The sequence below is a fragment of the Cyclopterus lumpus genome, chromosome 6 (genome assembly GCF_009769545.1).
Source record: "Cyclopterus lumpus isolate fCycLum1 chromosome 6, fCycLum1.pri, whole genome shotgun sequence".
Lineage (NCBI taxonomy): Eukaryota > Metazoa > Chordata > Actinopteri > Perciformes > Cyclopteridae > Cyclopterus > Cyclopterus lumpus.
Genome location: NC_046971.1, coordinates 10,947,390 through 11,066,927, shown reverse-complemented (window position 1 = coordinate 11,066,927; position 119,538 = coordinate 10,947,390). Strand labels below are relative to the sequence as shown.

General features: G+C 39.7%; 11 protein-coding genes across 16 annotated transcripts in view; 4 read left to right on the top strand and 7 right to left on the bottom strand.

The window, feature by feature from the left end:
• The first annotated feature begins 22,457 nt into the window (after positions 1-22,457).
• On the top strand, positions 22,458-43,156 carry ccdc33 (coiled-coil domain containing 33). Its single transcript, XM_034534597.1, has 11 exons — positions 22,458-22,517; positions 25,141-25,296; positions 37,702-37,886; positions 38,031-38,094; positions 40,989-41,184; positions 41,888-41,976; positions 42,102-42,201; positions 42,332-42,442; positions 42,542-42,642; positions 42,821-42,910; positions 43,015-43,156. Exons 1-11 carry the CDS (start codon positions 22,458-22,460, stop codon positions 43,138-43,140), a joined length of 1,278 nt encoding a protein of 425 aa, XP_034390488.1. The 3' UTR covers positions 43,141-43,156.
• A 258-nt stretch (positions 43,157-43,414) lies between these two features.
• On the bottom strand, positions 43,415-46,511 carry LOC117732577 (cholesterol side-chain cleavage enzyme, mitochondrial). The gene is made up of 9 exons (XM_034535598.1): positions 46,034-46,511; positions 45,642-45,797; positions 45,299-45,498; positions 45,024-45,227; positions 44,761-44,921; positions 44,512-44,678; positions 44,261-44,339; positions 43,945-44,136; positions 43,415-43,861 (listed from the first exon to the last, which is right to left on the bottom strand). The coding sequence occupies exons 1-9, from the start codon at positions 46,300-46,302 to the stop codon at positions 43,739-43,741; spliced, it is 1,551 nt and encodes a 516-aa protein (XP_034391489.1). The 5' UTR covers positions 46,303-46,511; the 3' UTR covers positions 43,415-43,738.
• A 117-nt stretch (positions 46,512-46,628) lies between these two features.
• Positions 46,629-49,989, bottom strand: stoml1 (stomatin (EPB72)-like 1). Its single transcript, XM_034535599.1, has 7 exons — positions 49,650-49,989; positions 49,086-49,192; positions 48,847-48,996; positions 48,063-48,266; positions 47,773-47,983; positions 47,483-47,683; positions 46,629-47,295 (listed from the first exon to the last, which is right to left on the bottom strand). Exons 1-7 carry the CDS (start codon positions 49,804-49,806, stop codon positions 47,102-47,104), a joined length of 1,224 nt encoding a protein of 407 aa, XP_034391490.1. The 5' UTR covers positions 49,807-49,989; the 3' UTR covers positions 46,629-47,101.
• A 1,124-nt stretch (positions 49,990-51,113) lies between these two features.
• On the bottom strand, positions 51,114-53,634 carry nr2e3 (nuclear receptor subfamily 2, group E, member 3). Its single transcript, XM_034535590.1, has 8 exons — positions 53,476-53,634; positions 53,060-53,210; positions 52,819-52,922; positions 52,437-52,688; positions 51,916-52,103; positions 51,575-51,815; positions 51,390-51,495; positions 51,114-51,259 (listed from the first exon to the last, which is right to left on the bottom strand). The coding sequence occupies exons 1-8, from the start codon at positions 53,549-53,551 to the stop codon at positions 51,127-51,129; spliced, it is 1,251 nt and encodes a 416-aa protein (XP_034391481.1). The 5' UTR covers positions 53,552-53,634; the 3' UTR covers positions 51,114-51,126.
• A 6,285-nt stretch (positions 53,635-59,919) lies between these two features.
• Positions 59,920-67,035, bottom strand: hexa (hexosaminidase A (alpha polypeptide)). Its single transcript, XM_034535233.1, has 14 exons — positions 66,679-67,035; positions 65,801-65,905; positions 65,627-65,692; positions 65,325-65,371; positions 65,058-65,168; positions 64,878-64,979; positions 64,547-64,679; positions 64,093-64,273; positions 63,771-63,857; positions 63,597-63,669; positions 61,323-61,503; positions 61,012-61,102; positions 60,794-60,901; positions 59,920-60,666 (listed from the first exon to the last, which is right to left on the bottom strand). Exons 1-14 carry the CDS (start codon positions 66,944-66,946, stop codon positions 60,603-60,605), a joined length of 1,617 nt encoding a protein of 538 aa, XP_034391124.1. The 5' UTR covers positions 66,947-67,035; the 3' UTR covers positions 59,920-60,602.
• A 496-nt stretch (positions 67,036-67,531) lies between these two features.
• Positions 67,532-83,151, top strand: arih1 (ariadne ubiquitin-conjugating enzyme E2 binding protein homolog 1 (Drosophila)). 3 transcript variants are annotated; one of them, XM_034535236.1, is made up of 14 exons: positions 67,532-68,005; positions 72,595-72,662; positions 72,794-72,941; positions 75,619-75,711; positions 75,815-75,870; positions 77,421-77,487; positions 77,661-77,767; positions 77,899-77,941; positions 78,077-78,148; positions 78,584-78,714; positions 79,026-79,083; positions 79,708-79,968; positions 80,470-80,582; positions 80,668-83,151. In XM_034535236.1, the coding sequence occupies exons 1-14, from the start codon at positions 67,718-67,720 to the stop codon at positions 80,750-80,752; spliced, it is 1,590 nt and encodes a 529-aa protein (XP_034391127.1). In that variant the 5' UTR covers positions 67,532-67,717; the 3' UTR covers positions 80,753-83,151. The 3 variants fall into 3 exon arrangements, with proteins under 3 accessions (XP_034391127.1, XP_034391125.1, XP_034391126.1); XM_034535234.1 differs by having other exon boundaries at positions 67,541-68,005; positions 79,687-79,968; XM_034535235.1 differs by having other exon boundaries at positions 67,541-68,005; positions 79,026-79,086.
• A 638-nt stretch (positions 83,152-83,789) lies between these two features.
• Positions 83,790-94,020, bottom strand: c6h15orf39 (chromosome 6 C15orf39 homolog). Its single transcript, XM_034535232.1, has 3 exons — positions 93,718-94,020; positions 87,937-91,191; positions 83,790-85,655 (listed from the first exon to the last, which is right to left on the bottom strand). The coding sequence occupies exons 2-3, from the start codon at positions 91,148-91,150 to the stop codon at positions 84,571-84,573; spliced, it is 4,299 nt and encodes a 1,432-aa protein (XP_034391123.1). The 5' UTR covers positions 91,151-91,191; positions 93,718-94,020; the 3' UTR covers positions 83,790-84,570.
• A 6,056-nt stretch (positions 94,021-100,076) lies between these two features.
• Positions 100,077-103,507, bottom strand: ppcdc (phosphopantothenoylcysteine decarboxylase). The gene is made up of 5 exons (XM_034535224.1): positions 103,296-103,507; positions 101,852-101,947; positions 101,494-101,622; positions 101,211-101,379; positions 100,077-100,225 (listed from the first exon to the last, which is right to left on the bottom strand). The coding sequence occupies exons 1-5, from the start codon at positions 103,437-103,439 to the stop codon at positions 100,131-100,133; spliced, it is 633 nt and encodes a 210-aa protein (XP_034391115.1). The 5' UTR covers positions 103,440-103,507; the 3' UTR covers positions 100,077-100,130.
• Positions 103,508-103,599: 92 nt separating this feature from the next.
• hacd3 (3-hydroxyacyl-CoA dehydratase 3) lies at positions 103,600-107,737 on the top strand. The gene is made up of 11 exons (XM_034535388.1): positions 103,600-103,802; positions 104,323-104,365; positions 104,452-104,525; positions 104,620-104,784; positions 104,947-104,992; positions 105,439-105,549; positions 105,667-105,794; positions 105,905-106,017; positions 106,643-106,749; positions 106,826-106,957; positions 107,054-107,737. Exons 1-11 carry the CDS (start codon positions 103,725-103,727, stop codon positions 107,128-107,130), a joined length of 1,074 nt encoding a protein of 357 aa, XP_034391279.1. The 5' UTR covers positions 103,600-103,724; the 3' UTR covers positions 107,131-107,737.
• ints14 (integrator complex subunit 14) lies at positions 107,610-113,275 on the bottom strand. 4 transcript variants are annotated; one of them, XM_034535383.1, is made up of 12 exons: positions 113,190-113,275; positions 112,568-112,854; positions 112,311-112,418; positions 111,999-112,154; positions 111,321-111,439; positions 111,075-111,217; positions 110,890-110,982; positions 110,197-110,341; positions 109,928-110,061; positions 109,508-109,626; positions 108,286-108,351; positions 107,610-108,204 (listed from the first exon to the last, which is right to left on the bottom strand). In XM_034535383.1, exons 2-12 carry the CDS (start codon positions 112,787-112,789, stop codon positions 107,971-107,973), a joined length of 1,539 nt encoding a protein of 512 aa, XP_034391274.1. In that variant the 5' UTR covers positions 112,790-112,854; positions 113,190-113,275; the 3' UTR covers positions 107,610-107,970. The 4 variants fall into 4 exon arrangements, with proteins under 4 accessions (XP_034391274.1, XP_034391273.1, XP_034391278.1 ...); XM_034535382.1 differs by having other exon boundaries at positions 112,929-113,261; XM_034535387.1 differs by having other exon boundaries at positions 112,568-112,805; positions 112,929-113,261.
• A 1,331-nt stretch (positions 113,276-114,606) lies between these two features.
• The window catches only part of slc24a1 (solute carrier family 24 member 1), a 6,108-nt gene continuing 1,176 nt past the window's right edge, over positions 114,607-119,538 (top strand). Inside the window, exons 1-6 of the mRNA XM_034535381.1 lie at positions 114,607-115,798; positions 116,451-116,510; positions 116,758-116,866; positions 118,779-118,861; positions 119,041-119,304; positions 119,391-119,480. Coding sequence (XP_034391272.1) covers positions 114,737-115,798; positions 116,451-116,510; positions 116,758-116,866; positions 118,779-118,861; positions 119,041-119,304; positions 119,391-119,480 — 1,668 coding nt within the window. The 5' untranslated portion in view covers positions 114,607-114,736. The remainder of the gene's footprint in view (positions 115,799-116,450; positions 116,511-116,757; positions 116,867-118,778; positions 118,862-119,040; positions 119,305-119,390; positions 119,481-119,538) is intronic.

The following is a 119,538-nucleotide window of genomic DNA, read 5'->3' as shown; positions in this document are numbered from 1 at the left end:
ATGATACGTGACTAAAATGGATTTAACAATAGGTACAGTCACACTGCCCCAAGGAAAGGAATTTCATGGGAGCTTTTGTGTCATACCAATGGTGTCTTTTGTCAGCTCATAAAGCACAAATGATGTCCAACAATAAACATGGACAACTCTCCATTGTATGGACTTACAAAGGAGGGGAGACTTCAGAATATCAGCCTTAGAGAACAAATTCTACTTACCAATGAACATTTTTTTAAATAATCACATAAGCCTAAAAAAGCACCAGAGCTAAATCTATTGCATTGTTGATAGTTACATACCACTTGTGATTCTCCTACTTTCCTGTTACCAAACATTAGTGCCAAAAAGGTTAGGTTGAGGCCGAGAAATTGCAAAGGACATCTTTACTATTCTCTGCCACTTGATTGACCAACTGATTGATGAATAAAAACAAAAGAATTACAGATCGATAATTAATATCAATGATGTTTTATTAGAACTGAATAACATTTGATGTGTTTGTCTAAGACAGTGTTACCTGGCTCATCTCTTACCACCAGCCTCAGTGGCTGAGTCATCACAAATCTCTGTTACATATTAAATCCTATCAGACTCAAGCAGCACTGGTGGAACATAAACAAAATACTTTCTTCCTTACTATATTTTCACTACATCACAGTTTTTTTTTGTATGCCGTCTCTCCCGTTCTTTTGAAAATAGAACATCTCAAAACAGGAATAAGACCTTTTTCTCATATGGCAGAAAAGACAATTTGGAATTCAAAAGAATGAATAACATCGGCGACAGTATAAACAAAGACAAATGGATCGCAAAGAGCCTCCAACGTCAGTAAAGCACAAGCATGTGAGTGCTATGCCGAGGTCAACGGTCATGACAACACACCGGCTCAAATGATTTTCTTTCTGCAACAAGTTGCACGAACTCAGTCACATTTCTGGAGTTTGTTACATGCACAACAGGTTGAATATCTATTTTGCAATATGTCTGCAGAGATCATCCCTGCATTCAGCTGCAGCCGGCTGAGACTAAGTCAGTTTTGCAACGCTGCCTCCATGTCAGCATACACTCATTACGCCGGGATTACCCTCACACAACTTAAAAAAGCAACAAAACGTTCCTCCTAACACTCCTGAGAAAACGCGGTTTCTCAAGCATAGTAAACCACTAAATCAAATGTGCTCCCGAAGAATAAGCAGGCCAGCAAATAAAGGGGTCACTGAACAAAAAATGCTTTGAACAGTTATAATTACATCACAGAGAGGCACAGTTTTATTGAGCAGGACAGTTCACTTGTATCAGGTTTAGGGAAGTCGGCTAGAGAGCCCTTTGGGTGGAAATATATTAGACATGAGCCTTGAAAAAACAATCATAATTTCATCACTGATTTACTCATCTATTTATAACAATCAAGACAGCAAAGTCAGGCATCCACAAACTAAATACACGTGATAGACTCAGTTAACAAATACTTAAGAGTGCTTAAAACAGATGCTGATACAAAAAAAAAGAAGAAGAAAAACATGAATATAGAAAATGTTGACGGTACCTTTAAAAGTTCTTTGCCACCCCTCCATGACCATTCCTGCTGCTAAAGCCCTGTCCGTTTAGTAAAGATGCTCCTCATAACTTTTCATGCTGACTTTTATATCCATATTTTTGTTGAACTCGGGAAGCATTTATCCGCATTTAATGAAATTGCTCTTTATTTTATTTCGCTAAACAACATTAAAGCAATGAAGCAGATATACTTGTCATATTCCCAGCGCGGAGCATGCGTGCCCCCGTTTTCTGTGAAAGGCAGCTGCAGTCGGGTCCTCTGGATTTTGTTTCACACAGACATCGTGGACAAATGTCATGCCTTTGAAGTGGAGCCCGACCCTCCGACAACAAAGAGACGTTCATTTCGAGAGCCACGACAGGTAACTTAATCACCTGTGCCTCCGTTTCACGTGCACTGAACTAACTTATCTGCGACTTTCATTGTTAAATGTTTTTATTTATTTTTTATGCATAGGCCTATATGACTTAACCTGCGTCAAATTAATTCTCTGTTCAATTGTAAGTGCTTTTCATGAGCTAACAATGCGAATCACTTGGACGCACTCCGAGATGCTAGGCTAACGGTACTTACTTACCGGCCGCCTGCAGGTGTGCTGCCGCACCAGGTGGGCGTGGACGGCGGATTAATGTCAAAGCGGGACTGCTGGCACCGACAGGTAATTTTATCAAGGAAGTATACTTTTTTTTAAAAATGTTTTAAAGAAGGCTGCGTTCAGTGCATAACCTGACCATACATGTCCACACTGCGGCCCATTGCCAACTAAATGCTCCACAGTTTGAAATCAGGATCTTACCTCGTGTCAAACTTGTGCTCCCTTGGCTTGGAAGGCTTTTCACTTACTTTTTGGTTTTCATCACTTTGCACCATACACCCACCTCGGAGAAGCTAAATAATTACATAAACAAAACGACAAGCTAGACAGCAGCGTGTCTTCACTCCGGACACCTCGCGTGCGGTGAGGACTTTGATCGGTCTCTCTATCTTGTTGTGGCGAGAACATCATAAAAGAGCTGCTGCATGCAAAGCTTGAGGAAACGATGTTGTGAAACATATAGAGGTGACTTATAAGGTCAAGTTCATGATAAGAATAAGAATAAGAATGCAGACATCATGCAATATATGTATTGCACAATGCTAAAGCCTTTGTCATTTTGGGTTTGCCTTTTTTTTAAAGGATGAAAATCTTTTTATCTTTTTCAGCCTTTTATAAACCAAAGTATGAGTTTACATTTGTGTTTCAGCCTTGTCTTCATGGTATGTGTCCTCGTTGACCTTTGTGGACGGCCTGCTGGGTTTTTTATGCTCTATTGACAAGGAGATTGGTCCAGCCAACAACATGTTACTTTATATTCTGATACATATTTCAGATTTTACAGAAGTTTTGGAGGTGGTGACTGAAGTTTAACCAAGGCATTCATTTCTGCTACACGCGGACAACCTGGTGCTGAAGACTTCCTTCACACCAATTATTGCACTGAATACCAAAAATGAGATTTGTCTTTACCTTTGTCACCATTTGTTATTTCAAGATTAATTTAATCAGAAACATGCATTCACCTGAACGCAGAGGCTCCACTTGTGAGAGGCTTAGATCAACAGGTTTATGTCAAAGTAAGAGATTCAGTCACATTGTGGCCTCGATGGGACTTTCTGTTGATGCACTGAGAGCAGTTGTTGTTCACTGTGTTCCTTCATGAAGTCAGACCCTTTGTCAATAACATCCCTAGACAATTTTTGGGCTCAGTAACTCTAAAGGGAGATGGGTTAGGCTCTATCCAGGATACTAAAGCAGTTTTGGGGTTACAGCAACACCATTACTCCACCCAAATCCAGCCCCACTGGAGCTGTTACATTTAAAAATGTCACTACTAAGCTTCTTGTGGTTTTGGCATCATTATTTTTCCCCAAAGATGCCCTTTACAAATGCTCAACTCTCTTTTCACTGCCTCATTAATGACAACAGTGCAGGGAAAGCTATTATCTTTATTGACCTCAGAAACAATATTCTATTAATGTTTATATGAACAACATACTTTGTATTTTAGGATTTAACCTTCAGGCCTCACACAACTGGTAAATGTGTGTCCATTAGTTTGAATTAAAGAACTGTTTGTTATTCTTCTCTTGAATAGCTTCCTGCCTCCGACACTGAAGTGGAAATCTCAAGTGAAAGCTTTTTATGCATCCAAAGAGTCCTGACTTGTTCCCCCACACACCAGCAAAGGATGACCTTCCTTTGCCCTTCACTTGAAAGCAAGTGAGTACATCCTCCCCTTACTGTTGCTTCCAAGTAATTCGGTCGACAGACTCAAAATAACTCCTGAAGAAGCAAAGTAATTATACCACGAGGAAAAGCACAGCACCATAATTATTAACTAGCTGACTCGGCAACTGAATTAGCAATCTGCCATCGCAGCTGTCCTAATAAAGAGAATGAATTAGATTCTGTGATAGACATTATTTGAAATGTACTATTAGTCTAGTTTTGATTTAAGATGCCTCAGATGAATAAAACAAATCCAATTGTATCTGCCTTGAAATTCCAGCATTTCATTGTTGGCCAAGTCGATTTTAAATTGAGTGATATTGAGAAATATTGCCTCAATATTAAATCATGTCTCCTGAAGGCCTCCTGGGTGCCAGGGGCTAATTACCAGGGATATTTTTCTGCAGCTCAGTCGGCTGCACTGCCTCTGTCATAATCAATGAGCCTTGTAACACTCAATTAGAACATAATTGGATTTGTGTGTGTTTGAGGCTGAAAAACATGTACGTTTGAGTGAACATGAAAGAACTGCTTATCTCTGTTGACAGCTGTAATAAAGTTGAATTGGGTCGGCCAGTGGTACATTTCCTAAACATTCAGTCACCCCCATTCTACGACCAGATGTCTCCAATTTGGCTAAGTTAAAAACAGCTTGGATTTCCATTATAATGTTGATTAATAATTTACACCTGGGCCCATGGCCAAAATACAATGAGTCCATTTGTACCAACCACACTGTTGTATAAACAGTGTGGTTGAGGTGGAAGAGTATGAAATTTATAGTTGATGGTAAATCTACAAAAGAAATCACAACCGTGCTGTTGTTTTAAAGGTAAACGAAAATTAAAATTCTTCTCAATTTTTGTGTGAGGAACTACATCGATGCTGCATCTATTGTACTTACTTCAAACGAGGATAAAAATGTTTTTGGACATATTTATGTTAACGGTGTCTATGTTCAAGCCTTTTGGTGGGCGTTTCCATAACAGCAGTTGACTGACATCGGAGGGCTCGTGCTACTAGGAGACACGCTGTCATAGCACGTCATAAAATCTCCCATAGCGTTAGTTATGTGCTGTTAGAGAATTAAAACTTCTAATCCTTTACAACGATCAACATTTGGGAACTCTCTGTGTGCCCTGAAGTTTTCAGTTCAGCTCAGAAAGTTGGAAGCCAGCAAGCTCGTCTCACTGGTGGCCACTGGGATATTACAGCGCTTGCCTAGATGGTGAACACATTATCAATACTGACATTGGCAATTGGAGACCAACAATTCAGACCCTCTGGAGAAAGTTATTGTGGCAGAAATATATAAATATGATTTAAATTCTTATTCTTATTCTTTTTGGTAATTACAATTTTGGCAAAATGAGTGCACAACAAGTCAAAATAAACACAAAGGATATACAGTATATACTGATGATATTTTAGCGTAAAAACTATTTTCATTTCAGTTTGACAAAAGCAATCACTGTGATTATATCTGGAACACTTATCCGGAGCATTTTCTGGCCCTATAATGGTAACAATCTGTAGTAGATGAGCTTTCGTATTGCATTTTGACATGTACGGTTGATTGAACCTTAACGGCAACTAGAGAAAAAAAATCAATTTCAGTCTTACAGGTCGTTTCTGTTTTGATATATTGCTGTTATTGTGGCAGGACAAGGAGCCTGTGACAAGTACAAATCTTCCTGATAGTTATTAAAGTGATCATGATCATTTTGCCGCAGACCCGCCGGTGTGCAGCGCTCAGTCTGTCACGTTCCTGCTGCGACTGCCTGACAAGTGGCTTGAATTTATAGCAAGGAGGCAGGTCCTGTCTGAGTTGCTGTGTAATAATCTTCTTTATATAACCGTTTGGAAAACACTGTGGCAAGCACGCCGCACACACTCAAGAATTAGATTAGATTTGTATGATCTATTTATGTTAAATCGCAGTTAATATTCAATGTTTTTACATGACTAAATACTTCATAGACATCCTAGTTGTGTTTATTTATGCTGATCTGCCAGTTTATTGCGTACAACTATAAGGTTTCAATACTTTCCTAACACGGTGTGGCCAAACCTGTGAGATGAAGAAGATGAAACAGAGTTTGTAAATTAGAGAGGATATTATTGATATCAAGTATTTATCGCTCTATTAGACGGTATACGTGTGTGTGATGTCTGTATTAGTCGGGGTGTTGTGTTTGTCAGCGTGATAGACAATGTCCTTGCCATGGCCTCTCGTGTGTGTGTGTGTGTGTGTGTGTGTGTGTGTGTGTGTGTGTGAGAGAGAGAGAGAGAGAGAACATTTAAAGGCTTTGGCCATGTGTGCAGTGGATTTTGGTTTGCTTTTGAATTTCTGATGTTTATCTTATCACCTATAAATGAGAATGTAGAACGTTCAATCACATTGATATGTTTTCATGACCTTCATTTTATTTTAATTTATTTCTTGAAATCAGCAGCACAATTTGCTTTGTTTATTTATTTTGTACTTTGCTCTTTAAGAGTGGTATTTCATTATTTAGATGTTCGGGTGTTTTAAATCAGAAACACAACAAATGTCTAATATATATATATATATATATATATATATATATATATATATATATATATATATATATATATATATATATATATGTAGATAACATATCCTTAAAATGTGTTATATATATATATATATATATATATATATATATATATATATATAACACATTTTAAGGATATGTTATACAATGAAATACAGTTTCAGCCCATTTGCTACACAAGACAAACATGACAAAACAAAACAGCTGTGCTTTGCAAAAGTCCAGTTAATTATTTAAATTTGCATCAGGAAGAATGTAAATATATCCCAGAAAACATGCTATGAATATGGATTTCCACGTCAAAGCAACATGTCCTTTTGTTTGTCTGATGGGGATTTGCATTTCTCACAACTGTCAGTTTTTAATTATTAAATTAAATTTCAGCCCAGAATGCCCAACGCAATTGCTTTAAAAAGTGTGTCAAATTGTCCTAAAAGAGCTAATTGAGGGCAGAGAATTACTGATGAGTGTTTTACGTTTGAATCTCTTTTACCTGAGTGCACACAGACCCATGGGGATTTGTGTCACCGTGGGGACCAAAAATGAGATCCCCACTGGCAGACATGAAATGCATTTTCAAGACAAAAATCTGTGACTATGTATGAATGCGCTCCTAGAGGTTACACTGAGTACTGCAGTCCTCATGAGGCCAGTTGTTCTGGAAGTGTGCATCGCTGTTTGTTCGCTCTCTTACTTCTACTCGTCAAAAGTAGTATTACAGTTTGGGAATGGATTTTAAACTTTATCTTTGTCCAAAGATTCTTTTGAAAAATGCTTTTATTTTTATTTATTTTTAAAGCGCTTGCTGTTTTTCTTTACATATGTATGTTTTTATAAAATTCTTTATTCTGTTGTATAAATTTGAAACCATCTTAACCTTATTTCAGTATCCTGGTTACTATGATCCTCACTGTATTAAATAGAAGAAACATTGGATAAAATAAAGTATTGAACTTGTTGTGTATTTTCCATAGCTAGAATCAAGAATCATCCTTAAGAAACTCCTTCATGGGGTTCGTAGATCCAATGTCTGGCAGAGCATCTTTTGTGCCAAAGGGCCTGAATTTGACCCCCCCCCCCCCCTCCAAGTCTGCGAGAGTTAGATCTTTCTGATGAATAATGTATTCATAGTCTGAAGCTGCAGACGAGTCTCACTGTGTGTTCAGACGCTTGACTTTCACACGTCTCTGCTGGAATGAGGCTGAATCGAGAGCTTGTCTCGGATATGACCAGCTGTGGGGAATATCCTGCTATGTACAAAAGACAGAGAAGGAAAATGTATGTGATGTTAGGATATTTCTAGGGCTACACCAGGAGGCTTTATAATGGCGACTGTAACACCCACTTATCGGCAACACAGGTGGAACTGTGGCTAATAGCTGGATTTACATATTTATGTGTGTCCAATCTGAAATTATATATTTTTTAATTGTATTGGATTGCAGGGGATTGACAATATTATTAAACCCATAATATAAAGCAATACAAACACCAGTAACTGTCAGCGAAATGTTGAAATAACTATAGCAATTTGTATGCTATATTTTGTGTTGAGATGTATATACTATATGTATCTGCTCGTCATGACAGAGTCTTATACCTGCAACAGAAATTATTATGGAGTCTGAGACTTCTGGTTTATGGCTGAATTTGATCAATATTAAGGATCACATTGTTTCCATTGGGCACAAAATAAATGTGATTTTGTTTTCCTTTCATAAGATAAGTGCTTGTAAGCATAAGAATGATGGTTTCGTAACGGCGAAGATATTGGTTTCTACTTGGTCTCCTGTCAGCGGAGGGATTTTGACTTGTTACACTGTTTATTACAGTTTCACAGCAGATACTATATGCAGTATGTTTATAGCCTCCGCACATGAGAAATGAGTAGCTATATTATTATATCATATTATATTAAAATGTATTTGTTGAGTGAAGAGTTTAAAAAAAAAAAACGTTTGGAAACTAATTCCATCACTCCCGTCACTGGTAATAGATTGCAGTGCTTTCTTTGAAGACGGGGAAGTGGTCAGTGTGATGATTTATAAAAGTCAGTTCAGCACAAATGGCCTGACGACCGGGAATCTGGGTGTTCTCTGAAGCCGACGGTAAATCCCATAGAGACCGTCGTGCTGTCACACCGCATATGTCTCCTGCAAAGATCACTCACGGCAGACTCCATTAGCAAAAGGCTCCCCTCCACATGTTACCACTTGAACAAAGACACACGTATTCATTCAACATTAAAGGAGGAATGCTTGTAGCCATAAATTAGGTTTTGGTAAACACGGTCTGACACAAAAGAAACTGGTGTAATTTACAAAATACAATGTTGTAAAATGCTTAAACTGGTGTATTTTCTGTCGGGCTTAATTTAAGTGTTTGACTTAAATCAGATCTGTAATTAAATGACTTTCAGATAATCTCAACTGATGTGTTTCAGAGTCAGGATCAGTTGATAAAAGAGTGCTTGATTCTTAAAGACAGGATTTGATTATTAAAGCAGCATTTGTGTCACCTCCTGCTACTGTGTTTGTTTCTTAAAACTGTAATTTGTCGTGTGGACAATATGTGATGTTATATGTGACATTATTTCTACAGCTCAGCTTAGGGTGCACTGTTGAATTATCCACATGGAAGAAATAATAATTACAAACATTTAGCGGTCCTGTTTTTATGCACTTTTGCAAAATTGTGCATAGTATTGTGTTACTGCATTTGCGTTCATGGTTTCCCTGATGTATTGGCTTTGATATCCACCTGCTGTCACAGTGACATCATGGTATTGATTCCCCGGATGACTGCCGTGGATAAATGAGTCATGTTTCCCGGAGAGGTTTGCTGATAAGCCAGTAAAGAAACCCCGTGTGGGCATGCTGTGGGCAAGGCAGAATACATCATGTCACCTCTTCTCCTTTTTTACAATTTCTTTTATTGCAGGGCTCTTAAATTCAGCTTCAAAAATTATTCATGACAAACTTTTCATAACATCACAGTCCTTACTTCTTCAATATCACAGTGTGATTGGGTCATAAAACGCCTCTTTGAGCTCAAGGAGTCACACCGCTCTCTTTCACGTGACCTAGACCTTAATTAGTATGGCAACAGATTGTCATTTGCATGTTTGTGCCGCATTTAGTAGATGGGAGGTGGCTTGCATATGAGGAAAGGATGGCGGCACTTCAGGGCCAGTTTGCTTAACGGAACCCAAAGGTGCAGTTAATTCAGCAGTGTTGTTATCGTAGCTAATTATAATAGTGGATACATTTATTTCATCTTGAACAATTTTGTGTGTTGTACATGTGCAGCGAAAGCATAATTTGTGTGGAATTAGCCCCAAAACTATTTTGTCAGATTGTCTTTTCACATTATTCAAAGTGACTATTTTCCTAATTGCTTTGTGTATTTTCACTATTTTAGAGACAGCGAAATAGGGTTTGAATTCGACACCATCACCAACTCCATAATACCATTGATGTGCACAACAGTTAAGAAAACTCTACAGAGCGTCATTATTTTTCAAAGTGTACCCTGATCCTGACAAAAGATCTGCCTTTTACCTGCTGGGGATTTCTGCCTCAGGAGAACAGGAGCTATGCAGCACAGTAAGACTCCTCCTTTTATTGAGAAGGCAGCGACATTTAGACGTTGCATGCCTTCGGCTGTTTGCTTTAAAGTAAAAAAGCCTTTGTTCTAGCATTGATCTAACATCTATTATGTGGTATCTGGCTGTGTCATGAAATACTTGTACCATGTTTTTGTTTCCACTAAAAGCTGGAGCCATGGTACCCCATTGGTTAGGTTACCTGTAAGCTTTTAATTAAAACAGGAAACAACAACAGGAGAGTGATTTGTTGACCAGGTGTTTTTCCACCCGACCTGTGTTTAAATAAATGTTCCTGTAATAATTAGAAGAACACAAATGTTTTACCTACATATATTTTCTCTTTAAAAAGAACTAGGGTTGTACAATATTTCAGATACCTGAAGTTTTTGCCTTTTCATGAGGCAAATCATCTGTTCTTACCCTGTGTTGAATTACTTTTTGTAGATTAATATCTCTATCATTTGTCATGCTGGTTGTCAGTTGTACACACATGCTGCTGGCCAGTTTAATATCTGACATCATCACTCATACTGCTATCAAGCTGCTAACTACGACTCATGCAAATATCCTCGGCAGGATATTTGTGCTGCAGACACTGACCAATTGTCTATTATCCCTGTATGTGTAGCACACTGATTCCTACACATATTATCTCATATCACATGCATTTCTCTGATAAAACAAAAGCCAGAGAAAATGGAAGTAAAATGTTTATTTTCCAGTACTCCATTTTGACCGTTCCCTTATACCGAGTATCTTGTTGATTGACAGCTTGGACCCTGAAATCCTCTGGTCACAAGTTATTGCTCTGGGTCAGAAGCAGGCAAACAGGAGTCAGCCGTAATTCTCTCCTATATCTACTCTTTGCTCTTTTCTTTTTTTTTTTTTTTACTGTCCAATATCTTTCTGCTTCCTTAGAAAATGTCTCGCCCTGCTCTGAAATATTGACTAGTCTGGAGTCCCGTGAGACGGAGCTTGTGGTGTGTTGTTGTCCATCAGCAGCAGCACAGAGTTGTTTGTTTTTTGAATCCCAAAACCAAAATGATCTTTTTCTTAGCAAGAAATAGCTTTTTTAAGATTGTCAGTCAGGATAAAATACTGACACAAATAGTCACACACTCTGCCTACTTTTATTGAATTTGTTAACAATAAGAACACTTTGTAAAATCAACAAGCTTATCTTTTAATTCTACATGTCATGACTAGTCCATGTTGGTAATTAATGTACATGTATAGAACAATTATGATAACATTGTCTCTCCAGACTTGTCAAGGATTCATTTTTGAACAATCTTCATACACTTCGATATTATCAGTCTTGCTGCATCATTCAAACTTGAACACAAGGTTTTCCCTCAATATTTTTAACAACTCTAAACGTTATTGAGGATCTTCTTGCAAGCCACCTTGTGATGGGTCAGTTTTCATCATAACTGGTTAAACCCGGCAACCTGCGCCTGGAAACCGCAGGTTGTGCAGGGGAATGTTGCTTCATGTGGCGCTGGAGGAGACCTTGCTGCTGAAGATAAATGCTGCTTCATTGTCCTCAACTAATTATTCCAGTGACGAGTGTGACATCCCCCCCTCCAGCTTTGAACAGAGGTCTATGAACAGTATTGAGTGGCTCAAGGTTGCCATCAGATGTGACTTTAAATTGGCTAGAAACCCTGCTATGAAAAGCTGCTCCTGCACGTACAGCAGCAGGTGTTGTGAAATTACCTGTTGCTTAGGAACCAGTGTGACTTGCTGCATGAGAGCAGGCTTTACCAAGGCCTTCGAGCAGAGGCATTTCTCAACAAGTGTTAGTCAAATCTACATGTTTTATATTTTCCATGGACTGTAGACTGTATGTGGCTCAAGTGTGAAAGCAGTCTAGCGCTTTTATTTTCTACTCATTGAACTGAAGAGCTCTTTATTTTATAATATTTGGAAAAGATTTAGTATATTTTTAAATGTCTCATTGTGCTAATGTGTGAATGATAATAAGCATATTGCGTTACTCCTTTATTACTTAGCATAATGTTTTATTGCTTCCTCTATTTGCACATTTCACAACCACCTAAAGGATGCGTGAAAACATCTTTTTAAGGTTACATTTAATGATGTGGTTCACAGCTATTTGAAATAGTGTATGTGTTCTATCTCAAGCGTTACACAATTCACACATTTGAAGATTACACAATCCCATTTTTGAACAACATTGGACTCTTGCAGTAAACACGAGTACACCTTTTGCTTCTCACCAGTTTGCAAAACTGCAGCTAAAGTATCTAAACTTTTGATTATTCATTATTAATGGGTCTTGCAATGTTTAGTTTAATCACCTTTTTTTACTTGTTGTTATAACATTTCTTTGAGTGTTCTAAAATGCCACTTTTTTGGAAAAACAAGGTATATGTTAATTTCAAAATGACCCTTGTGCAATGATTGACCTTGTGTAAGACTTAAACATAACACTGGGGCACGAGTTAGGGCCCGATTGTCACCGGGTATTTTGCACACTGCTTTTTAATGTCGTAAAGCTGTAATAACGGGGCATCCAGCAAGGGATCCTTTACAATTTAAGGGTACCCGGTGCAATAGACGGGTAATACTAGAGGTAAAAAAAGAAGCCGAGTATTTTCTTTCTTGTATGATATCATCTAGAGATCTGACAAACGCCTACAAAACACATTGCTGCACTGTGAGACAACTGTGGGGTCGAGTTTATAGTTGGTGGCTTTTTAAAAGCAGCTAATCAATGTCTTATTGTTGCACACAGGCAAAAAGAATCTGGCTTTTTGATTAGTGAATACCACTGAAGGAGTGTAGAGCCTTGGACGCTGTCCCACCCTCTCTCCCTGATTAGTACTCCCACTGTGAGGGAAAGTGCAGGTCGAATGAAGGCGGCAGACGCAGTCGCCATCAGTGGGGGAAGCATCAGAGGAACAGCAGCACTTCAAATGAAGGTTTTCAAGGCATACAGTCATACATTTTTCATCTGCAACCCGCTTTGAGGCAAAGGGTTGGGGGGGGGGGGCAGGCTCCAATTGAAGGCTTCTAACAACAAACCAGGGCTTTCAGAGACAAAAGGTAGATGGGGGGGGGGGGCACTTGAAATGAGAAACATCAAAAATCCTTTGTTTACAATAGATGAACAAAGAGCTGTAAACAAAGTCAATGTTTAGCTGCCGAAACCAGTGTGTGTCAAATATCACACCAGCAATCAATTGATAATGGCAGAGCTACAATTGTGAATTCGGTATGTCTTAAATAATGGCTGCCACAACAACAAACTTGAATAGATTCATAACTGGCAACACTCATCTTTTTTTATTGTGCAAACACCAAACTGCTTTTTCTATGATGTTGTACATTGCACATTATTTTGTGAGCAAATATTATAAATGTTTTCAAACTCTTAAACTCTTAGTTCCCTGGCCACTTTTCTAGGTACACGTGTACAATCTCTTTCTAGTCAACATAACAGCAATGCCAAAAATTCTACCTTTTTTGTTGTTTATTATCGAGGTTAAAGGTACTGGACTACATCATATATTGAGAAGTGTTGCACTTCATTCTTCCCTATTAACATACACAAGGGGGGCCGAATATTAGAAACGCCTCAAATACAAAAATTATACAAATGGTATGATGCTGAAGTGATCAAGTACAGCACCATATCATTTTATTAACACCTCTATGACAGTGTACAAACTATGAACATTGTAGGCATCAGGGAAATAGGCGTGATATTTAGTGAATAACTTTATTGCGCCACGCCTTTTAGTTTGAAAAGCACATTTTCCTACAAGTAAACAGTTGTTAAAGACTACAGTATAATAATGTGAACACCTCGTATTCTAAGCATGAAGTACAGGCAAATGTCTATTTTTAGCACGGTCTTATTAGTATTCTGTAAATATTGAATGGGCACTTGCAAGACCCTGCTGTTCAAAAGCGGCACACTATCTCTTTAGAAATTCTGTCATAGAAATATATTACCCATCTTTGAACTTCCCCAAAACCATCCTGGGTCTTTGTGTCATATTACAGGTGACTCTTTATCTGTGAGGGAATCAGAAATATGAACCTGTGGTAAATGCATCCTGGCCATAAAGTGCTGTCCCTCATCCCATAAGCAGACGGTGGAGCTCTGCAGAGCGCCTGCAAATTTAATGACTGATTTTCCCGGCACTGCGGAATCCTCTGGGTGCAGAGTCTGCCTGGATGCTAATGCAGCCTGACATCTCCAGCCTTGTTTAAAACAACCCCTGAATGGGATGCAACAGCAAGTTAAAGGCAACTTTGATACAGAGATCCATCTGAACTCTGCTTTTCCAGTGCACTCAGATCCCATCCTGGTCTGATTTGATCCTGAACATATTGTTTAGGTCGTTTGTGGAAGACGACAGCATTGTGCTCTTTTCAACACAAAATACAAGATTTAACTCATTCACTTTGTAAACGGAATATGTAGTGAATGTAAATGTGGCTTAACAGAGGCCCCTTGATTACTGCAGGTGTCATGTGTGGTTGCCAGTTTGTGAATCTAGAACAGATGCTGCGTTTGGATAAAGCTTCATCCTCACTGTCGGTCCATCGTCGGTCTCTCCACATCACTATTGCATGGTTCAGAAAGTATAGCTTCCCTACTACTGACAAGTGACTCAAGGCAGTTTGGCTTCATCCAATATATTTTATGTGATTAAAGGAGTTCACATGTTTTAAAGTGTGTCCTAAAACAATACCAAACATGACCATATATACATAAAAACAGTTGATTCCATTGTTCCCCATACAGACAATGTTACATGAGCTGTGGTAGACGGATAGATGGCAACGAGTGAATTCTGTTGTAACAAGACAGTCAATTTGGAGGACATTGACTTCATCACTTATATTGAAGCAAATTCAGAAGAGACCTCATAATTGCCAGTATGAACATGAGGAATGATTACAGCATGCAAAAACAGTTTCAATGTAAGTATGCGCACCTGAAAGATTGTGAATCTATTTATTAGCAGAATTGATTGTCTCATATGATTTCCCGATAAATGTTACTTCCTCTCACAGACTTTGTCCATAAATGAGAAAAACGCTAATGCGTTCATTAAAATTTCTAATAGATATTCTGGGTCAAAGTCTATTAATCCCGGCCTGGAAGCCAGTTCAAAGGAGTTTTGCGAGTGATGGTTGAAATATGTGTGTATGCTGAGGTGCGTCCAGATCAAGCAGCGGCATCGGGATGAAGCTATGCATTTGTTCAAGAGATTAAGGGCAGCGTGGTGTCACAAGGGCAGTCAGGCCTCGAGCTGTATGACTGGAAGCAGGTGGCACGTTTCTTACCTCCTCGCTAAGAGGGATTAGACCTCTGGAGGGAGAGGGAGCATATTTGATTAGCCCGTTCAAAGGTTTGGGAGGATGGTGGGCTGTTCTTGTGATTAGCCAGGCATTTTGAGCTGGACTGATTTATGTGGAAGTGTGTTTTATAACATCTTGCGAAAGACTACACTGTTATTTCAGTGGAAATGACCTCTTACCTCTCTGCCTCCTCTGGAATTTGAAAAAAAGCTCAGATTGGATCGGCTCAAGTCAGACTCTGCTCACATGAAAATAATGAATTCCTACTATTCTGCTGAGAAGATGTTTGATATCTAGATATATAATATCTGTTTGTTTTGTATACTTCAATGGAATCCATTTTTATAGTGATTTAGGTCTTTGTTCGGAAGTGCAACATGTTTTTTTGTTGCTGGTATCAACCTGTGTATCGTACAGTTAAGGAAAAGAAGAGGCTGACTAGCTTCACTTGAAAAAAGAAAATCCTCTGAGTGTTATCTCCTCAGAACATTGCATATGTTTGCATCTCTACATTCACAGGCAGAGTGGAGTGGATGAGTTCTGTGGAGGTGACCCGTTGCACCCACCTAGCCCACACACAGCCCCTCCAGGAGCTGCAGCCTACAGGGAGGGTGAGCAGCCAAAGAGTACAACACCTCCAAACAGGAGTTATCGGTTCATGTTGCGTGGGCTCTGCTTCAGATTGAACATTACAGCACAACGAGCTCAGAACATGTAACCTGATCTGTCTGGGTCAAGGTTAACCAACTTGCTGTGGATTTTTTTTTTATTGGGATGATTGTTGGCAAATCCCTTCTGATTTTGAATTATATATGACATGCTAAAAGGCCTGAATGGTTTCAAGCAATCCTACTCAATCTGTTGCTCAGATATGATTTTATATTTAATCCTGCAATTGAACGTGTTAAAGTAGAGGGTAGGAGTGGGTTTACAGTATTTATGTTCAAACATGCATGAAACTGTTCTGCAGTGTAGCATTGATGACATCCCTGCATGGAGATAATGCTTTACTCAGAACAGAGTTACCAACATTCAAGAGATTAGCTACATATACAAGTATGTACAGTGACATCTTGTTTTGGTCAAGCATATAATAAATAGCTACATAAACAAAGCACCAGTTAAAAATACATGTGAGTAGACATAGTTAAAAGTGAGATGAACAGTGCAGGTAAAGTGGTAGTATATAAATGGCAGTATTGCTGGTATGCATATACACGAGATATGTCAAAATAGAGACGGACTATATAACTGATATGTGATATCACAGTTGATTGAGATCATAGCTGGTGTGCAGGCATCAAATTGTAAAATGATGAAGCTGTTTGTAGAGTATTGGCCATCTAATGTAAAACATGCTGGCTCATGTTTTAATTTTCAGCCACACTAACTGACTCAAAGTGAAAAGCAGAGCTTTGTTAAGGTTCAATGATGTATCTGTGTTTAGAAATTGTGGGTGGCTTCTTAACATCCTACCAGTTAACCAGTGCAGATAACCTTTCAAGTACTGACTGAACACCCAACATCAAGAGAAGAAAAATGTATTGACGCTTGTGTCTCTGAAGTCTCTGGAGGTGAAGAAATTCGGCTTATGCTTCATAGAAACAGTTGCACTCGACGAGCCTCTTTCTGAATGCTAAAGCAACATATTTCCCTCTATGGTTTGTAGGCAATATTGGCAGCAAATTTTAAAGATCCCTTTAAAAACTGCTGAACCTTGATGTGCTCACCGGCCCAGGAAAAGACTTCAGTGCTGATGATAATTGTCGAGCACGAGTCTGCTCATTCACGGAGCGTGGTGCCTGCCTGTTAAGTGACAGAATAATTATTCACAAAGCTAAATAGGGCTCTCAATGAGTGTGGGGAGTGATGGCAGTGGATGTGGAGGGAATACTGATGGTCCAACAGTGTTTCTGAAGCCTCCTCCCTTTGTTTGATTCCCTGCTTTATTTGCCCACGGCTGCCTCCTCCCCTTTGCGGCGAAGCAAGCTCATTGGAGGACAAGTCGCGGGTTGGCGTTCAGGTCCGCAGAGTAAAGGATTCTTACTGTTGCTAAGGTATTTTAAATGGTTAGTTGACCATTAGAGGACCTAATTTGCAGTCCAGCTTCACCTGCTGAATGCTAGGAGATTGCATGGAATGTGCTAAGTGTGACATTTCAGGATTACCTAACCCTCATCAGCAGGCCAGACAGTCTGCACTATCACTTGCTGTCTGGGGTGTTGATGGCTCCAGGCAATATTTGTCATTGAGATTTGACCCGTATCGTGTTGTATTTCTTTATATTGAACGTCTTTATATCCTCTGCCAAGAGAAATTTGGCAACGACTCCTGCTGTCTACAGATATGTCTCTTTTAGATAGAAGTACACAAAGGAGCTCAGGTTCACCCTCAGTTCAGAGCTCATGTAGAGGGAAAGCTATTTCAGCACTGCAGACTGCACCCATCATTGAAGGCAGGAGTCAGAGGAGCTTCCTTTCAACCCAGTTATCTCTGTTTCTATTCACTTATGTTTCATTATGTAGTTTTAATCTATTGAGTTTCTGTCTTAATGGGAATTAATGCCATTATTTATGGCAATTAAACTAAAGGAATGATGCCTAATGTGATTGCGGTTCCAGTGCAGATTAATTTGTGTTGTAGCCATAATATCTATCCCTTTTTTTTTTTTTTCAACTTTATTTAATAATAATACAATATTTTATTTATATAATGCTTTTCAAAATTCTCAGACACTTTACAAACATTAAAATCATGATAAAAGAGCTATACACAAACAACACAGAACACAAATTAGTCACATATGAAAGGGTAGGTTTTGATTTGGAGATTTGAATATCAAAAGGTCAGTGCAGTCTTGGATGTGTTTGGGGAGAGAGTTCCGGGGGGGGCAGCTATGGCTATTTACAAGTCTCATTTCATGACATATATGTCCTGCCAATATAGACATGCAGTTGAGTGTTACAGACAGACAGCATGAGACGGGTAACACAAAATATGCCACAACTCAGAATAACCCATCCATATTTGATTCTATCCGTCTTTCTATCTGCAGTGATGGTACTGCTGGCTGACAGTCGGGAGCATCTCCTCCTTCTTGCGTTTACACCCCTGCAGCCTTTCCACAGCTACCATTTGGCGCCAGGTGAGCTCCCCCATCCACCCAAAGACATGCATTTCAAAGTCTCTTTCTGCATCACAAACTGGTGCCCAGAAATATGTTCAGTATATGTTCCTGCACTACACTGAAGGTGACAGTGTTTCTGCGGAACTTCCACCGCCTCCTTGCACCCCCACCTGTCATTTGATTGGTGTGACAGGCCCTTATGCCTAATTTGTGTTACTTCCTCTCCAGTTAAACTAAAATAAGCTCAGTCAAACGCTGTCAGCACTTTTCACACCTCTTCACTCTACTACCCTCTTCCTGATACTCTAGTTTAAATTTAGGTTCACCTCAGACCACACACCATTGTTACGTCTGTGTATAGAGAAGGGAGATGAGAGCCGCTGGCCCTGTCTGTGATTCTGGGGGAGCTCATCATCACGGCTGCACGGAGCAGCATGAGGCTTGGGCTGCCTGGGTCTGTTGGTATTGAGCAGGGAGGAGCGCCCTGAGCACAATCCATCAAGAAGGAGCCGTTTTGCACTCTGGGAATAGACATGAATAATCCATGCTTTCTTTACCCTTTCCTGTGTAACTATGCGTATCCCATTACATTCTCGGTTGCTTTTCCTTCAAATATCCAACCGCTGTGTTTGTATAAAACAATTAATGTTGCTCAGTAATGATTTTATAATGTCTATATATAATTGTCTGATATGTTAGTAATCCTTAATTTAGACTAACTGTGATCAAGATCTCAGTGAGATTACCTTAAAATGGCTTTTGAGATAAATATTTATTTTAATGTAAATGATGCATCAACAAATCTGACTAATTATGAGATTTCTCTTGCCACATGTATATTTACATCAGTCAAGTTTTTTTTCTTGACTCCAAATATAGTTCATTAGGATGTTAAATGAAATAAGTGTTATTCTTACTGTGGTGCTATTAAAAGGAACGTAAATCCAGGTTAACAATCACCCTGGGTGAAGTTCCTTAATTATGTATGATCTTTACGTTTCACTACTATATTGTATTCATATAATACTGTTTGAATTGATCAAACTGTCCATATATGGTATTTAGTACCACAGAACATCACATTTGTTTATAGGTATGTCCTACGAATTTGCTTAATACTTCACAGAGCTTTGGCCTACTATTTTACTTCAAACAGTTGTAATGAATATCGTTGTGATGCTGATTATGTCCAATATTACCGAAACAAGATCAGTATAACTGTGGGCAATAGTTGTTGGGACTAAACTGCAGGGTCAGAGGGAGTGCCAGTGGACATGTTTCAGGTTAAATCAGCTTGGATCTGGTTGAATGTGGTGTGTAAGGAAAAGATTTTATGGATGATTCGGGCTTTGGGGGCTTTCTAGTTTGCAGTTTTTTTATGATGGTCATAAACATTGATTTGTGCAGTGTTTTTAATGGAGGACCCTCTTGAGAGCTCTGAGCCGTAATCACTGTTTGCGAAGTCCTGTGGTTCTAGGTTTTTATTTAAATCCCCCAACTACAGATGCTAACTTTGCTAACCATCAGAACTATTACTTGTACTTGTATTATGCAGTGAATGCTGCTGCTGAGGAGATTTCATAGCTTAATGGACTACTGCCCCACTGTGGCAGTAACAATGCTGTGACCAAGTGCCACGTCTGTTTCTTTCCTTTACTACTCACATTTACAACCGTCACTGGGTTTGAGGTGAGCTCACTTTAACCCCATCCAACTCAAGCTAGTTTATATATTTATTATCATCCCTTAATTTCCTTCTATTTGCCTGATAAATGGATAAAATCCTCTGGCAGTGACGAATATCCAGTGAGACTTGAGGAGGGGTTTACGTGCTCTGGATTTGAGCAATTATAATGTGGCCAAATCATTTTGCTTTAATTAGATCTTGGAATATCTGATAAGACATCCAATCTCAATATTTATTTCGCAGCTCTGTGCCAGCGGGATGAAGAAGATGCTAACTTAATCAAAGTAAAGTGAGAATTTGATATTAACTGAATCTTCCCATTGATCTTCTGCCCCCCAGGTGGTATTGAATAGCATAGGGCCAAATGCCTGGATGTGATGCTGCATAACTTAAACTGACCAGTAGAGATGTGCCATGTTTTCAGATTGGACAGTGTGAGGGATTTGTGGTTTACATCTCTTTCCTCTCCTGCTCAATAAATCTGTCTTGATTTAGGCGCTCCTGCAGGCTACGGAAAAGCCCAATGAAGAACGCTCTACGGTAGGTCTACTCCTCACTGTGGCCCATATTGTCCCTCACTATCACGCAAACAGGTCAGCTAGAAAAATATCCCCCCAGCTTTTATTCTGCCTCCATGAGCAGTATAATCAATATGCTGTGGCTGTATTGTGCAGCTGGTGGGCGAGTCCGGGAGCTTCTTACAGAGAGGGTGAATGCACACCAGCATGCTGACATCAATTAAGAGGGACAATGGACAACTGTCCTGTGCGTTGTAGGCTAAAAAGCTTGAATGTGTGAAGGAGATGTAGACGTTGTGAAAAGAACCGCCATTACCGACTAGACCTCCATCATTTTGTCACCGAGGTCCCCCTTTAGTTCTGGGTAATTATCTTTTTAAAGGAATAGTTTGACATTTTGGAAACATCAATATTTGCAGTTGGATGAAAGGATTGATAGGCTTATGTTTGGATGCCAAATATACAGTCAGCAACTGTTTAGCTCAGCTTAGCATAAAGACAGGAAACGTTTAGTGTTTATGCTAAGTTGACCGCACAATGACAACCAGACTCTAGGAAGTCACTGCTCCCGGCCCAGAAATATTCTGGCACATAACACTGCGTGGAAACCTCAACTTAATTTTTATGGAGTCAATTTTCATGGAGTAAACAAGGGCGTTATAGCGTATTGATTAGCAAGCTTCAAGCGGCTGGCAGTTGTATTTTGTTACATTTGTACAGAGCCAGGCTCATGGTTTCCGGTCCTTACTGCTAAAATAAACTAACCGGTGACGAGTTGCAGCTTCATGATGTATAGAGGTATGACATTAGAGTAACTTCCTGTCTAACTTTACCAAGAAAACAAATAAGCATTTCCTTAAATGTCTAACTATTTCTGTATGGGTCATATACAAAAGGAAAAGAAGATTAATTTCAATTGATTTCCTTAACAATATGCTGTACTAGGTTTTAATTATTATTTCACATTAATGAATCTCTTTTATCTCACTCTGATAATAATAGTGAATGATATGAGTTTGGTGTGGAGCCTTTAGCGTCACAATATCATTTTCAGACTGGGTTAATGCGTGTGCGTCTCGCCTGTCTGGACACAGTTGGAGCTGTTCTGTCTCTCCTGCACCTACCGGTCTTCTAATAATAGTAAAGCTGTTGCCAAGGTGCAAATGGTGAAACTCAATGTGTTATTTATTTTGTTCGCTCAAATTGATTTCCTAGCTGTGTGTCAGAACCTCAATCTGCAGCAGGGCCGACGCCCACATCATGTTTTCATTTATGCCTTTTTGTGAGTGGGGGTAGCCATTACAATTTTGTATCATTCTGGAAATCGGATAGCAATTTTCTATTTCCACTGAAGCCATGTTTCCATCATTCATTTTAATGTAGATGGCACATGTGTTTTATACATATACTAAGAGCTAAATGCATTTTTGTAATTTGTTGAATAAAAAATATTTCTTGATCAGTAGAATTCTAAATAATATAATAATGTAATTTGTCATTTGGGATTTAAAGGATGTCATGAAGCTTTCACCTCACAAATGGTGGGATTGTCTTTGACAACAAAATATGTTCCACCCTCCTGCTTCCACCTTCTACAACTCACTGCACGGGGATGTCTGCAGGTGTGCTTGTCGTGCTTTTTTTGGCCCATTTAAATTGGGTTTCCCTTCTGAAGTGTTTCCAGAAAGACGACAGGAATATGTATCAAAAAAGGCTCCAGATCAATTCAAAAGCTCTGTGTTTCTCTTGACGGCTGTTACTGAGCGAGCATGGGCAGGGCATGGCTGCCATCCCAGAGTCATGGTGGGGAGCTGGAGTCTGGAGAACCAGTATGTCTTCCTCTCCTCTCTCAGAGAGCTCTGTTTGTCACTTGCTATCACCGTCTGTCACGCCACAGAGGGCCGTGGCCACACACTCTTCTCACATGCATCTTTCCATCCTGACCGCGATGGTATAGCGTTCCCTAACATACTCAGCACCTTAAAAGGGAAACATGTCATCCTTCTCTTCTCACACGGTGCTAAAAAGGCCCCACTCCCCTCGCGGGAGCTCTACTCATCCTACCGGTCGAAATCTGAACCGTCGCCTTCATTCATCTGCCTATCTATCCGTCTTCCTGTCTTTACGCCTTGGCATTTCTCTCCTATCTTGGTCACTGAGGATCTCTCAATAGCTTTTGTTAGAAATCAATATGTTGTGTCCCTCTCTGTTAAGAATATAAATAATGAATATTTGTGGTTTTAATATGGAATGGTCTAAAATGCAGGACATCGTGCACTCGGTATGCACTCATTAATGCAGTGAGTGGGATCCCTCCCACTAATGCAAATATGTTTGTAATGTATGCAGCCTGTTTGGATTTTGCTTTCCCGAGCAGTTCTCTTCCAAATGTTCCTTAGATTGCTTTTTTCCCTCCGCATTCAACCCCCACGCGAGGAGTATTGATCGTGCCAGTGCACTAATTATCCTGTTTGGCCTTGGATGTTTCTGTGAACCGCAGTCAGTCTTTGATCGACATGTCTGGATGTCTTGCATTCCCGTTAAAAGAAAGAAAGAAGCTCTTTTGATTACAGACTGAAAAGTATGTTGGGTTTCTGACTCCTGCACTTTGTAAAACACGTGTGACACCTTCTTAAATGACCAATATGTCTATCTGCAGTCACTTCCTGTGCCATACAATGAGCTCTTAACTTGGCTGATCAGCACCTAATGTGTGGGTGTGTATGTATGAGGGCAGTATTAATATTCACATATGCATGGATGCATATGTGAATATTCTGTATGTATGTATGTATGTATGTGTGTGTGTGTGTGTGTGTGTGTGTGTGTGTGTGCACGCGCCTGTGGGCAAAAGTACAGGTCGGTACATCCTGCTCTGCCACCATCTGTGCTCAGGCAGGCAACAGGCCACCTAATACACACTCATCCTCTCCCTACAGCCGCATAGCTCTGTTTTTGTTTATTCTTTGTTCCTTTATAATATGAAGATGTCTTCAATTCTAAATAACAAATATGTGCCACTCGCATGCCAACATGACGTTAATGACATTGTGTTTAACTGTACAGTTTACTACTATTGATGAGAGCTACTATGTGTCCAACCTTTTTTCATCAGGCAGGTGACAATTCATAGAAAAATAAATAAAACGATAACAAAAATGTTGTTGACTTGGAGAATACCTAAGGTCGACAATATAGGATAAAAAAAACTACTACACAATGTAATCTTCACTTACATTCAGAGACCCTTATCAGGTTAATTGTATCTGATCGCTAAATATTTTTTAGTGCAAGTGAAGAAAACAGCATGTGGGAGTTGTGTTATTCTATTTATACAGAAACAGCATCACAACGATTTAACTTCAATAGCTCATTCCCATTTTCTGAGGGGATATTTGGACATCAATATTTTTTCTCATTCAATATATGTCCTGAATTGACAGTAAACGTTTAATATTAAAAGTATAATTATCATGAAATCAGTGGAAATATGTCCACCAGCACACAGGGGAATCCATGACCTTAACTTGAATTATACATGTTGCACTACATTATGATTCCAGATACATCCTCACACTGAATGCATTTCCATGATTTAGAATTTCAGTTCCTTCTATAATTGTCAGGAATAATGGTGCTAGATTGGGAATCAATAAGGAGCCCGAGATACTGACCTTTTGTGCGCTCAAAGGAGCCCCAGCCAATGACATTTTCAGCTCAAAGGTCCCCATGGGTAAGCACTCATCAGGCGGTGTGTAAATGACACTCTTGGCGATCCCTGTGTTTCTAAACGGTGCTCAGCCTGGCAGAACATATAGATGCATCGGAGGAGTTTGCCTTGACTGTACATAGAAGTATGTAGCCAGATATTAATCCAAACAGGTTGGAGACAGGTTACGGAAAGATGCAGACATAAATAATTTAGTTTTTTCGGTAAATTATGCAGATCTGCTTTATATGCCCTAATGAGCAGACACATCTGTCTGCCTGGGGCATTTTGTGACCCTTGTAGCCTCTCTCCAACCAAGTCCATTGGAGTCCTCGGTTTCGCACCGCTTCCTGTCCTCACCTGCAGGCGCCCTCCTTCTCTCCCAGGGAGTACGACTAAGTCATGCTCAGAATAAGAGGATGCACACCCCACAGTGTCAATACCATCTGCCAGCTCCCCTTGGGGCACCAGCCAGGTGCTGGGCACGCTTTCGCTAGCGATGCCACAACAGCACTGCCTGCTGCGATCAGCCTCGCTGAGCCAACTGTTGATCACCCTGTCCTTTCATTCCCGCCCAGAGACTCATTATAACCCAATGACACGCTGTGCTTAATATAGATTCACAGTAATCTAAAGATGAATTCAAAGTATGTTCACATTTTTGATGAATGTGGATAATTTCATGAAGCCAAATTGAGCTTTTGTCTCTTGTTGCTTAGCTCCTCCCCCTGTGTTTGCTTCAGGGCTCCCGGGTTGTTTCCCTCGAGATGCAGCTTGTGTTGAACCACAGCTTTCCCGTTCTGGAACTATGCAGTGCGACCATGTTTACTGGAGCTGCTGCTCTGATGTCGGAGTACGACTCCAGAACCGCTGGTAACATGGAGATTAAAGTCAAACCTGTACAGGGATAACATTTAGAAAATAAACTGTTGATAAACAGGAATGTTTCCACAGTTTTGAATGTGAAGTCTTGTAATCCTTCCAGCAGTGTCAAGTGTTTCTGTATGTTTGACAATACAATGTATCAATACTTTTGATAAATTGAAGTTTACCACATACTTCTTACTCCTACGATAAATATGGATATCATCTTAAAAAGACGAGTTACTGAGCCACAGCGGCTTTAAGCACTGCTATTCTTCTGTATTGATACTTTTGACGCTCAATTTATCCCAATTTTCAGTTGATGCTTTTTTGTTAGAAACCCAATCTATCTTTGTGCAACAATTCAAATGATTTCTTCTGAAAGGTTATTCCTCATTGTTCACCATGAACACATGACAGCTCATTACATGCGTCTTTTAAATGGCAACCTTACTATCACCTAAAAGAAACAGCTCATATTCAAGTCTACTTTGTCTAAAATCTGTTTCAAATGGAAAAGATTCCAGTTAGCCGTGGGGCCACAGGTCTCAATTCTCAGCTCAGTTACTAAAACAAATGTGCGCCACTTGCCTGAAGAGGGTACTAAACATACTTTATTGCTCTTTAATAATTGCTTTTCAACATTTTTATCTTAATGCCACCCCTTTAATGGGATCTGAGAAAATACCATTTACTAGCTCTAAGGATCAGAGTGAAGATCTCCAACGAGATGTGTTTTGCCACCTACGTGTCCCGGTCTGTCTCTCCCCTGCTGTTTGGCTCCTTTATGAGGTCTGATTCATGGGCGGGCTGGAGCCATATGATATTAATAGATCTCTCTTCAGCGGGATAGCACTCTTGTACGTTATGCTCGTAGGTATTATGCTCTCGGACAATGATTCTCATAAAAGGCCTTCCCCCAGACTCTCACTTCAATTCTATCGTGCAACTGACTACAGATCTTTGCTTTCAGGCTGAGTTCCTTTATACTCTGCTCGAAAATCAAGAGTTGCCACCTAAACTTGCCGTTGTGTTCAAGGTCACAATGTAAAGATGCATAGAGGGGAATTTAATGCATAATGTATGCAATATAACATTCATTACTAATTAGCACTAACAGGAAAGGATGCCCCCAGATTTCCCCTGATTTGAGTCTCATTTGCATAAATATAATGGGGCACAAGAGAGTGTAAAGCCCAACGTCTGTCCTCCCCTACGGGAGGAGGAGAGGTGTTACTAGGATATGGGTGCACAAGTGATAATTGTTAGAGATCTGTTATTCTGACGCCCAGACCATAAACTAGACGATGTGCAGTGAACAAAGAGACGAGGCGAGCAAACACATTCAGAATGAATAGCATGAACCCGAAAGTGACGCAATGAAAAAAGGTGATTCTTTTACTCAGTTTGATTTTGAAAACTGTGGAGATAATTAGTTTGTGTCCAGGGCACCAGTACAATTAGCTCCTCCTTTTAGTTTGACAGATGGATATTTTCCAGTACATTTAATGGGGAGACCTTAAATAAATGCTTGTTTTAGACAAATGCAATAATTATTCAAGATTGTTGGCAATTCAGATGAGAGCAGATTGAGATCAAACACCAGCGATTCTTTCTGAATAAATGTAAAAGGCTTTGATGGAAGACTCCTTTTAACGTTTGTTATCTATAACTGTGAATCATAAAAAGAGGGTTGAATAATAGGGATGATTTGGGGGTGGGGGTTGCAGTTTGAGGGAAGAGTGATGCATTATTCACAGAGGTGGGGGCCTTAAGTGCCAAATTAATTTGTTTTTTCTTTCCAGTTGGATGGCAGAATAAATGGGCGCTGTCAGTCGTGCAGTAAAGTGCCATGCTTTCATTTAGACAAGTGTTATTGCTGCACTGGAGCAATACGGTTTTAGCGAAGCAGGCCAGCCTGGTGGGTGGAAGCTGTGTAATTATCTCTCGTTCCTATGATGGCAATGATTGCTAAAACAGCCGAGTGGTCCCAGAGCACAGCAGGTGTGACTGTCAGGCTGCAGGTTGGTGGGCCTGTTGACGGACGTGAGAGCACATGAGCAGTTGGGTTGATTGTGACTGAACATATCAGTGCCAAGATTAGTTTGTGGTACATCTGTAATGACAATAGCACAACGAGCACACTGGTGGTTACTTGTACAAATACAGTAGCTTTAGTTTGAATCATTGGATCGTCATTGAACATCTTCAAGGGGATCAAACACTATCGGAACCCTTTCAGCCTGAGGCCGTGCCTGTGTTACCTTCTCTTTTGCCATCAAGGAAAGCATTAACGGTGTTTCTTTCAGCTCTGGATAATGATGTTGAAAATAGATTGCTGTTGACAGATATGGTGTGGCACTGATTAAAGCAGACAAAGCAGATGTTTTTTTTTTTCTCTTTTTCCATAATTTCTTCTAAGCAACTCTGACAACGTGCAAATGCAGAAACACAGACATCTGCTGCGTTTCAAAGAACCAGCAGAACGGAAAATGAATACTAATGTCGCTGGACCATATTTATCAGTCTGACATTCAAAAGAGCTAAAAGCTCTGCTTTGAAACATGCAGGACTTTCAGTGGTGTGAGTCAGATAGTGGCTGTGACAGATGTTTGCCAAGAGATATGATTTCTATTGATGCTCACACGCTTGGACTGAAACATTTCCTTTGCTGGTTTAACTTTTCATTTTGAATGCCTGTGTCAATTTCTGCAGTGGCTCAGCTACTATGAACAGACGGAAGCAAATAACAACTAGAAATGTAATCATAACTAGCAGGCATAACATTTACTGCATACAGTAAACAAATACACAACAAATGTACTGTACAATACACACACCATGCACAAAATACAGGACCTGTTCAGTTAATAAGTCTCTGCAGTGAAAATACTCACCAAGGCAATAAAAAAACAATGTTTTTCTGACATCAGCCTGACAGAGAGTTGGGGGAAGATCTGTTCCTGCTCATCCAGTTGTGTGGTGAAGACACTTTTTGAGATGATCAACACTTACTCGGCTGACTAATGAGGTGGATTCAGAAGGGGCAGAGGGGTGGGTTGAACGTCTTTGTTAGACAGGCCTGCAGCCTCTTTTTTTGCAGCCTTGCTCCCAGGGGAGGCCTCACAGACTGCCTAATTGAATCAAGTACACATAGTGCCTCCCCCTTCGTAGCTCAGCCCCTCCCCGTATGAGGGGAGCGAGGAGGAGAACTCTGGCTTTGATGCTTTTGTTCTCCTCCACCTCATGGACAGCGCCAGGGGGCTTCGCTGCTACGAGTTGCCCGCTGCTAGATGGAGAGGCTCATCATCACTGCTGCACTGTTGACAGTTGCTATCTCTGCAGATGTTGTCACTACACTCCTCTGCTGAGGCAGATGATTGGTCTGTTAGACTCTGCAACACCATAAATTACTTGAATAGAGGGAGCTAGCCCAACCAGAAAGATCGAAAGGTGCAATGGTCCATTTAATCTGTATTTGCTAGAACACAGAGTAACACCCCCACAAAATAATTCATGTCTCAGTGGGCCGGTGGCCGAGACGAGCAGAACAAACAAATGTGAAGAAGACGAGGACTGTCTGTCTACGCATAGCTTAGTGCCTCGTATTTCCTCAGTGGCCGTCTCTCTTCTTCCCCAAACACGCCCTGACGCAAACTAAATGTCCTTGGTGCTCATCGCAGCTCAGCACCATCATTTCAGAGGAGCAGATTGGAGTTGTGCTTGGAGGAAAAGTCTGCTTATTAGATGGCCTCCAGATGCGAGGTTAATGAAGGATCTGTTTGTGAGCCAACATTCAAATTAGGAGATGCAGAGCAGCGAGTCCGGCTGGAGTCTGTCTCTGAGACGTATGCAGCCTCATCCTGATGGCCGAGCTCATTTCTATAAATGTCATTTTGTATTTCTTTTTTTTTTCTTACAGAAATGTTCTCTTGTGATCTAGTTTGCAAACCTTGATCTGGCTTCCTTTAAATGGTTTCTAATACAGTGCATGATAATTGGATGTTCTATGTTGTTTGAATGTTTGTGTCGTACTGAGGCCAATCTAGGTAGAAGTGTTGTACCAGCTAAACACAATTCCCTTTGTATTGTTCCTCTAAATTTGGACCATCCTTCAAAACTAAGGTATTTCTTCAATCAAAATAAGCCAATTTGTAAAACTGAATTGGCTATGAGTAAGGTTCCTAAGTATTTTTTACAAGACTCCTCTCCCGCCAGTAACTCGATCATAAAGTCGTTCCCGGAAAGCAGTATTGCAGTGAACTTGGGTCGGATATGTCTAAGAGGCTAAAATGTGATTGTGGGGAACAGCTGGATTAGTCCAGCCAGTATGTATCTGCTCTTAATGATATTAGATGGGAGTCTGGAGAATACCTTCCAGCACACAGCTCTCATTTTGATGAACCACAGGAACGAGTTTCAGTCACATATGATACAGGCTCTGTCATTTTAAGTGTATCAAGGTTGCATAAACACTGCAACTCATATTGTTATTTCTTAATCACACTTTAATTTCATTAATGTCAGCATTAATGTCTCTGACCCCAGGGGTAGTAGTGCATTGCGTATGTGGTGGTATTAAACATCCAGAATCTCTATTGCTCCATGCAACGGAGTCATTCCTCCTGCTTGATGCACATCAAGAGGAGGAGTCCTTCTCTCATATTGTCCCTCCCAGGCAAGAGTGCCACGCCCAGTCCAGCTCCCTGTAAATCCTGCTGCTAGAGTATCAATGCTATATGTTGACTATAAAGTTACAGCACCTCTGCTTATTGCATGCAACATAACACTATGATCAGGTTAAGTTATATTAAAACAGGTAGATGAATGGTATTGATGATTTCACTCGCATGCATTATCTGTACTCGTGTTGGCTTCATAATTTTAAAGTTATGTATTTTGAACTACACATTGATTGTAAATCTACATGGGCTTTCAAAGGTCTTCTGACGGAGACTGATCAATATCCACTCTGAGTACACATTTCAGATTCATCAGGCCTCCTTATATGCTATTGATTTTGTGCAACTGCTGCCCTGAAAAGAATCTGATTACTTGTTCTCCCATCAGTCAGAACAAACAGAAGCTCGGTAGCAGCAGTCAGGTAGATCTGCTGTGCATTTATACTTCCACTTTGTCTTTTTGTGTCGTGTGACTGAAAGGTGCAGATGTGAATATAAAGAAAGGGAGGAACATGACGAAGAGCATTTTTATACATATTTCCCTTTTTGTATGTGCTTTTCGTCCATTTTGGGGTTTCTCTGCTTTAATCATCTCTCGCTCCATCTACTGCTGGCTAAAATAAAATAAACCCTGCCCATGATATCATTCAGAATTGCCATGCATTTGTTTGTCAAACTGGTTTTGAAACATTATCACCACTTTACATTATTTCAATAATAAAACTACGCATGTGTGAAATCCTTTTATGTATTTTTTTTATTGGCAGGGCTGTGGTACTCCCTACAGGCAGGACCCCCGGTTCAGCTGCAGCATTATGTATGCAGGCCTACTCCAGCAGAGCTGCAGTGTACAGTAATTTCCGAGCCTCCTGCCGCCGGCCACTGTTGAGGTTTGAGAGTATTGCAGACAGAGGAATGGGAACTGTGGAACTGTGCCCTGAATAGTAATAGCTTTACAGACGCCTTCCACACAAGGAGGCTTTGCAGTTCAGACACAGCAGACTGAGCGGAGTCTCTCAGCACTTATCACTCACAGAGGTTAGTGTCGGTCCATCAGCTGATGAGAGATGAAATGGGGCCACAGTGACATCTGGTGGCTGTGTTTGGTCACTGTGCGATGTGTTGTGGATTGTGCTCATCTGGTTTTGTCTTGACTACTTTGGCCATTACAAACACATTGTCCAGTGAGAATCTACCTACGTTCTTGAAAACAGTCAGAACAGACATTAAGTAATTTAATTTGGGTTGACGCTGGCTATTTTAGCTGCTTCAGCTGAACTCCTAAAAGCTTTAGAATATATATTCTTCTAAATTATGACTTCAACCACAACTACATGGCTTCTCTTTTCTTCATAAATGCCTTTCTTCCATGTTGTTGTGATTTCCCGTCTTTCTGTGTTGTGCCAGAAGTTGAAGACTTTCTCTAGATAATGTATAATCAACAAGGCTAAAGGGCATTTAGCAATATCTAGTATGTGCAAGTCTTGGATTGAAATGGAGGCAAAACCGAAGTGATACAAGGTGGCCTTGAAAAGACAAAAGCAGGAGGAAAAGCTATAGAGCAAACCAGGCATGTGTGGGAGGGGGGGCGGTGTGCATTAACGTGGGCGGTTCAGTCTGAGTCTAAATACAAGAGCTGAGAGTTTTAGAGACCTTGAACATTTAGGGTCATCAAAAGCCAAGGTTCTGGTGGCTGTTATTTGGAAGAGACCCAAGCACGTGTTTATTATTACCGACATTTGAATCGGTGTGTGTGTGTTATGTATATTGTGACATCAAAATACCAAAAAGAGACATTTATGTGAATTTCCACTTTGACTACCTCGCAGTTATTTACTGGGAACCATCTCTGTATATAAAGCACTCCATGATTCTACATTAAGCAGACAGGAGAGTCATTAAAACGTCTCTAACAACGCTTATTTACTGCTAATTCCTCAGTTGTTTACCTTCTTCTCCTGCTGTTCTCTGATAAGGGCTGAGTGGGGGTGCATAGAGCTCCTTGGCTCCGGTCTAGTCTGCAGGTTGGGCTGGCTCCTCTGTTTGAAGTCCCATGCAGGGACCTGTATCTGTACCCGGCAGCTGGAGCAGACCGTAAAAAATTTAAAGCTATTCTGCTATTCCCACCTCAGCCAAAATGTGGAAAACTCGCAATCGCCTCAGATCTGAACACAGAAGTGCTGCTGCGGTTGCTTCACAATGAAGCTGTTCCAGCAATGTCAGCTATTGTCTGCCTTATTATCAGCTCAGCTCCAGCTAATGGCCTATCATCTGTCCATCTAAACAGGGCTGGCCATTATGAAACCCTGGTCATTAAAGATCAGAGCATTGTCCTGCACAAAAAAAGAGGTTGAGGGTTAACTTCTCTATTGCGCGTTCTTATCTGATTTTAGAAATGTAAATGAATGCTCAGTGTCCCGTCAGCCCCAAGTGCCTTCATGCTTGTCTCGGTCGATGTGAAGCTAGTGTAAGTCTTTAACCCTCTGATGGACCCCTGGCTAAGGCCATTAGTTCCTTTCTGCACATGACAAATGGTATTTTCCAAGGTTGCATAAAAGGTATGACTGATGAATGCATACCAACCAGCACTCTAAATAGACATCTTCTCCACAGTAATGTACACACTGGAATGGGAGAAATTGGTGTGGTCATCATTTGGGTCCATTGAACCTTTTTTATGGCAATTGCTCTCCTGACCTGTTCTCCCATACCGGTATAATCTAGATGCAGGCCATTTGCTTTCTCTAAACTTCATAATCACATCAGTCTGACCTTAGACCTGGGTTTTCGGGAAGGGGTGTGTGGCTGGGTGTTGACACCATTACATCTCATGTGAATTCTATCCAACTGACAGTCCTGACAAAATAGGAAGGATGTATTACACAACAGGCGCTGTCTCATCAATCTTCATGCCCTTTTCACAGCCTCAGACACGATGTTGCATGCATTTAATTTAAAGCTAAGATATTGAATTGATTTGGAGTTGTTTGTGTTTACCGGACAATCGTTGTTATAGCTACAGCAAGACTTTCAACTAGAAGCCCCACTTTACCGTTGAATATTTTGTACAAAACCTACTGAAATGTGTGTATAGTTTGTGTTTACTACTTCTATGCTAAGTTTCATGAATATCTCTGCATCTTTCCCTCTTTGGGTCCCTTTTGGGTACAAGCAACATTAGCATTTTGATGTTTCTCTGAACTACTCAACAGCAAGCTGGCTTCGGTAAATGTCAACTGGTGTGTTAGTCATGTGTTAGGCTTTTTGGAAAGGTCATGTTGAGCCGGCGGGGAAAAGCAGTCACTGATACTAGCTGTGCTGTGGCTGACTGTGCCATGGACGCCGCCCTGCTGTTGGCAAGGCGTTGGGGGCGGTTGAGATTGCTTCATTGTCCCCAGAGGCTCAGTCATCCTGCTTATACATGTTTGATTAGGATCAGGGAATTTACAGGAAACACACATAATGTACACTACAGTACACATTAGAAATGCAATGGCCTCTATAAATTATAGACTTTTAGTTTAGTTTTAGGGAATGTGACTAATTTACTGTAGTATTTCCATTTTACACACATGGTAAAATAATTACAAAGTTGTTCCCAAACGTTTGGATTTGTGACTGTGTATGTCCCTTGTTGAGTTTCAGATGTCTATTGTAAGCCATTTTTAGCAGAGATTTCCCCTCAAAACTTCCCAAAAAAGGTAAAATTATCCCATATTTCACAAAAAGCAAAGATAGAAAAAGTCTTCAAATTGTATCCACATTTTTGCAGCTTCTTCCCACTCTGGTTAATCATCTCACCACCCATCAGATTTTGTTTTGTTATTTTGGGAAGTACAAGACTAAACCACCTAACCGTATATAAATATTTAAATGTCACTTACACATTTGATACATATTACCAATTAGTGTGATCTAGTAAAGAAGTTTAAACAATTTAGCAATGCTTGATACTGTCAACAATTTGAGGTATAAACATGTGGTGATATTGTATCTTTATTTTCACCACCTCACTGTTATTACTGAGCTGTTTGCATTCACCCATACTGTATTAAGCTCAGGGCTCAGCCCGCTTGTTTATGGAGCTCTGTGGTTTCGTGACCATAACCGTAATTGACGGATGTTGATTTACTGATAATCCTTGGCTTTGGTCTCACTGTGGACCCCATAAGGAGAGGCCTTGGCTGCCAGCCTCACACGTCCTTGAGTCAGAGCAGCATGTTGCCCTTGACATACACCCCTCTCTCCATCCTGCCGCTCACTCTGGCGCTATCTCTCTCGAGTGCAATATTTTAAAAACCTTTCTACCGACATAAAGTCTGACGGCAGATGTGATTTTATTTTGCTGACAGGGCAATGATATGATTACATGCGGAGCAAAATGTAATTTTCTCAGGGGAGCCCAGTAATATAATTCGGGTGATACATTTTGTCACCATTGGTTGAAATTAATTACATTTATACAGTTACAATTAATTACATTATTGCATGCAGAGCATAAATGCTGGTAAATTATGATCAATTTGACAGAATTTGAATGGGAATTTTCTCAGATATAATTTAGTGCTAAAATGAATGAGGACCTTTTATTGTTTGGTGTGTAAATTGTATTACAGAATTATGCAATAATGTTATATGGCCAAAGTCTCTACTGGATATCAATATTAATGAGGCTTTTAGACATTTTCCCAGCACATCCTGTGTTCATTTATAATCACATCTCCATCTCCAACCACACACAGAATGTAGCAATATGAATAATCTAGAATACCTGTGAGCGGTGAGAAATGACTTTACTAGGCAACTTTTGCTTCTCTCTTTTTAATCCCATGATTTCTTGATGACGGTCTCCACTGTTGCAGCACACACTTAAAAGAGGAACCACCTCAGTGCTGTGTAAACCACTACAGCCTCATTTCCGTTTTTTTGTTGTTCTCCTTTCTGCTTCAGTTCTCCAACACCTCCTAACCTCAGTGTCTTTTAGCACTCTACATGTATTTCCACTTTGGCTTGTCATGTGTGGATGGCATCATGGGACGGTTGAGGAGGGGATGGTGCTTTTTATAGGACGGCAGGACGGGGAGGATGCTGAGGTCAAATGCTAGAAACGAGTGAAGTTTGGGTCCGATGAAGTATTGAAAGGAAAAAAATAAAAGGTGGTGGACAGGAAAGGTGGAATATGTGGAGGTATAGAAAGCTCCTGGGAGCCGCCTTGCTCTGGCAGGCTAATTGAAGCTCTGTGTGGCAGCCGGCTCTGAGCTGTCACTCCAATGAAGAGCCCATTTGCTGCATTTTTCAGGCTGTGTGCTGAATTCTGATGATGTTACCAAAGACCCAGACCACCGACTGACACTGTCTCACTGAGACCCCCACCGCCCCACCCCGCATATCCTGCATGGGGACCCCACCCCCACACCCCCACAGATGATGCGTGACAAGGTCGCAGGCATTCTGAACACGAGCAGCGGCTGCAGAACACAACATGTGGATGTGAATTATTTTGTAAATTTGTCAGGCAATCTCATCCATGTTAATGTGATATTAGACTCTGCGGGAAGTGTTTTCACTTGTACAGTCCAGGTTTTCCCATGTTGGATTAGAAGAGATTATGTCTTCTAGCACAGCACATAGCTGCAAGCATCCAGTGAATTATTTATCGTGAATTAAAGCATTCAGTTGTGAAAATATTTATCTAAAAACTGAACATAGTGAGCTATTTATATGCAAAGCTGTAACTGAGATATTTATGCGCATGGTTCTCAGTATTTAATTAAACTGAATTGAATTACCTGCTAATTTTGGGTTTAGCTACGACACAATTGGTAGTCCTTGTTTGTTTAATGTGTTGGTAGGATGAGGCTTAAGTTCACTGTATTCAGCAGAATATTTTTTGCATGGTTTCCAGGTGATGCTGATCAAGTATATACGGAGATTGTAACGTGAGTGCCGGCACAGTATTTTATATAATTGATGAACTTCCCTTCCTCCCCCCTCTTTTATCATTTAGTCTCAATCGGATTTGGTGCCATCATTGAATGACGATCTCAGCCAAGTGAGCTCCCGAGCAAGAGTGTTATTGATCCATGTTATTGAAGGTTCTACATTTGCATGTAAGCATGTTTACATAAACACTTATTCCACTTTCTCTGGAAAGTTTTTGGAGGATTTGGAGATCCATTTTTTTTCTTTACACATTTTGTTAATTTACATTGTTTGTTTTTCTTTCCACCCTAATTTCATTGCATTTTGTATTTTTAATCATTTTTACAAGTTTTATTATCAGACTCTGCCTGTGCTTCACAGCAAGTCACTCAGAAATCAATATTCAGTCCTCATCAATCTGCATATCCAGACTAAGACATAATTCATGGTATTTACTGAGCAGAAACCCCCCTTTGATTGCATTGATTGTTACACACATGCCTACAGGTATAAAGATATGGTTTGGTTGAAAGTAACAATACGATAGTGCAGAAATGCTCCGTTACAAGTAAAAGTCCTTCATTCAGAATTTGATTTTAGTCAAAGGTTTTAGCATCAAAATATACTGGGAATATAAAGTAATTAATTGTGCAGATTGTATATTAGTGCAGTAATTGTGTAAATGTACAGTAGTGAGTTACTGTCCACGACTGCAAAAGAAGAAATGCTAAATGTAAACAGATTGCTTTCCATTGTTTTGCTTTGAGCTCTGTTGAATATGAAACATGGCACGAGAGCATGGAGCAGCAATCCCTCTTGTCGGCTTGAGATTTGCTAAGGCTTGTGTTGTGGTTACAGGTTCATTGTTCTGACTTGATGACAGAGCTTCAACTTTTACACCCACCATCAGGTGCTCGTTCGCTCTTCTGATAAGAACGCTGTTGGATTTCTGTTGGATGAAGGCCTCGAAAAAGACAATATCCGCTGGCAACCGTGCGGCTATAAAGGTAGTCTCTGATAGTGCGGAGGTATTTGTGTTGGAGGGAGAGCCTGGAGGAAAATAATAGATAATGACTCTATCTCAATTCTTTCAATGGGTGCTACCTAGCAACCATGATCATTACGTGTACATTGTATATGCAAGCCTCATACTTGAAGGTCTTTAGGGCTACTGACTGAGAGCTCTTTTGTAATAGAGTGGGTACTGTATGCATAGTGATGTAACAGCCTTTATATTCAAGAGATGAAGAGGTAGAACAGGTCACACAAAAAGCACGGTGAGTGTTGAGAGGTCCGCCAGTAGCCCCAATGTTTTTGGGATAAAAGCTTTTCTGTAAAAACACAACTTGTAGATTTAATGTTGCCGATGCACGTTAGTCCTCCCAAATTGTTATGGAAGACTATTCAGCATTATGCTTAGACAACTAACAGCCAACATTGGATTGCGGTTTCTGTTGTGCATTTGATCCTTGCATGCTCCAGATCAATCAAGTTAAAACTCAATATATAGGAAAATGTAATGCTTAGAATGTTGATAACCCCACCCCGTTCCTTGGCTACAAACAGATTTGAAAAAGTTGGTGTTAATTGTACTTATGCTTGGGTTCAATTAGACCCCACAAGGTCGCACCCCCTATTAGAGCCCTTAACAAACTGTTACAAAACATAAATAACATAAGTCCTGACTAATTTTAAAGGGATATCACTGTGTAAAGTATACTGTCAACGCCGATCACAGATATAGAGCATATGGTAATTTTTTAACAGCTGGGGTCTCCGGGAGCAGAACAAAATCAATGCTATAATTTTCTGAAGCACACTTCTCATCTTCTGAAGGTTGGATACGACCTCCCATCCCATGATGCCCTGGCAAAGATCCTACCAAATGGCCGCTATCTTTGCAAGGGAGCGAAGACGGAGCTGCACGGAGACCAGGAGAATCCAGCTGAGAGGCCCGAGGCGACACAGGCCAATAAACCTGACATAAACCACACTTATCAAGTACATCAGTCACATAAACGGTAAGAACGACAACTACATGCAAGAAGCAGGGATTTATCGTTATGATCATGGTATGAATAATATTTTCTGTAAGGTGAAAACAAAGAATTTCCTGCATTAATTTCACTAATGACTTGCTTGTAATACATGTGTTCATGCTTTAGACCCCCTCTTCATGACTTTGAGGATGATCCCAACATGGCAGAGATCACAGACCTCCAAACTAAGGTGATTGGACATGATCAATACTTAAACTCTTGAATCAATGACTGAAGCAACCCCCATTGTCACGTTTAGTTAGTGAACAGTGACATGGAAAGCAGACACGCACATTGGGAGTTAAAATGGCAGATGGTCAAATAGATTGTGTGAGCTTTGTGGCTGTAAGTTTTTCTTTATAATGTAATTTAATTCATTTACATTAGCTGCTTAGATTTGTGGATTGGCTGAACTTTTGCATGTTCGTCCATGTAGATTTTATGTAGATTTTGATTTTATTATTGAAAGCAGAGATCTGGGTATTAATTTAAGTTTCATAGTTTCAGTGCATATACATTTATTGTGTATTACTACTAAAAATGTAGATATATAATGATAATGATCCTGGAATGGAAAAACCTAATTACATATCACATCACAATTAATTCCAGCTGCCTTCGGTCTGTGACGGGTTGTATGACAGCAAGGCCAGTTTAATTTCTTTAAATCCTACAGCGAGGGGAGGAAACATCCAGTATTCACAGGCAGAGACTCTGCTTTTATTTTTGACACATGATGGGACTTTCCAGACTCATCACAGGGAGCCGTCCGTCCCATCAGGCCTGTGGGCCCCCCAGCAGAGACACCATCTCATCTACAGTCATGATTGTCACCTCGCCCCTGCCCTTTCAATTAGATGCTCAATTTCACCCTTGCGTCCCACGGGAGTCACAACCACACCATCCGAGATTGGAATCCCCTAATCGTCGCCCCCTCCTCATACATGCAGCAGGACCCTGCTCTCAGTCTCAGTCTATTCAATGTGGTCGAGGAGTGTGTGACAGGCAGAGAACAATGAACAAGTGGAAGCTGCTACAACGCGCACATGCCTTTCACACGAGCATGCCCTGGTAACAGAGCTCTGCAGGAATATAATTCTGAAGTGGAAGTTGTTGGAGAAAATCATATATATTAGCATATATTTCTTCCATCAGAACTATCCCCCAATCAAATCAGTCGTTTCGGGGTGTCCCTCAAGACCAAGCTTACCGAAAGAACCTGGCACACGATTTACTCCGGTTGGGTCAGGATGATCTTTTCAGAACCCGCTAGTCATTTATGGGAAGTTTATGACGCAGTCATTCTTTGTTCTGTTATTGCCCAAGTCCCAATTCCTAGGAAACATCTGTTACACAACCATATGTTTCTGCTGGATAACTGTAAGGAGTTCAAACTAAGTTATATGATTTTCCTCCAACATAGTCAGTGAGATAGTGTACAAGAAATATATATTTGTTTCATTCAATGTCTGTCTTAGTTTTGCCTTTTACATTTCAGTAAATGGGCTTTGATAGAAGGACAGCCCGTCAATACACAAGTAGGATTCATCCATTCAACCTGCTTAGAGCTCCCATGACAAAGAGTCTTCACAGGATCGGGTGTTATGGTCCCTTTGGACTTGAGGAGCCGGAAACAGGAATTAATTGTAACCAAACCTTAGAGAATCGGTTACAAGAACACCACACGTTATGGCATAATGTTGTCTTTTGGCATCCAGTTGTCCCATTTCTCATGTAATTTGCTTATCCGAACCGAAGAGAAATCAATTATTCATTGAGACGCTGAGACTTTGTGATAAACTGCTCATGCAAAATGTTTTTGGCACGCAGATGTTTTTAAATGATCTTAGTGTACAAAAATGTGTTATTGACTACATCCTGGAGCATTATTTACAAAGATGGGACTGAAGAGACATCTAGTGGTGGTGATCACATAGAACTACTCGCCATAAAATTGGTCCCATCAGATATAATATAAGATACTAAGACAGTGGTGCAGAGTGCAAATATGCACTTGAATAAAGTTTGAATTGCTAATGTAACAGTTGCTTGTATACATGATGTTGGATATGTACATTATATACATGTCCGTTTATAGTATATTCAGTAAATACAGCAGCTTAGATTTATATTTGGTAGTGATATGTACATGTTACAAAAAACAGTATATATTTAAACAATAAAATGTTAGATACAGATTAATTGAATCAGAGTGAGGGTCTGCGGGAAGAAACTGTTCTTGTGTCTGGTTGTTGTCGGGTGCCCTCTAGCGCCTACCAGAGGGGAGAAGTGTTAACAGGTTACCTGCCTGTTTCCTGAATCTGGAGGTGTGCAAGTGCTGAATGGAGGGCATGCTGCTGATGGCCCTTTGTTTGTCCGTTTGATGGCTAATCCGAACCACAGAGTGATGCAACAGATTGGATAACTGCAGTGTAGAAATTGATCAACAGCTACTGTGGCGGGTTGAACTTCCAGAGCTGGCGCAGGAAGTTCATCCTTAGGTGTTTCTGGCTATTTGATTACAAACAACCTTGAGGTATTCAATTGAGTGGGTATTTTTTTGTTGTGGGCTGCACGGTGGTGTAGTGGCTAGCACTGTCGCCTCACAGCAAGAGGGCCGCGGGTTCAATTCCCGGTCGGAGCGGTCCTTCTGTGTGGAGTTTGCATGTTCTCCCCGTGGCAGTGTGGGTTCTCTCCGGGCTCTCCGGCTTCCTCCCACAGTCCAAAGACATGCTGCAGGTTAATTGATCTCTAAATTGCCCATAGGTGTGAATGTGAGAGTGAATGGTTGTATGTCCCTACATGTGCCCTCGATGGACTGGCGGCCTGTCCAGGGTGTCCCCTGCCTTCGCCCTATGTCAGCTGGGATAGGCTTCATGAGGATAAGCGGTATTGAAAATGGATGGATGGAAGGGTATTTTTTTGTCATCTTCTCCCTTCACAGCACACATGAAACTCAAACTGGTACAGTTTAACTATGAGACCTACAGAGGATTCACTTTAAGGAGATTAAGTTAGTCTTTTATTATTATGAATTGCAATACCAAATATCCCACTTGAAGGAACTGGCGTTCTCCCCATTAGGAGATGGAAAACTATCGTTCAGCCATGAGTAAAATGGCTGAAGACATCATCGCACTGAGGACCCGGGTGGTGACGTTGGAGGCAGAGAACAGTCGGCTCCACACTGATCTGTCTCTGCAGCAGGACCACGGCCGAGATCTGCTGGATGACACAGACATCGACGTCATGACCAAGGCTGAGATTGCTGACTTTTTTGGTAAGCTACAGAAGAGCACTATGGTTTAACTACTCAACCACATAGTATCCATTCATCTGCATCCAAAATGTGCCTGAGCCAAAACCACGCAAAAGTAAATGACTTGCATTCTTTTACCAAAAGTTCTGCAGACTCATTAATGTCAGAAATGTTACAGTCCAGCCAGCAGTCCATGTTGTTATGGCTTTAGTGGCATTTCATTGGCAGATGAAGTCGTGATGGGGAAAGGTGGTTCACTGTGTGTTTGCTAATCCTTGCGAGTGTCTATTCCCCAGCAGACTGTGCCGTTTTGTGATAAGACGGCTCATTTAGGCCACGGACCCTGATAAGCTCTGTGGGTAGTACATCCCTTATCTCCTGAAGGACAGTTTGTGACCCTCAGTGAAAGGATGTTCCTGAAGGTCCCGCTGCTGGCATCAAAGCAAAGGGACCAGATTGACTCCCATCCAACAGACACTTTATTACATTTCAAAAGCTTTAATGATGGCTGTTTTGATCATTATTGTTCAAATGTCTAAGCCCAACAACAGTCATAATAAGTCATGGAAACTTTATTTTCATTCTTTACAGATTAAATTCTCAGCTTTGATCAATTTAAATTCCCCTTTCTGATTTCAACAGATGGATGTTGCCAGAAAAACAGCACATTCCTACACTGATTTATGTTCCTGTGTACGATTTTGTATTCCTGTTTTATTTTAAGCCTCTCTGAAATGCAAGCTAGCCAGTGAGACCAGTAAGGCTGCCTCTCAAAGGGACAGGATCCAGCAGCTGCAGAATGACTTGATCAAGGTTAAAAGATAAACACACACACACACACACACGTTACACAAATACAACTTAATGAATTCACGTCAATGTGTACTGAGTGGTTATATAGTGTTCTACTCTATTAACATGTGTTGTGTATTGTGCAGAAGAATGACAGTGAGAAGGAGCTAATGCAACTGCAGAGAGTTCACCAGAGTCACTTGGCAGAGATGGCAACTTTGGTTACAGTAAAACAGCAGGAAAAGGTGAACTACAATGTCCGCTCTGCACTGACTCGTACACCCATCTCGATCACAAACGGGGAATACTTTATCTTTGAAATAGCAGCTTGAAATGTATGTTTGGATTACCTCCTGTGTACTTGCATCCCCTTTGTTCATTGAGAAGATGGAGAAAGCATTAGATGGCAAACTCGGAGAGAATAATAAACAGCGTGTCGTTAAAACGCTGATGGGGAAAAAGCAAAGAGGTAGGTGGATTCAGTGTGGTAAAGGAACAATATGTTTTAAAAAAAACAAAAAAAACATTTGCAGAAGCCAGAACATCTCTTCCGACTGTGTAGGGGAGACTGGCCCCCGAAAGGAAGAGAGAGAGTTGGCCCCGGCAGCAGAAAACAGTCGTCTCAGAGGAGAGCTGGACAGGATCCGGCAGGAGGCTGCTCCACTCGTTATACAGCAGATACCACAGGTACTGCTGCAGTCAAGCCAGTACTCGCAGTGTGATGTACAAATAGTTCTCATTAGATTAAAGAGGATTAACTAGTTCAGCTATGGTTTAGGGAATATATTTGTAAATGTTATTGTACCACCCAAATACAGTCTTGCATTTACTGACATCTCAAATTGTCTTGTTGTGTTCCCCTCAGACAAAAGAATCCCTGCCAGTCGAGGAGAAGCTGAGTTTACTAAATAAACTGGAGATGGCCGAGGCAAGAGTCCGAACGCTGGAGGCTCAGGTGAAAATATAGATAATCTATTTGCTTCATTAACTTAGGAATCACTGATCAGTTTCTCATTTGTGGCAAAGTGAAAGTTAAGTGGGGCTTTTCATTTATTACAGCTGGAGGAGAACTGTAAACTATGGGGCAGACAGAAACAGGAAATGATGACAGAACTGAGTGAGCACAGGCACGGCTTTGTCCGGACATCCACCACAATCCTACATCATGTTCCTTCAGTCAGTTGAGTGCAGTTAGCCTTCTTTTTACATAACACATACTGTGCATAAATATTTATATTTGATCTGCTTCTTACAGAGGTCTGTATCATAATCATTGTATCGGCACAGCAGAAGGAAGCAGCAGAAGTCTGTAAAATGATCTATAAATTATTTAAACTTAATTTTCTTTCAATTAATGTTCCAAAAAAAAAGACATTTTCTAGTTAATATATGTTGATATTAAAATACGTAATAAAATGATATATTACAAGACATATTTTAAATCGGTTGTATTGTTTTATTCATCACTGTTTATATAGTTTATATTTTGCCATTACACACTTGGAAAAAAAGCACAGTTTTTTTTTATTATATTGAACACACACACTGAACATGTTCATTATTGTTCAAATGAATCTCCAAATAAGAAACAGTATATATAATTACTATTCACTGGTTATTGATTTACTGAGGTAACGTTTTGGGCTTTTTCTTTCCTAATGTTTTCAACATCTAAGATTGGAAAATTGTATTTAGTGTTTATATATGGTGGTGCTTTGTGAAGCCCTTCCTAGAAATGAGCCTGGCTTATGCACCACCACAGACTGTCTCTGCAAACTTGTTGTTACCGACTAGTATGAAGAGGCTTCAAAGTCAATATTATAGGTTTCTCTGGTAGAAGAATGAGCTCAAAGGTACTCTGCACTTCCACATGGCGCTGTTTCTCCACTTGGAAGTTCTCAAGCATCTGCAAACACAGAAGATAATGCACACAGTTAATATGCAGCGTAAATGAGCTGCAGAATACTCTCTAATCTCTAAATATCTCACATGGATAAGGAAGAGTTGCATCTCCGCCTCAGCTATTCTGCGTCCTAAACACTGACGGGGGCCGAAGCCGAAGCCCAGGCTCCTGAAGTAGTGCGTCTCTGTCCTCAGCCAGCGGGAGGGCTGATACTGCTCCGGACGAACAAACACTTTGGGGTCTCGGCCCATGGCATACAGTCCTAACTGAACCAGAGTCTAAACACAAACACATAGAAACAAAAAGAGCTGAACAGGGCTCCGACACTATGCTTAACACTGGCTTAGTTTGCACAACAGTGCTTCAATACGAAAACATTTAATATTTTTAAGAGCCTCTCACCCCAGCTGGGATGTGGTAGTTTTGAATAATGATATCTTGTGTTATGTATCTTTGCAAGCTCACTGCAACTGGGTGTAACCTGAGGAATCGGAGGGGAACATCTATATTAAAGGACACTTGCAAGAAGATGGCAGAACGTGGTAAACTACAAAAGGTCATGTTCTATGAATTAGTGGAAACTATTTCCCAAACAACTGGCATCTAACATCTCTACAGTCTCATTACATATCTGACACTGCCATGTTTTACACCTCAGTGTTTCCTTCAGAGCTCCTTTGACCAATGGAATCCGTTTCAGCATATCCAGCATGTCTCCCTGGCTTTCAGCCCGGGCTGCAGTCACCTCTGCTCTCAGCTCCTCCTGGAGGCTGGGGTGCCGAGCAAGTTCATACAATGTCCACAGCAGCGTTATAGAAGTCTGAAACGCACACAAAGAATTATGCAGAAAGCCAAAAAGAAGTCGCATTCTTGAAAATAAATAATTATATTTTTGTTCATACAGTATCCACTCCTCCAGCCATTAGCTCAGTGATACTGGCCTTGATGTCTTCAATGGACAGCTTGTCCAGCATGAGCAGGCTAGCCAAGACTCCTGGGTATTTCTTTGAAGTGCCATCTTCCTGACGTAACTGCCTGTAGATGTTGTGAATGCAGCGGTCCGCTGATGCACCAAAACAATATCAACGTAGTGAGAAACAGAAGTGGGAACCTCCTGGTGCCAGTGAAAGCAATAGTTAAAAGGTTCATCCTGTTTGTTTCCTACCTTGGTTGAAGATCCCATCCCAAGCCTGCACATGGTCCCGCCACACCTTCGCTCCAATCCGCCTCAACAGAGCAGGAGGGATGTACAGCATGGGGGAGGTAGTCTTGAACATCAGGGTGATGCAGTCAATGAAATGTTGAGCTTCAGGATCGATGTAGTCCAGCATCAAACCGAGACGCTCCCCATACAGAACTGAGCTCACCGCTGTGAAGAACAGACCAAACATGAGACAAAATACATTCTTCATGGAGATAAAAGAGGTTAGTCATACTTACACTCCAGTGCATATTTAAAAAGCTCTTGAGAAAGGTCGGTGGTCCATTTGTTCTGGCCATTTCGCTTTATCTTTTTGTGAACTCTGGCCACAAAATCCTGCCCAACTTCGTCCAGCAAAGGCACAAAGTTTTCCAGCATCTTTGGGGAAATCACCTCCTTGTTGAGAATCACACGGTTTAATCTCCAGTCTTCTCCATTCCTTTGAGAAGACAACGTTAACTTCAACTCACAAGGAAACTAATTGGCACAGTAACATTTAGTAAACCCTTGATTCCACAAAACAGTCAAAATATTGGTAAAACAGAGTTTATACATGTAGAAGGGGATAATTAGAGCACATACTTTAACAGAACTCCATATTTGAGATTCCTGAAGTCTCTGTATGACGTCCAGGCTTCAACTTTCAGCCTTTTAGGATGATGGCCCTCTGCTTTGAACAGGATAGCAGCATCTTCAGGGTTGATGATATTCACACTTTCATAGTAACCTACTTTTTCTCTGATAGAGAAAAGGGTTAAAAATGCCATATCAGATGTTTTGTTTTCAGAAAACATGACATTGTGGATATTCTGTCACAAATACTTAGATGCAAAAAATATTTACATTTGGACCAGAACGTTCATTTCAAACGCAAGTCATTTGTTTTGTCTACTTATGTTACTGTTTACTTAAGATAGACCTTGACGATGAGTGTCATGTATAAGTATTTTATTTAAGAATGATGCCTTCCATACCTGTAAATGGGTCCAAAAGTGTTGAAGTTCTGTAACATGATGCGATGAAGGTTTTTGAAGCCATCCAGTTTCCAGAAATTATACAAGTTGGCCACCCCATTTTTCCACAGTCCAGGAATCTCATTAAAAGGCCTGACAATGCTGCTGCTGTCTGAGTCCACCTGTCTGACCACCGGCATACTGCTGCCGCAGCGCACACCTGTTGTCAGCTCTCTTATCCAGGACAGGGACACCGTCACGGGGCTGCGCCACACACTCCACCTGGCCATCCCGACAACACAAATTCTCACTCTGCTCTACCTTCAACAGCTTCGCTGGCTTTCCCAGGGACATCTGTTGCAAAACAAGTAGGCTGGTCTAAATAGTCTGCCCCCCTTTGCTGATCAAGGCTCTCCAGTTGAACAACACAGCCTATTAGTATTTACCAGTGTATGCAGCATTACTTACTGAATATGTAATCTTGTATAGCACCCTACAATCATCTGTATGTAAAAAGTGAGACTATGACGACTGACATTAGGCCTAAAGACCTTCAGAAGGTTTGTGGTCTTTGTAAACAAGCATTTGCTTTCATTTGTGAAGAAAGACAAGGCCATAAGAGAAACTCTGTTTATAACAAATGTAATTAACATATACAGTACTGTACCTCTAAAAAATAAGATTTAATAAATACACATGGAGATGCTATGAACCTCATTTCTTAAAGCTAGGGTTGGGAATGTAAGGGAAATTCCTCTGATTATTCACAATGCAACCATGTTAAATTTCCTTTTGTTTGATTATGCACAAAAACATTTATTGTATTTGTTGAAATTCTCTTCCCAATCCACCGGCACTGTAATAAGACCATCCAATAATTTTATTTGGGCCAAATTAACTACTAATATGTTCAATATGATAATTTTGATGGAGATGCTATGGAGGGAGGGTTTAAGGGACAGGCTTCCAGTCTTGCCTTCTGCAGCTTGTGCTGCAAGCTGCCTTCATTGTAAAACAGTTGACTTGGTTTTATGCTGGATGCTTTTTAAAATCTAATGTACTGTTTCTAATTTCTCAAGATTTCCAACCCTATTTAAGTAGCTTTATGAGTTCTTCCAGCTTCATGGCAGTCTTAATGTCTCCCTGGATTTTGAGTCTGCCACTGGTGTAGGCAGCAAATGGTTGGAGCCCGCCCTGGAACATGGCCAGAAGGTCGCTGCCACTTAAACTCAGTGTCACATCTGGCTCTCTGCACAAGGACCCTGTTCCAGCTGCACCGCTTCCTAAAGAACACACACAGAGCGATGGAGATACTTGATTTAGGTCACTGTACTTTTGTTTTTTATTTCACTTAAACAGTTGAGCTTTATTAGACAGATTGAGCACAACTTGCATGCAGCTGCTTGCTGTATCTCAATGGACAATGCTCTTATAATTGTGGCATATTTACAGTATTAAATTAACCATCACCTTGGCTCAGATCCACATAGTAACTGTGATGCTGTCCATCTTCCAAGCTTATGTTTAATTGAAAGCAGGCCCCAACCTGGCTGACCAAAGTTTCTGAGAGCACAAGCTTGACCCGGCCAAGCAGCTCTTCAACAGAACCGGATGTGGCTACAACTTCCTGAGGGCCACTGCTGAGCTCATCTGTAAAAGTGATGCTGTCGTCTGAAGAGAAAAGACAGAGGTGTATTATACAACATTATCAGAGTGGGTACATGTTGTACAAAAAAAGTTATGTTTGAGTGAGGCCATACCTTTTTGAGTCTGTGAAATGCCACTGTTGCCCAGAAATTGCATGGCTAACTGCTGAATGGAGCCAGTGAGGCCTTCAAGTCCAGGCACAGAAGGTGGCATGATGAGGGGTCCGGAGGGGCCTCCCTCAGGTGCTTTTAGTAGAGAGCCCAGGGTAAGCTCTACCCTGTTCACCTCCAGCCCCCAGGGTTGAGTCATCTCATTTATGTCCATCTGTACAGAGCAATAAAGAATGTAAGTTTGATGAGAAACAGTGAAAAGCCAGCAGAGAAAAGATCCAGTGTTGTCTCACCCCAAGATATTCTCCAAGTTTAACTCTCTCAGTCTGGATCTCCCTGACAGTCTTCTTAGACAGGCTGTAGGTCAAAGCCTTCTGTGCAGTCATCCTGGTTGAGGTATTCAGGTCCTGGACTGATAGTACTGACATGACGGGGCTCCAGATCCTGAACTGGATGTCTGCTCCCACTGACAGTATACCACCATCTAGAGTGATCACCTACAGTAGCAGAAGTACATGTTATATGGGCTGGACACCATTAAGACACAAGTGACATCAGTGTGACACATTAACTGTATTGAAATGCAGTTATGAATTACAGCGATGGTTCTGTGGTTACTTTCCCAAAAATGGAAAGGATACATTTTCTTAAACAGCTCATGACTGTGTGATAAATGCTTAAGCATAAAAAACAAAAAATTGCCATCTTCATTAAGTTTATGGGGGCAGATATGAGACTAAAAACAAAACATTCAGCACACTAACAGTGCACCAAGACTGCCACCTGTTGGACAAAATAAATCAAAACATATTTAGCTTGCTGTAATAATTCCACCTGTTCATACAGGTTATTAAGATTGACATGTAATGCACTTTCAATGACTTAATGGGGAACAAACTCCACAGTCGTCCTCCTGTGCAAAAATGTATTTAGAAGTGTATCTGAATTTATTTAATTAGTAAGACTTAATGTAAAAAAAAAAAAAAACTGTAGGAGGTGTCAATGAGTAAGAACTTGAACAAGTTGTCCATCACAACTGCTTCAGTAACTAGTGATGATCTCAGTGTAGTGGTTTACCTGGCAGGGAGGGATGTTGAAAGCACGGGTGCGCAGGTCTACTCTTTGCCACTGGTCAATGAGGGGCAGCACAAGGACAATACCAGGGCCCTTGGGAGGACCAACTCGACCCAGACGAAACACTACTATCCTCTGGTAGTTAGGCACAGTCTATGAACAAGGAGTCAGAGTTGTTTGTTTGTATTATCTTCAGTTAGTAGACATGCTGTAGGATTAACTGATGAGAAATGTCACCTTACTTTCAGTACAAACCATCCTGTTATAGGAAATGTTATGAATGTGAAGATGTAGACAAGGAAGATGACAATCAGGTTGCAGATCCAGGACAGCCATCCTTGGGAGGCATCTTAAAGAAAAGAAACAGAAAAATCAATCAGCATGGAATACAGTTTATGTCATCTCATCTGTGGCTTTAAGGTGAGCTTTCAACTTTGGATTGGAGACAATTCGAAAGCCTGCATGACAAACTGTGTGTGTGTTGTTTGAACTATGGAATTTTACCAGGCAGGAAGGGCATTAGGAAACAAGATGTTGCGTTATTGGAAGTTTGGGATCTAGTGTTTTAGAGGTTCACTCATCCTAGGAACTTAATTACAGGATATGTCATATGTTTTTTTTCCATTTGTCTCAGACAACTCCACCAACCTGTATACGTTCATTTGCAATGCTATGTAGTGTGATGGTCTTAGGCATATTTTGTACATACATTCATTATATATGTTATATACTTTATTTCATAGAACTCTTAACCCTACACTCACCACGTACAAAACAAGCTACTATATTTGATGTTAACTGCCTACCGGTGAAGTCGTTTTCAGAAACATTGGGGATGTTGTCAAAAGAAAACCCTTGGTAGTGGCCGCGCTGTGTGAAGCTGTTAGTGTCCACAAACAAGCCAGGAGTCCTCGGAAAGGTGGTGTCCTTCTGAGGGAGCTGCTGATACGACTTGCTAAACATTGTTAGGTAAAAAAATAATATATTTACTATTTCAGTACATGCTGCAGCTATCAGCCCCAACCTACCCTGTAAAAGTAAACAGAGTAGGTACTTTTACTAAAACGCAGGACGCTTTCGCTCACTGTGCTAGCTAGCGTGAAGTTCTTCCGTGTTTTGCTCCGGCTCTTCTTCTCTGTGTTTACTGACGGTTTGTAGGCTATTCAGCAGTAAATATGCTCACTACCGCCACCTAGCGTTCCTGCAGCCCAACTGTAGTTTACATTCCGGGACACACCATAGCCCCACAACCTTTTTCTTTCATGGTCTCCCGTTTTATATATATATACATACATAAAATGGGAGACCATACTGAGGTAAAAAAACTCAGTATCCTATACATACGCAATAATGCATGTCTAATTTTTCGGTCAAATAATCACATAATAATCACAGACCAACACTTGTAGCCTATGCTTATTTAAAGTTACTGTGATTGACTTTTGCCTGGTTATGAAACAGTCTTTAATACTGATGCCTCTATATGATATAGGTAAGTAAACAAGACCATCAGCAAGAAGAGTGGCTATTTCTATATAGTTATTCTTAAAGCTTGTCATCTGTGTCACTGGATCAGATTCTGTTGAAATCATGCAGGTTCACTAGAAACTCTTTCAGCTCAGTCTCCAGCGTGGCCTCCAGCAGTTCTGGAGGGAGAAAGGAGAGCTCAGCCGGCAGCAGCGTCTCCTCCTCCGGCCAGGAACAAAGGTTTGCCTTGTTGCTCCTACTGTACTTACTGGGAGCCAACACTGACATCACGCTGCTGGAAACCCAGACCGTATTGCTGGATTGCTGGATATCATCCGAGGATGTCCTCAGCATTAGCATTGGCTTTAAACTTCATGTCTGATACTTATACTGTGCAGCCCTGAGCTGCTAAAACTTCTACAGCAGCATCTTTTGCTGCAGCGTTGAATCAGAACCAGAACCAGGACCAGGAACACCCATCGCAGACTGTCAGGCTCTGTTGCAGGAAAAACTGCTCGGAAATACTACCACTATAGTCCACAGGGACAGCCAAAATCAACACAAAACAAAAGGTTCTTGTCCTAGCTTTAATAAGAATGCCATGAATTGTAATGGGTATTTTCAACAGCCTTATTGACTTATAGTGGGGAAACAATTCCTGTGAAAAGGGGCTATATCTATATTGTATAAAACCACAATATGTGAAACAAACAATCAGAAAACAGGTTGCTTGAGGGTTGGTTTATGGTGCTTTCCAAGCAAGTGTCATTTGGCTTTCTTCTTAGGGTTAGGGTTCTTCTTGTGTAAGTTTGTGTCTTAGTTTTTGAACATGTCACACAGCAGCTTCTCCATGGGTGTGCTGCCAATGGTTGTGTGAAAGAACAGCTGCTCTATCTTCTCAGAGCTCACAAAGTGGAGGGATGGCAGCAGAAGTAAAAGTCTCCCAAACCTTGATGGACAAGAGCAAAGGGCAGTGAACTTTCTGTTTCTGTTTAGACTTTTCTTTCACAAACTTGTGCGATGTTTTCATGTGTGAAGATCTTTGTAGTCTGTCAGAGAGAGAGTTACATCAGGCTTACCTGGCACCTTGGCTGGGGTATAGTGAATGGATGTGCTGACCCAACAACACCTGTGACTGGTCCTGTAGATTCTCCACCTGCTCTGGGTCTTTGAGGCTGTGTGTCTCTGCAAGTCAAACAGCATGTCATTAGTTACAATGTCCATTCAGTAACAAATGCATATGGCTAAAGGATTACCTCCTCACCTGGCTTGAACAGAACAATTGCTTTCAGGCAGGCAAACTCAGTAGGGTCAACAGCTAGGGCCTTAAAGCGATTAAAGACCTCTTGCAGGATGTGCAGGTCCGCTGTAGGGAGGCTGATCTTGGCCTGCTGTGTGGGAGAGAGATCTGGCAGAGACAGAAGAGGACAGCTGTCCATGGGCAGGGACCACTGGATGGCACACAAGAGGAACATCTCACTCCAAACTTCCTCCAGGAGAGTCACCTGAGGATGTCACATAAATGAAAGTGATCAGTCTTGTACACGATTTACGTATGTGTAAGTTGGTTTGGTGAATATACAAAAATGTGTCAGTCAGTCTCACCTGGTCTCGAAATGGCAAGTGAGCAAAAACAGGCAAATTCTTTGCCCACTTGACAGACACAAAGAGGAGTCGTGCCGATGTCTCATATATAGTCTCTGGACAGCTGGAGGTGTACGGAGACAGATGAGAGTCAGAGGGAGTCCGATCTCTCTCTGAATCATTGGTTGTCACATCAATATTCTCCTCCACTGTGCATTACAAAAGTAGAGACACACATATTTAGGCTAATGGGAGTTAAATATTGTATTATATTACAATATATATATTGTAATATATTATATTATATATTTTAGGTTTTGTTATTTTTTACAGTTTGATTATTTATTGTACTTGTTTTGTTCTGTTTTCTACTGATGAAGGATTATTTTATCTTGTGTTGAAATGCAATTACAATTCAGAAAAGAAGATTCTACATTTCTTATGTACCCACATATCACAGACATAAAAAGCAAAAGCAAATCATAAAGTGTATTTTTACATCAAAGTGGGTACTTAAGTTCATTTCTGTCATTTGATCTCACCATCCTCAGGCTCCAGTTTTGCACAGGTTTCTGCAGTTAGCAGGCTGACCATAAAGCGGTGGTAGTTATTGGGGTTGCTGCAGGGCTGTATGGTGGCTGAGTTGGTGACCAGAGGTTTGCAGTTGACTGATGAGTAGGGGGCGGAGGAGGTGAGCTCCCGTGTGGTGGCCAAGTGCTCCTTTTTAGTGTCCAGATTTATAGAGTCTAGACTGACATGTGCTGTGCTTCGAGGCTGTCGCTCATTCTGCACAGCTGCCAAAAGGACAAGTAAATAATATATTGTGTGAAAACAGACAAGGCGTTAGATCATTTGTTCAATGACAGAAATGATATACACAGATAATATACTCGACACAGTCAACTCAAATCAGATTCTTCTCACCATCTTTGTTCATGCCAGCTTGGAGACACTTCTTTAGTCGACATGCTTGGCATTGGTTACGATGGGCCTTGTCAACGGGGCACCTGCCAGTTCCAGCCTGACACCTGTGATATTGACAATTACAATTCTTAAGAGTTAAGCACTATGTTAAAATACAAATAAGTGTGTGTTACACTAGTTGTATTTCTCTATTAAACAAATAGTAATTGAGACTTCCCTATTAGATAAAAATGTTGCTCACCTGTAGATGAGTCTTCGTCTGACACTGCGCTTGAAGAAGCCACTGCAGCCGTTGCAGGCATAGATCCCATAGTGTTTCCCACTGCTCGAGTCACAACACACTGTACATAGCAGATCGTGGCCATTTGCTTTCCCTGGGACCAAACTTATTTCTGTAGAGGACAGATAGCAGAAATAAATACTCAACATTTTGCTCATCATTTAAAGGCTCAACAGACGTCTTAATTAAACAGATAGGTTTTACAAAAATAACCTATTTTAATTGTACACGCAATATACAACTAATATCATCCCTCTTTTATTTGCTGTACAGAATATATTTTCAATTATCATTTTTATTTAGGTGTTATTGTTTAGCACCCCTTGTTAGATATTTTATAACAAAACTGTTACAAATTACAACAAGCATTGGCTCACCTGCTTGAGGTCCATCTGTGAAGTCATTAGACGTGTAAGAAGAAAACATGTTCATTTTGGTCATGTGGTCCTCCATCTTTAGATAACCTGGCTTAATAAACAATGTTTAGACAGATAGAAAATTCCTCTTTCTCTTCTGTATGGAGTATTTTTTGTGTATTTGACTGGCTGGATCAACGCCTTTTTCATCTGAAGTGTAGACACATGGCTATGCCCCTAAAACACAAAATTGTAGTTATTTGCACTAAAGCTTGTAATTAAAGCCTAATTTCTTCAGAGATCATCAGAGAGTTACTCCAGGAATGCCCGATGATATAGATCCAGTGCTGTTGTCCTTTCTCTGGTCGTTTCTGATGTATGGGGAGTCAATAGAATCACTTCTTGTCTTCTTCTCTCTTTCTCTCTGCCAGAATGAGTGTGAGCTGTCTGGGGGCTTTCTAAAGGAAGACAAGGAGATTAGAACCAAGTGCTGTGTAAGCAAATGCTGATTTGTCATCCTCTTAATCTTTACTGTCTATTAGGGTAAATCAATCAGTCCCTCCACTTAAAACTTAAACTTTATTACGATAGCCATTTTACATACATACATACATACATACATACATACATACATACATGAAATTTGGCCTCTGCATTTAACCCATCCTTATTATTCTAGGAGCAGTGGGCTGCTATGAAGCCACTGGGGGTTCGAGGACATGTGAACTTGTAGGAGGCCAGGGATCGAACCGCTACTTTGTGGTTACAGGACAACCACTCTGCCCCCATGAGCACATCCACTCCACTTACAGGCACAACTGAACTCAACAAAGGACATTTACAAGAAAAAGAAAACAATATATTTGACCGCTCACCCATACTACTTTTAAATAGCTTCATAAATGTGGCTGCTGCATGGTAAAGTTCAGAGTCACCAAAGAGCCATCTATTTAAATTCTACCCTGTTAAGTCGTTACTTATAATGACTTTCACAAATCAGTTTATTCATTCTTAACTGACAGTTATTATAAGAAAAGCTTAAGTAAGTGTACAAGCAAAGACGCTTCAATGGTTGTCTCACCTATTGTAGGTCTGCTGGCCAAAATCACAATGATTAGTCTACTACTGCCCACAGTATTGACTTGAGGTTTTAGAAGTTAATTACAACAAGTGAACTGATCAACTAGCACTAATCAACAAGACACAAAACATAGCAATATGGACTATGTGTTCCACTTATAGTCCACAAGTATGGATGTTCCTCACCACCCGGTTAACAGGCTAGTCTTACACCATGCTTAAGACATTCCTTCTGCGCCATATTGGCCCTGTCAATGACAATAATGGCTTCAGGAGAATACAGCCCAAATCAGCAAAGTAGCTTAACCTTCCATGAAATGTGGTCTCCGTCTTGGAGGGGATAACGAATGAGAAGAAAAACAATTAGTGCAGAGATTGAAAGAGCAGCAACAAGTTGACTGCTCTCAGAAGCCCCCGTCTGCCTAATTAGTAACCCATGTGCAACTGTTATTGCAAGAGCACAACTGATGTTCTCTACACGCTAATATTTTACACGGTGGATGAGCACAAAGAAATATCAGAAAGGTCAATACATGTGCTCTGTATTTTAATACAGGTCTATCAAGCTGCAGGGATTGCTGAAGACATTATTGCATATAGCCAATGCCATCTAGTTCAGCTCATTAATCAGATAAAATGTAGCAAAGACCGTAAAGCTACAATGTGACTGCCTGCTGTGTCCACAGAATGATTTCTGTAATCCTTTAAGTCACTCTTGATTTTTAGGAAAACAATGTAGGATGGAAAACAGAGCTTTTTCTGTTGGCCTAAACTGGTGTAAAAAAGGATTACAATAGTTAGTCTAAGAGGGCTGTGCACTCAGACCTTGTTGAATCTAATGAGGTACAGATATGTTATATGCATGTTAATAGTATGCAGTGAATTGGCTTTGTATGATGCACCTCATAAGTACAGTATGCCACCACAAGTGGAACTAGAGACCATCTTGAAGTGGGATCCCACAAATCTGTCCAGGGATGTAAAGTTGAGGAGACCAATGGCCACTTCTCCACTTCCTACCACCTACTTCCAGTGTCTTTACTCAGCCCACAACCATCTTTGAACTTTGTATTTGTTCTTATCACAACTCCACACCTGTAAAGTGTTGTGACTGCTATGGTGGTGATAGGATCTGTCCACAGACAAATAATCACCTGACAAAGTACTCACAACCGCTTGTGTTGTGGTTCCTGCCACAGTAGGTGTCTCCAGGACATTTTACCATGAGGATGAAGACAGACTGACAAGGTAAAAATAATACACTCCATAACAGAATAGACTGCAGGTGCATCAGTAATGTATTTCATTCTCCTCATTTTGTTTGTCCATTTAGTTTATAGTGTTGTTGTAGTGCATGTCTTTGCTTTATGTAAAGCACTTTAAATTGCTTTACATTTATTGTTATGCAAAGCAGTGTTTGCTGCTGGGTCACACTAATTGCCTCGCTTTCCCCTGTGTACAACAAACAACAATTTGACTACAGCATCCATGCTCAAAGCAAATGAACCTGCCACAGACTAAACAGATATATACATGTGTGGCCAACAGCCCTGGCAGCTAGGCAGTACCTATACCTTGCATCCACTGGATAGTTAAACAGTTGAATAGAGTTAAAATAGTTCAAACGTGGCATCAGAATGTCTCAAATGCACCTTTAATAACTACTTATGATAAGATCTAGCAATTTTGACATAACAACTTTGGAAAGTTTATGCCCACTACAGTCTTTCACTGCGGTCCACGTAGCATTTGCATTTACAATACATTTTGGTTGCACGTTCAAAACAACTCTGTGATTGTGAATATGCCTAAAATACATATTTATATTTTCCAAAGCAGTACTGAGCATGGTAATCTGCAGTCCCATATCAGATTACATAACACAGGTGTTGCTCACATGTCAGGGGTGAGCTGATTATCTTCATACTAGACAGGAAATGTACATATAGCCGGCTAAAAAGTAATTTCTGAAGAAAATTATTGATCTTTCGGACCTTTTCAATTGTGAAACTTTGTATAACTCTTGTAATAATATCTTTACGCTGGTAAAATGTATGCCACCTAAATGAGTTACACATAAGCAATGTGTAACTCAGATTTACATCTTAGTGAAACATTTAAACATAATTAGTCTTTTCTGTCTTTTCTTGACTCTCCAGATGACGGCACAGGTAAGATGCTGCTGCCATAAGCAGTCACGTTTCTTCGCTCCTCAGCCCTGTGATTGTTGCGCAGATGTAGCCAATTTTTAGGATCCCGCTGCCATGAGCCAACTGGATGATTATGTATTTAGTGGAAACATTTATGATGACAGAGCCCTGCAGGTGATTGAACACACGTCACTAGTAAAACCCTAGCACATTTGCTTGGGAGATCAGACTGATCAGCTGTTGGTTGGTTTAACGACATCGTTATCTTTCTTATATTACAAGTTACTATTTGCTGTCGTCAGCTGCAGGACTTTTAGGACTGATAAAACAGGTGGCAACGTTGGCATAAAAAAACAACATTCTTACCAGTTTCTAATGAATAAAGGCAGTATGACCTGGCCTGATAATAATATCATGCATGCTGTGTTATAACATCATAAGCTTCTGTTACTCTGCACTCAGCATGTCTACCTGATTTCAAGTAACTGCGGAGAATGGACACGATTGCATGGTTAAGCTTTGTAGGTTCACTTCAGCAATTCATGTGGGCACCCCCATGTCAGATGAAGTGGAAGGATTGAGGTGTCAGCACTATGGCAACCAGGGATTGCCCCGCCTTGCCATCTGCTGCCATCTACTACTCTAATCCACACAATGAGAAAATTAGTTGTCTAAGTCCCTATCAAAGTCATGTCTGCTCAATTCAACAGGCAAATCAACATCAGTGAGAGACAATCCATGTTAGTGCTGACAAAAGAACTAAACAGCTTATTTGGTCTTCTAAATGAAAGCACTATAGTCTTTGGCATGGATGAAACAGAACATTAAAAATAAATAATGCACATTTTAGTGTAAATGAACATTACATGATTACAATGTTATTTCACTTGAAATGTTTTAATTTTATTAAACTAATTGTTTAACACCGTTAGCCATTGCCTTATTTTTTAGCTTATGATTCTCTGAGTCGAACAGTAAAAGTACAGCAATATTTTAAGTTTGAAATAATGTATTATATTCAGCAAGGTAATTATGTTAACACAACTCAAGAATTTAAAAGCAAAGCTGGCAGCCCCTCGAGGTCATGTAAGGGCTATACGAAACAAAAAGAAAATATATATTTTTTCCTAATATTATGAATATGGAGATAATAATTACATGGAATCCCTTCTTTCAATTTTCTAAAATATTAGAGAAATTATTTCTGCAACAATTGGATCTCTTTAAAAGGAACAAATAATTATTGAGTGAACATCAGTATGGATTTATGAAAAATAGAACTACTACCTATGCACTAATGGAGATGGTCGAAGGAATAACAAAGATACTTTAAATCACAGCAATAGCTCATTCTTGGCTGAAAAACTACTTGGATAATAGACAGCTATGTGTGCAAGTTAATGACATGGTGTCAGGACTTATAAGGCCACCTGTGGAGTACCACAGGGATTAGTCCAATACCTGTAATACTTTATATTAATGATATTTGGAATGTTACTAAATTATTATTAGTCATTTTTGCGATACAAATTAATTTTGCTCAGGAAAATGTTTAAAGGAACTTTTGTTTGCTATTAAAAGGGAGCTGGACATCCTCAAAACTTGGTTTGATGTTAATACATTGTCTCTTCATATAAAGAAGGGAACACACACACCCATAACACAACCCTGAAAAGAGGGAAATTAATTGATCACACGAAAGAGAACAACTCTTAGAGTAAGCAACTTCCTTCTGAGGGAACACACACACCCCATAACATGACCCTGAAAAGGGGAAAATAAAATGACCACCGGAAAGTGGGAGTTGGAATGTGCCCTCAAGGTAAGTGACTTGGTGACTGTGTGTATTTTTGCCATGCCTAATCTATTTAATATTAAACTCAATTCTTATAGACTTTATACCTGGATAGGGCATTTGGATGTAGAAGAACCGTACTCTACTGTAAAATAGGAACGGTGACTTGCGCCAGGGGCCGTTGGTCTCTAGACTCTCTTGAATCCAAGTATCCTTTGGCTCTAAATTATAAAATGCTGCTTACTCCACCTGACTCGTAATATAGCAGCAATAACTCGAATAGCAGCAGTTTTAGTTTATTTATTTTTTGACATTGAAATGTTTATTTTCACTGTAAAAACACCTGTATGCCTTTTTGTGTTGTATTGTTAACAAAACAAAGAATATGTATGTCATTCTCAACGTCAAGAAACCTGTAAGCCTTAGAAGATGGCCTCTCATCATCTTTCGAAAAAATACTTTCTAACAAAATATCTTTTTGGTGGAGTTTTTCCTGCTCGGTAGAGAGTGGTGTCATAAAAGCCCTTGTATTTTCATTTATTTTACTTTGAAATATCTGTTTTTGTCACTGTAAAAACATCTGCAAGCCTTAAAAGAAGGTCTCTATTGTGTTCATCTTCCCAGGAAATAATAAATACTTTATCTGACTTTCATTGTCCATTGGAGAGTGGTAATATAATATAAAATGTTATTTCATTTCTTTAGACAAGGAAATATGTTATTGTCACCGTCCTGCAAGCCTCGTGTTTATATTCACAAGAAATATTTTCCAACAAAAATGTATTTTGCAGGGGTTTTGCCCACTAGGGGGTGTCATAGTAGCCTTTTTATTTTAATAATAATTTGAAATATCTATTTTTGCCACTATAGACACATGCAAGCCTTGGAAGAAAGTTTCTCTTGTGTACATCTCTCCAAGAAATATTACCATTTTAGTGGACCAAAAATAGTTTGGGGAGTATTTCCTTGCCCACTAGAGTGGTGTTATAATAGCCCATTCAGTTTAATTATGTATCATGCGGTCTGTTATTTTGCAAGCCTTGGAAGGTCTCTCATGTTTATCTAAAATTATTTGTTGGCACTTTTTCCTACTAACTTTGAGAGTGATGTTTAAATGGTTTGATTTGGTTGTATTGTATGGCATTTATATATCATATATTGAGTTTCTGTGTGAAGTGTTCTCGTCATGTGCTTGGGTTTCCTCTGAGTACTTGTTTTCAAGGATTGATAACCTAGAACACGAAACTGGCAATATGTGTGGAAAAAGGCTGTCGATATTTTTATTTTTCAGTTTTTGATTTGTGTTGGCATTAGATTTGCAAACTGTTTCATCAAAATGCATATGCAGGGCCAGAATATTATTAATTTCTTTTTGGGAATAATTTTCCACTGTTCAAAGAGTTTCAAGAACAGCTGTTTTGAAGAAAAAAATAACTGTGACAACATCTGCACACCAACTTTATTTGATCATGTTGTCCAAGAGTACGAGATAAAAAATCTACAGTCCATATTTTGCCGTCATCAAGTCCAATTTAACATGACTGTTAACATGCCAGAGCGACATTGGAGGTAAAAGGAGCCGATCAGGAGTCATTTATTCTTTTACAGATTAACACCACAGCAAAGATTTGCCATCACCGACCAGTCTCCCAAAACAAACAAAATTAGCTCATTATATACACCTTCTCCATCCAATTAGCACCGAATGTGTACATGTATATGTAGATATATGTACAATAAATATCTACATGATTTCACCAATCCAAAGATATTAATGATTTACAAATGTTTACAATCCCTATAAATAGAGTAAGTTATCCACACCTAATTTATCGAAATAAACATAGCAACATATAACTTCCCTTCCCCCATACCTGCTTTATGTGGTTGATACTTCCCGGAACTATAAATGCACATTACTAAATAACTACAGTTAATGCGAAAAAGGATTTAGAAATTATATGTAATGAGATAAGTCCCTGAGAAAGCACTTTAATGTTTAAATACAGTTTTTAATACTATATAGAAACAATGTATAAAAGATGTCACACTACTTTAAAAAAAAGGCAGCTATGAGCTTAATTCCCTGGAAAAACCTTGCATTCGTAACCCATCCAACATCTTCAAACACCTTGGTACTCATGTTTGCAGTGTCCAACATACAGAGGCTCTGCTCTGATGCCACGCCTTGAGGAGAAAGAGAAGCAGACAGACCGATATATAATAAGCATACTTATGAGAATGTGCCCTGTGTCTTGTTAAGGTCTGCCAGCATTTAGCTTTTTACAGTTCCTGGATAGAAATGGTAAAGTACCTCACAAGCTTGCAGCGAAAGTCCTGCAAGCGAGGAAACGCCTTGTCCACACTGGAGGTCTGCTTCTCATCACTCCACAGTCTCTCTGCCGCAGCACTTGCCCTTGGCCTGTGATTGTGGGTGCAACCAGTGATTATTGAAGTGAATTTCATGCAATTGTTGTTAATATAGTAAGTTGATTAGTTTGATGAATTGAGATATCTTTTTAAATATTGTACCAAAGACGTGGAGTGAGATTGGTGGCATCAACATACTCCCCCCACATGCAGACTTCACCCCCGATCACCAGCTTCTTCTGTTCCGCAGTACCTGCGAGAGGATGGTGAAAAGCTTTGCTTCAATAATATGATAGGTATTAATGTAAAGATAGGCTGGTAATGAATTTACAATCCATCAGAATCTTCACTTCAAATGTATCACACCACTTCAAATAAAAACTCAGCAAGCCAATGTTTAAATTGGCCTCTACATCACCAGCACATAACTGACCCAGGTTATATATTATGATATTACTTTGGCATGCACACACCAGAAAAGTTCAGTGGCTGCACGGTGTAGTAGTTACGCCAGTCCTGGCCATAGGAAATGTGGTTGATGTACCATGGGGCGGCCAGCAGGACCCTCATGCCAGCTTTGGTCATCCTGCTGAGCTCTTTCCTATAATTAGCTGGGGAACCCTTCCAGATGTGCAGCACTGTGTCCTTAGGAATCTGAACAGGGTGAGAAACAACATGCTGTCTTGCCCTTCTGTGATATATTGCAACTGATCTGACTGTTTACATATAGTGTTTATATATATACATATATATATATATAGCTTTTTACCGGCATGGTTCTCTGAATGTGTACCCCTCAATGGGGCAAAGCATCTGAACCTTGCAACTGAACTCAAATAGATTTATTGAAATCAGCTCTTATGCTGCAAAGGCCTAGTCTCTCCAAAACTAGGCAGTTAATAAAACTAAAAGCCTCGCCAGAATATCCTTTTTACAAAATATCACCTTCTTAAAGCATACAGTGTGGACTGTACATGAGGGTACTTTAACCAAAGAAAAGGGGAACTGAATTGTATAACGATATGCCTGCAAGAATGTGTACATCTAGAATTAATAATTGGTTAATTTAATTTGAATTTGGTAAAGTATTGTGTACAATACCATTACGTTATCAAAGCACATTTGTTTTAATTATTTGTAGTAAAATTCGTTAGCAGAGCTGATTACAATTTCTAAATCAACAGAAATGCCCAAAAGGCAGAGTACAGTTTTAAGATGGAACATTTAGTAACCAGCATGATGATTTATTGGTAGTTTATCTGATAAGCAACCGGAATTGAAAACAAATACAGTCCGCATTTGACAAACATACATCTTTCACATGTGCCAGGCCTTTGCTTTAATAATTTGAAGCAAGGAGCTTTGTTAAATTACTGCCAATGGCAATATTGTTATACTTCTGTGTGTAGGGAAAGAGTGTGCATGTTATGCATGGAGCATCAGACAGCATTGAGAGCGTGTACCACCACTTGGGACACCACTCAGTCGCTGTGTCCCAATTCCATACTAATTCTAAATTGAGTACTGTTTGTTATAATTTCACACTGGACAATTTATTAAAAAGTGAATTGATTTCTATACTTTAAAAGTTTCTGTACTGTACATCATGTATAGAATTAGTATACCGGATGGAATTTGGACACAACATATGTCTCTGTAACATTAATGGAGTCTTCACTGCCACCAAGTGATATTGCTATAGAACATTCGGTGTTGCACAATCAAAAGGGTTTGGTTGTGGATATCCTAAAACAAGTTTCACCTGTAAACTATTTTTAGAGACAAAAGCCACAGCAGAAAATACAACTCAAACTAGCCACAGCACGCAGAGTATGTTCTGACCCTTGAAGGCGAGGGGCCACACTGTATAGAAGCGGGCCCAGTTGTGTGTGGGCCCTGGCTGGTCCAGATACCATGGAGAGGCCAGAATCACCCGGAGCCCCACGTTAGCCACCCTGCGCACTTCACACAGATAACAGCCATCTTTCCATACCTCCACCACTGATGGAGAGCTACGCTGCAACACACTGCTAGAGACTATCAAACTTACAAGAACTGATTGTGTGATACATTCGCTTTTCTTTATCAGTATACTGTGAAATAATATTAGTCAATGGGTTCAAACCATTAAACCTGCTGAGGTCAACCGTATATCGGTATTTAACGAAAACCTTCCAGTACTCAGTAACACATTATGTATCCATATTATGTGACAATTACCAGCCTATTTAAATTGCAAAGAGCAGATGGGGAAAAAAATGCAGAACAAAAGGGGTGTGAAATATTTGTGACAAAATAAATGGTCCACGTTTATAAATTGAAATATCTCCTTCAGCGAATGCACATGCAATATAATATAGAAAACAAAAAAATTATAGTCTAGACAAGTATACTAGAAAATAAAGCAGCGCTTGTTTTAGATGCCTGGATCTGCACCAAGCTACAAGTGGTTAAACAATGGTTAAATGTAATAGTAATAGGAACCTTTACTGATGTACAGTGAACACATGGTGTTGCTGCAATGACAGGAAAATGTTCAGCATTTCAAATATTGATATTTGTGAGCATGTTAATCACTGCTTATCTGCAAAAGGCAATATAATGCAACCATGTACAAGCATTGAACAATGGATCATTATAAACAATGTCTAAAATGTATTTGAGCCTATATGAACATCACAGATAAATATTATATTAATGTATACTGTATATTATATCAGAGGTGTTATTAGTTGGGGTGTACTTACTAGTTCATGGTAGTCAAACACATCCTGCCAGACGATAGCTGTCTTGTTGAGGAATGTAGTGATATTCACAATGCTGTAAATATATAATAATAGAGACATTAATGACATTGGTAACTTGGTGTATATCCCTGAGCTTTCTACATTACTGAGTATGTTCCCCTTCTCACAACCTACTTCTCCATGTAGAATGCTTCCAGTTTGGTGAAGTCTACTCCAAATCCCATCTTCTGCATGAATGCACGAACATCTGGGTTGGATTTCCTATGGAAACAAGCGGGGAGAATCTTTTTTGTTTGTTGGTAAATGTATTAATATGTTCCTACATCAACTACCTGAGACAAGTTATAAACATTTTCTACATTCCCCTTGCTTTAAAAAAAAAGCCAATTCTAAACAGATGAGAACAAATTCACTAACAATATTAACAAACCAAAGTGATCAAAACCAGGTCAGTCAGTAAGCAGGAATTTAAGTTATCTGTCACATTTCAACCTACCAGCAGGAGAAGTTCACCTCATCCCCTCCTAAGTGGATATAGGAATCAGGAAACACTGATGACACTTCCTTCAATAGTGTCGCCATGAACTGGTAGGTGGAGGGTAACGCTGGATTAACAGGACCAAAAGCACCTGACGGGGTGCTCCCACTGTAGCAGGGAGTCAACAGGTCAGACTGCCCTAAAGAATGAATGGTAATTAATCATTTTGTTCAAATACATTTCTTGTATTATCTGTTGAGTGTAGACATTTGTTGCTACTGATGTTGCCATAAAAGCCCCCCAGGTAGGAAGGGAATCAAACTAGAAGATTCAGTTTATAGTCTTGGCTTGCAGGTTCGGCAGACAGGATTTATGTTGGGCCAAACCAGGCCTAATGCCAAGTAATTTGTATGTTGAAGGTCAAAGAGCTGGGATAATTTGGATAAGACAGTCGTTTAAGAGTACAATTTACCTTTTCCCCATGATTTGGTGTGGCCGGGTGAATCAAACTCAGGAAGAACCCTTATTCCCCGCAGCCTGGCATGTGAGATCACCCTTCTCACATCTGATTGTGTGTAGATGTGAGTCATTGGATGGAAAGCCCCCTGAATCAGAGCCAAAAGTTTTTGTTTAGGGTGGATGCAACTTTTCAGTATTTTAAATCATGAATCCACATGCAGTAAGTAGCCTGTTAAAAATGTAGGATAATACAAAAATAAACAAGTTGTCATAATGTGCAGGGTGATGGTGCACATAAGTGTAAATGGCTTGTTCTTTCTCATTACTTCATCCACAGGACATACCTTACGGGAAAGGTCTGGAAAGGTCTGGCTCTGGTAAGGGAAGGAGGGGTCATCAACAATGTGCCAATGAAACACATTGAACTTACTGTAGGCCATTGCATCCTAACAAGAAAGAAGTTTGTTAGTACCACTGGATGAAAACAGAAGGCTGAAATTCAGATTATGTCATTTGATTATTACCAGAGTTTTTAAAATGGCATGCACTGGTATGAAGTGACGTGAAGTGTCTAACAAAATTCCCCTGAACGGAAACCGGGGGAAGTCGTCAATCTCAGTCTGGTTCACAAAATACTAAAAGAAGGAAGAAAAAAACGGAGAAAAAAAAATTGCATAATTGATCCACCCCAAACCTTAATCAAGCTTTATAATATGGTGAGAATGTGTATTCAGTAAGTCATAGCTTTAGTGGACTCTTGAGTTTCGAGCGTTTGCAAAATTCAGACTTACTGAACCAAAATCATCTTGATACACCAGCTGACTGAAGGTTTCCAGACCTGTGTTTAATCAGAGGATATAGAATATAGAATAGGCAATCAATAAGAGCTAAACAGATAACAGTGGGATGCTTAGATCAGTTCATACACTTTGGGTGAGGATTTCAGTACAACAACCTTTGATGGAACCATAGCCTTCCCTTTGCCAACGGTAGTGGATTGTTAACATGTCTGTTTTATTTATTTGTACTTTTGTACACACGTCTTTTTATTTTGTTTATACATGTTCTTCAAAAAGATATTGGCTATAATCACCTCTTACTGCACCCCACACAGTTTCCGCATTCAGTGATGCTTTTCCAGCAGAGACACTCAGATTATCTGGAAATAAAAGTGAGGGGGATAATACATCAAACCCCACTGATTGTTTTTTGCCAATGTGACTTTTACCTGTGGTGCTGTGTCTCAAATAAATGTGTTGATACTTACACTTCTCAGATGAGTCCTCATGTGGGTAACTCTCACAATCATCATGGTCAACATTGATCTCAATATGAAATGGTTTATCCTCTAAGAATCGCAGAACACCATTTCCTGTTGGTCATAAAAATATGATTATCATGTTTTGTAGGTCCGTGCATAAAGTATAATGTATCTATCTGCCTTTGTGCATTAAATATGGAAGCCCATTTTGGCAGTAAAAGAACAAAATAAGATAAAGATTTAGCTGTGATAATAAAAATATCCCCATGGTAAGTCATAATTACTGAAGCATATGTGCACTTACTTTCTCAGAATTTCAACTTTCTATTTCATAATTTCGACTTTCTATCTCATAAATATGACTTTCTATCTCATTATTATGACTCATCATGGGGATACTTTTATTATCACAGCTACATTTTCATCTTATTTTTTTCTTTTACTGACTAATGGGCTTCCGTAATTACACAATGTGAACAATGGCAGATCAATTATACTTCCTGCATAGGCCTTTTGTAGAGGTTTTGTAGAACCGGATACGGTGCCTTCACAATCTCATTTTGACAATGTTACTGTAAAACTGCCATTATTCTATAAACATATACGTGCCATTTTTAAAACACAAACATTACGCTGTGCGGTACTGGTCCATTGCCATTGAGGCATTTTAGAGTCGGTAGGCCTACACAGGCTGACTGATGACCTGCTTTGTCTACAAAGCCCATTGATCTGTAATTGGGTTAATTTACATTTTAATTTAAAGTGTTCGTCAATGTACACTGCCCCTCTTGAACAAATAAAAAAACTGAAACTTGATATTTACCATTTTTACCTTTTAACTCCAGCAATAAATAGTCTTTATGCCACCTCACTTTATTACTTACCAGTGTAGTCTGGAAAGATAAGAGAGTAATATCTTATGAACGCAGCATCCAGAACCGAGCAGCCAAACTGTGCGGCCGACTGTCTTCCGTATCCAAAGTAGAACGCTTGTGGGTTCAGAGGGTATCGCTCGATCGAGGAGGTAAAAATCTGCGGTAATGGCCACACTCCCTCCACTGTGTGTTGGCCAAGCGGGAGGACAATAAGTAGTAGAAAATACAAATGTGAACAAGTATATCGTCCGAAACTAACCAAACCCGTAGTTTCCATGTTCCTCAACTCAAAGTCAAACTGCAGTCAAGCTGAGCCAGTCAGGTGAACAAGAGCATGAAGTCACATGACTGGGGCCCCATGTATGGGTGTTTTGTTTATTGTTGAATCGAAATGTACAATAAATGATTCATACGGTTTTTAAATGTCGTCTATCTTTATTTAGACACACGGGGTGTACATATGTGTTGTTGTACATTTACATAATACACAACATTAATTCTACTTACACGAGTACATTGACGTAATGTGACGATTGATGTAAATGTGAACTGAAACTGTACGGCTGACAAATACGGGTTGATGACAGTTATTACAAAGTCAAAACGTGTGTGCAGCATTATGAATCAGAATCGTCTTCTATTCGTTCAATGTTTTACACCCGCCGAAAGGGGGACGCGTTAACGTGCCGCTGACTTACGCTGCAAGTGTTTAAATTCGTCATATCGTAATAATAATATTTTGCGTATTTGAAAAATAGTTTCGATACAAAATAATGTGAAACAGGAATGTGCCACACAAATACAAGTGTTTCTTTTAAATGTTGTATTTGTTTTACATTTTCCTGTACAGCCCCTCTGACGTAAGGACGTCGTCAGTTGGTGACGCTGGGTCTCTTTGTTGGCTTAGTAGCGGCGACGTTTTGTTGTTATTTTCGCTGCAGCCGAAAAACAGGCTCGGATAATTTTGGTTTTCGTATTGTTCCGCAATCAACATTTCACACACTGTAGACTTAGGTGTGCTTGTCACAAGTTGATAACCACCCTAGGAATGGACTCAGACGAGGGTTATAACTATGAATACGACGACGAAGAGGAGGAATGTAGCGAGGATAGCGGCGAAGAGGAGCCCGAGGACGACACCCTGGAGCTCGGAGAGGTGGAGTTGGTCGATCCTGTGGTGGCCGGTGGGGAGCGAGACGAGTGCGGGGAGACTGGTGGAGGTGGCCACGGTCCCGGCGAGGAAGAGGAGGAGGACTACCGCTTCGAAGTTTTGACTGCCGAGCAGATCCTCCAGCATATGGTGGAGTGTATCAGGGAGGTCAACGAGGTCATCCAGGTAGTTATTCTGGCTTGTCGGCATCAGGAAAGACCGGGGTCCAGGCTTGGTTTGAGCATTAACAGGCCATGGACGTTAGCTTAGCCGTTAGCCCATAAGGAGTAGTTTACTTGCTGGAAGTTGGCAGTTTCACAAGTGATACGATTTACACAATACTAAAATTAGTTATTTCTCCAATGTAGCTTTTTTTGTTTGTGTGGTGTGTACAATTAAGGTATGGACTATGGTACATGTTCACATTTAAGGAACAATTTCCATACGAGTACCAGGAAGTAGTCTAATCCCAATTGAGAAGTTGTCAGCAACGTTTGCTACGCTAATGTTAGCTTGCGAGTCAGCTAGCAGGCTAACTAGCCAACTATTACCGTTAATCGAGCCCCTGACTGCAGAAACACCGTGTCTTTAGTTTTTGAATAAGGCCACGTTCACGTCCAACTCGTGCGAGACGACAGGAGGAGTGCGTTTACCAAGCAATCTAAATTTAACGTTACAAATGTGATAAAATAACAACCGTTGACGGTATTTTAATGTTGGACGAAAGGCTTGGTCATCGAGTTGGTTAGCAAGTCAGCGTTACCTGCCAGTGTGATTTACGTGATCGTTAACGCGCTGTCTTATCGTGATTTACAAAAAAGTTAGTATGGATTGCAAGAACGTTATAATCGGTCAACAGCTAATAGTTATAGCGTAAATTAAATAAATGGGCAAACTCAGTGGAGCCCTTAGGTTTGGCGTTAACTCGGGCCTCCATTTCATTTCACTTGGCTAACTTACAGTTGAGTACAGCATAAAATGGAAAGGGATTTTGGATAGACCTGTCACTATTGACGTTTTTGATAAATAACGTTGTATTTTATACAATACGGTGTTTTTGAGTGCCATTAATAGCCAACCCAATGGGTAAAAAGGCAGTGCAAGTGGATACGGTAGAGCCGCATGGCAGCAGAAACAACAGACATGGTGATTCTTCTAAAAATAGGATTTACATCAACTTAATTTAACATTTAGGTATTTTTCGCCACCAACAAAAACACAGTTTCAGCAACAAATATGACCACATCTCTTCTCAGAATTTAAGTTTTTAACACGTACTATGAGACGGTAGGATAGTTAACTTAACTTGACATTACTTTTTCATAGAAATGCCTTTAGTGACTGTAGTGACTGTGCATTCACATGTCAAGAGTGACTAGATTTGCCTGGCCTCTGAAGGGGTAAAGTTAACGTGGCTGGTGGATTTATTTCATCTGACTGTCAAAGATTCCACTCCTAACCTCAGATACACAGGAAAACTTCCAGGAAGATTGTCCATGACTATATTAAGAGGTGTTTCCAATATTTTCCACCCCATTCATATCGGTGAATGCCAACCAAATATTCGGAACATTTCTCAGTAATAAAGTTCAACAGCACCACAAACTGCAGCCTCTAAAATGAGTACCAAATTCCTAATTTTTTTCTTAAGGTGTACTCAGCTTTAATTGTAGATATCTTTATTCAGATACCTTTATCCTTTGTGTCCGTTCAGTCTTTTGCCGGTGTCTGTTTGAAGTTTGGGGGACAGCACATGAGTACATGTGGGGCTGCACATTCATAAATGTTTGCAAAACTGAAAGCACAACATCATGCTTTGAATAAGTAAATAAGAATTGATAAGTAAGTAGTTCATGATTGATATCTGCTTTTTGAGAAATAATGTGACTCTTTTAAAAGAAGTATTTCTTTAGGTTATCTTGCATAGTTATACACTAATTAGGGCTATTGTTGAGAACATTACAATAACCCCACCAATACCAGTACCCTTGAAGTTCAATTGATACCAGTATAGTTCTTTTATTTTATACATTTTTTTCTACTGCATTTGATGCCCACAATGTAAATAAAAGCATTTAGATGTTTGAAAAGACTCCACCACCACATTTATTTTGATCAGACACCAAAGGCGTGTAGTCATACTTTCGAACGTTTTGCTGGCATCTCAGCACGCTGAACTGCCAACTCCGTCAAATACACATAGCTTGACTTCACCACACCACATACTGTGGGGGTTGTAGCTGCTGCTGTAGTGGGCCAATCACACAGTGCATTATATCAAAGAATGCTTTCGGGGATTGGCTGCAATTAAAATCATACACATTTTTCCAGATCTTGGTTAAAAAAGGATAAAAAGCAGGTACTTTGGCAGGTTTGATACTACTGATACCAGGTCTTTTTCAGTTACGGGATGTTAATAATAAACCTTTTAACTATTTACCGACAATATGTATTTTGACCGGTTAATGCCATCAGTTAATCAGTTAAAAGTAATACTAAAAAATAAAAAGCTGAGCAAAACTTAAGACTAGCCACTTATCCCCTAAAGAGACTAGCACTGTTCCACCCTAAAAGTCAACCCACCGTAAGTGAGCTATAGTAAAACATGTTGCTAATTTCAGGTCTAATCCCCTTCACTTTAATCAACAGGCGGCAAGCAAGACACACAAACGTACCCTGTGTCATGAGGAGTTGTGGAGCATTTATTCATCGACCAATTTACTGTACATACACTGCCCTGCTACGTTCACACAGGTGTTAACTTCAAACACACTGTCTCAGAACTGAACACTTGCTGACATTACGTCGGACTTGCAATACTCTGACAGAGTATGCCTGGAAGACACACAGCTGAGAACATGGAAGATAAACTAATTGATGTGGTGTAGACTTATTGGGAAAGTGGCTACATTTGTATAAAAAGTGGTACCATATAAAACAATTCCCTTATCTAATCTTGCAATCTCTGAGAACAATCCCTAGTGCTCTGTTGAACTATGGCATTGTGACACAGTGTACTTTACTGTTCCACCAGATCATTCTGATTTTAAAATGCCATGTAAAGGGCTTATTCTCTTGTACCCATAATGACTTCAGTAGCCAGAAAATGTGATTTTTTTCTTTTTTGTTAAATCACAATTTACTTTTTATTCAGATAACATTTTTAAAGCCAGCAAGATTTGGTCGGGGTGGGGGGATTCTGGATTCAGCTATAAGTGCATTTTACTACTTTTCCTAAACTGAGATATGATTGGATTTCAGACTTTAAAAGTTTCTGTACTGAGGCCCCAGGTTTCTTTTTGGTTCAGCAGCTTTCTCGAGAACTGTCAGAAAAACAACTTCAAACTTGATGCTGCGTTTTCTTAGGTCCTCAGTAATACACCTGCCATGACTTACAGTAGTTGCATCACATACCCAAGACGTTGCTACACTCACTCAGAAACACCACCTGTGAAATACACTCTGGTTTGGGGAAAACACCAGGGACAGACTGGTTCCAACTAAAAGGGCTACAAACAGCTTTGTATAGGGGGACTTATTATAATGTTTAGATGAATTAAATATTGAATTATGCTACTATTCTAACTCATTGTACCACAAAATAACCTACAAAAAGGCCCTCAAGGCACTTGAAGATATGCAGCTACTTTAGAGGAATTGCAGTACTGCATATATATATATATATATATATATATATATATATATATATATATATATATATATATATATATATACTGTTATGGTTATGTTGCAGATTTGGCTTACAACATTGAACTATTACAATATGATACTATAAACTACCCAGCATCATATGACTACATGTATGTACATTGTGCTGATAATGCCTGTAGTGTCTTTCACTCTTATTTTGAAGTGATGAATGCATTGAACATATATCGCAGCAGAACAACTGTTATGCACAAACAAAGTGAAAGCATCCCGGAATTTTAAAGGTGCTATATAAATAAAGTTATTATTATTATTATTACCTTGTGTGACACAGGAGTTGACAGGTCTTTGTTGTAACTTCTGTCAGAGGTGTAAGTCTTCCCTGGCCTCACTATTCAATTTGATTATGACTCATCTGTCAAAGATTCTCAATGTATTGTATACTACATTTTTTCTAAACCATTTTCTAAACAAATGCACGTGGCTACCTTTTTGAAGAAATAATATAATCAGATAAATCCCCCCTTTTATTTATTTAGAAAGTTCTTTCAAAAATCATACTACTATTATTTAATAATGATCCATCTTTCATTATCTTTAGTTTGCTGTAGTCAACAAAAATATCAACACCACAGTTGAATTTCAGCCTGCATGTAAGTAAAAAAAAAGTCAGCTCAACATTGTCGACAACAGAGGGACTGATATTGGTAGCGACATCTCATGCTAGTGACTCCCGAGTGCCGTTTCTCTGCACGCAGTTTGTGTAAGCTCTGCTCAGTGAAGTACTAAGATCAGTGGACGAGAGAGGAGAGAAACACGCGTGACATGGAGCAAAATGCAGTAAAGACTCAAACTAAGCTGAAATGAAACCATACTCATTATGTTTTGAATCTGAAACTAGTTTTAGCCATTTCAAATGACTAAATACGTTTTCTACGAGACTTAATCAACTTCCTAAAAACCTTGGCAATAAAGCTTTCTGTTGTTCCACAAAAGAGAGTTGAACTTGTAATAGTAGATTTTTGAAGGTGGCCTTTCATGTCACATTTACTCATTGTTTTCAAATTTCAGGTTTATTTCTGACCAACCCGTTCTTGTTTCTTTAGAACCCTGCGACAATAACTCGCATCCTTCTCAGTCACTTCAACTGGGATAAAGAAAAGCTGATGGAAAGGTAAGAATCTCGGAAAGACATTCTTTATTTGTCACCTTTAACTTGCCAGCCAGCAAGTTTAGAAGTTCCTGGAAGAGCTCATTTTTTAATGGTTTTTTTTTTTCAACACTTTTTTGTCTCAATTTTTACAGGTATTTTGATGGAAATCTGGACAAGCTTTTCTCTGAGTGTCATGTCATTAATCCCAGTAAGAAGCCTCGCATCCGTCCTCCAATCAACACTAGATCATCAGCACAAGACTTGCCATGTCAGATCTGCTATCTGAACTTCCCCAACTCTGTGAGTCCCATAATGATGCCAGTATTGTGTTGTGCTCCCCGAATGTATGTTGTTCGGAATCTAAATTTGTGTATTCAGAGGTGCCTTGGTTATTAACACAATAGCAGAAGTAAAGAAGAAGGGCTAACTTGACATTGAAAAATGTGATCTTATTATCTGTTGTGAAGTACTATAATCATATCAATAATCAATACTATTTTTTTCAAGCCCTCTATAACCACAAATGTGAATGTGCTCCGTGTCATTAATTCAACCCTCATTTTACATCATCGTTGTTTAAATGATTTATCAGTACAGTGATCTAATTTCACTTTGCAAGGTAAAGATGATAAATGCCTAAATCTAAAGATTGTACAAGTCATTATATTAGGATAGAATATTAGTTCAAACTTTGCATCCTGTAATCGCACGTCTCCCGATCAGCTAGTGACTTTGCCAATTAGGGTTAGGATTGTTGTAATTGTTCCAATTTAAGATTATTAGTACAAAGAACCGAAGGGAAAACATTTAAAAAAGCAGTACATAACTCTGATGGAAAGCTGAATTATTCTTGGTCCTCCTCACTCCGAAAGTCAAACACTGCAAATACAGCAGCAGCTTAGTTTGGTCTCTACCGAACATTTCACTGTAGTGTGGATGTATCGTAATCATGGATGGTTACAAGTCTTACCTACAGGTTGGTGGAGGAAGTGCAATAGTTTGATGGCCATTCTGCTGGCAAGCTCCATCTCTAGTAATACCTGTATGCCAATGTTACGATGACATTGTAGTAGACAATAGGCCTGTACTAAGAAGCGAGTTCAACATACCCAGTAGAGGTGGGGGAATAAAGAGCCTTAAATTTGGCAGTGTGGGACAGTTTTGGATATAGAAAATGACCTAGGATTTTATTTCACCGTTTAACCATCATAGTGTGGAAAAAAGTTTGACTGCCGATCGCCAACGGCCTATATTCACTAAAAATAATGCGATCTGAAGATCATCATTAATGCTTTCTCGTAGTTAGTGTGATAACAATGCATGTGAACAACAACTCCTTGTTTATATGGTCGTAGGAGAGCTAGTAGTGTTTACATGTTGTTCAGTAAAAATGACTATTGAACAAAAGTAAATAACTTTATTATGATGTTTTTCAAATGTAATCTTGTAGTGAGAAACTAAATCCAGTTGTTTTAAAGGAGATGTTTTCACAGCAACATAAATAGCTATTAAAGTAAATTATGACCAGTTTATCTGGGTGAAAACATCTTATTAAATAAAATAGATGTTGACAGAATGCATAATAATAATGCAGTAATAAATCATAATATATTGCAATGTTTGATATTGCAGTAATCAGCATATTGACTTAAGTATTGTGATAATATCGTATTGTGGGGCCTCTGGTAATTGCCACCCCTAATGCGCATTGGTCCTATGAAGCTGTTTAGCAACTCTGCACATCAACCCAGAGTTTCTCAATCTGGCTGAGCGCTTTCAGATAACAGGAGCGATGTTGCAGCATATGACCGATCACAATCATGGACATGTCAGCCGAGTGGCATATTTTACAAAGAGAAAACTATAATATTAGACAAACACAGAAGTTGAATACATAAACCGGGCTAAAAGTAAGACCGTTTAAACTGCCCAATGCTGGAAGAACAGCTGACAATAAATCGCAGATTGTGTGTATGTGTAAATTAACAGCCTACTATCATTGCTTCATCTACGGCACAAGCAGATCTGACTAGAATTACATGTGTGTATTTCATTAACTTAATGTGTTGCTAAGATGTATTGTTATAGGATAGAAGATTATTTCCTCATCCCATTAGCGTGTATGATTATATTTTAGCCTTATTTGTTCAGCTGCAACTCTGGTGGTGTGAAACACACAGTACAGTACAGGCGGTTAACTTATTAAAGGGTAGATTGTCATGCAACCTAACCTGCACAATCTTCTCTTTAAGAAGTTAACTGCCATCGTAGGACTGAAAACCCAAAGTTAACCCTGAAGTTACCTTGCTAACTCCAAATCTGGCTTCGTAGTACAGGCCTTCATGGCCATCAAGTGAAATAATCATTCTGGAACCATTTTTTTAAATCTTCAAGTTTCTCAAACATTTGGATTTACGGTTATGTTCCTCTGGCTGTCAAACATCACAGAAGTCGACATGGCAATTACAGAAAGTCGTTTTTTCCTAGAAACTTGCAGGAAGTACTGAAAGAACTCCTTATCTTAATGCTGCATGTCTTTTTTGAGTCAAGACTAACGAAATGTGACAGCTCTTATATGGGCCAAATGTGTGGTCCAAATCAGTACTTAACAGTTTTCTGTTTGTCTGGTTATTGAGCATATTACAGTTGCAATCAGCACACTTATTGTCCATCTGACCTTAAGAAAGCTTTGATTTAATTAAGTGTACAACAGAATGCAGGTTTTTGTTTACTATCTTTTTTTCTTTTCTTTTTTCATTACATGTCATTTTTTCAATGACAAACCAATTCTAGATGAATTTGAGTATCTATGATGATGTATTATGCAAAGGAAAATTATTAGATTACATTTTCTTTAATGATTTGTACTTCTAATATACAGCACAATCACATTACAAGGCTGGTTGCAGATACCAAAACTGCTTATTATCATGTGGTGTCTTGTTTTTTTTATTTACAAGATGCTTCTCTCTTACAGTATTTCACAGGCCTGGAGTGTGGGCACAAGTTCTGCATGCAGTGCTGGGGAGATTACCTGACTACCAAAATCATAGAAGAAGGAATGGGACAGGTACCCACTTACATTTTTACTGAGGGTACGAGTCACTGATCACTGAACCTTGTCTTTTAATAGCAGTCTGACTAATAATGTGCCTTCTGTGTTGTTTTCTCAGACCATTTCTTGTCCTGCTCATAGTTGTGACATTTTGGTGGATGACAACACAGTCATGTGAGTATCTGCTTACATTTATTTAGATTTTCTTGTTGTGAAAAGAGCAGGAAACAAAAATGATCCCTCTTGTTTTTGTTTGTCTATTTTTTACGCCTCTGCGCTGTTGACAGCCGTGTTTTCGGTTTGTCCGTGCGTACACGCATACAGCCCATTCTTGTGAACGTGAATAACTGGATTTTTCAGGGACGCCTGGATTTCTTAGTATTTGGCAAAACCTGGACTCAATGATTGATTGTTCAACTGATCAGATTTTGGTGGTCAAATGTAAAAGTTGATATGAACTCACGTTGGGGCTGTCAACGAATATTCAAATACATACTCGATTAGTAAAAGAAGATGGAGAAACAAATATTTGCTTATAGAGAGAAAATAAACACGACTACCATGGCTGGCTACCTCGCATGCACTGAATGCACCGCATGACAGGAATTGCACAACAACGCTTTAAGTAACTGAAAATGTTTTAACGTCAGGTTGAAAGATAAAAAATTCAACAGCAACTGTGATGATGGCAGAAATCAGCCACAGAGACCGTGACACTGTCCTCACAGCAAGCGTTGCGTTACGTCATGTAAACAAACCACGTACTTATCCGTTTTGGGCTTCTTTTTTTGTGAATGGACATGGATGTAAACTGCATCATGACTGGTTTGCATAAAACAGTTGAGTGCAAAACGTGTCCAGAGACGGACGCAATTCACAAACTACTATCTGGATAGGATAGGATATTACTTTATTCATCACTAGGGGGAAATTTAGTGTTGTTAATTCTGCTGAAATTCATATAATCTTTCAATTGATGTCAAAGTGTTGAAAACATAATAAAGCCCATACACTGTGCTATTTAGTCAAATGGGTAGAATTGAATAGTAAAAAACACCACCATATTTATTTTTTAAAAATCAAAAGAAAATGAATATCAATCTAAAATCAAATATGCATTTTTTTATATAAACATTAGGAATAGAAACTGTATAATGGAAGATTTTTTTATTTGGCCTCCTGGTAGAACATTCTTAGTGCAGGGCTCTCTAGTTACACCTCTACTTAACTCCTTCACCATGTTGATGTTCAGCCTGTAGTGCAATGAAATAAACTTCCATATTGAAAGCATAGACACTAATCTTAATTACTGCCAGCTCTTAAGCTGGCAGTAATTGTCTTAACCTACATTTTGATCTGACAAGTTAACAAGAGACCTATCAGTGTTTTCACTCATCAGTTTAGGTCAATATTTAGTTTCATGAATTAATTTTGTAGCACTTAGTTAGAAGCCTACTCTTAAACTTACTTAGTTTGTTAATTGTGAAGTGTGCTGTTGGTAAATAATTATTGTCAGTAGACGAATACATTTTCTCACTGTAGTGCCAGTTTGCAAATTGACTTCATTGAGCTACTTAGGAAAACATGAACTTGCATGACATCTTTTTTGTTTCCTGCACTGTTTCTTGGAAGTTATGCACTGAATGTGAAGGAAGGAAGCTTTTCCCAAAGTCACAATTCTTTTTTATAATGAAGACTAATAAATGATTTGACCTCTCCTATAGGCGCCTGATAACGGATTCAAAAGTGAAGTTGAAGTACCAGCATTTAATTACGAATAGTTTTGTAGAGGTAAGCTTTGGGATTTTTTTCCTCCTTAACAGAATATGAATATTGAATATGAACCTTTTGATTTAAGATGAGCTGTTCTTCTGTTATGCAATATTTGGAAACGCATGGACTTTCTTTGTACTCCATCCATGAAACTATGAGTTGATGTTCTACCTCACATTACTTTTTTTAAGTGCAATCGACTGTTAAAGTGGTGCCCTGCACCAGACTGCCATCACGTTGTGAAAGTCCAATACCCAGATGCCAAGCCAGTGAGGTGCACGTGTGGCCGTCAGTTCTGGTAAGATCATTTGTTTAAAGAAAAAAATGTATATTAGATTATCGGGAATTGGAAGCGACAGTACTTGAATGCTGACTAAGTAAGTTTAAAAGTAATTAAACATTGTGTGAATTTGACTCCCATTGGTGCAGCTTCAACTGTGGAGAGAACTGGCATGATCCTGTCAAGTGTAAGGTAAGCCAATCAGGAATACGTATACACCTTGCAGAAATGTTTACCTATTACTCATCATCATTAAAGACATTTTATTAAGATAAAAAGGCTTCATTGTGTGATAATTTCTTTATTTTATTTTGAATTATTTTGTAGTGGTTGAGAAAATGGATAAAGAAATGTGACGATGATAGTGAAACTTCAAACTGGATTGCAGCAAATACGAAGGTATGGAATCAACGTGGTCTGTTAGTTGTACCCTCTTATCTGGTTTGTGTTGGTAGATAAAAAAACATTTTAATTGTGGGAATACCAATCATACTGAAGAAAAGGTTTTTTTTGTTTGTTTTTTTAAATGGGGGGAAACTGACTGTCTATACATTTATTTTATTTAAAAAAAAATTTTTTTAGTAAGGTGCATTAAAACTGAATCACATATTTGTATGTTGAAACATACAAATTACAGACATTATTATGGTCCCAAGGCATCAGGCTGTCATTATTGTTTCCCTGCCCCCCAAAAAAATGTCAACTTCCACCGTCCAAATGCACTTTTTCTGTTTCTTATTTGCTTGAATTCATTTTTAGCATTTAATTAGAAAGCTTTGAACACTTGACCTGGACCAGAGACTTACACAAATCATTACTCCCCTCTCATGACAGGAGTGTCCAAAATGCCACGTGACCATTGAGAAAGATGGTGGCTGCAATCACATGGTTTGTCGGAACCAGAACTGCAAAGCTGAATTCTGCTGGGTCTGCCTGGGTCCGTGGGAACCGCACGGCTCAGCCTGGTAAGACCTAATGCTTCTATAGTAAATGACGATGATGTCACTTGCCGTGATGGAATATATTTCAAACTGCCCTGTTTGATACTGTTGTTTTCATTTACATTAAAACTTAAACCTTTTAAATATGTGGAAATCTAATCTTATCAATTAGCAAATTGTCATGTCATATCTTTTCGTGTCTTAATACACATCTGACATCTGCGTTGTTTGAAATGTTATGTGAGTAAGCATGAAAACTGTCAAATTGTAGCTATGCATCTTATAATTTTCTGGAAAACCTTGTTGATGGTTCTGACCCAGCTGTACCACTTTAGGTACAACTGCAATCGCTACAATGAAGATGATGCCAAGGCAGCCAGAGATGCTCAAGAGGTAGTAATAAATAACTCATACTGCTAAAGTTATAAAACTGAACATGCTGTTTTTTGTGCTATGTTGCCGATTTACCACATAATGGCGCAATATTTATATTGGTCCACTTTTTGGTCAGGATGCTCCTGATTAGAAATGCCAAAAGAAGCATTTCTATTCAGAGGCAGCAGCATCTTTGTTGTTGCATGTTTCCATCCCACTGCACTGGATGACGCACAAAATTCCAAGAAGATATTGTGACAAAATTATCATTTGGTAAATGCAACAACAATGTTATAGCCTACAATTAAATTGTATACAAATGCAATCCACTTCCAAGTAATCAAAAAGGTGACAGTTCCTCATGTAAACCTGCTGTATGCTTTGAAGAAGTCAATCTTAAAACAGTGGGGTTGGAAACAATACAGGCATTGCTGTTGCAGCTGTCTGTTGACCTCTGACGAACATGGTTGATTGTTGCATCCTGAAGAATGGCAACTATCCTGAAACGTCTGCAGAATTATGACAAGTCATTATATGTTGTTGATGCCGTTGTACTCTGTGTGTCTGAACATTATCAGTCTAGTCCATGTCAAGTTGAGTGTGGTTTTTAGTTAAATTTAGTCCCATGCTGTGTCTGTGCAGCGCTCCAGAGCAGCCTTGCAGAGGTACCTGTTCTACTGCAACCGCTACATGAACCACATGCAGAGCCTGCGCTTTGAGCACAAGCTCTATGCTCAGGTCAAGCAGAAAATGGAGGAGATGCAGCAGCACAACATGTCCTGGATTGAGGTGCAGTTTCTGAAGAAAGCTGTGGATGTGCTGTGCCAGTGCCGCTCCACACTCATGTTCACTTATGTCTTTGCCTTCTACCTCAAGAAGAACAACCAGTCCATTATTTTTGAGGTATGATAAAAGGAAAATGATTGGTATAACTGAGCTATTTTAATGTTCATATAATTCTATAAAATGAGGAATTAATCATTGTAATGAAATTGTTATGAATAAACTGCCACGAAGAAGCAGCACTACATTTCTATAAATCAGTTATAATTAAGAAAGAAACCTTCTGAAGTAGATCTTCACCAAAATCAGGTTGGCTGATCCTTTGGCCATAATGTGTCTCTAATAAGTTTGAGCTATTCAGTACAACTGTTTGTGATACCTTGCTAGCGCACAAACAGAAATGCCATGAAATTCTGGTCACATTTCCTTTCCTCCCTGGTAGCAGAACTTGTCCACTAACAAAGGCCCAAGACCAAATCAGTCACCCGAGTGTAGGGAGGGGCAAATGGGAGGAAATCGGCCCAAACTTCCTGTAGTGTGAGCTAGGCCTTGGGCAGGATGCTTTGAAGTGTAGGCGACAATATCATGAATAACTGAATACATTTTTGTTGGGTTCATCAGAATAACCAGGCAGACCTTGAAAATGCCACGGAGGTGCTGTCTGGCTACCTAGAGCGGGATATCTCCCAGGATTCCTTGCAGGACATCAAGCAGAAAGTACAAGATAAGTACAGGTCAGTAAAAAAGTAGAATCATAATCACTGCTGCCACTATTACCTCTGGGTTCTTGGAGGCTGAGGAATGTTTTCATCTCCACAGATACTGTGAGAGCAGGCGAAGAGTGCTGCTACAGCATGTGCATGAAGGCTATGAGAAGGACCTGTGGGAGTACATTGAAGATTGAGGACACGTCCCAATGCAACGGACTCTTGAGTATCTTGACAAACTAGAGCGCTGATGCAATTTAACAGGGCAGCACGGGCCTTCTGCCGCCTCTCCTTTGGCAAACCAACCACTTTTGCATCATTTTCCTGGATTTGTTTAACGAAATCTTCAAAATAAATTATATTTAAATGAAAGGTAGAGTAATAAAAAGAACGTGTACTACAGTATTGTTAGAAACGGAGTGGAGTCTTGAGAAAGCAGAAAATCCATCTTAAACAAATGCATCCTTTTGGCTTGTATTGTAAAACCTCCCCTGAACTATCCTATTTTCCTTTTGTTTTTCTTTGCCTGTGAATCTTTTCTGTTTTGATTTTTGATTTTTTTTTTCCCATTAGTGTGAAAATGTTTTCAACACAGCTTTAATTGTCCTGCCATGTCTGCAATATCTGGTGAGGTCCTTGTCTGAGTGGCTGAATGTTGATGGGTTGATTGCAAAGGGGCAAAGACATTTCAGGGGGGAAAAGAAGAAAAACATCAGAAGAACAAAAAAGCAAGTCTGTATTTTTCAATTTGTAAATAGTCCATATGCATGGAAGTTAAAGAGCAAGAGTGGCACGTGTTTGCATAATTTTGAAATATTTATTCTTCACCAATATTGAGAAAGGTGTACTTTTGCCATGTAGGTTGATTCTGTCTTCTTCCTCCATAGTGTGTGGGAGCTTGAATGTCTTTGGTAAAAAGACATTCGTCCTATCATCCTCAGTCTCTTCAGAGCAGTGTACCAGTTGCACCTTATCAGTAACTCTGAAAGGGGAAGAATTTCTCTTAGTTGTCACGTAATCCGATAAATAACTCAGTTAAGGAGCTCAGCTGAGTTGGAAAACCAAGAGCAGAAAATGTTTTACAGTTCAAAGATATGGTAGAATGCACCGACCCTGTGTCCCTCTATTCTAACCTTTTGCCGTATCCTCTTAGTTGTTTTTAGAGGTGTTTAACATTTAAGTACATTACTAATTATTTGCAAGAGCCAAACTGAGTGACATTCACTCTTCTTTTTTTCTCTCCTTCCCGACGTGGCTTGAGGTAGCCCTCTTAAAGCTCAGCCTGCACCTTGGGGATTGAACGAGGGTAATGGAATGTACTGACGGCACATCTTTGTCGTGCTCCTAATTGGGCTGGATCACTGTCAAACAGGGTCAGGCATTTGCATCACTCTTGCAGGGAATACTTGGGTGGCATGGGCCAGTTGGTGCCGTGCTTCCTTGAAGAGATCTCTTGCCTTGCAGTAAGACTGAACATGGCTTCAGACTAAGCTACAAAGATGGACTTGCGTGATCCTTAGGCAGATGAGGAATACAGGGCAAACTAATGGTTGTAGGACTGTTTTATAATACCGTTATGCTTTTGCATTAAAAACTGTATTTTTCGCACATAGGTTGAGGAGTTGACATTGAAATGTCAGTGCCCCTCCAGGTTTTGCATTGTTCTTTGAGATGGTTGGTCTGGTTGTCGAGCTCTCTGCTTGTAAATGCTCGTTCATGTCTCTGTAATATGGCGGTCTTGACTAGATTGACTGGAGGGGACGTGAGTATACAGGCGTTGATGCAAGTCAGAAGATGACACCAAAGTGTCAGCTGTCATTTAAACGCATCCTTTAACCCAGTTTCAGATCTTTGGGGAATTCTCTCCCAAATGCTTCTAATGTGTTCAAACTATTATTTTATCCTAGCAAATTATAAACTGTATTGTTTATTTGAATAAATGTCATGAGAAATCTCATTTTTGGGAGTACTGTGTGAGTCATTAGAGTAGGTTTGGTCTCAATCATATGAATTATCCAAACATCCGTGATGCATTTCTGCATTATGTATTTTGCAATGTAGTGTACGACAGACCTTGGCAGAGCTGTGTCTTCCAGAATTGCATGGAATTCATATTTGCTAACTCTGAATAATTTTGATTTTAGGCTAACTGTTTTGCTTTTTTGTACCACTTTTATTTGCAGACTGTATGATTAAAGATGAGGTGGTTTGTATGATATCACTTTTGAATTAATTTTGTCTCAAATCACAAACCAATGATGACGACACAGGTTGAATGGATAGGATCAAAAGATGGGCTATTTTCTCAGTTTTGCAGTAATACACAAGTTATAGCTGTGATCATTTGGCTAATATACTCTCCAGGGCTCACTGTTTTCATTGTGTCTGCTAGTAGTTCATGAGCATTTTGACATAACGTTTGTAGTAACAAGCAGCTCCTTGCATTAAATTGAGACATCCAAAAACTTTTAATACTTTTCTACATATCTTTTCTTTATGCTATGAAAGGTGTTTTATTTCCTATTAGTGTAAAAATGTGGGGAAAATTAGTTGTCTGTTTTGGAAAAAATATTAAAGTGCAAAATGTTGCAACATCGTTCTGGCGTGGGTGGTTGTTTGATAATGGACACAATGTGTGTTGTGGCAGCAGCCGTCTTCATTTTTAAAAACGTTACTACGCAATCAATATTGAGTTTTTAAACCGTGTCCTGTAGAGTAATACCACTGTGGTAGTCACTGGTGTATGCTAAACGTATCACTGGAAATATTGTTACAGCTAATCAGCCATTTTCAATTAAACATTCTGCCACCAGATGGAAACAAAGACGCTAATGTTCCAAAAGCAAGGTTTACCAAATGAACTGCTCATTTTAAACTGACATGTCGCATGTTTAATCAGTAACAGTATCACACCTCCACTGATGTAATAACACACATTCAGCACTTTTTTTTTTTTTTTGAATTGCCCAGTTCCAATACCTGTGAGAAAATATGTGACTGCAATAAACATAAGCTGTTGTTCACTTAAATTATTTTTTTTCTCTTCGTTGTGAGTTGAGAAAGGCGTAGCTGGTAATCTCAGCAGTGAAGTGTTAGCAATATGATACATCTAGCTTCCATGAAACTGGTAAGTAAAAAAAAATAATAAAGTTGTTAAAGTCAAAAGAAAATATATGGGATAGAAAAAGTACACTTAAACAGCAAACATTACAAACATTTATTTACGCGTGAGGATGATGTTTTCAACTATTTAATCTGCAATTAGTATACAGTATACAGCAATTATCCAAAAATGTTTATAAAATATGAGGTGAAAGGTTCACAGTGAGTACAATGCTATGACAGCCTGGGTGTCATTAAAGTCCTTGAGCAGCTTAGTACAGAACTACATGACTGCCTATCCAGCTTCAGTTAAACACACTAAACTAAAACAACCGCAGGGGGAAGATCCCTCTTATGATAATGTACAAGGCTGGCACTACTATTGTAAACCTATATACACATGTGGCTGGCTCTAACAATAAAACCCTTTAAAAAAAAAAAAAAATTCTGGTTTCTAATTTCTTATTGGCAAAATATAAATAGAAAACGAGTCACTTACGTCACTCCGAATAACATTGTTAACCAGAAATGTGGATAATGACAAATACCAAAATTCATAGTTGCTGACAAGTTTTTTTTTTAACTTAAAGAATCATGGATTTGTTTTGCATCAGTTATAGATTCAAATGTAGCATTTGACAACAATCTATTTTTTGCATAAAACAAAAGCTATTTGTGTAAAAAGATAAGCGCTTAAAAAAAATATATATACAAGATGTTGTGCATTGGCTATGGCCAGGGCCTAAAAACTGTGGTTGAAAGTGACAAATGTGTAGTTAACCTCATTACAAAACAATTATCCAGTCCAACTTAATTCCTGAGAAGGCATCAGCCTACTGTTGGAAAGTAAACAAAGACAGTAGGTGTTTGTGATTGCAGTGTGACATGGCAAAAAGCCATTTGTTTGGGTGAACTAGTCTTCAACTTTGAGCCAGCCTTTTTTATAGTCTATCAGTAGCTCTAGGTAGTATTTCCACTCTGGCTCGCTGTCATACCTGACCTCAAATATAGTCTTTAGAGGGTTGGGGTGAGCCTCCTGGATACGCAGCACTTCCCCTCTGTACCACACTTCTGATTTGTCATCTTCTTCATACAGATGACGAATCCGCTTTCCTACCAGGTCTGGGTAGAACCTCATGGCCCTCTGAGCCCTCTGGACGGCCGAACGCAGGACCCATCGCCTCCTGTGTTCAGCACTGTGGCAGGTAGACAAGTAGGGACAGTATTTGATCTTCACGAGCGATCTGCGTTTTCTTTTAGAAGCACTGCTCAGGGGTCTTAAGGCGTGAGGGAAGCTTCCTGTTCTCTGCCACCTGTGAGTTACTCTGGGCGTCCTCCTGTGACGGTCCTTCTCGCTGCTCACTTCTCCTCCCCCATCATCAGTATGCAAGTGGGACGGCTCAGCAGATGAGTCCGAGACTGCCTGGTAGCGTGCCTTTTTTCTGTTTAGACCTCCACTAATCATCCTCCTCAGTTTGAGAATCACACCTGAACAATTCTTGGATCTATCCGGAGACTTTGCTCCAACAGGCTGCAGACTGGAGTATTCCTCTGTTTCTGTGTCACTGGGAGATGGAGAAAGCTGGTCAAAGATTATGGGACACATCCATGAATTTTCTAAAGTTGTGCTTAGTGGAATGAGTGAGGAATCCTGCTCTGCAACCATGCGGTCACTTCCTGTATTTTCAGTCTCTTCAGACTGATGGCCTCTCCAGGTTTTCTCACTTAATCCATCCAGCACACCTCCCCTTACAGTCTTCTTGGTGTCATCTGCCTCTTCCTTCTCTGACAAACTGTTGTCCAGAAACATACGCCTGGAACTGGTCTTTACCCTGCTTTTTCTTTTATTCCCATTTTTTTCATGGTCCTTCAGACATCTCTGTGGGTGTGATTCTGAGGGTGAGGCAGTGATGTCTGAAAATGAAGGACTCCTGCAGCTGGTCGTCTCCTCCCACCCTTCATCTTCTTCTCTGTCAGCAGGATCATCCAGATCTAGTCCTGCAACACAGGGAATATAGCAATTAGGCAAAAAATATCAAAATTAGGTTGTTGACAAATTGGGAAGGTAAAGGTTAAAGAATTTATAGAATTACGTTAGTGATCAGGGAGAATATAGAAGGCAGATAGAAGTTTGGGAGGTGTGACTGAAAAAAATAAAATAAATGAATTGATTTTGTGAACAGATGTTTGCAAAATAAAAATAAAAGCAAGCTTGCAACCACAAAGTTCAACGCAGGTTCACAAATCAATGTTACCGTAGCACATATTCAGTACGAGAACAATAAGAATCTATTCTACTCAGCAGACCTGGTGATTGGACAGCATGATCCTTCACCATGAAACACCCTTTAAAGCAGACACAGAATAGAAGTCTGTGGGAGGAGACACGAAGGCTGAGGAAAGTAAGTCAGCTGCTACAAGGGGGGCTAGTGAGACAACAGTGAGACAAGGGAAATGTTCATATACCAAAGTCAAGTGCTCCCAAACCATGTGAACCATTAATGTCAGCAGTGAACAGAAACTCCATTAAGCCTAATTCAGTTAGCAAATGTGTATGCCAAATATAAAGCGATGTTTGAAGGACACAAAGTAAAAAGGTGGGGGAAAAGGACATTTTTATAATTAGCAAATCCCATGAAAATACTAAAGGCAATAATGAATTGGTCTGTGCAACCAAAGCCTGAAGTAGCTTATTCCTCTCTACCATAGACCTCTCCGTCACGCTCCTACGGTATGATGAACATGGGCACTGTAGTTTATTTCAAGTTAATCCCACATAAATCATATTGGAGCTAAAGATAGTACAAACAAATACACTATTTATTCTTGTTTGAGTAACATTTGTAAAAGCTAGGGTCCGGTTGTTTTAGGAAATCACTGAGCCTCTTGTCAAGAATGAAACTAGATATTTTGTAACTTTATTTTCAACCTTCAGTAGCTACCAATGGCCTGCGTTTTGGTCTTTGAAAAAAAAAAAAAAAAGAAAGAAGATTGCCAGCCTTATCCTTTGAACGACTGGTGCTGTGAGAAACAGGATTTAGTCTCACTTCCCTCTATGACTAAATAGCAGAGATACAGGTCTTGTGAGAAAACTGGTCAGTTGAAAGATGATGATCTCCTTCTCAGCTATTTGAAATGTGGCCGTTATTCCCCTCAGTGTGTGTAGCATGCGTTCACTTCCTTCTTCCAGTAATGTGATCCAACAGCCTGCCTCACAATTGTTATGGTTCACCAATGCTTTCTAGCAAAAAAGCATGAAGGAGTTTCATGTATCCACAAATAGCCAAGCTCAGCACCCTCACCACCCACCAAAACAAGCATAATGAAACCATGCAACTTATTGTGATTAGTTACCGTTAGTAGTTAGCTACTGAAAGTGAGCAGAAAAATAACCTTCTTTCAAATCAGAAAAATCAAATAGTAGTGAGATTGCGGGACAACATAAAATATAAATATACCTGGACTCTCTTTTGGACATCAGGTGAGGTTGATTCTGTAAAAAATAAATGAATTTTATATTGAATATTTAATGTTTATTGTGATTTGTTCTTTACGAAAGGGCCAATAATGTTAAATATAATATGCTAAATTAAAACCCAGAGCAATCAGTCACACAATCTACCCATTGGGGATTTCCAGAAATATGCAAAGAAAGGCAAGAAGCACTGTTGCTTTGGCTGTCATGTTGTTCATATCACATGCAGAAATGATCAAACTAGAGACATAATATTTCTAAGTATTTGTACATGAAAGCAACACTTTGCTGCTTAACTTTCATATTAATTATCTTAGTCATCTATTATAAATAACAGAACAAATGATACTTAAACCGTAAGTTCTTACAAGCTGATTCATACTATTCACACACACTATTATAAACTTATCACTAAGGTGAAAAGTAACATTTTTAGAGCTGCCTAACCAATAAACTGTACTTAATTGACAACACGTATTGCATATAGTGCTGAATTGCAGTAGTGATTGGAAAAAATGTGTAAGAATTTAAAAAAGGTCTCCATATATGCATGTCCCTGCAATAAATGTCCAATATTAATTAATTTCATTCATTAATCTTGGTTGGTGGAATGAGTACTCTGGCTTGGTGTTACCAAAGAGACAAAATACCATCATACCACCTATAGTGCCATTCATTTGGAAACAGACGGAATAAGGTAACCAAAATGACATCACCACAACACCCGTTTGCATCCTTTCTTTACTTGAAAAAAAATATTCACATAACATTTCCCCAGTAACTCTGAAGTGAACATGCACTCACCCAGATGTTTGCAGACACAGGTGTGATACATAAGGTTGACCGCGTCAGCGTAGATGTCAGGCAGGTGTTTGAGGGACATCAGTCTTCTGAGCTTGGAGGAACAGGCTCTTTTATGAAACTGGATGAGGAGCTTTTCTTCGGAGAGCGTGGTAGGCCGCAGCTCCACTCTGTGCTCCTGCAGGACCTGGTCGATGAAGCTGCCCTGGACCATCGGAAACAGCAGCTCCTTCACCACCAACATGGGGAGGAACACTGCCCCCGTCCGCATGACGTGTGGAAAAGGACAGCGCTCTTGGGCGGTGTACTCCCTCAACCTGTCCAGGACCTTATGGAGTGCTGACTTCATCTCCTCATTGAGCCACACCTCTCTGGCTTTTACCCCCAACAAACAAGACACTTTCTGGACTTTGGCTGGAGGAGAGACCACTTCAGCCAGTTCCAACTTAGACAACCAGGTTCTGAGTTCCTGCTCTGAAGAGGCCAACACAAAGTTGGAGACCAACTTGGAGAGCGAATGGTGCATCTCAAAGAAGTGCTTGCGGACTGGCATTTGGACTTCTAGTTTTGGTATACATTCAGGTATTGGCTGCACAGGTGGCCTCTCTGGGAGTGGAGCTGGACAAGAATGCTTCACATCACAGAAAATTAAATTGTAGTTTGAAAGTTTCAGACACTGGGGAGGAATGTTTTTAAAATCAAGTTTGCTCTCAGGTGGTTGAGGTGGAGTAGTGGACTTGGGTTGCAGGGTGACCACCTGTTCATACAGTCTGCATATTTCAGCCTGAGAAGACAAGTTCATCTGCACAGTTACCTCGCCAGGTTTGGACTCATGTGAAGCAGTTTCATCTGCTAATGAAGATTTACCTTCAAGTACATCAGGTTCACATTTCTTTATCACCAACATGGGTTCACTGTTGAATGAACAAGTCTCTTCAGGTTCTTTTTTTATTGTTATTTTGCTGCAGTACCTCTGACTAACAGGAGACTTTGAGGAGTCATCAGGGTTTGATGGATGTACTTTTTCCACCTTAATGTTTTTGGGTTCAAAGATCTCTACAGCCGGCTTCTCTGTTGGAGTATCTGCACACGTCGTTTTGGAATTCAGACAGACAAGTGACTGCTGTTCATCTTGAGTTGGCCTTTTTGCTTTAATGTCTTGCCTGGTTTTGTCTTCACGCTGCTCAGCTGACTGGACAATTCTGCCTGGAAATAACCCTCCAGATGCCTGCAGGTATGCTTTGTAAGGTGCCAGACTGAAGACATTGTCAATAACTGGCATAGGAGGAGAGTCCGTTTCATTTCCTACTTCTCCTTTCTCCATTTCTCCCCTTTGTCGTTTCTTAACTTGTTCCACCTCACATAAATCCCTATCCTCGTCTTTTATTATGATGGGTGAAGATGAGTGAGAAATACTTCTCTTCAGGTTCCCTTTCAGAACAGCAGTGCCTGAACTGGACACAGGGCCATTCTGTTGATTTCCTGGTGCAGTAGCAGCAGGGGAATAAATAATTTTTCGGATATTTGCACAATTAGGTACAGCTGGGTGGACTCGATCCGAACTGTGGTGCGATGAGCGGGGCAGCCATTTCGCTGGGGAAACAGGGAGGCTTTTTGGCTTTTTCAGGCACATAACCTTGGAATCACAAGAGGAATAGTCCAGGATTCTGTCCATGCTCAAGCCAGTTGGTGGAAAGACGGGTCGGTCAACGTGCAAGCTGGTGAGTGGTGGAAAGAATCGGTTAGTCTGTATGCTGGGTGGTGACACACCAGGTTGGCTTACACGTCTGGCAGGACTGGTTTGGTCCACACGTGGGAATGGTGAGTTGTTGTGTGATTGGCCAGCACACAGACTGGTGTTGGGTTTGTCCTTATGTAGGTTGGTTGCAGAGGCCATGGGGTGCTCCATGTATTGGCTGGATGGGGAAACATTTATGTGAGAAGAGGGAAAGCTAGGCGATCCATGTTGACTTTTTAGGGGGGCTCCGATTTGGCTTGCATTGAAATGAAATCTGGGTACTGCATAACACGGATAGTCAAAACCCTGCATCAGGGCATGATTTGGCAATGTTTCAGTGCCTGGCAGAGGAATTTCACCATGAAGCGAATGAGGCACCATGTAATGCTCCCGGGGGTTTGAGATTGTATGTTTAAGAATAACAGGCACATCTTCTCTCTGCTTAAACTGTGTCCCGTTTTCTACCTCCACATTTGCCTGAGAGTAGTAAAACATTGGGTGCTGTGTTAGCTGGCCATATTTGGTCATGGGAGAATGCTCCCGATAAACCTCTGAGGTGATATGCTCATATATGGGACGGGAGGGGTATAAGCTAGGGTAGCCTCTGGGGGGTGTCAGTAAACGCTGGCTCTGCTCACTTGGAGAACCATACAGTGTGCGAGTCGGGGTGCAGGGGTAACTGCCATAATTTGGGTCAATCAAACCGGGAAAGGTCCTTGCTCTACCAGGGCTGTATGTCTCCACAGTGATCCTATTTAGTGGTTCTGCACTGGGCTTAATCTGTAAACCTTTCTGTTGCGGCAGTGTGTCTTGTGCGTTCCTCTGGATGGGCGGTCTTTCAGTGTAGTGAGTATCAGTCTGCATCCAATCATGTTCATACACAGGGTTTGGTATCCTCGGAGAGCCGTGTTCCACACTGTATCGTTGTCCCATCACACAACCCAGTTCATTACAGCAGGGGTTATGCACATAAACCGGTTTAGGAATCGCTAAGTAAACAGAGTTTTCAGATGGGGGAGATGCATTCTCACTTGCAGTTTTTTGTTTTCTAAGAGCCCCTGATGCAGCAGCTGTAGGACTACTGATCCCAGGACTTTTAGTGTATAATGTGAAGGCCTGTTTTACTGGGGCGTGATGTGGAGGAGAAGAATGACAATGGCCTTCCTCTGAAGAATTGCTGTCTTGCCTGTAAATTATGTGGTGTTGTCCATCTATGCCAGAGAGGTGACTCACAGGACTTCTGCCATCCACCAGAGAGCTTTTTGAGTTTCTCCAAGGAGGAGTGAATCCCTCCCCATCCTTTCCTCTGGGATCATAAGTGAAGTAGGCCCCATTGTACTGCAGCATCTGCTTACCCAGGAAACCAGACATATGTTGTGGTTTTGACAGTCCTGTGGATGCTATGGTCCCGTCCAATAGTGGCATCTTGCTTTGAAACACTGGGTCAACAATGGTGTTCACTGACTGGCTGCTCATCATATAGTCCTTTGTTATGATGATGGAATGGTATAGCTCCAGACCTGAGAATATAGTAAAAACAATTAGAAACTGACATTCATCATTTAATATCTATGAAAAACTGGTTCAAAGGATCAATCTTTCTAATTGGTTTGAATAGCAGCACAAAAACACTTTTTTGCACACATGACGAGGTCATCTTTAGATAATAACTACCTTGAGGGATTTTATCAACATGGCGAATCTTGTGGCTTATCACATGTCACATAAACCCTTTTCAGTAAATGAACACGTGGAAACAAAAAGCAACAATCTGCAAAAAAAGTTGAACATGTGTGGTGATGATATATAGCATAACACTTTTGCAAAAAAATATTGTTGAATCTGTTTCCTAAAACGTAATTTGACAGTTGCCACATTTTGCAATAAACAAACCAGCTCTCATGGTGGTACCGATAGCATTATTGGTTGTGGTGGTGATATATAATCTGTGTATGCTTGAAAGGCCATTTCTGCAAATATGGAAATTACAATGAGACTGAACTACTGCATTTGATTGCATTTATTGATTATGGTCTTATTGTGGCTCATTTCAGATGTGTCATCACCGTGACATCGAAGAGCTTCAGTCTCGCTTTTATCAAACAAGAACTAATCACCTCATGACATGCACATCATCTTGGGTTAATCTGCTAAGAACTAACAATGCAGTGGACTGTGCGTTTCAATTCTGCATTTTATAACCACAAACCCAGAGTCATGACCTAGTTCCTTTTTCATATACTTCTCCCATATAGAAAAAGTTCTAAATTAGTAAAATATATGTCCAGAACAATTACTACTTGGTGCCTTCAAGAAGTTTGCGACAACACACACACACATATATATATATATATATATATATATATATATATATATATATATATATATATATATATATATATATATGAAAAATACAATGTCAGTGAAAGTTCTAGGCTTTTTCTACCCCTTAAAAAAACATAGTATTTATGCATGCTGAACTCCTATAGCTGTCTTTTCCAACAGGCACTTGAAAGCAGCATAATGCAACAGCTTGATGAGATGACCTCATCAATTGATGAACTCATAACTCTGTCACACGCACATCTGCATGAACCGGCAAGACATACAGCACATGAGAGACAGGAGTTGTGTGGGTTTTTTTTTCTTCCAGTGGACAACAATTTCTAATAACCCCTAAAAACTAACAGATCACAGTGCAAAACATCCCTGCTATCTTTTGACAGGTAGCCAAATTCAGAGCGGTCAATATGTTAAATCCGCTGTATCAGATCCAGGGAACACATTAGTCTAGCAAACTGCATACACATTAAATGATGATCATATTAGATGTGCCATATGTGTATGCCATAATGAGGGTGCAGAGAAATAAACACCCCACACAGGCCTCCATAAGGCCAAATACAGGCTCTTATGACACATAGACACGTAGATATTAACAGTTCATCCTGTTGACACTTTTTAGAAAGCCTGAAAAGGCGATGGCTTATCTGCATGAGGGAAGTGTGGTTTAGGCTATGTGCATGGAGGAAACGGCTCAGGGCTGTTTTCAGATGAATGAAAGCGGCACTCAGTGAGGTGAGGTGAGGTAGGGGTGTGTGTGTGTGTGTGTGTGTGTGTGTGTGTGTGTGTGTGTGTGTGTGTGTGTGTGTGTGTGTGTGTGTGTGTGTGTGTGTGTGTGTGTGTGTGTGTGTGTGTGTGTGTGTGTGTGTGTGTGTGTGTGTGTGTGTGTGTGTGTGTGTGTGTGTGTGTGTGTGTGTGTGTGTGTGTGTGTGTGTGTGTGTGTGTGTGTGTGTGTGTGTGTGTATGTGTGTATGTGTGTTGCATTCCCAGATATCTAGGGAAAGGGTGATGTAGAGTGTGACTTCCGAAAGCAACCGTCAAAATTGACAAGCTGAGCCTTAAACCACGTGGGAAAAGAGTAAGTCGTTTAAAATGACGTCAGTCTAAAAGTTCAAATCTGCTTATTAATTATCGGCTGTGTCAGGTCAAGACAAGTTGGAAGATATCAGCTAGTTCACGTGACATGAAAAAAAGTTTCTTTCCGGCAAAGTCTCAAAGTAACCAATAAAATGGCTCACGTTCAAACATAAAAAGGAGAACTCAAACTATAAGAACAAAAGTGTCTTCGCAGGTTCTTTTTTTTTTTTTTTTGTGGGGCGCAGAGGCCAAATGTTCACACGAAAACATGAGCGTGTGGCCCTGCCAGCATGACCAGCATGTTCAAATTAACAGAACGCAAATAATATGAAAATAATATACGCGCAAAAAGCGCGATCACAGTGCAAGTCATTTCCATACACGCTGCAAACGCGTCGCAAACCACGGTAAAAAAAAAAAAAAAACCACACTGTGGGCAAAAACAACAACAAAAACAGTTTCACACACTTGCGCTGCTTGGGCGACCTGAAATAGTTTCACAATCTGTCATGCTTTCGTAGAGAATACACCCCGTGCGCGTGTTTGTCAAACACGATGTGATGATATCATAATCGGTTGTTAATTTGGCTTTTTTTTAAGATTGGCCAGTAAATGTGTTTTCTTACCTCGTTGCTGTGTTGACAATAAATGATTTCCCAAAAGACTCCATGAAACACCGCTTCTGAAGAAAAGAGGGGGAAGTGTCCGCTTGTTGGCGGACCGGGGCAGTCCGGATGTGCCAAAAAAAATCCAACGAAATGAAACGAAGGCACGCCGAGAGGTTTGAGCGGCTCACTCCAAAAGTCCACGCGGCTTTCAGTGAAGTTAACAAACTGAGGAAAAGACAAAAGGGAGGAGGATGGACTTTGATCAATAGGCGGAGTCACACCCTCTGTCTCTCCGCGGCTTGTTGTCTACACATGTGATGCGTTCCCGCTTTCCTCCTCACTTTTATTCTCTCTATCTTAGTGTTTCAGCTCCCAGTTCAACTTTGAGTTTAATTATATCGTTGCCAGATAACACAGCCACCCCCCCCCCCGTGGATTTCTCAATCTCCAAAGATAAGAACAAATCCGATATCAATATTATTTCATTCCATGGAAGTAGAACTATACGACATCGTTTTTTTTATATATAGCTATAAAAAAAGAGTTTGAAAGCTCCTGTAAGTTATCATAGTGCACAAAGAGAACTATAATACAGAGTAGTGAATGGAATCATCCTATTCAGCTTTTGATGAAGAATAAGACCCAACAAAACAAAGGATTTGGAGTCACAAAGGAAATTCATTTTTTCATAATTTGATCATTAAAAAGCATTATGGTAGGCTTGCTATAACATGGCTAAAACACATGCGGGTACCATGCTGTATCCCTCAACGGCTGCATGTCACCATGAACTGTAGAGCAAAACGATGAGGTATTGGATTTTAAGAAATAAAGAGTCTATATCACTTCTCGAGCACAGAATTACCATTTGTTGAACTCATCTAGTAGTTAATGGTTGACATTAGTCGACCAAAGATAAAACCAGGTCAGCTATTACCTCATACAGAATTGCCCCACATTTGTCCATGAGCCTAGTTGACATGTACAACGTTAATTTACAGTGTAATATCAATAGTAGATAGATAGATAAATAGATAGATAGATAGATAGATAGATACCTTATTCATCCCCAGGGGGACATTTTTTTAATTGAAGTTTTTAACATTTAACATTTAAGTTTAATTTAGCAGAAGGTCACTATGCTGAAATACAGACAATTCTGCATCACTGTAAGCCTAAATTCTTCCACTTGCCTTCACCTCTGAATGACTTAATTTCTTGTTGCACTTGCATCATCCCAGTCCCTCCTCACCTGTGAGTTGGAGTCTAATTTGTGTGTCCTGTGAGACTGCCACAGTTTAGTCTAGACAAGTTGGTAGCTTCCATCAGTCCCTGTGGCCTCGCAGGTAAAGAGACACTCGTCAGGGGGTTTGACTTAGGAGAGGAGGCAAGAACTTCTCCCCACAGAGAGCTTTCACATCTCCCTTACTTCCAGTTACCATGGCATTACAGCTTAAGGCCAACCAACACAGAGCATTAAGGGGCGAACCGTGTGTCATATGGATGCAGCAGCACAAATCTTACAGGCAAAAATACTGCATTAAATGCTTATGTGCACTGGAAGGCAAATACATAGTGCAAAGTGTCAGAAATTCTCTGACATTTCTGGTCTAGCCAAGTTAGTGAATGATAACACAGAATGAAGCAACTATTTGATTGGGTCTTTCTTTTAGTAAGTAATCTGCTGCCTCATATTTCCTTAAGCAAATATTTCAGCATAATTGGCAGTACTGTCTTGTTGAAGGTTATTTATCTCAATGAAACTTCCTCTGTTAAATATCAAATGAATACACCCTAATAATCCATAGCAAACATTTAGCAGATAATCGTAACCTTTATTAAGATGAACAAATGATTTTGAAGAAGGGTTATTAGTCTCTGGTCCATGGGGCCATCAAAAAGAATGATACATTTATACCATCTGCTTCACAGGACTTTTATTAGGATGTTTATTGTCAATTATTTATATATTATTATCATTATGACTTTATTATTTATATTTATTCTAATGGCAAATACGCAACTTTACAATTGCGTTTGTAAAGTACAGCACATTATAAGTATACATAATATATATATATTAATGTCACACGTTCTAATTGTGGTTGCCACTTTTAAAGTCGATAAGGTGAGATGTGGTGACACGGGGAGTAGAGCAGGTGATCTCTCAGGAAGTAGTTTCTGATGAAACACTGTTGAATATTCCCAGAGGCCAAAGAGTACATGCTGAGCCCAGAGACACACAAGATTATGTGTGATTGCACACATTGACACAGAGAACACGTTTCTCTAGGTGTAATCCGTATCTGTCATTCCACAGATTCTATGCACTATGAAAAGTCATTACTCTGCAATGTGGACATGATTAAAGGAAGCTACTAATATCTGAAGGTAGCGATCAAAAGGTTGTGATATATTCTTTTTATATTGAGATTGGAACGATCAAAGTAATAATTAATTTGTTTTAAGTAAGTGAGCTAATTATTTAGAGAAGTATGAAGGCAGTATGGTGATTGAGCTGGTATGCTTTTTCTTATATTTGGTTACGTAAGCCTTCATTTACAAAAGTATTTATATTAGAATGTGTGGGAATAACTTTTTTGTCCTGCAATATATCTTTGGGAGACTTTGTTTAGTTAGTGAGTTCTTGTAATAAACTTCTTCATTTAAGTAGCAGAAGAGAAACGTAGTATATGTTTAGTCTTTAAGAGCACATTGCATCTGACTAAAGCCTATCTGTAGTTTTGATGATTTTTCCATAGTTGTGAGAACACAGTGTTATTATGCGCATTAGGCACACCTGCAGGCTGCCCAAGGTCTCTGCAACACCGCCCTTATCGTGGTGGCTGATGTAATGCTCTTTTAGCTTCATTAATGGAATCCCACAGCAGCCAATAACAGCAGGACAGGTTTTAGTTCAAGGAAGAATGTTTTTGGCCTGGAGAGCCATTCACATGCCTCCATGTGCTGCAACCTCGTCAGCTCAACAGTATAAATGCCCCCGGCTATTTGCAAAGCAAATTCTCCGTGCCTCCCTAGGATTTTGTGGCAACAGACATAAACTAAGATGACATATAACAACTGGTATCTGGAGAGCAGAGACAAACAAAAAACATTAACAGCACGAATATTGGTTTTAAAGCAACTGTTTCAGTAAAGAGATATTTCAATGTTTTGGATATATGTACATGTCTACAGCTTAATGACAAAGAAATACATTTAAGTGATGCATGTGATCAGGAATACTACTTTTTTTCTAAAGAGTGCCCTAAAACAATAAAAGGTATAATACAGAAGAATCAACTTTATCCCCACAGCGCTTGTGAATCTGTTTTGCAACTATGTTATTACCAACTGTTTGTATTTACTGGATGACAATGTTTGAGTATTTAGATCTTAAAAGTGTGGTGTAGTACTTCTTGTTCAACATGATAATAATGCAGAGCAGACATACAGTATCTCCAAGGCTGAGTTTGTTACAGTTTAACAAAAGCAAGACAGTTGTTACCATCTGCTTCCGCTCACTAATATATAAACAAGACATTGTCTGGTTAGGTTTGACATTCTCTTCTGTCTTCTCGTGACAGAATCCAGGCTGGTTTGTTAGGATGAGTTTTCACAGAGATAAACATGTAAAACTATGGGTTTCATCACTTTTAACCTTTAGTGCTTCCAGACATGGTTAAAAGCACTTTGTAAAATTATAAAGAATTATATCTCATCTAAGCCACAATATTATAAGGACCTTTTTTAAAATTATTAATCAGAAATATTGTCTCCATACACTAAATACAAATTTACCAAATTAAGACACTACTTGCCAATTGTCACTGAATCTGGGGAAAACATACCTCAGATGATATTGTTATGTTATGTGTCTTGCAGTAAAGCCAGAAAAGGGTATTTCAAACTACAATAAATCACACACATTAAAATGTATGATTTAATTAGCACATGCATGTATTGACTTACAACTAGTACATAATGACCATGTTTGCTGAACTTGTTGCTTTAAGCACAGTGGACATTTGTTTCTCAAACAACAGCATGTTTGAAATTCCCCAAATTGTTACACTTAGTGCTGATGAAACCTATAATGACAATATAACAAAACCCTCTTTTGCCTTCAATTTGCAAGACATTTGACTAATAAAGTAATTTAACCAGTGTCCTATTTGCTTATGTTCTTTTGCCTAACAGATTACAGGGGACAACAATTTCCGCCATTGGTCCAGTTTTGAGGAATGGCCGCAATGTATGGGGGCAAGATGGCACCGTCATGAATGTCCACTAAAAGTGCTTGTTTTTGCCACTATTATTAAAATAATTACATATTATTTATAGTGTCATAAAGCTGTAAACAAGCACTTATTTCCAACACATTCAAATGTCTCTTCTCTAAAACAGTCAACCCTTCTTTTAAAACCAACATTTATGCTGCTTATGTTTTATTTGTCTGTGCTCTCCAGATAACGGTTGTTATATTTCATCTTATTTATTTGTCATTTAAAAAAAAGAAAAAATATATGTTTCATGAAATCTCATGTAATGAGGTCAAAATAAAACAAGTATGTTTTACAATTTGTACTACTTGTCATGTACTTGTCATTTGCAAGTGCCTTCAAGTGTTGTTTCTAAAAAATAATATATACCTACAGTATATATAGAAATCATTGTTTTTTTCCTCCACGGACATATATATATATATATATATAATATATATTTACATATTTATATACACACGTATATGTATATATATATATATACATGTATATATCCGTATATATATATATATATATATATATATATATATATATATATATATATATACGGATATATAAATATATACGGATATATAAATATATATATACGTATATATAAATATACATATACGTATATATATATATACACACACATATATACACACGTGTAAATATATATATATATATATATCGTGGAGGAAAAAAGTTTGGAAATCTCGCAAGGGGACGTGTTGCTGGAAGACAACAGTGGAAATGTGAATGTCGGGGTGCAAGATAAAGGAGTTTTTAATTAACTGGTGATGTTCGCGTGCGTAAGGAGTGGCCTTTCGGGAACCGTGTCAACTAACCAGAAAATAAACATTTCTTCTTTTAAAAAGACTACAAACAGAACAGTTTGCTGGAAAACAGCCAGGCTGTGGTTGAGATGCCGAGGACAAGAGTGAAACACAAAGTTGGTAGTAGGCCTGTTCAAAACAGTCAAGAATGTGACAGAAAGGCTAAACGACCGAAATGTTTATTTCATGGTAAGTCAACACGGTTCCCAAAAGGCCACTCCTGCCTCACGGACACAAAAATCACCAGATCATTTTAAAAAACTGTTAATCTCACACACTGGAGAAGTTTGCCTTGAGGGCTTTTTACCCCTTCGACCCAAAGTATGATCTTTTCCTGAATGTACTCAGGATCCTGTTGTTGCCTGGACCTTTGGAGATTCCTGGCAAAGAGAGGCAAACTTCTCCCACATGCGTTTTCTGTACAGAAATCATACCTTAGTGTTATTTTACAGATTTATGATGTCATGGTTTAAATATGTTGACGATTTCGACAATGGGCATGAGGTCTTTGAATTCGAAGGCCGCCCGTAGTGATGTGAGCCTATGAATGTGGCTAAAGAGCTCAGACTGAAGAGCAGGTGAGGAGAGAGAAGGAGGGGCAACAGGAAGAGGATGCTGAACCAGCTGCTTCAAGGGCGTAAAGCTCTGGAGATTGCTGGCGTTCATTTAGGTGCTGTGGCTTTATAAGGTCCATAGAGGATAACAGCTGCAAAGATGGGAGCTGTTGCTGCTCAATATTCAGATTTCACAACGAGACCTCTCCTTGAGTGGGACTTGGACACAATAACAAACAGGCCAGATCAAGCATAAGGTAAAGAAAAACGTGTTATTTCCCTGTAGGCTTATTTTCCCTAATGTTGTTTTGACACTTATCAGAACAACACGTGCCAGTCAGGGGTCACACTGGACCAATACTGGACAAATTTCTACTTCTATTTCTACTTTGTCACTTAAATACAAAACATGGGAAAATGGGGTTCAACGTTAGCCGTGAAAGAGAAAAATAAATTAGAAAATAAAACATTTACAAACATGGTTGGAATCTATTTCTAAACAGTGTTTTTCATCCAAATGTATTTAAACTTTGACAGTATTTTCCCAATTCTGACACAAAAGACATTCCAGTGTGTCAGTGTGGGAATCACCGTGAAGAAGAGTCAGGAAGATGCCAGTCAATGACGATACACCCACACAATCCAAACAATAAAAAGAAAACTGGATGAAAACCACAGTGTGTCGGAGCCTGGGGCTTTGGACACAAACTCATTTTGTAGGCAAGTCGTCATGCTTATTTTATATTTGTTTTGGTGCCAGCTGAATGTACAATACAATGTCATGTGCATGTTTTCTGAGATGTCTCATCTGGTTTCTGACGATACTGATTGACAACACTGACAATAGTCGATACCTCGGCCATGGCCCCTTTACCTGCAACAAAGTAAAGAATTACAGAGTTACACAAACCCCATCTGAAGGAAAGAATAGATTAGCAGTCAGTGCCTGGAAGTGATGATACAATGAAGATGCAAACCTGTACTTACTGCTTATGCACTTTTTCCATACTCACAAACACACTTTGATGAACATTTCCTCTACACTCCCAAGGTTTGCATATCTAAATGTGCTGGCCGGGTCATTTAAGGGACGTTTTGAACTTTTTCTCATTACCACAAAACACATAACAAATAAAGTAGTTTACAAAGCAAATGATGTAAATAAGGACATCAAAAGTGTTGCCTGTTAATATGCTGGAAGAACCTTTGCAAGTGTATTCTCCCCGAAGCAATTCTGACAATAATTTCTGATCTGATGCACCGTCGGTACATGACTTGTTAAACCTGATTCATAATCCTTTATCAAACAATCTAATACTTCTCAATGGATGTCGCTTGAAAACAAACATATTCAACCCCTTCGGCCAACCTCATTCAAATTAGTGGGAAACAGTAACAGTACATTTACCCAACTGCCTTTAATGTGATTCTTAGCTGAAGAGCTCATTCTTAGGTCTGATACTCAGAATGTATGTTTGTACTGGATTGGATTTGCAAACACAAGTTTTAAGTATGTTCTAAGAAAAAGCACAAATATAACTGACAAGCTAAAATGTTTAAGTAATTAAATCAAGGTTAGGCAGATTGATATTTTTTGTTATGTTAAGCTGAAGGCATGCCAAAGCTGTAGGTATGCTACATAGCAACACAGAATCCTCTCTGGTTGAAAGCTTGAAGTCCGTGGTCAGATATGACCATATGATACACGCCATATAGCATCTATCACATGGTCATATGTACTGCTACCCACAACTTGTTGACTCACTTCCATTCCTACATCTGCTTCAACAGTGTCCTGCATTCTGCGACATCTCAAGGTGAAAGTAGAGGTTATAGATACTATATATTTGTTAACCCACCTTCATCTCCACATACTAGCTTTTTAGAAATGCAGGGGATTTCCACATATCCAAACTCTGCGAGCCTGGATACCTGCTGGGCTGTAATGGGATGCTGCCACATAGCTGTATTCATTGCAGGGCAGAAGAGGAGAGGGCGGATGGTATCCCAGGCTCTAACCACACATGTCTGCCAAAGACAAAGACTAATCAACTTGGAAATAATTTCCTAGAAATCATGTTGTGAAATATTATTTGCCATACCATTTTTGTAGGTATTCACATAATCATTCCATATTCTTACCAAGAGATTGTCACAAATTCCATTTGCAATCTTTCCAAGAGTGTTGGCATCAAGAGGGGCAATGACAAGTAGGTCTGCCCAGCGTCGTAGCTCAATGTGCAACACAGGATCAGTTCTCTCAGTCCACAGCTAGTACAGAGACATGCTGTTAGGAACGCAACCAACGACTCACTCACTTTCTCACTTCCTCGCTGCATGATACTTTAGACCAGTTTCAAAATCACTCAATGTCATTTAGCATATATTCTTTTAAGATTTCAAAAGTTATGTTTTAAGGGCATCTAGGTACCTTAAAAAGTCGTATGCCAATATATGTCAGTTAATATTGGCTACACTAGGACATAAAAAAATATATTACCTCCCACTCATCCTTGTCACTGTAGAGTTTTACTGATACCTCTGCAGAATTGTAGAAGTGCTTGGCATGCTCTGTGGTGACTACTCTGACATCCACCTAAAGCATAAAACAAGACATTAACAGTCAAAGGGATTTTAAATCACTTTTTAGTGTTGCTATAGTGTTGAAAAGGTGGAAAACTAAGAAGAAACTCATACACAGGTTGAGTAACTGATCTTATCTTAGGGACCATGTTATGGGTCTTACATGTTAGAAAACCTTAGCACCTTTCACAGAATTGTGTAGGAAGATTTGCCCAATGACACCAGGCATGTGATTTTGACTTCACATCTAGGGACACACACTATTATCGTATTATGGTATCACTTTTTTTGCTTTTTTTTGTAGCAAACTATAGTACGACTTTTTAAAGATAATTTTGATTAGCTTTTTGTAGTTCGGTAAAGTTGGAAAGATATTCACAGATTCGGACTTCCCGGCTCAATAACTCATTCACGAAACAGAGTTAAAAGACTAACGACATCTCTCTGTGACCGTAGTGATGTCGACAACAAGCTACAACCTTCATTTTTCCAAAACGGGCCGATCTCCGAGCTGGACTAATAACATTGGTCTCAATGTGCCGCCAGCTGGGAGACGTGAGCGCAGGGACCGTCTACAAAGTGCAATCCGGAAAATGCATACTCAAAAAATATTCAATAGCTCCACTGTAATAACGTGGAGTTTGACAAAATTAATACCATATATCAAGGGTCTCCTCCTTGTTGTACTACAGCTGTAATTTCTGAAAGAAAATATTTTGAATATTTATTATGAATATTTAAAGTTAATTTATGGAAATTATATTCAATAGCTCCACTGTAATAAAGTATAGGCTGACAAAATGAATACCATATATCAAGGGGCTCCTCCTTGCTGTACTACAGCTGTAATTTTGATTACAATGTATTTTGAATATTTTATATGAATTTCTAAAGATATTTTATGGAAACGTTATTCAATAGCTCCACTGTTATAAAGTGTAGGCTGACCAAATTAATACCATACATCAAGGGGGCTCTCCTTGTTGTACTACTTTACCAAACTGCTTTTAGTGTGTTATACGATGCTATGACATTTTTATGGCAAGCTATACTATGACGATTTATGACCTTTTTCCATTAAATTGTTTGTATTACATACTATTCTAGATACATTCATTCCTAGAGTTTAAATAATGTCGCTGACCAATAGAACTACAACAACAAGATTACACTGTGATGTGTTATACAGCTGCAATATCTCCATCTTGCTTCAGGTGGAGTTGTGCTGTCTGCCGCGTGGGGAAACAATCATGTCTGAGGGTGCATTGGCATTTACTCGGTGTGCAAGTTAACTGAGACAGAAAGAGAGCCGGTGGTTAAAAGCAGGCTCTGGATAAACGAATGAAGGCGAAGTAGCTCACCCCAGGGAGCTGGAGAAGCTGGGATACTAAAAGAGGCAGTTTCAATGCTGCAACGCTTCCCGTCACGCCAACCAGAACACAAAATGTCCCGCAAGATTTGGACAAACCAATTTTTTGACCGGAAACATGCTCCTCTTTCTGCATATTAGTATATCAACTAGAATAGGTCGATTAAAAAACGGTCGCTCCCGTTAATCAATCTCCACCTAACTATTTCCGTAAATATTCCCCGCCAGCCAATCAGAGGAGAGCACGAGCGACGGCTCTGTCTCCTGCACGAGCACGTCGCTACGTTGACGGTTTGCGAGCGCGCGTTCGCGTAATATTCTGGGTGTTTGCTGATGCCCGTCACCGCGGGTAGCAGGAAGCGATGAGACCATTCAGTGTTCGTCCAGCCTGATATATTTGGTTGAACCAAAAGACGGAAGAATGCCGCTCACACCTCTCGTGTCCTGGGCTCAACGGCATGAAGAAATTTACCTGCGAGTGGAGCTGACAGACGCCCAGGTGAGCTAACCAGAGAAGCTGCTGGGGTAACACAAACTGCCTGCGCTCACGTTTCCTCAGGCTCGTGCACTATTAGTTGCCTCTAAAGGTTAATATTCAATCAGGCAAATGAAGGGTAAAGGTGCCTGGAAATGCTTCTACAGTGCTTCATTGAATGGAAACATGCGTGATGATTTGGGGTGAGAGTTGATACAGTTTGTTTTTTATAGTACTGCATTTTTATAGTACTATATATATATATATATATATATATATATATATATATATATATATATATATATATATATATATATGTTTCTTCAAACAAGGAAATGATTGTAGCTCATAATTAAATGTCACTGTTGTTGATGGATTGTAGATATGTAAACTAGCCTGAGCTTTATTGTTTTGAATATGCTTTAAATATGTTATTGTTGTCTCTCTTCCGCTATAGTGTGCACATGTTGTAATATAATGTTTGAATTCTAACCCTGTAAGAGGAAGTATAAGCCTCACCCTCTGCCCCTGTTTCATTTTGCAGAATATTGATGTCCATGTACATGAACAAGTGCTTCAGTTTAGAGGTGACAGACACTTCATGTTCATTCTGCAATGAAAATGTTTGAAGAAGTTCATGATTTGTAACATTGTTGTGGTATTTTGTGTGTAGCCCAGGGCCATGGTGCAAAAGGACAGAATGAATACGAGTTCAGTTTGGAGTTTCTTTTACCTGTAAAGTCAGAGGTATGTCCTCCATTTAAAGACCAGTCCATATTTACTGCTCCTTCCTCACCTATGCCTACTAGTAGTGTTGATTGCTCATTAAATGTGTGTCCAGGTGAGTCACAGGTCCACGCAGCGGCATGTGAATATTACTTTGCAGAAAGAGCAGCGAGGCTGGTGGGAAAGACTGACGCGACAGGAGCGCAAACCAGTCTTCCTGGCACCGGACTTTGACCGCTGGCTGGACGAGTCAGATGCTGAGATGGAGATCCGGGAAAAGGTGAGAATTATGTTTTTGCATCTGAGGGACATTTACACGCAGCACCCGTTTGACAGCTGTCTTGAATACCTTGGTCAATATTGCAAAATGTCTGACTGACTAAGAATGTATTATTGATAACAAAGCCAAAGATTGAACACTCATATTTTTTATTTTGATAAGGAGGAAAAAAAGAACAAGTTGAAGTCTCAGCGGCATGAAGAGAAAGGTGAGTGCACAGCTGTTTGGATGCGTGCGTGTGTGTGTGTGTGTGTGTGTGTGTGTGTGTGTGTGTGTGTGTGTGTGTGTGTGTGTGTGTGTGTGTGTGTGTGTGTGTGTGTGTGTGTGTGTGTGTGTGTGTGTGTGTGTGTGTGTGTGTGTGTGTGTGTGTGTGTGTGTGTGTGTGTGTGTGTGTGTGTGTGTGTGTGTGTGTGTGTGTGTGTGTGTGTGTGTGTGTGTGTGTGTGTGTGTGAGATAATTTACAATTCATAGTTCAGAGCTTGTTGGTGATATTTCAAATCCTGAAACAAACAATACGCTGCTTTTTCAAATGTTCAATATTTCCATGGTGTATGATTCAACTGGGTTACTCATTCAATTGTAGCAGTTCAAGTTTAGGATTGAAGGATTATTGTCAGTTTCCTCAACGTGTTATCTTTCTTTTAAATGTTTCAGGGTTTGTCAGCCTGACAACAGGAATGTTGTTTGTATATAATCTGGTTCAGTTTCTTGGTTTTTCTTGGATCTTTGTCAACATGACCGTGCGGCTCTTCATCTTTGGCCGAGGTGAGGAAATGGAAAACTTCTTGGGCTTAACTTTTTTTTAATGTTTTAACTTCTCTGATCAATTTCTTCTCAAAAGCCTGTCAAGACCCATTATTTATAACACTACTCTCATGTCAGATTCTCTGTACGACACATTTCACACCATATCGGAAGTGATGTTCTTCTGCCAGATCCTTGCAGCAGTAGAGGTCCTCAACGCTGCTTTTGGTGTAGTCCGGACAGGCGTTATTCCAACTCTTATACAGGTATGGATTGCTCATTTGTTTGATGTGCAGTGTCACCTGTTTTTTTTTAACTGTACCAAATACATGTTCAGTCTAATAACTATTTGTTGTGGGTTTTGTTCTTTTACTAGGTGGTTGGAAGGAATTTCATTCTCTTCATCATTTTTGGTAGTGTGGAAGAAATGCACAACCAGCCGGTTGTGTTCTTCGTTTTCTATCTGTGGAGCGCCATTGAGATTTTTAGGTAATTATGACTCTGCCTTGTCATTGTTTGTCATACTGTGTGTGAAGTTTTTGATGCAATGCAACATTTGAGGCTGACGCAACTGCAACTTTACTGTACATGTGTTATGATAATATAGTTCTTGAATTGTTCGTGGTGAACAGTCATGTGTTTGGATTTAGTAAGCTCTGATCATTATTTTAAGTCAATGTCTCAGCACAATCTTCTGTATAAAGTCAATATTTAAAATCACACCAAAGGTTCTCTAAATGGACATAACCTTCAGCTGAATTGTGGATATAAGATATAGAAGTTTAAGCAATATGGTAAATACACTGCTATTTAAAACTTGGGGCCTGGCACAAAAGCTCATTTTGTTCCAGTTAAATGGCTGAGAGGACTAATCTATATTGTTGAATAGTCTTACATGCTTTTAGGTTGTAAAAAGTTATCTTTACAAAATGTTGTTTTGTATGAAGGGTTTGCAAAATAAATTCATGTTTTGTACAAAATGCTGGGGGTTCATCCAGATGAAAGGGTATTTATACATGACAGCGTATATGCCATAATAAATGCCAAACAGTTGATTGTCAGTTGATTAAAAAACTTGTGTTTCCTCACTAAAACTGACATGATCCAATTTCAGGTATCCATTTTACATGCTGGGCTGTTTCAATACAGAGTGGAAAACCCTCACATGGCTGCGGTACACAATCTGGATACCACTGTACCCATTAGGTGTTGTAGCTGAAGGTGAGCTTGTTTATGTCCCTCAGAATGAATCATTCTTCATACAAGTACTTAAATATATCTCCCCAATCTCTTGTAGCTGTTGCTGTGATACAATCCATTCCCATCTTTGACGAGACTAAACTCTTCAGCATTCCTCTGCCGAAAGCTGTCGGTGCGTCCATCAGCTTCTCTTACGTCCTGCACGTCTATCTTGTCCTCATGTTTCTGGGTAAGTCTTAATCAAATTAATATATATCTTGAAGCAAAGTATTTGATCTAGTAGCTTTGTTCTGATAACGTTTTTGGTTTACCGCCCCCTCTTCAGGACTGTTTATCAACTTCCGTCATCTTCACAAGCAGAGGAAGAGGCGCTTCCGTACCAAAAAGAGGAAAGCAAATTGAGATTCAGCACCAACAACACAACGCCTTTGCTGCCTGCTTATTTCAAGATAACATGTTTTAAATGATTCTCATAAAACATGTTCCATTCTAATCAGTCCTACTTTGTTGCGAGAAGTTGTTTTTCTTTTGTCTCAAAAATAATTTAATTTGTGGTCAACATGAACATCCTATAGATGATGCAAACTGGTGATTAATTTCTCTAAGATGTAAGTTTGTATTTTATAGATAAGTGAAGATCTATAATAAGCCATAGATATTGATTATGATTATTTTAATGTTTTTTGCAGTGATATTGCTACTATTCAAGAGTCATTTTTGTATGAATGAAGAAAATAACATCCTGAACAAATACTATAATTGTTAACATTACTGATTTTTGAACCCTCCAACAAACCTCAGGGAAAATTACATGGGTGACTTCTAAAATCAAAGAACGTTGTTAATTTTGTGTTCATTCTGTACAATAATATCTTGCTATGTAGACTTTGTATGCCTTCCCCGCTTTATTGAATTATTTTCACCTGAATTTTAAATGCCAACAATAAGTCATTTCAAAGGTTACCTGTAAATGTTATTTGAGACTGAATAAAAAGTGCTATCTGGTCAATTTGTGAAAACAGTCCTACAAAAGAACATGTAAAGAAAAGACCATGCTAACATTTTACAGACCTCATTATGTAACTTTCACCATGGTTCGAGTGTCAAATAAGAAATCTAAGTTATCAATCTGACTCCTTTAGGTTCCACAGATGAGTTCTTGAAGCAGCCCCTTTTGATTTCCTTAAACACATATAGGCTGAGGATACTATAGTTTAGGTCATCTTCTAATTCAGACGTGGCTCAGCTGGAGAAGTCTGTGTGCATGGGAGCAATGTTGTGATCAAAAGCAGCATACTGGGAGTCACCAGTGCTGGCCAGTTTGAGTTGCTGTGCGGCATGGGAGAGCTGGAAAGCAGCATCTGGATGGGCTGAGTCAGGCAGCAAGGTGCACTCTCTCTCCAACAGGTCCGCCACTCCCTTCAGGAGCTCCCAGAAACCAAAAGCCAAGGCAGCCTTCCGAAGACGGTTCAGCTCCTGGCAGATCCAAAAATCAAAACAGTAAGTTGAATTAGGAAAATAAAGTTTAGGTTCAGAGGCATTTTCAGCTAGATTTACCTTGTAGAAGGTTTGAGTTTTATCCGGCAATTTCCTTGCATTCCTTAGGATCTTCTGGACATCAGTCTGTAGAATGATAGCATAATAACATGAGAGACAGACTAAATTGGCACTTATTCAGGAATCTTATCAGTAGGGATGGTTTACTAATAAGCACGTTTACACAGCTACAGCCTTCAACTACTTTATTACACAACATTTAATTTATCCAAAGCGACTTACATTCAGCTACGGGAAGCAATTCAGGGTTAAGTGTCTTGCTCAAGGACACATCGACTAGGGCATGCGGAGGTGGGGATTGAACCGCCGATCTGATTGAAAGACGGACCTGCTAACCACTGACCCACAGTCTTATACTATGTTATAAAAAGAATCCCACGACTAATATAGTTACGAATGGGATTGCCTCTCCTCGGTTTCAGTTAACCATATATTCTGTTTATATTGCTTGTAATTGGGATGAAGTAAACATCTGTTGAGTATTTTAACATAAAATTGTTTGATTGTGTTTAATTAAAAACACAAAAATGCAGCTGGTCCACCAGACGCACAAACACTGGCTGATTAACAAAAATATGAACACCACACTAGGGTTAAGTCAATTATGACCAGAACTATGCTTTGACTGCTTTTGATACTGAACATAGTCCTAAAACTGAGGAACAATCATTTAAGAACTGATCTAAAACACAACACATGTTTAAGACTAGCTGTATGTCTCATAAACAAGTGTCATGCTTGCGTCAAATGAAAAGAATAGTAAAGATGGAATTACTATGTTGACAACTTGTGAGTGTTTAGATCGTCAGGATGGTTAGTGTTGGTCGTGCATATACATTCAATTTAGGTTTAATTACTTAGAACGACATACTTTGGATGATCTGAAATGTCCATATTGTTTTGGTTTTTACAAGTTGAATGTATGAATGGAGATGGATGGGTGGACCAACGCACACTAATAATTATCGTTACAATCTCACTGTAGTAGTATATAATATTGCTATATTCAGTTTACTTTTTAACCAGTTAATTCCTCTCTAAATTTTGATACCATTCATTGAAAAAGGCCCTAGCTGCAATGCATTGAGAGACAACACTCCCTCCAGTAAGGGCATGGGATCACAAACCAAGGACGGCAAGTAAATAAGACCTATCAACTGAAACCAACTGTCATTTATCTTGTGACTTAAACATTGTTGCTTTTATAGTGATTGTACTGTACCTGTAGTCCACTGGCCTTAATCCACACAGTGACATTCTGGGCGTAGCTTCGTTTAGCTGACGGCTGCAGAGGGAAAGGACTTTTGCTGTCATCTTCTCCATAGGGATTTTCAGCAGCCTCTGAAATACCAGGACGGTCATAAAACAGAGTGAAGTCAGTATCAGGATCAAAGTCAGCCAAACAAAAACTGTAAATTATGAAGTGCTTGATTATGAACAGAAAAACTGTAGTAAAAGCAGCAACAATGATTTAGCCTAACAAGGATTGTCAGTGTCATAAGAAATGCTAAGTTTTACACTGAAAATTATGCTTTCAGGAACAGACACTGGAGTGTATGAACAGTGCAACAAAAGAAAATGCTAATGTTTTGTTCTTGTTGACATGTCTCTGCAGAGAAACTAGAAAGGGGTGACCGGTTACCCGATATTGGTCCCAAATGAGTGATCTTGCCCAGCCAAGGCAGAGGCTCTGGACCAGGCTCAAACAGAGACATCATCAGGTTTGATTTCTTTTTACTGTCTGCTTGGGAGTACAGCATGCCATACCACTCTGGCCTGAGGAAAGGCAAACTAGATTTAAGCCTTTTCATTATATATTGTTTTACTCTGCAGGTATCTTAATATATTAAATGCACAACATTATGAACAGAATTAAAATATGTTAAATATAAAATTTCTGTTGCATCTCACCCCAGCTGAACCAGTGCCACCATGCCCTCTACCTTAAGGCTGCCATGTAAAAGTACACAAAAGTTTGGACTTTTGCCTGCCATTTGACTGGCAGAGGGTTCCTCCTCGAGCTCATCTGTGGTTCCTGTGCCAACTTCATCCACCTCTGAAAGCAATATAAATAAAACACATTGAAAATACCATAATCTTGCATACTAAGGGATCATTGATCTAGATTTGTGTTTTGAAGAAAGATGTGTTTACTTTGATGATGGAAGGTGACAATTATCTGTGTAAAAATTGGGTTTCCAAAATATTTGCATCACAAATGCTTTGTTTAAACTATTTTTTGTTTTTTTTAGTCATTCTTATTAGTCTGTTTCTTATTGAAACTTGTTGTTTAGTTCTCCTCATTTGTGTCTTATATATATATTATATTATTATAATATCAGCACAATCTGAGCTGTCCTTGTTGCAAAAAGATGTGGATGAATGTAAACCGTAGTAAATAGTGTTTTCTTGAAGCAGGTAACAACTTTAGGTATGGGGACATACAATGCTGGGGAAAATCAATTTTAAACAATCTGCTGCTTTAAACAGAATCAGGATATTTTCTGTGGAAATGTGTTACACCAAAAGCACAGAGGTCTACAGCTGATTTGTCTATGAATGTTTAGTTTTCCTTAAACAACAAAAACAATGTTCAACACTAACCTTTGTTTACATTAATAGGTAATACCAAGTGTCTGGAAATAACAGGAGGACTGGAAATGTCAGCAATTTCAATGAAGCCCACAATTTCCAAATCTGAAACAAGTACAAAGAGAATAAAGATTTGATGAAGGGAAACATTGTTTAACTTGAACTCTAAATTGTGAAATTAGAAGTCAGCTGGGTACCTATATTGACTGATCGGGGCATGGGCTCCACTTCTTCATCCATCACAATAGGCTCAGGCCGAGGGAACACCTGAACGTCTGAGGACAAGTTCCCACAATGCAGGACAGCATGGAAGGGAGAGTACGCGTGATCAATCAGCCTCCTGAAGACATACAAAGACATTCGATGGGCAAAGGTTCCTCAGTAAACATATACATATTGAAAAGTACATTTCTTTCTGGATTATATCCCAGTAAGGGTCATACCCAAACATAGCCTGTACACTCTTCATGCAAAGTGGTCCCTCCATAGTAAAGATCTGTCCATCACCTCCGCTGAGACGAAGTAGCTCCTCCAAGTTGTCCATGGCATCAGTCATCTGTAACTGCAATAACACAAGACAAGGATTCGCAATGGTTAAATCTATTGCGCTCTCCGTTGCTTATTGTCATAAGCTTTAATTTTAAATTTGCTTCTTCCCAGGTACACAAGATAAAACTGCTTGACACAAATAACACAAACACGAATGTGCTCAATGCAGTAGTGGAGGATTAAAAAATATATATATTTTCTACCAAGGTCAAATATCGTCTTTGGTCTTTAAATCACTGCTTCAAGTATGTTTCAAAGGCCATGTGGACACATTACAAAGTACTCTCGCTCAAAGAACTGTAAAGGGATGTGCAGGTGTTCCTGTATTCTGAAGATCACTTACATCACAATTCAGGGAAGGGTACTGTCAAACTGCCTCTGTCTCATCCTAAGATTTCTTCAACAATATCTAATCTATCAAGGCCTAGTAGAAGCAATAACCTTAGATCTCGTTTATGACAAGCTGCTTGTGGTTGCATGGTATCTGATCATATTTCCTCCATAGTTTTACACGGACTGTGTTCAGGTCAAGATGCAAATAAGTAGAAATCAATTGTTGACTCAGTCAGTACCTCCTCTGCATTGGCTACAGACATGATGAACAGTTTGGTAGGAAAAGGGAAAGGGAGTGGGAACTTCTTGTCATCCCCTCGATGCTTCTGTGTTTGGAGGGAGTGGCGTAAGGAACCTTTTCCAATACCAAGAGATCCATCAGTAACTAGCACCACCTGCAGGACAAAGGAAAGAGGTACATAAACATAACCAACCCTATGCAGCAATAAATGGGTACAGATTGATAAAATCACTATGAAAACATTATTTGACGGCACACCAGCTTTATCAAGGAGGTGTGATGATGTTGTATAAAGGATCTGCCAATTTACCTGGCAGGGACAGGCACTGCCCCACTCCTGCTGAACCACGTTACTAACTCCATTGAGAGCTGCTTCAACACATGTCTTGTCATAGTCTTCCAGGTTGCCCAGAGCCTCCTGTGAAGAAAATTCATTAGTTCATCCTTCAATTTTGGGCTGTCTTATCTGAGTTCAAAATCAGCTAGTGACTCAGGAGAGAAAACCTGCTTTGACTTTTCAAAATGAATTTCTCATATGAGGATATGTTATGTATATAGTTTGTTTACCTGTAATGCATTGTAATCTCTGGTGAAAGGCACCAAGAGCTCCCAGAGGGAAGAAAAAGCCATCAGCGATGTGAACTCCAAGCGGTAGTTTGAGGCCATGTGTTCAAACAACATGTTTAGTCCGTGGACAGCCAGGTTCTTCCTCTGAAACTCATCGCTGCCGTCCAGCGACACTGGCCGTGTCATGGACAGAGACACGTCCATCAAGACCACGGTAGGCATGGCGCCCTGATTATATCTATGACCGACAATACAATGGACTCAAAGGACCCACCAATGTGCTCTCACTGAAGGAAAAGAAAGAAAGAATTAAGAGGAAGATGAACAGTTAGCGAACGTAACATTAAATGGTGTCACTTACTGTCTCTGTGGGAGCGTGTTAAGAAACTACGACCATTAACGACATTAAAGCTCAGAGAAAGAAAACATGTCACAACCTATGGTCACAGTAGAGGTTAGCAAATGTTGGCTAGCAGACGCTAGCATTCTGTAATGTAACGCCAGAAGACCAAACGGAAACAACGTTTTGTTTACTATTTATCAATTGTGAGAAGATAACTATCCTTAAGTTAGACTATAAAGTGATTAATTAATATGACAACAACTAAATATAGCTACGTGCCATTCAACGTTTCGCTCGCCATCAGTGTTTGTGTATTTGACTGTGCACCACTACTTCCGTCCGGGCGACAGCAGTGTACTTTGGAAGAAGTAGTTCCTGTTTGTTCTTTGGAATTGTTCCGCTTTCTCTGATGACAAATTGACACAGAAAGATATGTCCTCCATTTTTCAGATACAAAAATATTGGACTCCTCTACTTTTTACATTCCGAAAACGTTATATATATATAAAAAATAAAATAAAATAAGCAGGAGAACTTAGGCACTAGGACCACATGAAACAGGGACCTCTCAGGCGCCTTCCAACACTATTCAAATATAATGCCTTGTTTAAGTTTAGTTAATAAAGATAATATGTTACATTTTTTCTTTAGTTTGTTTAGATTTTTGTTTTCTCCACTGGCCGACATTAAAGGTATCGCTATCGTAGTAATGGTAAAGTGATATGTTGCAGCAAAGTGCTGTCCCATTCGTATTTACACCATGTAGAGCTCTCACAGCCTCTCACACTCAACCACTTAACATGTGACGTCAGTAAGTCCCTGAGGGTTCAGGGTTTGAGGCCCTTTGTGTTGAGATATGCATCACTACTTCCGTCCGGGTGAAAGCTGTGTACCTTCAAATAAATAGATCCTATGTGATGAGGTTACACAATTTAAATGGGAAATTTCACATTCCTGTGCTGAAAGAAGTTGGCACAAAAAAAATATGGATATAATGTTAAACATTTTAGGAGTTGGAAGTTATTCTCTCCAGTTCAAATTGTTATGTTTGTTATATAAACAGTATTAATCCCAAGTGTCCATATCGGGCTTCATACAATTATGTGTATGCTATATTTGTGCAACATAATTGCATTAGACAAAAGCATCATTTTTATTTTGCAATAAGTTCAATATTGTAAGCTCATGATAAAGTGAGAGCGAGACAATGCACATAATCCTCTTAAGACCTCAGGTATTAGGTATTATGCTGATCCACTATGAGGACCTGTCCTGTGTCCTACATAACTCCGGGGCCATTGGAAACAGTTTGGACTTTTGCTTGTGCTGCGATAATCAACAGCAGAAATCTGCTTTGGAGATTTTTGCACCGCTGACTTATCAAGACTTTGGTTCTGTGGTAAGTCGGCATCTTTAATTAAATGGATGGTGTTGTTTTTTCTCTTTGTGATTGATGTGTGTTGTGACATTTACTTGAGTGATTATCCAGTTTTTCTTTGTGATTTATTTATTTGGCTATTGTGTTTGTCTTTATCACATAATGCCGTGACAGACATTATATATTTATTGATTAGGTGCATTGTCTGAATAGTTCACATGCTTTCAAATAAAAAAAAATACTGTTGTGCCGCCTGCTAAATAAATGTCATTTTGTCTAGGCTGGCAGGTTTTCCAAGAAGATGAGGATGACATGAAACATGCTGCTGAAGTTTTACATTCTGTCACCCCATGGTCTGCAGGGGAGAGAGCTGGACTTGTCCTCTACTAAAGCCCATTTATGCAGCTTTAATTCTCCATAGCCAGCATCATCACTGCTTTGGAGGAACATGTATTGTACAAGAAGGAAGCGACTGCAGCTGAGCCGGGTCTTGTTTCTCCTTTCCGGGGTTTTTCTCTGTACGCTCTACCAGCTGACCATCAGTGCCAGAATGTACGAGCCTTTGCTAATGTCTCAGTATGGAGAGGATTTTGGAGAAGGTTCAACAGAGGGGGTTGAGGAGGTTACAGTAGAAACTCAGGGGCTGGAGGAACCTCTCACTGCCATACAGGAAATTGAGCCCACAGATCAAACAACACCAGAGATGCATGTGGCACATACCTCAGATTCAACTTCAGATTTTAAAGCAGTGACCCCCACTGAATCTCCTCCATCACCAACTAAAAACCGGACTATTGTGCATTGCATCTATGTGGCCCCCGAGCCTCCACAAGAGTCACCCACACCCACACCAGCTCCAGCTCCAGCTCTAGCTCATCCTGTGGCCACCATCACTCCAGCTTCTCCTGGTGACGCTCCCCATATAAAGGGTGAATACCCTGAAGATATCTTTTCTATTGATGACCGTCGACGAGGCTGGGTGATCCTCCATATTTTTGGGATGATGTACATGTTCATTTCACTTGCAATTGTGTGTGATGAGTTCTTTGTTCCTGCACTGGGGGTAATCACAGACAAGTTAGCCATCTCTGAAGATGTAGCAGGAGCCACCTTCATGGCTGCCGGAGGCTCTGCTCCTGAGCTTTTCACATCCCTAATAGGAGTCTTCATTGCCCACAGCAATGTGGGTATCGGCACAATTGTTGGTTCTGCAGTTTTCAACATTTTGTTCGTGATTGGAATGTGTGCTGTGTTTTCACGGGAGGTGCTTCATCTAACCTGGTGGCCACTTTTCAGAGATGTATCCTTCTACATAGTTGGCCTCATCTTACTCATCATCTTCTTCATGGATAATGTCATAATGTGGTGGGAGAGCACAATGCTGGTTGCCTGTTACACTCTCTATGTGACTTTCATGAAGTTCAATGTGCAAATAGAGCGGACATTCAAGGCCATACTCCTCAAAAACAAGAACATTGTCAGAATTATTGCTGTGGAAGAACCGGAAAAGGTAAGAACTCCTGTGACAGAACATGATGGGTTTAGAAACTCTGAAGAGTTATAACTAATAGTGTCCAGACTTTGGCCCAACGTTGTTTTGCTTCTGTTATACACCCATTTATAACTGAAACAAAAATTCACATTACTCATTGCTTATGATATATCTTGTCAAAAAGGGACATGTTACTAGCAAAGGCATTGAACCAAAAGCCACAGCAAATTGATCCTTGAGGAGTTAAGTCTCTTTACAAGCTGTAGCATCAACATATACAGTGTTTAACCCTGATAAGTGTGATTGAGGCTTAATTTACACACAGTGAAGCCACAGTATTTGTGCACACTTTGTTGAGCTAGTTTTACTGGTGGAGCTGTGTTCCTCAAGAGCAAATGTAATGATTTAATGTGTTGAAAATGCTATTTCACATCATACATAAACATACTATAGTGAGAATTTTTTTGTTTTTACAGAGTGATGGATATTTTCACAACATTATAATTCCATACACAACACTCAGCTCCATCTCTTTTACTGACATGGAAAACTAACAAGACCCCAAGAGTGTGCAAAATGTGAAATAGCAATGCATAACACCATAGTTTACAGCGTATGCTAATATTTAAGCCCTACCATTGAATGACTGAAAAAACATTGTTGCACGCAGACAAATATGGACCCTGAAGATAATGCCCGACCTGCTCCAGAGGACAAGCATCGGTCAAAGGTACAAAATACAACAACCAACAAATGCACTGCAGAAAGAAAACGGCCTCCTCACAGGCACTCACAGTGTTCATGTAGCTCTAATTCTACGTCTTATTGACCTTTGTACATCATAACATCGAGAAAACAAGTAATTGCTCACGAAAACAGACCTGACCTACATTACTACACAATTGTCTAACATTGATGTGTCACTGTCTGTTATTGTGATTTGCTAAATTTATGACCTCAGCCATCTCTTTCCACAGTTGAAGCCATCCCTTCTGCGGGGGGGAAGCTCAGCTTCTTTACACAACAGCACCATGCGAAACACCATCTTCCAACTTATGATCCACACATTAGACCCTCTAAGAGAGGGTGAGTACCATATCTCTACACTGATTGGCATAACGATTGATTGTTGTCTCCCTTTAAAAGTGCTCTAGTATTGAGTGTCTGGGGACTACGGCCTTCTCATTGTAAAACGGATTAGCAAATGAAGACAGCACTAAATCCAGATTGATGCTAAGCAGATAAATACCTACCTCAGTCTATGGAGGGATATATTTGTCGGCCCACACTTATTAAAAAAGATTCTTAGGACACCCAAAGCTATATGATATTAGTCAACAGAAATATGTTTGTTGATTACAAAATTATTTCAATTTGTAGACAATTTCTGTATGTAAGAGTCGTACAAAAAAGTGTTCTTAAATCTGTGTTAATCTGTTAACATTGTTTTGTTACCAGCCTGTTAAACAATGTGGTGAAATACTGGTCTTAGACAGCTTTCCCAGTGTTATTCCTGATATATTAGTGAGGTTACAGTAGCTTTATATTGCATCACGCTACAAGATCACACTGTCAGGCAGGACCACGGTACTGTGTGTGTCTCACTTTGTGTACCTGTGGCCCTGGCGCCTGCTTTGCTCGTCTCTCAGGTTGTAAACACTCCACTACTCCAGGACGTTCACAATAATCAAACCTATGAATGAGCCTCTAAATTCTGGATCACAGCTATCAGCGCCTGTATCAACCCCCTCCAAAGCAACATTAAGAATATCTGTGGCTTTTCTAGAAAATTATGTGCTACCAAAGTAAAAGACACAAAGATTAATCAAATATATTTTTAATATGGGCTCAGTTAAAAGGGGGGTAAGTAAGACATGCTTTGTTATGTTATATCATGGTTACCTATTTTGACCTTTGCTAGAAGTTATGCTTGCTTAAGGTGGGTGTTTTCATTCGGACATTGGTTCAAAAGGAACAGCAAATTATTTTAGAAAATAATATCTGTTTCCATTTGAAACAAATCCCTGTTTCTAATAAAGACAAATGATCAGTAGCATTCATGTATATTAGGTTTTAATTGGAGAGAAACACTAAGAACCTGATGCTGTGTTGTGCAATTCCTTTTATACGCTCTCTCGCCCTCTCATGACATTGTTCTGTTCGGAAGTAAGGACTATGATGCTTGTTGTTTTTGATGTAACACTGCCAATATATTGCTCTTTGCCTGACCCCGGATGATGTGACTGCTTATTTGTCTTCCATATAACTGTGAAACTGTGACATTATTGTATATATTATCACATGATCACAGAATTCTTCTACGTTTTTGTTTTTGGTTGTTTGATTGTTCGTAGGGAAATTTAAGGATGAGGCTGAGACTATGAATAATGTGGCTAGACGGACGGCAAAGAGCAAAACTCAAGACAAAAGTGAAGGTAACATGGAAGGATGTGATGGTCATCCACTGATAAGACTGATAAGGTGCCTTTCATTAAGCTTTCAGTCTGCTCATGAAAGCTGCTCATCATGTGGGCTGCAAAAAGCCTACAGCCAAAATAATTAAAGACGTAAACTGAGTGAGTCAAACAGGTGCTGTGACAGAAATATTAGATGTGTATAATACATGTCCTCTATTATAATATAATAATATAAGGTTTATTGCAGCCAATTAGAAAACATGTCTTTCGCGTAATGTTATGCTGCTTGCTGCATCCTGTAGATGGGTGACAAGTTGTAAAAAATGAAGCTATAGGGTAGTGTAAATAAAATACAAGACATCAAGTTGCATACAGGTGACAACATAAAAACAGTACAGTGAGTTCATTCAGTCCAGTCGCCATGAGGATGACCTCATATATCGTAAGTCCTAACAACACATTCACTGCATTTCTCCCCACGACCGGTCATAAAGGCTTATAAAATGACTGTTCTTTTAGATAACTGAATGAGTAAGAGGCATCAGGGAAATGCACAATGTTTTTGCAAATTCCTTTTGCAGATGGTGGAAGTAAAACTGAGCCAGTCAAAGAGCCAAAGGCTGCCCCAGAAACAGAGAAGACGGAGCAACCACAGGACGAGAAGGTACTCTCCAATGTCCTGGTTATCAAAAAGCCCAGAAGTCAGTCTTTGATAGCTGTCTATGTAAGAGTCAATAGAGTCAATGCATGAAGTTACAACAGGCAAAGGTGCTTCTTTGGTCTTTGCTTTTATTTCTGTTCTCCTTCTACTGTCCACCATGATTTCTTTCCCCAACACTTCAGGAGGATGTGCCAGCAGGAGACAATGGTTCAGGAGACTCTGACAGTGATGAAGATGATAGCGATGAAGACAGCGCTGAGTCCAGTGAAGAGGAGGAGGAGGAGGAGGAGGAGGAAGATGAAGATGAGGGGGAGAAAGAATTGGAGCAAGAGGATGAACCTCTGTCTTTAGAGTGGCCTGACACACAACGTAAACAAGCCACCTACCTCTTCCTGCTGCCCATAATCTTCCCTCTGTGGCTCACAGTTCCAGATGTTCGCAACCAGGTATAGACCTGCACGCATCCCTGCTGCGTTATTTTAAATGCCTCATCACTGTGTTTTGATTTAACATCACTCACTTTGTCCAACAGAAATCCAGAAAATTCTTTGCGGCCACCTTCCTGGGCTCCATCCTGTGGATTGCTGTTTTCTCCTACCTCATGGTGTGGTGGGCTCATCAGGTCAGTTACTGTACTAACAGGAGACATGGAAGTTGAAGTGCATTGCTGTGTTTCATGA

Bases quoted from the DNA above. Each gene is read 5' to 3' on its own strand.
- ccdc33 (XM_034534597.1), top strand. From the start codon at position 22,458: ATGGGCAGGGCATGGCTGCCATCCCAGAGTCATGGTGGGGAGCTGGAG. The intron at 41,977-42,101 runs GTTAAAAGATAA...TGTATTGTGCAG, and splicing joins TGCAGAATGACTTGATCAAG to AAGAATGACAGTGAGAAGGA. The intron at 42,202-42,331 runs TGAACTACAATG...CATCCCCTTTGT, and splicing joins AGTAAAACAGCAGGAAAAGG to TCATTGAGAAGATGGAGAAA.
- LOC117732577 (XM_034535598.1), bottom strand. From the start codon at position 46,302: ATGGCCAGGTGGAGTGTGTGGCGCAGCCCCGTGACGGTGTCCCTGTCC. The intron at 44,679-44,760 runs GTATGAACAAAA...TGTGCGTTTCAG, and splicing joins TGGCTGGAGGAGTGGATACT to ACTTCTATAACGCTGCTGTG. The intron at 44,340-44,511 runs GTGTAAAACATG...CCGATTCCTCAG, and splicing joins GCTCTGAAGGAAACACTGAG to GTTACACCCAGTTGCAGTGA.
- stoml1 (XM_034535599.1), bottom strand. From the start codon at position 49,806: ATGTTTAGCAAGTCGTATCAGCAGCTCCCTCAGAAGGACACCACCTTT. The intron at 47,684-47,772 runs GTATGGCCTCAC...TTTTCTCTTCAG, and splicing joins CATTTCACAGACTCAAAAAG to ACGACAGCATCACTTTTACA. The intron at 47,296-47,482 runs GTGATGGTTAAT...TGTGTTCTTTAG, and splicing joins CTATGTGGATCTGAGCCAAG to GAAGCGGTGCAGCTGGAACA.
- nr2e3 (XM_034535590.1), bottom strand. From the start codon at position 53,551: ATGGAGGACCACATGACCAAAATGAACATGTTTTCTTCTTACACGTCT. The intron at 52,689-52,818 runs GTGAGAAGAATC...TCCTTTTGGCAG, and splicing joins AGCTGGCATGAACAAAGATG to CTGTGCAGAATGAGCGACAG. The intron at 52,104-52,436 runs GTGAGATCAAAT...TGTAATGCACAG, and splicing joins AAAACTGGAGCCTGAGGATG to TGGAGGAGAATATTGATGTG.
- hexa (XM_034535233.1), bottom strand. From the start codon at position 66,946: ATGGAAACTACGGGTTTGGTTAGTTTCGGACGATATACTTGTTCACAT. The intron at 65,906-66,678 runs GTAAGTAATAAA...TATGACCAACAG, and splicing joins TATCTTTCCAGACTACACTG to GAAATGGTGTTCTGCGATTC. The intron at 63,858-64,092 runs GTAGGTTGAAAT...TTGTTTCCATAG, and splicing joins GAGGTGAACTTCTCCTGCTG to GAAATCCAACCCAGATGTTC.
- arih1 (XM_034535234.1), top strand. From the start codon at position 67,718: ATGGACTCAGACGAGGGTTATAACTATGAATACGACGACGAAGAGGAG. The intron at 75,871-77,420 runs GTGAGTATCTGC...CCTCTCCTATAG, and splicing joins GTGGATGACAACACAGTCAT to GCGCCTGATAACGGATTCAA. The intron at 80,583-80,667 runs GTCAGTAAAAAA...TCATCTCCACAG, and splicing joins AAAGTACAAGATAAGTACAG to ATACTGTGAGAGCAGGCGAA.
- c6h15orf39 (XM_034535232.1), bottom strand. From the start codon at position 91,150: ATGATGAGCAGCCAGTCAGTGAACACCATTGTTGACCCAGTGTTTCAA. The intron at 85,656-87,936 runs GTGAGTGCATGT...CCTGTGTTGCAG, and splicing joins CTGTGTCTGCAAACATCTGG to GACTAGATCTGGATGATCCT.
- ppcdc (XM_034535224.1), bottom strand. From the start codon at position 103,439: ATGCAGAAAGAGGAGCATGTTTCCGGTCAAAAAATTGGTTTGTCCAAA. The intron at 101,948-103,295 runs GTGAGCTACTTC...TTTATGCTTTAG, and splicing joins AGCTTCTCCAGCTCCCTGGG to GTGGATGTCAGAGTAGTCAC. The intron at 101,380-101,493 runs GTAAGAATATGG...TGTCTTTGGCAG, and splicing joins GAATTTGTGACAATCTCTTG to ACATGTGTGGTTAGAGCCTG.
- hacd3 (XM_034535388.1), top strand. From the start codon at position 103,725: ATGCCGCTCACACCTCTCGTGTCCTGGGCTCAACGGCATGAAGAAATT. The intron at 104,366-104,451 runs GTGACAGACACT...TTTTGTGTGTAG, and splicing joins ACAAGTGCTTCAGTTTAGAG to CCCAGGGCCATGGTGCAAAA. The intron at 106,018-106,642 runs GTAATTATGACT...ATCCAATTTCAG, and splicing joins AGCGCCATTGAGATTTTTAG to GTATCCATTTTACATGCTGG.
- ints14 (XM_034535383.1), bottom strand. From the start codon at position 112,789: ATGCCTACCGTGGTCTTGATGGACGTGTCTCTGTCCATGACACGGCCA. The intron at 111,440-111,998 runs GTACTGACTGAG...GTGTTATTGCAG, and splicing joins CTGTAGCCAATGCAGAGGAG to TTACAGATGACTGATGCCAT. The intron at 108,352-109,507 runs GTACAGTACAAT...ATCATTCTACAG, and splicing joins TTAAGGCCAGTGGACTACAG to ACTGATGTCCAGAAGATCCT.